This window comes from Malaclemys terrapin, chromosome 2 (assembly GCF_027887155.1).
Source record: "Malaclemys terrapin pileata isolate rMalTer1 chromosome 2, rMalTer1.hap1, whole genome shotgun sequence".
In the NCBI taxonomy this organism is placed as follows: Eukaryota; Metazoa; Chordata; order Testudines; family Emydidae; genus Malaclemys; species Malaclemys terrapin.
This window is the reverse complement of record NC_071506.1, coordinates 116,065,146-116,209,324: the sequence shown is the minus strand read 5'-3', so window position 1 is coordinate 116,209,324 and position 144,179 is coordinate 116,065,146. Positions and strand designations below refer to the sequence as shown.

Below are 144,179 nucleotides of genomic sequence, written 5' to 3'. Positions count from 1 at the left end.
TATATACATCCATACATTAGCCAAAATCTTTGGCATAATTTAGGCCTATGCCTTTAAAAGATGTCTAATAGCAGATGCTCCTCCTGTATTTTATACAAAGGAGATGTAGGTTGGGGCACTATTATAGCTATCTGACTAGGTTTAACCACAAACTCTTGCTAAGTTGTGAAGCAACTTCCTCTTTTACCTTTTTCTTTTCTATGTTTTATGCTTATAAGTTCATTATGGAGACAGCAGATCAACCTACAACATTTGGTACAGTATTGTAAGTTATGATTGTATTACCAGATAAATCTAAAAAGCGTCAATCAAGAATTAAGAAACTATATCAAAAATCAAAGTTATCTAAAGGCATTCTGCAACAGACCCCTTCAATTTGAGAATGTTTTATCGCCTAGGTAATCTGACCACAAAGACTGGAGATAGTTCAGGCCATACTGTCTATTTTAAATAGAAATGTGATCAATTAGAAATATAGAACTAATCTTTAACAAAGGTATATGTAAAAGGGTATTTGTATTATATTAAAGAAGCTGATACATTCAAGTGGTAGGTTGAGAAGCCAATGTCAAGTGAAAATTTTAAAGATAACCCAATCAAAATGTGATAAAGTCTAAACCACCATAAGACCTGATTAACTGTATTACTGGCAGTTGCACAGGGAGAGGTTTGCATATGCAGCAATCTTACTAACCCTATCACTGAAGTGTAGGGAATATTCATGTACCCATACAGAGATGTATAATGTTATTCTGTACTATTTCGTTAATCGTTACAGACTATGGTATGGACCAAGCTAACAAGTCAAATGACTTTATGTTACTGCATGATGAGCTTCTAAACAAGGACAAAACCATCAAGGAGCATGAAGAGATTTTTCATAAAGGTTCTGATCTACCTTCAAAATGGACATCTCTGCAGATCACTAAAAGTGCTGATAGGAAGAGTATGAAGTTTCTTGCAAAGTTGGCCAAAGATGCACACCAGAGACCGGGCTTGAGGAAGCAGGTTGCTGATCACAACTTTGCCAGCAGGTGTTTATTGTATGTCCCAAGATGTTTTGTACAAACGTATGACCTAACAGTTCTTACACAAACTGGTATAGCACAAGATGTTTTGCATGAAGACACTAGATTTTCCAGTGACAAAATTGCAAGAAGCCAAAGGATGATGAAACAGGATAAAACTTGTATAGTCAGACATTTCAAATCTTTACCAGAAGTATGGGTCACTTTCTGATTGACCATCATCAGCTTTGCCAAGAGGAACTAGGCCGAGTTGCCCAACAAAAAAATGTTCAGTTTTGTTCAACACAGTGCTCCTTGACCCCAAAACATGTGGTTGAGAGATGAGGATTGTCATCAGCAGACCGTCAATGGGATTTGTGCTCCTAAACCACTTAGGCATTTTTGAAAATCCCACATCTGATTCTTATTTACCTTAACAACATTAGCAATGGAACAGGGTCTTGAACTGGGCTTGTACGTTGACACCTACTTTACAAGCCCCTTTTCATTCCCAGAGCTGGTGAAAAAGAGCCTTAGGTTTGGTCTTTATCACCAACTTATGTCAGTATAAACTACGTTGCTCAGAGGTATGGAAAATCCATACCCCTGAGTGACGTAGTTCTCCTGACCTAACCTCCAGTGTAGACAGTGCTATGGAGGACTTCTCCTACTGCCTCTTGGGGAGGTGGAATACTTACGCTGATGGGATCTTCACTAAGCGCTACAGTGGCACAGCTATACTGGTGCAATTGCATCACTGCAGCACTGTAAGTGTAGACAAGCCCTTATGCTGTGTCTACACTACAGACTTCCACCAGCGTAGCTACATGAGGAGGTGTGAGCTCTGTCTGACACTGCAGAAGTGCAGATGCCGTTATACTGTACTTTTGCCGGGATAGCTTGTTTTGCTAATGGGGGCGGGGGGCGTAGTTTTACTAAAACAGAACAAAGTGCAGCTCCACATTATGAGCACTTTGATAGTATAGTATATTGGTATTCCTGTACTGATAAAGCACTTCTGGTGTAAACATGGTGTTTGCATAAGTGAGAATCAGGATCTCATGTCTGATGCCCCCAACCCTGGTTATTCATTGTGGATGTTGTCTCTGTGTTCATATGTTTTTATTGTGGTAGTTGTAAATTTGGGGAGCATTTTTGTTATTAGCATAACATTAAATATAGTATTGAGTTTTTGATTGTTGTAAAGGCTCCCAGAGGTTTGGGTGAGGGGCATATCTATATAAAACAACCACCACCAGCAGCAACAACAAAGTCTAAAGAAATCACAGCACAAGTTTTTCCTGAACTAAGTGCTACAGGGAGATCTGGTGAAATCACATCTATATGAGGGCTTTGTTCAAGGTACACACCACAAAGCAACAGCAAGGGAAAGAGGAAGCATACTAAGAACAAGAGACACGGAGGCATTTGAGATCTTTGGCTGTCGCCTGGCATTATTTGGCTTTGCTGCTTTGAGGATACCTTTTCTTTTGTTGCTGGATGGCATCATCCACTGTTCACCTAACATACCGTGGCTATGAAAATGCAGAGGTGTTCCATGATAAAGATTTATTATCCTTAATGTTTCTGTTTCAAGTTCCTGCAGTGCAGAAGGTCGCTTTGCAAACATAGTACTTTGGTGCTGCAGATGTATTTTCCCCTTGACTTTTATGTCAGGTTTGCTGAATTTTACAGGGATAAAATTTTATGCTACACCCAACGCTGCAACCCACAAAGTCAACCTCACTTACAAAAATCTGCCTGGATATGTTATTTTTTTTACTCAGAAGTATTCTCACCCTTCTCAGAAATAGTTCTGACAATAGAAAGAATTCTTAGTTTTGGATTTAATGGTGGTGCTAACTGAATGTATTTAGGTTCAAAGCAGCAAGGAGGTGGCTGATGTGGTCAACCAAACAGAGCAGAAGGAAGCAGAAATATATTTTGAATACAATGTTTCTGAAAAAATGTCTCCTTGGCAATCACATTAACCTGAATGGCCAAAGGTGACATTTTACCTTGATGTTTGTCTATAGAATTTTATTTAACTGGTTAAATTGGTGGCCGGATTTTCAGACATGCTACACTCAACACTCCAAAAGGGCACCTAATTTAGACAGACTTAACTTAAACGTGTAACTTTAGACAACCAGGCCAAGGTATCCAAAAGTGTCTAGTGATATTGGATGCTCAACTTGAAACACCTTAAAAAGGGCCTGATTTTCAGAAAGTGCTGAGCACCCTGCCTTTTGAAAATTAGTCCCCCTTAAGGTCAAAATTGGACACTTAAAAGCCACTTTTAAAAATCTCGGTACTGAAAAATTTACTGATTTAAAAGATGGACTTATTTAAGGTACATGTTTTGATAATAGCAAACATGAGATGGAAGTCACAAGAGATTATGTGAGAGGATATACATATATTCACCCTCAAAGATTATGTATATATGAACCGACATCATGCATTTTTGACCCAAATGTCAGGAGTGTTAGGAAACAAGAGTTTTGGTTTGACCCATTATATAGATCAGGTGAACCTGAAAGTTCAGATCTGAGCTGAACTTCAGACTGAATCTGAACTTCCACAAAATTGAGGGGTGTGCAGAGATGGGGTTTAGTTCAGACCTATGACTAATGGGTATGGTGGGCAGAAGATTAAGAAATCTATACAAATGTACTATTACATTTTCATTTTCCACAAATTTTCCTTACATTACAGACTCTTTCCTTACATTAAGGAGGATGCTTTAAAAAGGCACAAGGTCCCACTGAAAAGCTGATGAAAAAGATCAGTCTGATGTAATACTTCAGTTTACACAAGATTTTTACATAAAATGTTTCACTTCAGAAAGGTATTGAGCTTCTGCCATAGGAAAGCAGGACTGTGTCATAGCCAAGAGCTGTGAGAGCATGCAGACAAAACCAAGCTGTTTTTTAAATACAGCTAGATTTTTAGAAATTTAACCATACATAATTGATCCACACGCAAGTCTAGAGCCTAAAAATTGTACTTGTCTTGCAGGAACTGTGGGCTTTTTAAAAACAGGAACTCAGTGTTATTTCAAAAGAAATTCACCCTGCAGAATAATAAACACCCCCCCCACATAAAGCTGGTCAGAACTTTCCATCAAAAGTGATTTTTTGATACTACTTTCCTGAACCTAGCCCTCTCTGAATGACAAGATGGTGCAGATGTAAGATAATGCAGCAGGTTAGCACTTTAGTTCACGAGCTCAGGTTTTGGTTCATACAGTGGGTGAAAATGAGTTTAGTAAATTCATCCCAGTCCTTACTGGACATCCCAAAGCCATCCCAGAGTTTAGCATGCTTAGAACTTTCTGCTCTGGAGAGGTCCAGGATTAGCTCAGAGGGAACATTGTAATTTAGGGCTTGAGATTTTGGAGTTGGTGGAACCCTCATTTGAACTTCCTCTTCCTTCATTTTGTGCCTGCACAATATGGCTTAATCTCAGATGGGCCCCCACAGTGCTGCCGTATCACTAGTTTTGGGTATTTTCTGTTTGACATGGAAACACAATACTTTGCCATCAATGAGACTCAGAAAAATAAACACCCGCTACAAGTCAATTTCATACAAGGTTGAAACACACACATGGTTATTTTTTCCACCAGTTGTTTCTTTGAGAACAGATGGTATTTGCAACTTTTGGGGATGTACCTATTTCTAATGGTTTATTCTTATACAATGAACTTAGTAATAAGGAAAACATTGCATCTGGAGCTGGGTATTTTATATGGTGTACAGAGTATGCAGTTTAAAATTATTTGGAAAATCATCTGCAGTGGCAAGCCACCAGGAGCTATGCCAGGCTCAGCTGAGTCAGCCCTCAGGATGCAAGGCTTCCTGCTAGTAATTGACAGGAAACAGTTTGCTTCCGGTGGTGCTGATTCAGCAAAGCAATAAATCATTGAAATAGTGTAATGGCAATAAGAAGACACAAATTAAAGTGATACACTGCAGAACCTCCTCCAGTATGTGGTACTGTCAGATGTTACACTGTAAAAACTGGCATAATCATAACATATTCTGTGGTAACTTACTTTGACCCCCCCCCCATCACACATGAAGAATGTGCATATTTTCGCTGAAATATTTAAGTCCCACAAATCTGAACAGAGTCTCCCCCCAGAACTGAAGTAAACAGATGAAAAATGGGGTACTGCTTTGGGTTGATGTTTCTTGCAAGCAGAGAACTGTTATGGACTGGGATGTAGGTGTTCTGGCTTAATAGTCAGAGCAGGAAACAGGTCTAGGGGGCAGAGTGGGGAATGAAGCCAAGGATCAGCACCAAAGTCAGCTGCCAATTACCAGAGCCAGAGGTCAAGCCAGAGTCAAGGTCAGAAATCTGAGGCTGGAGTCGGAGCCAGGACTGGTAACTGATGGTTGGAAGTGAGGTGTAAGGGCAGGAACTGCAGGACAGGCAGGAATAAACATGAAGCGGGAGCATGGTGGGAACAGGCCAAAGACAGAAGTGAGCCAGGAGCACAGCAGAAACCAGGAAAAGATTGGGTACAGGAGGCAGGCACAAACAGGGTCTGACCACAACAGGAAATCACCTTGTTGCTCAGACAAACTTTCCTGTGCCCCCTTCTAGCTTAAATCACGTGATTGGATCAAATCAGTGGTGCTAAGAGATCCTCTAATCTGGGATCCTCGGGATGGTGCCTTGGCTGAGGCTATAGTTCTATTAGCTCCTCGGCCCACCAGGTTTCAGCAGACGCTGGGTGGAGGCCAGGATGCAACAGCTGTCTGGGGACTCCCAGGCCTGTGTTTAAGATCTGGGACATCACATTAACCTACTCAAAGAATTCAGTCAGCTGGAGACTGTCATGCCAATGGTCAGAAAGAGGCAGGTGCACATCTCCAGTGAATCATTCAATAAAGAAACACAGAAAATGATATCTCCAATTTGCTCTCCACAGGTCTTAGTTAAGCCTTTTCTCTAAGTAGCTATAGCATGTACATTTTGTTCCTTGTTTTATTTCAGTTCCGTTTTTCTATATAATGAAGCTGAAATAACAGATTATGAGTAAAATCTTCAAAAGCGCCTAAGTCCCATTTCCAAAAAGGACTTTGGCTTTTAAATGCCTAACCCATTGGTTAAAATGGGATTTAGGTGCTCTAGAAAATTTTACAATTTATTTTTTTAATTGCTGGCACTGGTCTAATGTTACTCACCAGTAACATTATTCTGACTCAGGCTCCCAATTCAAAACCAAGATTTCGCATTTCCCTGTGTGGTTGCCACCATCTTCTGGTCAATTAAGCTCTTCATCTGGAGATTGCCTATTACTATAGGAAAAAGAAGAACCCATGAGAAGGAAGCTGTACTGCATGTGTGTTGTGAAATTTTGAAATCATCATGTTGTTGCATAAGGAAGCAACGTGTTGTTAAGCACAAAGCCTTTAGCCATGGCACACTGCCCTGATGTTGCAGTTATAATGGGAAGAATCTCATCAAGAGGAAAAACAGTTAAGAAGGGTGTAATGCACGTAAACTGTTTTTTAAACCCGGTGAGGCAGATTGTGATGTTGTGTAAGTCTGAAGTAACTCTTTTGACATCAGGAGAGTCGCTTTTGATTTATGGTTGTGTAGGTTAATGCAGAAGTTGGCTGAGAGAATATACAAACAAATTAAAATTTATGTTACATGTGTTGTCCATCATCAGCCTGATGTTTAGGGCACTGAAATCAAACAGGGCATTTTAACTGCTTTGATCCCTTACTGCTAATCAGAAAATCAACACATTCAGCTGCTCAGGAGGAACTGCCAAATCAAAAGTGACAGGTCCTTGTGTGAAAATTATATACTTGAGTAATTTATGAATGAAAGTGACCGATATTCCTGTCACCTGCCAGTATTAATGCAGGCAGGCATCAGGCAATGTGCCTTCATATAACTCTGTTGATGAAGTGCATTTCTAACCTTCAATAGCCCTGATAGATCAGTGGTGAATAGCTAACTGGCCAAAAACTGTGTTGCTATTTTTGAGATGATAATTGGGGATTACATCAGACAAGAAAACTAATTTAATTTGCTATGACTGCAAGTCAGTTTCGACCTCTGATCCTGAGAAGTGATAAATTTGTGCAGGAGCCTACTGACCAACTTCACCCATGTCAAAAAGAAGCCCTCAAAAGCAAAAGAAATCAAAAGCCAGACTTATTCCTAGAAATCTGCAGCTGCTTTACTACAAATATCATAAGCAAAAAAAACAATAAAAGCAATCAAAGTTACCCTTCCCAGCAAGTTACATGCTCAGTTCCTTCACTGCTGAGGCTTAGTGCCTCTACAATTAAGTTAAATATGCAGGTTAGATTGCAATGCATAGGCTTAAACTTGGCTGGACACCTATGAAAGAGTTGCTTGTCAGAAAATAAGTATGCATTCCCCTAAACTACCGAGATAAGTTTACCTCCTGACTCCAGACAGGTTATTCTGATGTTGTTTTTTCGACAGCAACTATAAGAACCAGCCTTACTACACTGGGCCAGATTGTTACCCTCACCTATACTATTACATGGTGCCTGACATTGAATTCAGTGGGACTATGAGAGTAAAGGTATCACAATATGGCCCTAAGTAATCATTGGACTGGAGCTTTATTACGTGGCCAAATGGGTTAACAAAGAGTACATACAGTAACTGATTGACCAAGGAGGATTTTTCACAGGGCAGTATGCAGGGGCTGGTTCCATGAGTCAGATAGATGCTTTCCTCTCCCTTCCACACACCATTTTATCTAATCTAATCTATCTATATTTTATATTAAAAAACCTAAGTTAAAAGAATGTTAAGGTTGAAATGTCCAGGGCTCAAAAGCTAGGAAATGCCAATATTAAGATTACCTCTAAAAAGCAACAGAGAGTCCTGTGGCACCTTTAAGACTAACAGATGTACTGGAGCATAAGCTTTCGTGGGTGAATACCCACTTCGTCAGACGCATGTAATGGAAATTTCCAGAGGCAGGTATAAATATGCAGGCAAGAATCAGTCTGGAGATAACGAGGTTAGCTCAAGCAGGGAGGGTGAGGTCCTCTGCTAGCAGTTGAGGTGTGAACACCAAGGGAGGAGAAACTGCTTCTGTAGTTGGATAGCCATTCACAGTCTTTGTTTAATCCTGATCCGATGGTGTCAAATTTGCAAATGAACTGAAGCTCAGCAGTTTCTCTTTGGAGTCTGGTCCTGAAGTTTTTTTGCTGTAAGATGGCTACCTTTACATCTGCTATTGGGTGGCCAGGGATTACCTCTGTAAAGCTTAATTTGAAGATTACCTCTGTAAAGCTTAATTTGGCTCCTGGTGCATGTGCATTATGAGACAGTATTTAATTACATGATCACATATTATTTTTTCCATGGGATGCCTGCCTCAGTCAGTATACTGGATGGAGATGCTCCAGGCATGAATCAAGATTATGTAATGGAGGACCCTCAGAAGTTAGGAGGTATGTACTGAATGAGGTAGGGGATTGCTGAAAGAGAAAGGAAGGTTTCATGGTTAAGGCAGTTGAACGTCAACCCAGAGAACCAGATTCTATCCCTGCCTCTTGCACTGAGTTCCTGTGTGATGCTGGGCAAGTCACTAATTGTGTGTTTCTCATTTTCTGGTTGCCCAGTGTGAGACACCTGGAGTCAGATTTGTACACATGCTGAGCACTCACCACGGCAACTGAAGCCAAAGGGAGCTGTGCTTTGAACACCGAGGATGTGTTTACACTAAATTAGACACCCACTGCTGGCCTGTGCCAGCTCACTCAGGCTTCAGGGGCTCAGGCTAAGGGCTGTTTAATTGCAGTGTAGACATTCGGACTCAGGCTGCAGAATGGGCTCTAGGACCTTGCAAGATGGGAAGGTCCCAGAAGTCCGGCTGAAGCCTGAGCCCAAATGTCTACACCACAATTAAACAGTCCCTTAGCCCGAGCCCTGCGAGCCCAAGTCAACTGGCACGGGCCAGCTGTGGGTGTCCAATTGCAGTTTAGACATGCCCTGAAAATGTTCTGTAATGCTAAGTACTCTGAAAATCAGGTCAACTGTGCCTCAAATTGGGCACCCAAAATAGCTGACACTTATGATAATTTCGACTTCAGTGTCTGTCTCAATTCCCCATGTGTAAAATGGAGATAACGCCACTTCACCTCACAGGCGCATTATGAGGGTAAACTCATTATTGTTTGCAAAGAGCTAAGAAGCTATGATAAGAATACTAAAACCCATGAAGAAATTACTGTGCAATGGCAGCTACACTTTTATTTTTAGCATGTTAGCTCAGTCCAAGCTAGGGCAGGTACGTCTACCCAAGCTGGAAATTACACCTCCAGCTCCAGTGTAGACATACCCTTAGTGACACTACACATATTTTTTCCCAAACCATCTTTTGAGGGGTGGGGGTTGCTACTTAGCATGCTCATTCATACAACATCCAGGGATCTGATTTTCCTGGGCAGAACTGAACACGGTGCTTTTTAGTGTACATCTACAGTACATGTGAAGATGTGTTTTTAGCACAGGTTGGCATATCCATGCTCGCTCTAATCTAGCTAGCACTGGTAACAATAATGGTATAGATATGGTAGCAAGGACTTCAGCATAGGTTTGCAACCAGAGACCCTAGTTGCTAACCCAGGGCACCACATCTACACTACCATTGTTACCCATGCTGATTAAAGCTACAATCACATTTTCCCCCAGCTATGTAGACATAATATTTGGGGGTATAAAAGGATATACAAAGTTTACTAGCTACACTCACAATCTCATTGCAATCAATGGCAGCACTCCTATTTATTTCAAAGTGACCAGGATTTGTCCCTGAGAATACAATTCAGGTAAGAGAGAAATTAAAGGAATTAATGCATTAATCAAAACAGCTAAAAGGAAGAAGGATTGTCTAGAGCATTAAAGCAGAAGCAATTTACTTTTGCCAGTTATCAGCATGACTACAGCTGTATCTCATATGCCTGTTGATGCAATCATTTCTTTTTTAAATATCTCATCCTTATCACCAGTCTTCTCTGTTATGTTCATGGCGTACAAAAAGAAGTTAGATAAAAACATCAAATGGAAGGTTACAATGTAACACGTTTATTTCTTAGAATTTAGAACAATAACACCCTTTGTCTCTGGAAGTGGTATATGTGCCCCTATGCCAGGTGCAGGTGGGAGTGCTGAGGGGGGTGCGGTGATAGGTGGGAACAGAGGCAGGTGGGTTCAGACTGGCAGGGAATATAAGAGGGAGGGCGGCGCCACTAGGGTCATGTGTGCGCAAAGACATTATGTGTATATATGACTAATACATTTGAAACACACAAAACCAGAAGGAAGCATGTTGGTGGAAATCACAAATTCTGCGTGAAAAAATAAAATTCTGTGGAGAACATTAATTATGTGCAAATTCTGCATTGCGCAGTCACACAGAATTCCAGCAGGAGTAAACAGTTCAGGCCCACTTCAACAGCAAAAACTTCATTTTAAGAGGTATGCTGGGCTCTGTAAACTAACAGCAAACAGTATTACAAAGATATTAGAGCCTGCATATAATTTTAACAACTCCTGTATTGTTGTTTAAAACAAGATGTAGTTGAGTCCTCTTAGAATTTAGCCATTACTTTTGTGTGTGGGGAGGGGAGGGGGAAATTCACCCTCTTTTCATATAGTGGGAACAGATAAGGATTTATTCCATACAAAAAATGAATTGGTGTTTGTGTTTCAAAAAATGGCTATGGAAAGAGAAAAACATCCATTACACAGAGTGGCAAACAGACAAAAAAATGCATCTTCGCAATATTAAAAAGAGCTAGGTTATCTACAAGTGATGGGCCTGTTTCCCCCCCACACAAAGCAATTACTGTATCTTCCTCTGTATGGAGTACAGTTGTCAAGTCTGACATACTGGTTTGATTACTGAGGGAGTGAGCAAAACAATGTTCCCTGGCAGCAGAAAAGCCTTGAATTATTGCAGATGCCATCTTGAGCTATGTACATACTTTCCACTTTGCCTTAGAAAATTTGCCAAAAAGAGGAATTACTTTGCCATAACTTCCTTTGTAAACAGAAAAGAGAGAGAGAGAGAGAGAGAGAGAGAGAGAGAGAGAGAAAAGAGAGTGTTTTTTCCCCTTTAATCAGTGTTCAAAGATGTTAGCTGAACTCCTACTAATGTTTAACTTGGCATTAATGCATGGGTACGGGTCAGGTATGTTAATAATTCATATTCATACTAAACGAGATTTACCTACCTATATTCTGTATGCACCAGTGGGGAAAAAAGAGACCACATATATTATTATTACTGTAGCAGCCAGAGATCCCCATCAAGATCCGGGCTTCATTATGTTAAGTGCTGTACGAACACCAAGACATGATTCTTGCCCCAAAGAGTTTATTACATTCTAAGGCCTGGATACCACCACCATCTACACATTTGCTTTACGTTACTACAGTGAGTAGTCCCATTGATTTAAATGTAACAACTTGAGCTACAGACATTGGAGGTGGCATGTACAATAGATGTAGATACATGCTGCAGTGAAAAGGAGTTTGCATCCATACTGCGGTGTGTAGCTACAGGTGTCTGTGAAAGACTCTGGCAAGGGGGAGGCACTGGGAAAAGGCTCTGGCAGCAGGACACTATGCTGCTAAAATAGCAATGTAGAAGGAGGAGGCTCTGCTTGGGTGAGTAGAGAGCCATGTAGGGTACATAACCTAAGGGTTCACAGGCATGTCTTTGGGTTACTTTCCTCAGCAGTGCCTCACCATCTACCCTGCTATTTACACCCATGCTAGGCTAGCCATGAATGTACTCTACTCACCAGCATAAGGAGAGTGCAGTGTAGATGTACCAATAGTGATAGATGAATCACGTATAATTATATGGTAAAAATGAGAAAGTAAGCAATTTCAGTAATAGTGTGCAGTGACATTTTTGTATTTTTATGTCTGAGTTTGTAAGCAAGTAGTTTTTAAGTGAGGTGAAACTTGGGGATACGTAAGACAAATCAGACTCCTGAAAGGGGTACACTCTGCCCTTAATTCACTTACTGTCAGTGAACAGAAAATATCCTGTCAGCCTTGACTTTTCTTTGATGTACGCGAGTTTGTCAGACCTTCAGAGCCAAATTTTCAAGAGCTGCCTCAAAAACTAAACCTGTGATTTTGCACATTTTTGTAAGTGGCACTGGTGAAATCAGGTAGGTTTGTGTGTGCAGGTGGGAGAAAGAAAAACAGGAAAGAGGAATGGAAAGGTTTTCTTGAGGTTAAGGCACTGGGCTGGAACTCAAGAGACCAGAGTTCAGTTCTAACTCAGGTTTCTGGTGGGACAATGGGCCTACCACCTGGGGGCAGATGCTCAACTGGCGTAAATTGAAGTTACAAAGGAACTATAGCAGTTTAGACCAGCCGAGGATCTTTCATCACATCTCTTGGCACCTTAATTTCCCCTTCTGTAAAATGGGGATAGTAACAGTGGTGTTTAATCAATTTATTTTCAAATCTTTGTGAGATGCTATGTGATGGAAACCTGTAATTTACTGACAAAGGGAGAAATGGGAGGCTGTAGGGAAGGACATAAGAGCAGAAAATGGAGGAGGAAAAAGGAAGAGAGGTAATAAGAATAATTAGAGAGAAAGAGCCGGTAAATAGAGGGAAGAGACATGATTTAGAAGAAAGACAGATGGAAAGAAGGATGAAAAAATAGTGAAAATCAGGAAGAACTGAAAAGAAGACACAGAGATAGAGAAAAAACAGAAGATCCGTCACCATTTTACTTAGAGGGTCTGATTCATTAATGCTCTGTACCTTATGCAGTCACTTTCACCCAGGCAAAATGAGTGTAAAATGCTACCATTCTGATTTGCTAACCTTTTACACCCAAGAAGAGCTACTAATCTAGTTTGCTTTGGAACACCCAAAATCAAATAGGTTTTAATACAAGTAAGTTTATAGACTTGCCCTTTATAATCCCTGGGAAAATTCTGAACCAAAGTTTTCAGGGAGCACGTAATGCACATGAAGGGAATTTCACTCTTTGAACATTTCTGAACAAAAAAAACATAGATGCTCTGCAATTTTTGACATATGTCAAACCATAAATAATTGACCACTATAAAGAGGGTGACATTTTGATTTTTTTTGAATGCTGGCAGAAAATTGAAACCCACTCTCACCAAAAATTTTGCATTTTTTGTAAATTTTTCCATTCCAAATAGGAATGAAAGGTCAAAAATGAATTTTTTTCATGGGGAGAGATTTCCAGAGATAGTCTATTTTGGGAGAACCAAAACAGAGTTTTTCAGCTTGCCCGCTGTCCCCCTGGAATGCTCTTGTCAATTTCACTCTGTCCCTGCAGGCAGAGGGTGAAGTTGACAAGAGTTTTCTAGACAGGCTGCTGAAGGCTCTCCACCTTCTTGCCTTCCCTCCAGCCCAGCTGCTGAAGAGGACTGCAGGAGAAGCAGAGAAGAGAGAAGAGAAGAGCTGTGCACAGCAACGTCATCTTCCCCCCATGCTTGTCTGCAGTCTAGCTGCAGCTCCTTAGCTGCACCCTGGAAGTCTGGTACCCATTTTGTTTTCTCCCTGCAGACAGAAAATGAAATTGGCAAGAGACTTCTGGATGGGCAGCTGCAGACATTTCAGTTTCTCTGATGGCACACTGAAAATTTTCAGCAGAAAATTTCACTTTTGTGATAAGTACAGTTTCTGGGGGAATAATTTTCCAACAGAAAACTCCCAACCAGCTGTGCTTTCGTTCCCTCTAAACTGTCTCCTCTTTGCCCTGATATTCTGATGTGGAGGAGGAGAGCTAGGGGAAAATGGACTTGTTTTAGGATTGGAGAAGTGACCTTCTTCTGGAGCTAGCACCACCTAGTACAAATAATGCCATAATGTTTTTTAGATTAGTAGCTCTTCTGGGCAGAGACTGTTTCATACTGTGTGTCTGAACAGCGTTTAGCACAATAGGGCCACAATGTCATCTCTGCATCAGAGGCCCTGCTCCATTCTAAATTCCCCTGCTCCCTACTGAGCCATTGGGCAAACAACTTATTTGATTCATGTTTAGTTCATTTTTTATTCTGGGAGGTTTAATGAGGCTGGAAGAAAACTCTGATAATCTGTACTGAATATGGTGGTGTGGGTGGAGAGTTGGTTCAATATTTCCATTTCCCGAGCTGGGGTATAAAATAGTAGGCCATGGATTCCCCCACGTTTCCCCCCCCACACACTTCATCATCTATTTTTCTGAAGATGGCAAAAATGGCTAGAAAAGCATCTGTTAATGGATAGTGACAAGTAGTTTCCTGTGGTCTTAAAACAAACCATCAATTACAGGCAGCCTTTTCAATTCTAGAGGGGAAAAAAATTCAATACCATTCAGTTGGTTGCATGGTTATTGAGTGATAAGAAATCAAAGAGGAAAAAATATATTAAAAAGAAATGAAATTGTTGGACACTCTCTATACTAACAGTTTGGGAAAGCATTCAACTGAGACTTGGTTAACCAGTCTCCTTGAAAAAATAATGAACTTTCGCAATGCTACAGCCACTTGATCTGTGCATCCTTGTTTGTCTGAGCAACAGTTCTCACAAAGGAAAGAATATCAATGTGAGAAACAAGCTCTTGGCTTTAATAGATATTGCCACAAAGGGTAGCTTGACTAGCTTTTACAACCATGAAAAATCCACTTTATTTTTTATGTTAGCCTTTGAGCAATGACACATTAAGAAAGGGGAGACTTCAAATTAATTACCAAACTTGGTATTGTTTATCTACAAAAAGTATGATTTTTTTAGCTACTCCTAACATGGCAGGGAACACTTGATTTTTCTATGCCAGGTAATTGCTTCTGGCTTGCACACAATCCCTAACAATAATCTCTTAACAGAAAACATTACATCCATGCCAATCACTGACATTACAGGCTTGATTCTCCACTGTTACGCACCAGAAGGAAACTGGTGACACTCCAGTGAAATCAAGAGAATTAATACCAGCCTAAAATTGGTGTAACTGAATGGAGAATCAGGCCTTTTGGGCCCAGTTATACCCTCTGATATGCATGAGCAATTCCCATTGGCTTCAAGGGACGCTCCACAGTGCATGAGGAGAAAACTGGGCTTTACTGCACCTAACTTTATGACTGCAAAATAGGCTCATGCCACTGCTGCAAGCAAAAAACAAAGTGCTTGTCCATTATGTTTGCACATGCACTTACATGTTTTGCACACAACAGGCCCAACCTGTATATTTCAGGTCCTAAAAAGCACTAAGGGGTAACCTTTTGGATAGTAAAATCCCTGGATTTGCCGAACATTTCTATCCGGCTAATTTTCAAACTAAGCTGCCTCATGCAGTGGAATTGTGTCTAGCAATGGATTCTCCCATTGTAATTGTCCCAACATTGTGCAAGGCAGTAGAAGAGAAAGTTACCAACATTTTTTGTTTTAAATGAGTTCCCTTCCATAAGTAATTTACAATAGGTTTTTAAGCTGCTCTGAGATGCATCTCCTTTAGGAATTAAAAAGTGTCTTACAATTCAGAATCAGAATCTGAGAGTACTGCTCAGCTTCAGATATCGGTCTTCTAGCTGTATGTCCAACCTGCTCACCATTAGAGATGGGACAGATCCAAAAAGTTTGGATCTGGACCCAAACTTTCAGAAGTCAGGGAGATTCTAGACCCAGAGGTTGTGGTTCAGACCTATCTGTAATCACATTCACTTTCCTACACCAGCAGAGGCATAATGCTTTGCTTTTTCATATACACGGAGCAACCAGCTAAATTTCAATCTGAATTAACCTAAAGCTAGAGAGAACAACAAAAAAGGAACAAACAAAAATAAGCTATCACAGAGACAGCATAGTCTATAGATCTGCTCCATCTCTCTCTGAGACCATCACAGCTGCTGCACCTTGCACACAGGAAATTCAGAAGTGCCCTACACAAAAAACAAAGGGTATTACTCTTCCATAGCTAACTACAGCACAATAGTTGTTTTGGAGCAAAACAACAGGCATAAACCCAACCACAACAATCGTCATTCTAGTTATACACAAGCCAGTTTATATTTTACAAAAACGATGGTTCAATTGGTCAGCTTCAATAGAGTCCCATCAGGGATTAATTTAGTTCTTCATGTGGAACACAAGGAAGCTGTTTCCATACTGTAGCTGTAAATGATAATGTCAAACTCTCTCAAGTGGAAAGCTGAGCAGAAAACAGAGGAAGTAGATGTGAGCACTGGGCAAGAATCAGTCTGGTACAACTGGTCCAAATTGACTTTCTGTGTTTGGAACACACTCAGTGGTAAGATCATTTCTCTAAGTGATGGAGTTATGACTTTATCTTACATTTCTGTGCTCCAGCTGCAACACACTTCCCTGCTGACCGAAGCTCCCAATTTTGTGCTAATGGCATGACAGATAAAGCAGTGCCTGAAAAAGCCATTTCTGATTAGGACCATTCTCATTACTCGCCCCCAAACGGATATTGCCTCAATCAGATATGCCAGTGGTTTAAGAGGAACTGTGTCAGTTATTCTTACTATAGTATAATCATGGTCCCAACAAAGAGGAAAATATTTCCACATTGTATAAATATTTAATACAGGTGACATCTTCATGTACTGTATGTAGAAGAAAGGACGGTGGGTTCTCTTTGTTATGGACCTCATCTTGAAATGTACTAATCACTGCAACTCCCCTTCCCTTTACAAGGAATTGTTGACCCTCAGCACTTCTCAGCACTGGAAGTTAAAACATTGATAAATACAAGTCTTATCAGTCTTATTTTTTAAAAATATGAACCCGCAAAAAAATTGGTAAGATACTGTGATACCCACATTTGTGTGAGTAAAGGCTATAGCAAAACTACTCAAGTATGGGCTGCAGGATTATACGCGACGCACATTTTGGGCCATTCTGTTTAAAACTGGCCTCCCTTTTGCATCCACAAATAAGATACTTCACTGGGCACATGACAAACTGAGTCTGCAAGTTATGGAACCCACACATTTGCAGATGCGAATAGGAAGGCCAGCCAGAACTGGGTTAAAAAGTTAGGCCCTTAACAGGATATGAGTTTGGCAGTTTTGGACCAGTTCCCAGGCAACAGGCGCAGTGCTTACAGTGGTCTGAAAATAGTAGGGATCTATCATAATCTGGGAGAAGCAGCTTTAGTGAGACAATGGTTAAAGAATGCCCCTGAGTGACACCACCTGATCTTTATTTTATTTTTTTCTGGGTCTCCTTGCAATACCCCTGTGACAGATATGGCAATTTCTTGCAACATCATTGAAAAAAACTTAATGAATTAAGTTTAATGATCTTTGGAGTTTGTTGCATTAAATGTAACAGTTATGTATTATTGTGGGCCTGGATGATCAAAGGAGTCTACTGAACAATGTGACACACACGAATGGGCTTTTGGGACCGTTCATGAGAAGTGGATTTCCTGAGAAATATCATGAGCTGGGGAGATGAATGCAAATTCCCACCCACACACTTTAAGCATTGGGCAGGTGTCCACCACATAAGTAAACACCAGCATTACAGTTAGTGCTAATTGGCACCCTTTATTAGCAGCTTGTGCAGGGGCCATGGATCGACTGAACAAAAAGAAATATTGACTCATATGCTGAATTGGTCCCTACAGCTCAAGGTTATTGAGACACATGGGAAGGGGACTGTTAGGAAGCCTGCAATGCCAATGTCCCTACTGTCCCCTCTGCCATGGATTCAATTCCAGGGCTTTCCCCCAAGTACTAAATTCCCATGAAAATACATATGAAAATGGAAGGAAAGGTAATAGGTCACTCGTTCACTATGGAGCCTTCTTCAGACAACATGGCAGCATAGAATGAAATTACACACAACCAAGCCTGGCTGTATTTCCTCCACCACAGAGTAAACACAACAAATTATCTAATCTGCATTAGATTATAAGGGAATTCAGGCAGGGAGTGTGGGTCAAATTCAGCCCCGGGTGTAAGTGGAGAAACTCCCACTGAAGTTCACACTAGGCAGAGGCATTGGCATCAGCGGCGCTCACACTCTCTTAAACTACTATGGAATTGGGCCTCACATGGTTTCTGCAGGATGTTGCTATATAAGGGCCTGACCAGCTCCCACTGAAGCCAATGGACAGAATCATATTGACTTCAATATGAGTTGGATCCGGCCCTATATGTTTATTTACAGCATACGCCAATAGAAAGAGAAGCTGTCAGGGCCAGGCCACAGGCAGCCTGTGTGCACTGGTCTGTTACCAAATTGCGTCAGGAGACGAGTAGCGGGGTCAGGGTCGAGCCAGGTCAGGATACCAGGGAGTCAGTGTCAGGTACCAGGTTACAGCCAGCAGGCATGTAGTGGAGTCAGGATCAAGCCAGGGTCAGGATAAGGAGCCAGAGTCTGGGGTCCACAGCAAGGCAAGGCTTGGAGCAGAAGCAAACCGGTGGTCTACATCATTGTTCAGAGAGCTCCCTGTGCTGGCTTCCTGCACATATACCAGCATGAGCCAATCAGTGGGCTGCAGGGGGGGCACCACGCAGTCCCTGCTGGCAGTACTTCCTGCAGTGTCTTCACAGGGTTCTCCAGTGGAAACCCAGGCTAAGCCTCCAGTAGTGATGCAGAAGCAGCAGCAGCCCAGACCCCCCATCGTCCGAGGTGCTAGTTCAACAGGTTGTTATAGAAGCCTCAGCTGGTTTTTAAGGCAAGGTTAGGATTTCTATAGAGGCAGGCTAGGGGCTGTCTGAGCAAATGTGCAGTTCTGCCCATATACTTACAATGGGCCTTATCCTCAGAAATGCTGGGAATCTACAACTCCTGTTGACACCACTAAGAGTGCTCAGGATTTCTCAGGCCCTCAGGGGACATAAGCCTATAATACCAAAGCCTGTTTTTGACATCCAACAGTACTATTTCCAGCAGCACAGGGCTCTCCCAGGGCACCTACAGCCCCAAAGAGAGATCACTTGATTTAGCAAATAAGGCTTAAATCAAATAATATTCTTATGGAATTGTTTTTAGTATGAATTTAATGAACGTTCTTTTTTATTTATACCACATAACAAAGGACTGTGGATTTCTTGCTGTGTACCATTTTGCAGCTCTAAGTTGGATAAGGTATGGCATCAGTTTTGGGGCCATTCCTATAGGGAAAATTGGTGGCAAATTTCAGTTCAGTTCCACACACATTCCTACCACCCAATTCTAGTGCCCATATACTCTTGGTTCTGAAAGTTTATTCAGTTCAGAGCAGGGACTGAAACAACATTTCTCTTTAATCATAAGCTGAGGTCTGACATCCCAGATAGCCTCATGATGGCATTGCACCCATTCACAGGTAGCAATCAGTACAGCACAGGTAGCATCAGTACACCTTTGTGCTGATGAATGGGTGCCAGCCAACAGGGAAGCCAAGATCTGCAGCCTGCAGAATACTGCTGCAACAGCTCTCTCTTTGTCAGAGTCTCCTTTCTCTGAGCAGTAAAAGTACGGAAAGTCTGGATTTTGTTGGCACTGTTGGGTGAAATGTAATGCTCTGCACAAAATCAACAAGATGTTCACCCTGCCAAGAAACTTTCCTTCTATTACATTGCTGGAAGATATTCACAGCCTCCAAGCAATCTTGTTGTTATGACTTGGCACTATTTGACTGGATTGAGCAAGCCAGTCCCTGTGGCAAACTGCTTCATCATTTCAGAAAGTATGGATGTCATTTCCTGCCTGTCAGATGTTCTCCCAGATGTAGCTCCCTTTGCTCCTTCTAGAGAGACAACTGATACACACAGCCTTTCCCCCCTACTTCATCCCTTAGCCAGAAGCGGATTACAGTTTTGTGGAGCCCTGGGCCAGAGCAAGTGGGGGCCCTCCTCACCGTCCTGCAGTCCAGTCCCGTCCCGTCCCTCCTCCCGGCACTCCTGTTGGGGAGCAGGGTTGGGGCATGGGGGCTTTCCCTGCTCCCCCGCAGGAGCGCCGGGTAGGCAAGTGGAGCGGGTCGGGGTGCAGAGGTGCCCATTTTTCTAGGCCCCCCAATTCGCTGGAGCCCCAGGCACGGGCCCCACTGGCCCAGTGGCTAGTCTGCCACTACCCTCAGCAAAGTGTTTTGTTTTCTCACAGCATGGTCCACAGCACAGCTGCTCCTACACTTGTAACTTTCCACTAACTCTCTATGTTCTGATAGGGCCAGATCCTGCTCCCACTGAACTCAACGGGAGTTTGCCATTAGGTTAGTGGCAGTAAGATTTACCTTCTGCCCCAAGCCATACAGTACCTTACCTTCTGACAACATTAACATACACTATTAACAAGGCAATAACCCTTTAAAACCTGTTTGACAATTATCTGCTGACCTACAGAGTTCTGAGAGCAACTTACAGAATGTAAATGGATAAGTACAAGAAGCAAGTCTATGCCAAAAAAAAAAAAAAGGCACCAGAAGAAGAGCAAACCACAAAAAGAGTGAATGCAGCCAAATCCAACAACACACTACCCAGAGGGTGGATAATTGACAGAGGAGGCTCAATAGGGGTATGCAATATCTTTTGCATGGGCAAATTTAAGAAAGACATTACCTTCTATCATTTCATGTGTAAACAGTTGCTTCCCCCACAAAACCAGATAGCATATAAATCTCAAAGCCCATTACTGGTTAAAACTAACACAAAAAGTCAAAGCAAAAACTTTACTGTCTTTAGCTCTTCACAGTAATAAACTATTATTAAAACTTAAATAGATGGGAGGGGAAATGAGGAAGACCCTTGAAAAGCACCAGATGATTTCATTTTAATAATTGCATGTATATTTCCTCATATGTTTTTAATGTATCTAGGAATCGCAACTAAGTCAGTGTGTTCTTTACATCACGCCTAACAGAGCTGAAAAACATATCACAAAAGTAACCTCTCTCAAGAGCCAGATATGCAAACAGATTCTGCTGCAGCATTGCATATAAATTACAGAACAAAGCCCCCTAGCTTTTCCAGAGTTGTCGACCAGCTTTAATTGTCTCCGATTTTCCATACGCAAACAAATGGCATTGCTAGGGCGTTCTGCAGATCTCTGCCATCTACACGCCAATGTATATAATATGTTCAGTGAGCGAAAGCAGATAAGCAACATAAACCAGGGTAACATTAATGCTGGATAATGGAAGATGAGGAACAAGAAGGAAAGCGTCATGTAAAGTGTTATGGGCTAAAGATCAGTGAGGGGAACTTGTGTAGGGTAGCCAAAAAAAGAAGGAAGAAACATGCAAATATATAAGAGGAAAGGAAACATGATATCAAGATACAAGAGGAAGATTTTTCAGGGGGGAGAAAAAGACTTTTTTCTTTTTTAAGAGATATCCCATCTCCTAGAACTGGAAGAGACCTTGAAAGGTCATTGAGTCCAGCCCCCTGCCTTCACTAGCAGGACCAAGTACTGATTTTGCCCCAGATCCCCAAGTGGCCCCCTCAAGGATTGAACTCACAACCCTGGGTTAAGCAGGCCAATGCTCAAACCACTGAGCTATCCCTCCCCCCAGACGTGGACACACTGGTTCCGTTTCTAGTTCAGCCACTGCCTTTCTGTATAAGTTTGCCAAAACTCGCAAACGTGGGAGCCTAGGTTAGACACTTAGTAAAAGTGGCCAGATTTTCATAAGCATCCGAAGAAGTGGGTATTCACCCATGAAAGTTCATGCTCCTATACGTCTGTTAGTCTATAAGGTGTCACAAGACTCTTTGCTGCTTTTACAGATCCAGACTAACACGGCTACCCCTTTGATACAGATTTTCATAGGTGCCGAGCACCTACAACTCCCAATGTCTTCAGCTAGAGGTGCAGAGGTTCACCACCTGTGAAAACTAGTCCTTTTTTTTAAAGGCACCTAGAAGTAGACTGCCAAATTCCTATTTAGATATTCAAATTTGAAAATGTGGCCCTATACAATACATATAGTGCCTCCCTTTCCCCATATGTAAAATACATACAATAATTCATGAGAGCACTCTGAAATCTTTGGAAAGGCATTAAGTGCAGAGTATCTGTAGTAACATTAATATTAAAAAATAGTGAAAAGGTGAATCAGAAGAATAAAGAAGAATCAGACTGCTTTGTACTGACATTAAATAGAAATTAGTACATGTATGTATGAGTACTTATTGATATGGCAGGGACATATTATAAGTATATAAAGTATCATATATAAAAACAACCTATTTGTGAACAACTTCAATGTAGAGACAAGAGTTTACTGTAGCAACCAGCATGTATGATCAAGTACATCTACAGTGTACTATGTACGAGGGGAGTATGGTCTCATGAGCTGAGCAAACTCGTGAGTTCAGATCACAGCTCCAATCCGGATTTACCAGGTAGTCTTAGCTATGTAGTCACAGGCTGAGAACGTAGCCAATTCATTTCTCAGTCAATCTCCTCACTGGTAAGACGGGGAGTGACTGTACTTCCATACAGCAGAGAAGTGCTGTGTTGATTTACTCATTGACGTTTGTAAAGTCTTTGGAAGATTATATAAATGATTGGTCTCATTTCTATCTCTTTCCAGCAAGGCGTTCACCCCTAGCAGGGGGCTCCATCTCATAGTGTGTAACATACCTGAGCTGCTGCACACAGGACAGGCTAAAATGCCTATTGTGTATTCCATGGCAGGTAAACTGAGAGATTGTGAGCAGCAAGGAGCCTGACCATAACACTGAAGGTAGGACAGGTTTGCATTGGGATCCAGATTTTTCAACTTGCGCTCATATTTATTAACAAGCTTGCATAGAGGTTTCACCCTGCTGGTACTGTAAATGCTGTTATTGCAGAGAGGAAACGGAAATTGCCTTTCAGCTAATTCAGAGTTGCTGCTTCTTTGGGATTTGAGGCCTTTACTCTCCCGTACGCAGGACAGAGTCACCACATCATAACAAAGAAATGCAGGGCTTGTTCAGATTAGTGAAATTTGCACAGGTGTAACGTCATCAGTGCAGAGCAAACTCCTTATATAGACCCTCTACACCAGTCCAAGCCGTGGCTGAGCTGTACCATGTAGCTAACCCAGTGGAAAAAGACTCCCATATGTGCAGGGGCTTATACAATACAGTGGTACTTGCCCTAGACATACAGTGCTATGATTTTTAAAAAAGAGCAAGAGGGACAGAGAGTGACTGACTGAAGTGTGTGATTTTAAAGAAATGATTTAACACCCATAGTTCATTAATAGTTTGCCAACTACCTATCTGGAAAACAGTAATATGATGACATACTTCCTGGGGCAGCATCCAGCATAATCATTTAAGTCCTGTAAACTGTGATGCATGCAAAAAAAACCTGTATTTTATTTCTGCTAAGTTTTTGTCCCCTTTTCTGCAGCTTTACCTTTCTTTAGGAGTTATGATCGAGACACATTTTGAGGGTATCAACTCGAAGCTCAGAGGAAACTACGCTCTTTGGAATTGATGTCGCACTTCTCGTTTTTTAGCTCCTCTCTTTCTTTGGAAGATATCCCAATGGGAAATAACAAAAACAACAAAAACGTTTTTTTTCTCAGGGATCTTAAAAGAGACATAAGAAAGATGAAATGACCATCAACAGCTCCCGGGGCTGGGACTGGGAAACAGAGAAGATTCATGACTAGGTCTTAATGCATCAGCTTCTCTCCACACATTCAAAACCCACATGAACACCAGAACCCACGCAGGCAGAGCCCTTGTGAGCTTGAGTACTGTTTACATTTTTAAACAGTCTTCTAATGGAAACAGATATCCTACTAAAGGCTGTACTAGTCCCCATCTACCAACATAATGTTCACACCACCTCAGCCGACTGAGACTCTCTTTTTTATCATTAGAATCATTCCTGCTTCTAGTTTCTGTAAGGCAAACATCAGACACCAAACCCAAAAAGGTGTCATTGTTTCTCAGGAGGGATCTCCATTTGGTCCACCCACATGGAATTGCTTCACTAACAGTTCCAATTTCATCACCAGCTGCACATTGTCAATTCTCCTCCTCCAGGATGGGATAGTTTTCTTTTTAACTATTCTAACTCTACTTGACTCAAGGCTAACCATGCAGCAATTACTTGGTTCTGTCCAGTGGCTCAGTGAGCAGGAGACACAAGAGACTCCTTTGTTCGCCCAAGGAACCTTTTAGGGGCCAAATACACCTCACCCTGCACAAAGCTCAAATAAACAGGATTTGTGCCAGGGAATCCTGTGGAAGGAGTCCCCCCTTCTAGGCCATGCTACACCAGTACAGCAGCTCTACTGCAGCTCCTATCCTGATGCAGTGTTTGCTGTGACCCTTATATACAGCTGGTTTGGCCTCTTAGGGTAGGTCTACACTGCAATGTAAGGCCAGGGTTAGTGGGACTTGAGTCAGTTGACCCAGGTTAGGGATTGAATCCTGGGCTTGAGTATCTACATTGTCTTCTAACCCTATGTTAAGACTCTTCTAACCTGTGCTCAAACCTAGGGCTCTGGCATCCACACACCAGTGCGCAAACCCAAGTCAAAGTAACTATATCACAGAGTGTCCCCCCGACCCTGAAATGTGGCATCTCCAGCCCTAGGACTGTGGTGTACTTTACTGCCCACTCTGCACATTACTAGGAAGCAGCTCACTTTGCTTGATCAGTTCGCTCTCCAATGCAAACCTAGGAAGCTCTCTGATAGTGTGCTTGAAGATCAGTGATCAGAAGAGAATAGATTAATGCAGACCTGAGCTGCTACTGTTTGCCAAGGGGTGGGTTGAGGTGGCTTCCGTTTTCAATAGAGTGCATTGGAGATTGTTGGGAGTGGACTAAGACAGCTATCCCATGGAGTTGTGGATTGCATCAGGCTGACTCCCAGGACCCAAGTCAAGTGGGGCTGCATCTACAAAGCAATAGAACTTGGACCCTTGGTCCTGGGTTAACTTGAGCTTGGACCCTTCAGCCCTGGAGGGCCCTGGGACCCTGGGTCCGCTCCTTGGGTTAGCACACTTGCAGTGTAGATGCAAGGGGGGTTAGGCTTGAGCATGGGCTCAATCAAGGGCTTACATTGCAGTGTATACATATCCTCACATTGCCCCACTGACCACATTCCCACCCTCTTATATCCCTCTCCCCGCACCACTACCTCTATGATGTTGCAGATGACGGCCCCACAGAGTATTGTCATCTGCCTGCTGAAGTTCTGTCCCACAGTGGCCTGCTCCCCCATTCCTCCCTGCAGCTGAACCACCACAGTTCTGCTACCTATGAGGCCCTAGGGCCCTATGCATGCATGGGTGGGGAGGGGAAGGCGGGGGAAGATATAGTGGAATGATGTACATAGTTTAAACACTTTTCTGATTTAAATGCAACTTTAAAAAAAGAGCATGGTCAAGGTGTTGCTTCATGTATTATGCAAAGATGCAAACCAAAGGGATAAATAAAATCAGTGGTTTGGGGCTGCAAATGGACTGAGTATTTTTTAAAATAGGAAAATCAACATCAGCTTTTTCTTTGTTTTTAAGACACACCCTGTTACTTCCTCTCCTCCCCCTCTTCCTTCAGTTTCTCAAGCTGTTCAACGATAGGGAAGCCTTGCTCATAACAGGCCTTGCTCTATCCCTGGAAATAGCAGTGACAAATAGGTGGATATTTTTTGTTTTAGTGTTATCGTAGAAAAGTTATTGAGAAGTTATTGAGAAAAAAGACACCACACAAAAAGCTACATAACGGTGTTAATGGCAACTGAAGGTTATAAGTGACTAGGTTAAATCTGGGTCAGTGGTTTTCAACCTGTGGTCTGCAGATCCCTGGGGGTTCACTGACTATGTCTAATATTTTCAAAGGGGTCCACACCTCCATTCACATTTTTTTAGGGGTCCGCAAATGAAAAAAGGTTGAAAACCACCGATCTTGATGTTCTTTTTCCCCCTCTGTTTTGGATTTGGTAGCTGAGGGTAAGTAGGAACACTGTTTTTGTATCAGTTACTCTAATGGCACTAATGCATAAAATGAACGTGGCTGATATGGAAAGTGTAAACAGCCTTAAAAGTGACCTGAAAAAGAAAACTGTGGGGATTGCCCATATTTACTACTTTATGATGATTGTTCTGAGTTTAATGAAGTACTTGCATGAATAACTGAAGAAGGTCAATAGCAAAGGGTGCTGCGAACTCTTTCCACACGCAGTGCCACTGGCAGGCTGGTAAGAGTCAGTGTGGGCATAAGGAAAGCTGAATGAGTGGACAGTGATTATACAGACACATAGGTACCGGTATACCAAGAGCACACTAGCATAGTAATGGCTGAGAAACAGATCATAGAGTCATAGAACTGGAAGGGACCTCAAGAGGTCTTCTAGTCCAGTCCCCTACACTCATGGCAGGACTAAGTATTATCTAGACCATCCTTACAGGTGTAACCTGCTCTTTAAAATCTCCAATGATGGAGATCCCACAACCTCCCTAGGCAATTTATTCCAGTCTTAACCACACTGACAGTTAGGAAGTTTTTCCTAATGTCCAACCTAAACCACCCTTGCTGCAATTTAAACCTATTACTTCTTGTCTTCTCCTCAGAAGTTAATGAGAACAATTTTTCTCTCTCCTCCTTGTAACAACCTTTTATGTATTTGAATGAGATGTCTATCTGTAAGCTTCCCTGTACATATCTACTCCATACTTTTCCAGGGTCTCCCTCGCTCATGAGCAAAACCTGAGCTTTGCAACATTGCAGTAAGTGTTTATGGTGACTTGGAGACATTTATTATTTACTACCATCTCAGGAGGCCAGAGCTAAGAGCTGCCCTGGTAGCAGCCTACGTTTTATCCACCATATGACCCTGTTTTCAGCAATTCCAACAAGGACTTCTGTCACTAGTGACAGGACTGAATTATGTTCCGTGAAGTAGGTGATGAGTTACATTAAAAAGCTTCCAGAGGAAATTAATTTCCAAACGTGGGCTCCAGCTAGTTAAACTTTGTTCAGAAATGCTGCATTTTATTGCAAAAACTACAAGGAGTCTGGTGGCATCTTAAAGACTAACAGAGACTTCTTCAGTGAGGTTTTTTACCCACGAAAGTTTATGCCCAAATAAATCTGTTAGTCTTTAAGATGCCACCAGACTCCTTGTTGTTTTTGTGAATACAGACTAACATGGCTACCCCCTGATACTTGACATCATTTTATTGCAGTTTGCCTTAATGAAGAAGGAATGTAGTTGACTTGGAGAAGAGGGGGGAATCTTTCAGCCGCCTTTTCTCTGTCGATCCATGGGTGGTGACAGAGGAAACAGTGGAATAAAAACATCTAGCTCAATTAGCTTCTATCTACTCTGATTTTGTTGGTTTTGCTGTTGCTGCTACATTTACTGCTATACTCTAGCTGAGAACTAATCTGGCCTACTTCTAATGCAATGCTGTACATATGACATCTCTATTAAGTCCAAGGATAAGCTGACTAGCCAATAGCCCAAATACTGTGTACTCAGAATTCTGTCCTGGAACTTTTACAGAGCGGTAGATCTCTTCTCCCTTCCATTCCCTCAGAGTGCAACAGGTTCCCACTGCTCCCATATATCTCCACAAAGTTTCCTCCCCCGATTTTACTCTGACAGACATACCAGAATGTGGGTTTCCACCACTCTGTTGGATTTCGTCTGTATAGAATGGAAGCTCTTTGGGGTAGGGACTGTCTATTAAAATATATATCTACAGCACAATGAAGGCCATATCTCAGCCTAGGCCTCTACATGGTATTATAATAAACTAATAAGACAATCTATTAAAATCATACAATTTCTGAGTTCTCTTACATGCTTATGAGTTAGGGTGACCTACTATATTTAAAGACAGGAGCTGCAGAGTGCCATTTAAAGTGGGGGACCATAGATTTGCCCCCCTCAGCTGACCCTCCTCTTCCCCTCTCAGGTGCCCTTCCCACCAGCAACCTGACCACCTCCTCCCTAGCCTATGAGCCCCGACATCCACACCCTCCAAATTTGAATGAGTGATGTAACCTTGTGCGTGAGGTCGCTGTGCCACTCAGGTTTGGCTGGGCCAAAAAGTGGTCAGGCCCTGGCCCAGGGGCCCCATATGGGTGCACAGCCTGTGTTTCAAGGAAATAAAGAAAAACTATGGAAAACACAGGAGAAGATTTTTTTTTTTGAAGGGTCACCACACCACAATGTGTTAATCATAGTACGAAAATCACACATTTGCATCTCAGTGCAGGATCCTTTGCCTGAATATTGCTTGAAACTATACTTTGATCTGATCAAATGCTTCTTAGTAGTTCCTTACTGGATGCATAAGGAAACCGCGAATTGTATGATGCAAGGACTTCACAGGATGGGATTGCCTAGAGGGGGTTTTTATTTTTATTTTGTTAAGAGAAAGAATATAGAAAAAAAAGAAAAAACCTGAAGCAACTTCACTTTATAGGCCTTTGATGCTGTGTGTGCTTGCAAAATGGTTGGCAATAGCATATGGAAGTTGTAAAAAACAAAAAAAATCTGTGCTCAGATATATCTCAAATCCATAGCTACATAGGCACATAGATGAGTACAGGCACAGCCACTGGCAGGAAAGAAAGAGATATGTTTTCCCTGCCCAGCTTTTTAGTATAGTAAGGATGTCTCCATTAATGTAGATGCAAGACAAAACGGTTTTACCTACCTTTTGTAACTGTTGTTCTTCGAGATGTGTTGTTCATGTCCATTTCATTTTAGGTGTGTGCATGCCCACATGCACAGTTGTTGGAGATTTCTGCCTTAGCAGTAGCCATAGGGCCGGCTGTGGAGTGGTGCTCCCATGGGGCGGTATATCAGGTGCCACCAGCCCTACACCCTCTCAGTTCCTTCTTGCCAGCAACTCTGACAAAAGGGCAGGAGGGTGGGAAATGGAATGGACATGAGCAACATGTCTTGAAGAAACACAGTTAAGAAAGGTAGGTAACCGTTCTTTCTTCTTCGAGTGCTTGCTCATGTCGATTCCATTTTAGGTGACTCACAAGCAGTATCCACGGAGGTGGACTCAGAATTTACAGCTTAGTGGCTTGCAGTACTGTCCTATCAAAGCCAGCATCGTCCCGGGCCTGCTGGATCAGTGCATAGTGGGACATAAAAGTGTGGACAGAAGACCAGGTGGTCGCTTTACAGATGTCCTAGATAGGCACATGGGCCAGAAAGGCTGCCAAAGAGGCCAGTGTCCTGGTAGAGTGTACAGTGACAATCGCTGGGGGCGGCACGTTCACTTGGTTGTAACAGAAGTGAATGCAGGCAGCGATCCAAGAAGAAATTCTTGGAGTGGATACCAGGCATCCTTTTCTCCTGTTGGCCACTGCGATGAACAATGGCTTATGGAATGGTTTGGTTCTATCCACATAGAAGGCCAGAGCCCTCCTGACATCTAGGGCATGTAGCCTGCATTCCTCTTCTGACTTATGCAGCTTCAGAAAGAAAACCAGTAAGTAAATGCCCTGGCTGCAATGAAACTCAGAGACTACGTTAGGAAGAAAAGCCAGGTGCAGCCTTAGCTGGATCTTGTCCTTGTAGAAGACCGTGTACGGTGGCTCTGAGGTGAGCACCCGAATTTCGGATACCCAACGGGCCAACGTCACCGCAATCAGGAACGCGACCTTCCAGGAGAGTAGAAGGAGAGAGCAGGAAGCCAGGAGCTCGAAGGGAGGGCCCATGAGCTGAGACAGCACCAGATTCAAGTCCCACAGAGGGACAGGGTCCCTGACATGCGGGTAGAGGTGCTCCAGGCCCTTAAGGAATCTGGCAATGATATCCTGAGCTAAAACAGACTTACTCTGTAATGGCAGCTGGAAGGCCGACATGGCCGCTAGATGGACTTTGATCAATGAGAGGAACAAGCCCTGGAGCTTAAGATGCAGGAGGTAGTCCAGAATAAGATGCAGCGAAGCCCACTCGGGACAAACACCTTTATCTGTAAGCCAACAGATGAACCATTTCCACTTGGCCATGTAGGTCGCTCTGGTGGAAGGCTTTCTACTCCCCAATAGAACGCGCTGAACCTCAGCTGAGCACTGCTGCTCCTGTGCGTTTAATCACACAGCAGCCAAACCAGAGGTAGCGCCGCCAGGTTGGGGTGCAGAAGACTGCTGTGGTGCTGGGACAACATCTCCAACTGGAGCAGTAGATGGAACGGGGTTGCTACCAAGAGGTCCAGAAGGGTGCTGAACCAGTGTTGGCACAGCCATGCTGGCGCTAGGAGGATGATCCTCATCCTATCCTGTTTGAGCTTCATGAGGACCCTGGGCAGCAAGAGCACTGGAGGGAAGGTGTACATCAGAGCCCCCAACCAGGGGAGCAGAAAGGCATCAGACAGGGCTCCTCTGTCCATGCCCCCAATTGAGCAGAAGATGTGGCACTTCCTGTTCTGTCTGGACATGAATAAGTCCACCCGGAGAGTTCCCCACCTGCGGAAGATGGAGCTGACCATCTCTAGATGAACGGACCACTTGTGGCGAGATGAAAATGTCCTGCTGAGGCAAACTGCCAAAATGTTCTTGGATCCCGGAAGGAGAGAGGCTATGAGATGGAAGTCCTAGAGCCCAAGGGCTTCCTGGCAAAGGGTTGACAACCTGGCTCCACCCTGGCTGTTGATATAGAAGCCTGTGGCCATGTTGTCCATCAGGATCTGGACCACCGCGTCCTGTATGTGAGGTAGAAAGGCCTAGCAGGCCAGCCAAACCACCCAGCGTTCCCTGACATTAATATGTAAGGAACGATCGTGACTGGACCAATGGCCTTGAGTGTTGAGATCACCGAGGTGGGCTCCCAGCACATATCCGGGGCGTCAGAGATAAGGGTCACCAACGAGATTGGGGCTGCAAAGGGAACAACTTCCAACATGGACGTGGGGTCCAGCCACCAGATGAGGGACGCCAGTACACTATCCAGAATCATTACCACCTAGTCCATGCTGTGCCGGTTTGGGACATAGATGGACGCCAGCCATGCCTGAAGAGGTCTGAAGTGGAGTTGTGCACGCCAGACCTCGTAAGTACATGCTGCCATGTGGCCCAGCAGCCTCAGGCATGTGTGGGTGGTGATGAGCGGGTTGGCCCACAGGCCTGCAATGAGGTCCGCCATAGCCTGGAACCGAGTCTCAGAGAGAAAAGCCTTGGCCTGAGTGGAGTCGAGGACTGCTCCGATGAATTCTATGCGTTGTACTAGGGTTAAGGTTGACTTTGTCTCATTTATTATCAACCCCAGGTCGCAACAGGTGGAACAGACCAGGTCGAGATGCCTCCGCACCTGACCCAGAGACCAGCCCCTCATTAACCAGTCAGCGAGGTATGGACATATTTGGACTCCCCGACATCTCAGGTAAGCAGCTACTGGAGCTATACACTTTGTGAATACTCTCTGGGCCAAGGAGAGATCAAAGGGCAACACCATGAACTGGAAATGGCGTCATCCCAACATGAAGTGGGGGAAGCGCTGGTGCCCCGGGAAGATGGAAATATGGAAGTATGCGTTCTTTGAGTCAACAGTGACTTTTAGAGGGACTTGTTGAGGTGACACAGATCTAGGATGGGTCTGAGGCCCCCTTTTGGTTTTGGAATTAGGAAGTAGTGGGAGTAGAATCCTCTGCCTTCCATGTTCCCAGGAACCTTCTTCACTGCCCCCTGGCAAAGGAGGTTTTCAACCTCCTGAACGAGGAGTTACTCGTGAGAAGGGTCCCTGAAGTGGGGTGGGAGGGATGACTGGCTGTAAACTGCAGGGTGTAACCCGAAGAAACTGTATCTAGCACCCAGCAGTCCGAAGTGACCCAGGACCAGGCCAACCAGAAAGGGTGGAGGCAGTTCAGGAAAGGGAGAGTTGGATCCAGTACATCAGCTGGGGTGCCGTCCTCGAGGGCGCACCCTCAAAATGACTGCTTCTGACCTCCCTGACTCCTGGGAGGGTCAGGCTGAGCAGCCGTGTGGGAAGAGGATGGGTAGCATCTCTTAGGCCCTTTGTCCTTGTCCTTTCTCCTGTAGAAGCCAGACCTGGCAGCTCCCCAGGACTTAGAATGCGTCGGAGGAGGAGGAGATGGAGGGCGGGATGGCTTCCTGGACTGCTGAGGAGTGTGCAAGCTCAGGAAGCGGAGGGTGGCTCAAGAGTCCTTGAGCCCATGGAGCCTAAAGTCAGTTAACTCAGAAAAGAGCCCCGAACCTTCAAACAGCAGATCTTGTATTGTGGTCTGCATCTCCTGGGACAGCCCAGAAGCCTGCAACCAGGAGCTGTGTCGTATGGCCATTGCTAACGCGACCACCCTGGCAGCCAAGTCCATCGCATCCCAGGCCATTTGCAGGACTCCGCAGGCCACCGCCGTGCCTTCATTCACCAACGCGGCGAACTATTGGGCACGATCCTGTGGGAGGGCCTTCGTGAACTTATTAAGGGAGTCCCATAGGTTAAAGTTATAACGACCCAGCAGGGCCTGGTGGTTAGAGACCCTAAACTGTAAAGTGGCTGTTGAATAAACTTTTCTTCTGAATAAGTTGAGTCTCTTGGCCTCCTTATTTTTGGGCATTCCGCTGGGGTAGCCCTGCCTGTCCCTTTCATTCACCGCAGACATGACCAGTGATGCCATGGAGGGATGAGTATACAGATACTCAGAGCCCTTTGCAGGGATATAGTATTTCTTTTCCGCTTTCTTTGATGTCAGCGGAATAGATATGGGGGTTTGCCACTCCGATCTGGTTATTTTGAGCACCCCTGGGTGGATGGGCAATGCAATTTTTGCCAAGATGACACTGAAGAGGTTGTCAGCCTCTTCAGTGGCCTCCTCAATTTGCAGGCCCAGATCCTCAGCCACCCGTTTAAGGAGGGCCTGGTGCTCCTTAAAATCATCTAGGGGTAGGGTACTGGTGTGGGATGGTCCGGCCACTGACTCATCCGGGGAAGTGGCCTGAGGGATGGTGTCACCCTCTTCTTTGTCATGGGAGGGCTCCCTCAGCGCCGGAGTATGGGGTGCGGGTTCCGCCTCTGCCCTGGTGCCATGCTCCTATTGTGGCACCGTCTCGTCTGATGCGGCCAGGAAGGGCTGGGAGTACTGGATTGGCATCACCAGCACCCCTCACAGATTCCAGTACTGCCACTGGGGGAGCAACAGCCCCTGCTGCATCGGCACCGCTATTGGTGCCACCTCAGTCTAACTGCGTTGGAGGGGAGTTGTCCAGCCTCGGCGACGAGCTGAAGTCGAGGTCCGATCCCAATCACTGCCCCTCAAGTGACCACAATGGGGCCATCGAGGCCTGAATCTGCCTACTGACTCTGGTTAGGTGAACAATAGGGTGATGGGGAGTAGCACTGCCTGCCGGAGGAGCGTGACCGACACCAAGATCCCTGGAGCGAGCCCTCCAGGACAGGAACCAACGACGAGGAGACCTTCTGGGAGAGGGTGTTCAGCGTCTAGGTGACCTATGGCCGGACAGTCGCCGGTACTGGCAGTATGGGGAGCAGTGCTATGAGTCCAGAATCCCCTGCCTAATAGGAGGGGATCTTGATGGAGATCTAGGCCATCTGGCCAGTGAGCTAGGGTGCAGCACCAGGTCCCGAGGTCGCAGCGAGGGGGACTAGCATCTGCGATCCGGTGACCTGGGATGTTCCGCCAGTCTATGTTGCAGCACCCCGGTGGCCTTCCCCTTCAGTGCCACGAGTGGAGCCGTATCAGTCACCTGGCGTGGCACCTGCGGAGTTGGTCGGCCTTGCTCCTTGGCCGCCGAGGCTGCTTCAGGCCTCATCACAGGCTGGGAACACCTGCCGCTGCCTGGGGTGAGAAGGATGGGTCCTTGGCAGGACAGGTGGGTCCGATCTCTGCAGTACCCCCGTAATTCCCCGTAGCGTGCGCATAGCCTGACAGAGGTCCTTTGCCTGATGCTCCTCTCTCCTTCGGTGCCAAGGGGCTTCTTTTCTTCAGCACCAGTGTGACGGAGTAGTGCCAGGCCGAGTCCAGCGCTGGACTTCGTGCCAAGACCGAAGTGCCAGGCGTAGGTGCTGTGGTGGAGGGTTCCAACACCAGAGGAAGAGACCCCTCCATCAATAATGCCCTTAAGTGGATATCCCGCTCTGTCCGGGTTCACAGGCAAAAGTTCTTATAGATGCGGCACCTGTCTTTGCGATGGCCTTCTCCCAGACACTTAAGACAGCAATCGTGCAGATCGCTGATCAGCATCGGCCTGCTGCATGATGCACATGGCTTAAAGCCCGGGGAGCGGGGCATGCCCCGCTCGAGGCTAAGTCCCAACAGGGGACTCTCTTGACTAACTAAAACTATCAACTAACTAACTACGAAACTATGTACAACAACAACTAAGAAGTCAATGGATAAACTGCTACTGTTCTTGCGAAGACAGTCAAGGTGCTCCAACCAATCATCATGGGCGGTAAGAAGGAACTGAGAGGGCATAGGGCCGGTGACACCTGATATACCACCGCATGGGAGCACCATTCCAGAGGGCACCACAGCTGGCCCTACAGATACCACTAAGCAGAAATCTCTGACAACTGTGCATGTGAGCATGCACGCATCTAAAATGAAATGGGCATGAGCAAGCACTCGAAGAAGAGGAATGTCTTCTCACTCTGGTCCCTCCACCCAGCTTTGCTGTGGTTTCATCCCTGTAGATCAGATTCCAGAATGGGGAAGTGTTTGGTTAGGTGCCATGGGAACACCCTCCCCTGTCCCACATACTTTACCAGCTGTGAGGCTCCTAAGGTGCATCAGAGTAGGGCTCCCCTACAGGAAAATGTAAGTGCCAAGCTGTCCTCCTTACCACCTGCAGAGCTTCTGAGGTGCTTCAGTATGGCATGAAGCATGCGCGGCCTTCCTTACCCAGTATTGCCAACCCCAAGTGTTCAAAAATAGTGAGTCAGGCCCCCAAAAATCACGAGACTGGCTTAAAAGTCACAAGATTTTTTAAAATAATGAATTGCAGGGTCTTCTTATTTATCTTCTGGTTTTTGCACAGCTAGGGCTTGTGTTTTTGAGCTTTTCCTTATAGCCAAGAGGGCTAGAAAGTCACTTTTTTTTTAAAGGAAAAGCTGAAATTCTCATGAAATAACATGGCCCCAGCATCTTTAAGAAAAAGATCAAATATCACTCACAAGAAAATCGTGAGAGTTGGTAACACTGTTCTCCTGAGCACTGTACTAGATTTTTTAAAACTCCAGTGCAAAATGTCAGGGCCAGATTAAGGCAGACCAGGGCCTTAGGTATAACTTGATTTAGGGCCCCACACCTGCAATAAGAGTGGTGGGGGAGAAGGGATGCTCCTCTCTCCCAGAGAGGCAGGGACAGCTGTGTGGAGTCCCAGAACCATTGGTTCTCAGAGTTACCATCCCATTGAGATACACAGGCAGGTGACATCTGTCAGAGCTATTGCATCAGGTTGTCAGCAGACATCTCTGCACCAGCTACGCTTGATATGTGTTTTCAAACTTTTATTGCAACCGTGATGGTCAGAAGCTTACCTCTTTTTTCCAAATGAAAGGCAAGATTCTGGCTGTATCACTTGACTCCAGGAGTTGGAGATCTTAGACACTGATTTAGAGTGCTTATACGTTAATCTAGCCCTGCAATATGTGCTGTGCATGCAGTTGGCAAAGGGTCAGCTCTCTCTCAAATAAAAACTAAATTTCTCTGGAGCTCTTGAAGACAATTCCCTGCCAAGATTTTTTTCATGACAAATTTCCACTCTCTCCTCTTAGCCATTTCAGCTTTTTTTTAAAAAAAACACACACAAAATTTGTTTTCTATAATGAGAAAAGTAATTTTTTTGCCCTCAATGTACATTTAAAAATGTCTGACCCATTATTGCTCAAACTAAACCATATACAGTACATTCACCCCCAGGAAGAAATCAAGCCTGGAAAATTTCAGTCTAGAATGTGAACATTTTAGAAAAATGTATAAGTAAGGCCAAAAAACAATCATGAGGTTAGAATGAAAACCATGATGCCACCTTAACCCCTGCAGTCCCTACTACTTCTGCTGCAGTTTCATCATCAAATCTCTCTAAGTGTTTCATAGCAAATATTGTTGAGCAAGTAGCTGTCAAATGGGAGAAGGGGGTCATGGTAAATACAAGTCTTAGTACATCTACTTCTGGTCTGACAAGAGATACTACTCTGAGACACTAGAGACTGGGGAACAGATTGCATTGCTCCTGCCTACCTTGCTGGTCTGCAGAATTGGACAGAAAAAACACAGAAGAGGCAGAATGTAATTCAAGTTTAGCATACACAATACTGCAATTAAGAGTATGATTGGGACGGTGGGAGAAAAATCTAAGAGTGGCAGCAAATAAGTGTGAAAACTCTACTGGGTCCTTGGACAGGTCAGATGTTTTGTCTGTCTCAGCAAGATGAAAGTCCCATGGGTACAGAGAGATGGGTGTGTACACGACCCTCAAAAATAAATCCATATGTGAAAAAAATCCCTTCTTCCAATTAGGCTCTACCAGGCTATTTTTGCCTATTTGCATAATCTTATCTGCGTGCTGCAGGTTAATTCTATCTCCCAAAGACACCAAAATTGAGACGGACACACATGATGAGTGCATGGTGGTGGCAGATCAACTGGGTACGATTCCCAAGGAATTTCAAATACTCTTAAAATGTTCAGATGAATTCAGAGTTTGTTACAATTGCTAGGTGAACAGCCCTAAAAGCTGTTCTCTAATCACAGAAAAGACATGGCACACTCTGCAGTAGTGCCATCATCCACCTGTCATCACCATCATCATGTTCCCATTATGCCTCTGGCGTTTAGGGCAGTGATGAAGCTCCTCCACTCCTGTCTGTTTCTGGCAAGTCTTTCAATGGTTCCCCAGCTGTGCCCCAGGTTTTTCAGCTCGGCTTCCACAGCTCTTTGCCACGTTGTTTTCGGGCAGCCTCGTTTTTGCTTGCCTTCAGCTGTTCATCTTATTGCTACTCTGGTGATGGAATCAGTTTCCATCTGAAGCACATGACCGATCCATCTCCAACACCTCCTGGCAATGATGGTGCTCAGAACCTCTTGGCTGCACTGTGTCAATAGACCTTGGTTTGAGATTGTTCTGGGCCAAAAGATACAGAGGATTTTTCTGAGGCAGGTTGTATGGAATGAAGACAGTTTGGACATGTCATACTATCTCATTCCCCAGCATTCTGCACTATAAAGTATTGTTGAAAGTACGCAGCTCTAATAAATCTTGAGTTTGGTTTTGGTGTTGTATTTAAGCTTCTGAGGGTGTTCCGGGCTTTATCGATTTTGTTCCGGATGTCCTGACTTGTTCCACCATCCTGGCTGATGGTGCTGCCCGAGTATGTGAATGTTTCTATACTGGTGAGAACATAATCCTCTATCCGTACTGGTGATGGTAAGGCAATATTAAAGGTCATGATATCTGTCTTATTGCGGTTGATTTTCAGTCCAATTTGCTGGCTGAATCTGCGAAGTCCAGGTCTTCAAGGGATGAGAAGAGTGTCCATTTAATGCCTCTTGGCATGTCTTCTGTTGTACGCCGCATTACCCAGTCGATGGTGTCAGGGACTCTTTAACCCAGACGGCAAGGTTCGTTGTCTGACCGCAGAGTGAGAGACAGGCAACACCAGCAAGGTCCAATACAAGCTCTTCATTGAAGAGTGCACACAACAATAGAAAGCGGCCCGTCTCCTGAGAGAACCAGCCCACCTCTACAACAACTAGTGAGATTATATAGACAGTCCCGTCGCATCATAGTTAAGCAACTTAAACCCCCGAACCCCCGTTTACTAGTTAAAAGCTTCTGACATCTATGCATATCTATCTTCATTGACAGTACAAACAGTTCATGATGCCTCAGCAGCTTCTTATCGATATCTTCGTCATGTGCCAGAGGCTGAGAACAAAGAAGGAGTTAGGTACAGATAAAACCCAAAAACAGGGAGTAACAGGGAGTGGGGACTCCGAGTCTCCATCTGTTTAAACAAACTGTTCCTGGTACTTCGGTTACAAGAACGCGGCCCTTCCTCCTATCTTATTTCCTACAGTTTGAGCAAGCGGGCCCCTAGGCCTCACAGAGGAAAAAAAGAAATGGCCTACCAACTACTGTTAGCCTGACTATGATTAAGCTAGCCAGACAATGTTTTATACCCCATAATTCTACGGGCCTAACAATGGCAATGTTGAAGAGGACTGAAGACATGACACACCCCTGACATACTCCTATTTTGACTTCAAAACTGAGCTCACTGTGATCAACACCGCATATAAAGTTGAAATAGAACTTTTGATGATGTTGATTATACGGAAAGGAATTCCATATGCCCGCAGAATGCGCCATAGGCTGGTCCTGTGAATGCTATCAAAAGCCTTCTCAAAGTCTATGAAATTTATATAGAGTTGCTGTTGCCATTCTAAGCACTGTTCTATTACGTTTCGTAGAGTGAAGGTCTGGTCTGTGCATCCACACCCTTTCCAAAAACCAGCTTGCTCTTTTCTGAGAACACTATCAACTGCCTCTGATATATGCTGGACTATGATCTTACACAATACTTTGCTTGGCACAGATAAAAGTGTGATACCCCATCCATTATTACAATCACTGAGAGTTCCTTTCTTTAGTATTTTCACTATAACCCCATTGGTCCACTTATCGGGCACTTTTTCCCTTTCCCAGACTGATGTAAATAGAGGGGCCAGGATAAATGCTGCTAATTTAGGATTTACCTTGAACAATTCTGCATTCAAGTTATCCTTGCCAGGAGCTTTTATTTTTTTAAGGATTTGATAGCTTGAATAATCTCCTCCTTAGTTGGGGTGTCTGTGTTGATATCAAGATCTTCTTCTGCCTCCTGGATGTTTGCTTCCTCTTTAGGTGGCTCCCTGTTCAGCAGTTCTTTGTGTAACCCTTCTGCCAGGCCAAGTTGATAGCAGCAAGGGCTGGGTTCAGTACATAGGGGTCCCTTCCCAACAGCGTGACACAGAACCAGCTCGAGCCCCCACCCAGTGACCTGGGAAAATCTTACACAAACCCCTAGGCGCCTCGAAGAGGCAATATTTCCCCTCTCGCAAGCACAGAGCCTCGGTGTAGCAGAAAATGTTTAATAACATGAGGTAAACGACATAGCATTAAATTGGGAAAACACCACAACTAGAGTTCATAGACCAAACCATGAGCGAAGACCCACCCCAGCAAATTGGGCCGTGTCCTCTCCCGTTGGTTCTTGAAACCAGCGACCCAAGAATCACCAAAGTCCCAAAAGTCCACCGATCCCAAAGTCTCTTGGGTCCAGCAACCCAAGAATCACAAAAGTCCCAAAAGTCCGACAACCCCCCAAAGTCTCTGTCCCTGATCAGTGCAGCCCCAGAGTTCAAAAAGGGGGGGGGTGAGCAGGGTGTTAAGGGGCACCTTACGTGATCCGAGGCCAACCTGGCTGCTTCTCCGTGGGGTTCCACCGCAGCCTTACCACGAACTGCTCCACTCCACCCGCAGTCCCACTCCTGCCGTCCCACGAACTGCTCTGGCAGCTGCTCCGCTCCGCTCCGCTCACCGACCTGTGAGCCGCGCCGCTCCGCTCACCGACCTGTGAGCCGCGCCGCTCCGCTCACCGACCTGTGAGCCGCACTGCTCCGCTCCGCTCCGCTCCAGCCGTCCCTTGGGCTGCTCCCACAAGGCTCTGCTCTGCTAGCTGCTCCTCCAGCCACTCCACTCACCGACCTGTGAGCCGCTCCGCTCGCCCCTGCTAAGCTAAGTTAGCTTAGCAATATAGCTTCAGGCTCCCCCACTAGTTAACACAGCCTCAGTGATCTCAGCTCTTAAATAGCTTTAGCTCTTTTGTGATTTCAGCTCTTAGTGATTTCAGCTCATAGTAGGGGAGCCCCACTGCTGGTGCACTATTGGCCCAGAGTAAATTCAGCTCAGCAGTCTGTAACTAGACTCCTAAGGGAATCAAAGTTAGCTCTGACATTCAACAGTGGAGAGAGAAGGAGGTGCAATTGGTGTTTCAGGCCCACAAAAGGGACCCACACCACCAGGTACCAATACCGGCCCCCAACCTCTCTCAATTCACTGGGTTTTGTAACCCATGCCCCTTGACAAGCAAATGCTACTTAGGTAATGGTGAATGACTCACTCAGTCCTTCTGTCATACACCAGTTCCACTGGCCTTGATTCACAGAATCAGGGTAACAAAACTTTATTCTTCCTGCCCCAATAACAGAGAAACTGGGGATCCCACACCAGCCAAAGTAACCACTTTGAGTTGCTGTTGTTTCCTGCCAGGCGAGTGGGTGTGCCTATGCAAACAAGATCAGCCCCTGGAGTTCTTTTCCACACTCGCCATAATTCACCACCAGATGTCAGGGTAGAGCTCATCCTGACTCTGCTTACATTTGAAATGCTCTCTCCAGTGCATTTCTTGTTCTTTTTCGGTTGTTAGTAGGTACCCTTGTTTGTTCCTGATAAGAGTTTTGGTTGGTGTCTGCCAATTACCACTGATAAGCTGCGTCATTTTGTAGACGGTTCCTTGTTCACCATGAGCAGCTGCATCCTCTGCTTGTGTTGCCAGATTATCAATATAATGCCGTTGGTCCGCTCTCACTAGGCGTTTGACCTCCTGATGTGCCTTGCTATACTGCTCATGGTATTTGTCCCTTAGCTTCTGGGATTTTGTGTCTAAAACTTTTTTCTTGGTTTTGGTTTCTATGGCATTCCATGTTCTGGGTGTAATCCACTCCTTCCTTCTCTTCTGCCTGTAGCCTAGACAGGTTTCACTACTCTGTTTATACATTGTTGTTACTTTGTCCCACTTCTTGTTGGTCTCCTCATCTGCATTCCCCTCCTTTTCGTCAAGGTCTGCAAGTGCTTGAAACCCGTTCTTTAACTGCAGAACGAAGGCTTTCTGTATGTCAAGGGACTTTAGCTTGTCCATATCATACCGCCTATGTCCCTTGTTTGGTGAACCCACACTTCTCAATTTTAGCTTGATGGAGGCTGTCACAAGGTGGTGGTCACTGCCAACATCTGCTCCCCTTCTCACTTTCACATCTGTCAGTGAGTGTCGCCATTTGCCATTGATCATGATCTGGTCAATCTGGTTCTTATCTCTGCCATTTGGAGATCACCATGTCAGCTTGTGAATTTCACAATGTTCAAATAGGTTTCTGCCAATGACTAGGTCATTCATATTAAAGAACTCAACAAGCCTTTCTCCGTTTTCATTCATAGTGCCACACTCATGTCTTCCCATTGCTCTGTCATTGTTTGTGTTGTCCTTACCGACCTTGGCATTCAGGTTTCCCATGATGATAGTTAAGTCGTAGCATGGTATTCTCTCTAACTCCGCCTGTAGTGTAAGGTAGAATTTGTCCTTTACTTCTTCATCATTGTCATCTGTCGGAGCATAACACTGAATCAGGGTGATATTATTATGTTTCCCTTTCAGTCTGGCTCTCATAAGTTTGCTGCTGATGGATTTCCATTCAAGCAGGGAATGCTCCACTCCCTTCTTCAAAAGATGGCAACACTCTCATGGTGTTGTCCATTATCCCATTAGAGAACAGCAAAGTTTCTCCCGAGGCTGTTGTTAATCTTCCTGATCCCGTCCATCTGCTCTCGCTGACACCCACCTGTAGCATCTCATCTCTGCTATGACCTGAGCTAGCTTCCCTGCTTTGTACATTCTCCGTATGTTCCAAAAAACAAGTTTGGTTTTTGTCTTGGTGTTGAGCACTGCAGTCTTCATGCCAGTGGCTTTCTTTCGGCTTTCACCACTGGCAGTCATATGGGTCATTGACTCCTGAAGGCCATCACACACAGTAATAGTTGATTTCTCCGTTGCTGTTTCCGTAACATATTTTGTTTTTTACGGGACAGAGTTGTTAACCCTGTGCCTAACCTGCAACCTGGAGGACCAGGGTCTCTGTTTTGTCTGGCCCCTCCCCCACAGACCAATCCAGCATGGTTGAGCCTACCAGGAGCAAAAAGCTGCTGCCGACACAGACTCTGGGGATCGTTGGAGCACGCAAGCTGTCCCGCCACGAGAAGGCATGGATACCAGAGGACAGATCGTCCACCTACTCCCTGGTTAATGTGTATTATTAACCCTGACGTAAGGGCCGAGAGGCCTATTCAGTCTCTACACTCATGCTGTAGTTGGCTTCTCTGATGAGACTTCTAGCAGAGGTGGCAAGTGGCATCTGTTGTGGTGGTTGGCCAATTTTATGATGTGGACCGTGCCCACTGGGAAGGGGTTGGAAGCCACCAACTCATTGCAAATAGGTCACAGGCCAGCACTCAGATGCCAAATTATCATCACAACCGACCTTGGCTGAATATGAAAATGACAGGCCAAATTCTGATCTCCTTTACACTAGTGTATATAAGATCAGAATTTGACCTGAATGCTTTCCAGAACTCACCCTTCACCCTCAACTTCAGGCTCTATTCATGGCTGTTAGAGTTTCTTTTCTTGTGAAGAATATTACTTTATTTACATTCCCTCCAAGCCCCAGTAATGCAGAAACCATAGGCGCTGACTCCGTGGGTGCTCCGGGGCTGGAGCACCCACGGCTGGAGAACCCACGGAGAAAAATTAGTGGGTGCTGAGCACCCACAGGCAGCTCCCCGTGGCCCTGCCCCACTCCACCCCACCCCACCCCCCTGCTCCAGCTCACCTCTGCCTCTGCCTCCTCCGCGAGCGTGCCATCGCGTCCTGCTTCTCCCTGTTTAGCGGGGCAGGGAGGGAGGGGGGAGGAGGGGGAACGCGGTGCGCTGGGGGAAGAGGCGGGGTTGGGGCGGGGATTTGGGGAAGGGATCCAATAGGGGCAGGGAGGGGGCGGAGTTGGGGCGGGAACTTTGGGGAAGGGGTTGGAATGGGGGCAGGGCCAGGGGCAGGGAAAGGGTGGAGTCGGAGCGGGGCCAGGGGTGACACCCACCTACGCCAGAGTTGGCGCCTATGGCAGAAACAGACGACAACCAAAGGCAATTAAGCAGATCCTAGGTCACAAGGTGGACTTCCCATTGGTTATGACTGATGTTGCATCTTTTGCTCTTTACACAGCAAAAATAATTTGAAGAAGCCACATTAGCCCATTGTGACATCAACAACTGTGTCTCCTAAACGTACACAAACACGCAAGGCCTAGTTACATATACACTGCTTCTCTGGCGGACTTCTGGCAACTTCTTCAACATAAAACATAGTGAATGCCACTAAAGGTTTCACAAACTATTTAAAGGGATATGATTCTATTCCTATACACTACAGCTAGAATGAAACACATCTATAGGCAAAAGGCATGATCAGCTCTTAAAAATCCAACATATTGTAGTAGAGGTCATGACGATATACTGCCATTATACCCTGAACAGGGATCTAAGATAAACATAACTGCAATTAGAAAACTCATTATTAGAGAGAATGATACAGTGTAGTTGTTAGTTGGCATTGAAAATAAGCAAGCTGCTCACTTCCTTTTTATTAATTATTGTTGTTATTTTAATGCACAAGTTTGATCCAAGCCATCCGTTAGCATATCTCTTACTGAAAGATCGTCCACTTGCTTTGAGGGCCTATGTAGACACTGTGACAGAGTGCAAATTAAACTCAATCATTCTCCTATAACATCTTTAAACAATTAGTATAAATATTATTAGAGCATGACTTATCTTATGACTTATCTTGGGCCCAGAAATTTGTGCATTAAAAAAAAGCAAGCTGCTCCCAAAACACCATTTGAATGCAAATTTGAAAATATGCATCAGGAGATCAGCATAGGAAAAGAGCTTTTTAAAAAAATAGTCTTGGAGTTTTATTGTGAAGGATTGGAGAGATACATTTAGAAGTACCATCGTGGCTTAATAAATCTTTATAAATACCATTTATTTTGAGGGCAGGCACCCTGTCTCTTTAAATAGATTACATCTTGGTATAATCTCACAGGAACATTTATGTGGAGATTTTATTTAATGCAGTCTGTGATCTGTATAAACTTCACCATGGCATGAGTCTAACCAAGCACTGAGCAGAACCGGGAGTCATGTGGGAGCTATATTTGCTATATTAGAGTAGCACAGTTCAATATACAATTTTATCTGCAAGAGCCTGCTGGGAATTAGAGATTAGTCATATGGGGATCTTTACAGCAGTGAAGTTTATGAGGGGCTGACTCAATGATTTTGGTCTAGTAAACTGTCACACAACTGTCCTGTTACTTAAAATTGTGTAAGATTTAGAAAACAGGGACTTAAAGCACTAGAATAGGGCTTGAAGTTACGGGGCAGGGAGAAAAGAAGGGCACAGAAAAAGTAAGTGAGAAACATAGAAAGATGTAAAGTGTGGTTTTACAGTGTTTGGGAAAGTGACTAGAAAAATGGAATTGGGGGTTCTATATTAAATTTTTCTTAAAGACTCAATATCAAATTTGCTGTTTACAAGTCCAGAAAAAAAAAAAAATTTAATCGCCAGTCCTGAAAACTCCACTTGGGACCCACAAATCAAACTGTGGCTCTTTCTGCCTCTTAAAACTCCAGTAATGGAAAGTCTACCACTGGAATTTAGTTATCGGTTCTGGTTGAGATCTAGAATAGAATCCGGCTCATTCACCAATAGCAGTGTTGATCTGCTGCACTAGCAGGAGCAAGAACTCTTTAACAAGAATGTAAATAGATTTGATACAAAGATACATTGGGCCAGATCCTCTAACCTGCACCAAGCCCAAATGAATAGACGTGGCATAGGACAGGAAGGGGTAGAATCCCCATCCCTGCCCCAAACCATGGAGAAGAACAAGAGCCACTCCATGGCTGTTACCCTACACTCCTTGGGGTGTTTCAGCCAAAAGTTCCACCATGTCTCAGATCCACCTTCAGACCCAATCCCAAAAACTCCTCTATTTGGTGGAACTCTGTAACCCCTAAGGAGACAGCCCCAAACCTGCCCTTCCCCCTAACGAGATGTACATGCCAGTGTGGAAACAGGACGGGGCAGGAATTGCCCTGCAGTAAGCGGACTGGTTGAGGAAGAATGTATTATTGCATAGTCACTTTTCTCACCATATCTGCACTGAAGGCCATTCATGATCAGCACCAACTGCAACAGCCACTAATTAATGCTCATATATTAAATTGCAGTTTCCTTTACATCTTGGTCTCCATTAAGCTTCATTTCACAGCTCACAATTCTACTAAAGTACCTTAGAACTATTTACAGAGTAACAGCCGTGTTAGTCTGTATCCGCAAAAAGAAGAACAGGAGTACTTGTGGCACCTTAGAGACTAACAAATTTATTAGAGCATAAGCTTTCGTGGACTACAGCCCACTTCTTCGAAGAAGTGGGCTGTAGTCCACGAAAGCTTATGCTCTAATAAATTTGTTAGTCTCTAAGGTGCCACAAGTACTCCTGTTCTTCTTTTTGTAGAACTATTTAGGTGCTTATATGCCCCCTCATAACTGTAGTGTCTGAGGGCCTCCCAAATGCAAAGTATTTATCTTCACAGCATGACCGAGAAGAAGGAAAGCACTGTTATGTTTGTCTTTACAGATGGGAAACTGAGGCACAGAGAGATTAAGTCACTGAGTCACACAGGAGGTCTGTGACAGAGCCTGGAATTGAACCCATATCCATCGAGTCTCAATGCACTGCTTAAGCACAAGGCCATCCTTCCTCCTTCCTAACACTGAATACTAATTCCTAAGCAGATTTATTCAACATATTTTTGCTTTTTTCTGATCACGAACAGTTTGCAAAATTCTTTGTTAGTTTCTTCAGGGAACAATTTTTGTCCTGCTGATTGTCCACAAATTGCAAATATTTACAAGTCACAGTTGCACTGTGTTAGTGCCTCACCAGCCCCACCATACCTGAGATTATTCAAGTTGAGCACCATACTAATCTATCAAGATACTATAGTCAGTATAAATATCTCCTGCAACTGTACCTAAGAGAAGTTTATTTGCCAAGTGGTGTTTCCTCTCTTCTTTGTTATGCTTGTGAAGGAGCACTTTTGTTTAAATGAGAAGACAAATGATTAAGTCTCCAGGGTCCCCCTCTTCTCTGCAAGCAAAAGTATTCATTGTACACACATTAATCAGGAAGGGGGAAGGCGAGAATTGCAGAAGCCCCTTCTTCAGATATGGTCAGGACATCACTGAAGGAAGGATCAGTGCAGGAGCAGCTGCTTCTATGCCCTCAGACTGTCTGGTGCACATCCCAGCGGGGAGTTCAAAACAGCAGGAGAGGTTCTATGATCAGAACAGCTTGGCAACCACAGTAGGGCATTGAGGGGCACTTTCAATATGCCCTTAATTAATGAGGCTTTAGCTAATGAGCACATGTGATGCTACGGTGAGTTTCAGTGACCTACCTAAATTTTTGGCCTATTGCCACCACCTCTGATAGCTACTAGTTGGTAATAAACTAAAAAGTAAAGAGCAGACTTATAGTAGCTCATACTTCTATATGTTCTGAGCTTGATTTTTATCCCACCCACATCAGGTTTCACTGGTGTAACTCCACTGTGGACTTTGACTTTCGGAACCCTGATGTGGTTCACACCAGGAAGTGAAACCAGCTGGATCCAGGAGTAGGGCATGCAGAATGATCTGAGTGAAAAGCAACGAAGATCTGTTTTTTTAAAAACTTTCTTATCTGTGTCTCTGAGGTACTGCCTCTAGATCAGATATAAAACCAGAAACATTACAAACTCTATCATCTTAAATAATATTATTCCTAATTTACACCAGCATCAGCAAAATCAGGGTCAGGTATTTTATTTGTAAATCACACTAGACTTTGAGTTATCACCAAACTCCTGGCCTGGAGACTTTTCTCATTTACATTACCCACAGACCAGCTATTGGCAGTCATAGTGCAGTATGATTAATATTCTGTTGGACACAATTGAACTAACCTTGAAACATTTACATTTAATCAACCAAAATAGGCTGCTGACTCCAAACCCAGTATTCCAACTAGAACCATAAATCTCTGCAGCATAAAACTTTGGATGACAACACAGGAGTATGAAGTGGTACATGGGTTTCAGTCCATTGGTAACCAGTCATCAAATGGCTGGCAGGGATGGGGTGTAAAGAGAAAAATCATTACACAATCATTAAAATTAAAAAACATATGCCAGACAGAACATAAATAATATGTATTTTAATATGGTCAAAGATAAAGTCATACAACTAGGAATAAAGAATGTAGGCCATACTTACAGGATGGGGGATTCTATCCTGGGAAGCAGTGACTCTGAAAAAGACTTGGGGGGGCATGGTGGATTATCAGCCGAACATGAGCTCTCAGTGCAACATTGTGGCCAAAAGGGCAAATGTGATCCTTGGCTGTATAAATAGGGGAATCTCAAGTATGAGCAGCTAGGTTATATTACCTCTGGAATACGGTATCCCGTTCTGGTGTCCACAATTCAAAAAGGATGTTGATAAATTGGAGAAGGTTCAGAGAAGAGCCACAGGAATGATTAAAGGATTAGAAAATATACCTTATAGTGATAGACTTAAGGAGGTCAATCTATTTAGCTTAACACAGAGAAGGCTGAGTGACTTGATCGCAGTCTATAAGTACCTACATGGGGAACAAATATTTGATAATGGGCTCTTCAATCTAGCACAATAAGGTATAAGAAGATCCAATGGCTGGAAACTGAAGCTGGACAAATTCAGACTGGAAATAATATGTACGTTTTTAACAGTGAGAGTTAATTAATTAATCAATCAATCAATCATTGGAACAACTTACCAGGGGTTGTGGTGGATTCACCATCACTAGCAATATTAAAATAAGGATTGGATGTTTTTCTAAAAGATCTGCTCTAGGTATTATTTTGGGGGAAGTTCTGTGGCCTGTGCTATACAGAAGGTCACACTAGATGATCACAATGGTCCCTTCTGGCCTTGGAATCAATGAATCTAAGAACATTTTAGAGGCAATTGCCTACACAACACCTGAATTTATCATAGGCACTGGATCTAACCTATCAACTGCAAACATAAGGCTTTTCCCAATAGACTGTTATCCCAGCATATTTCAGATAGATATTCCCATATAAGCTTGCATTTCCCAGGCTGAATCCCATTTTATTTCCTGCCCATATTTCCAACCTAGGTAAGTGACTTTGTACAGGACCTTATGATCTTGAAAAGTAGTTCCCATTCTACCAAGTGCCATTTTTAAATCACAGGAATGAAGAGTCAGGAAGGAGGGGTGATGGTCACTCAGAACGTAAGTGTCCTCCCCTGGCTGAGGCGTGCTTGCTCACTATTTGAAGAGGTCATATAGGGACCAGTATATTAGGTGGGACATTCTAACCTGCCTTAGCACTCCATGTGCTCAGTATATAAGGGCATTTTAAATATGCCCCTGGTATTCTTTTTGGCTGATGATGAGCTATTCAGCAGAGCTTCTGGTTTGAAGCCCCCTACAGGAATGTGCAATTATGCTCATTAATTGAAGGGTACTTTTTGGTGATGGATACAACAGCTGCTTCGGAGTTCCCTACTGTAATGTGCACACATTAACCACAAATTCTGGGGCACTGGTGTTGCTGGACCCACAGATCAGCTTGCAACAACTATTTCATTACGTTAACAGCTGGCAATGGCATGTTGACTTGGGATGGTGGTAGATGTATTTTATTTTATAATTTTGCTGAGATATTGGTAATGGCAGAGAATCCACTGACAATAGGATGATTCTAACAAGCAAAAACTCTATTTTATTGAAGAAACAAGAACAGATATAATGAAGAAACTTCAGAAATGAAACATTGCTCTTGAGCTTTAACTTTTGCTTGTTTTCATTTTAAAGCAGTTAGAGAGATTGGACAGTGAATTTTGTAATTACTAAGAAGGAACTGAAAACAACCCAGATCAACCTCCAGTGACTTGGCAAATAAGGGAAAGTTATGTGTAGTCTTTAAATTTAAAACAAAGAAACAGAGCTTTTCCTGGAATAAATATCTCATTGTTCAAGAAAGAGTAACAGAGTATGTATTCCCACTCCCCTCACGACAGAAAGGAATGGGTAAATGAGCAAAACTGAAGGCAATAACTGATCACCCATGCTTTGTAATATTGTTTTTCCCTGTTCCCCAGCATATTTAAGGCATGAGGTCTCAGACAGGTCCAGAGGAGATGCAATCACCATCTTAATGGCTAGAGGGCAGGGGTATAGGCCCCAAAACTTTGGGGGTTTTAACATAGGATGAGGGTATGGAAAAGGTTGAGAACCATCAACTTTTTTGTGTAGTGCATGCACACACAAACTACACCACATGTAAAAGCATAAATATGGACATATGTCCGTTGAAGGGTACGAATGGGTTTTGTTTGTTTATTGTCAAGTGTCCATCTTCCAACAGATTAACGGGAATGCCTTACAAAAAACAAAACAAAATTACGCCACAATTTGGGCCAACCAAGGTATAAATAGCCATGTAAATTGGACAAAAGCCCTACAAAATGAGAGCAAAAGAAAAGAAAGACCTGGTCTAGAAAGGGAGACAAAAATAAGGTCCCACATGTACCGGTCTGATTACAAAAGCCTTTGCAGGGAGCAGCCCAGTCCATGTCTTCAGAGTACCAAATTCCACAGATGGGTCTCTTCCCAGCTGACCCTGTCCCCAGATGGAACCTCTGAGAAAAACAAAGCTCCAGAGCCATAAGGGTTACATAACCAGGCACATTAAAAAGAGAAACTTGGAGAAATTCAGCTGGAATCCCGGCGTATCCTAGGAAATGGAACCCACTGCCAGGGCCGGCTCCACGGTTTTGGCCGCTCCAAGCAGCCAAAAAAAAAAAAAGCCACGATCGCGATCTGCGGCGGCAATTCGGCGGGAGGTCCTTCGCTCCGAGCGGGAGTGAGGGACCGTCCGCCGAATTGCCGCCGAATACCTGGACGTGCCGCCCTTCTCCAGAGCGGCCGCCCCAAGCACCTGCTTGCCAGGCTGGTGCCTGGAACCGGCCCTGCCCACTGCTGAAAATGGTGTTCAGCCTTGGTGTGAGCAAAGCTGAGCATGTCTAAATAACACTGTGTTTAAAACACACTTACTGCATCTTGGGTAAAATTTTCAAAAGCACTTAAGAGACTTAGGAGTCAGCATCCCATTCTCAAAAGTGACTCAGGCAACTGGGAGCCTAATTCCTATTGGCTTTCAGGGAGATGTAGGCTCCTAAGTCACTTTTGAAAATGGCACTCAGGCTCTTAAGTCACTTAAGTGGCTTTTGAAAAATTCTCATCCCTTGTGTTAACATGAATTGTAAACTCTTCAGAGCAGGGACCATGAAATCAGTGAGAGATAGGCACCTAAGAGTATGTCTACATGGGATTAAAAAAGCATGGCTGGGCTGGATCAGCTGACTCAAACTGGGGGTGGGGGCACTCGAACTCCAGGGATGAAAATTGCTGTGTAGATATTTGGGCTTGGGCTGAAGCCTAAACTGTGGGACCATAATCCAAGCCCTGTTCAGCTGACCTGGGCCAGCCGTGGCTGTGCCTCAGGGCTTTTATCACCATGTAGAAATACCTTAAGTATCTTTGAGGATCTGGGCCCATGTCTTATATGTTTATACGGTACCTAGCAGGAGGCCCCAATTTAGATACTATCAGAATATAAACAGTAAGAGGAAGATCAGTTTCCACAAGAAAAAGAAAAAAAAGACAATGGGTGAAGCAGAGTAAAACCCCATGACTGAGCCCACAGACAGGCATGCATAATAAAGTCTGTTTCACAGTCAGGGGAAGCTGAAATTTAACTCTCATTAATAGTGCAAGCAGGTTGATGGAACAAATTATTACTCAAAAGAGATATCCATCAGCACCCAAATATTTTTCACATTTAAGTGTGTGATCATTTGAAAAGACCTATTTCCTGCACTTGGACTGTTAACAAGGGAGTCACTTGCGTACCTGTGATTGTGACTATTTACTATAATGTCAAACCCTTGGATGGAATCTGTTGGCTTCGTCGTGGTATTGCAGTGTACAATACTACAATTTCCATACCTTTGAAAGGCCCTAGGCAAAATACTCAAGGTTGACAAGTGGCAGGGTGAAAGGACGTGTTGGGAAGAAACAATTAAATATTGATTTTTCTGGCCATGTGCATCAAGATAGATGCCAACACTTCATCCTCCTCAAGCTGGCCTGAAAAAAGGTGGCATCATCAAGTTTCAGAGGGTAGGAAGTGAGGTAGGGGCAAAGAACAGAGATGACAAAAGGGTCTATGCCAAGCATTGTCAAGAAACTCTTCTTAGCTCATCAAAAAGCTAAAGGTCTTTGCCAGCTCTCCAGGCTGGTGTAAAGTACTTTGCGGTGTACATTTAAAAAGTTGTTTCAATCAGTATTAACTTGTAGGTATAGGCATCCAAGCAGCACTATCACCCTTCCACGCTTCTGGGAGATGGTCATCTAACCAGGGTCCCCTCCACTCATGAAGCTGGAGGGAGCCATTGGGCCCTGATCTAGCAAAGCACTTATCTTTACATTTGTGAATAGTCCCTTTGACTTCAAAGGGAGAACCTGTGTTTAGAAGTTAGGCATATGCTTACATGTCTTGCTTATCCAAAGCCATCTACGCTCTGACCTTCTGCCTAACTGAGGCCATAAAATTTCACCCAGGGATTCCTGCATCTAGCTCAATAACTTGTGACAGCTCACTGTTGAGCTGAGATGCCACGGCAATGTTTCTAACTCATAAGACAATAGTCATAGGCGTGCGCAGCCCATTTCATTAGGGTGTGCACCCAGGGAGCCCCCCAGCCCCGCCCCATCCACTCCCTCCTACTTCCCGCCCCCTGACTGCCCCCCTCAGAACCCTCAACCCTTCTTGTCCCCTGACTACCCCCTCCTGGGACCCCTGCCCCTAACTACCCCCCAAGACCCCATCCCCTATCTAAGCCTCCCTGCTCCTTGTCCCGACTGCCCCCCTAGGATCCTACCCCCTACCTGTCCCCTGACTGCCTCGACCCTTATCCACACCCCCGCCCCGGGACTCCCACGCCTATCCAACTGCTCCCCGCCCCCTGACAGAACCCCCAGAACTCCCGACCCATACAACCCCCCCGCTCCCTGCCTCCCCAACCCATCTCCACACCCCTGCCTCCTGATAGCCGCCCCCAGAACTCCCAACTCATCCAATGCCCCCCCCAGCTCCTTGTCCCCGACCACCCCCTCCAGAGGCCCCCCCACCCTTACTGCCCCCCAGGACCCTCCTTGCTCCCTGTCCCCTGACCCCTATCTACCCCCCCGCCCCTTGACACACCCCGGAATTCCCATGCCCCATCCAACTCCCCCTGCTCCCTGATGGCCCCCTCCAGAGACCCCCCCGCCCCTAACACCCCCGCCCGGGATCCCACCCCCATCCAACCCACCCTGCTCCCTGTCCCCTGACTCCCCCCACCCCTTATCCAACCCCCCTGGCCCCGGACTCCTTACCATGGCATGAGATGAGGCTCCTAGCCTCCCCGCGGAGCCAAACGTTGCCCCGCGGGAGCACGTGCACCCCCAGCCCCCAGAGCACTGCACACACGGCGGCATGGCTCCAGGAGAGGAGGGAGGGTGTCTGCCTCCCCGCGGAGCCAAACACTTCCCCACGGGAGCATGCAGCCCCGGCCCCCAGAGAGCTGCGCGCGCAGTGGTGGGGTCCAGGGGAGGGAGGAACGCAGGAGAGGGGCCGGCAGCTTGCTGCACTCGGCCGGGCACTCCAGCCCGGGAGCACAGATCCCGCGGCTTGCCACACCTGGAGAGGGGGGCCATTTGCCCACCCCTGCATTAGGGTGTGCCCGGGCACACCCAGCACACCCCATGTGCACGCCTACAACAATAGCTTGTGATATCGATTTTAAAGCCAACAAATCTTTGGGCCTTGTTCTAGATCTGAGAGAGAAGAGTCCAGTGATTAGGAACTTTTTATTTTAACTCTGGCAAACACCCATATATCTAGGGTGCCATGGAGAATTAACCTACCAATGTGGAGGCCAACATGACTTTTTGGGGGAAAAAGGGGGAGGAGAAGGGGGTCGGGATTGAGAGTGGAAGAAAGAAAGGAGGGGAGGGAAATTAAGTTTATAATGTAGCTCAGCTGTAATCTTAATAATGATAAAGTGGTTGCAGCAGCTCTGAAGTTATAATACTTATCTTACAGATGGGGAAGCTGAAGGACACTTTAGTGACCTGCTCAAGGTCATATAGCAAATTAGAACCTAGACTGCTCACAGTCCTGTGCTCTAACCACTAGACACATTGACTCGAGAGCTATTGCTACTTGAATTGACCTCAGGAAGGTTTCTATAGAATACAATTGTAGATTTGTTTTTATACAGCTGTATTTATCAATTTAGGAATCGAATAAATTATCCATAGAAGTGACTATTTTAATTCCTTCTTTCAGGTCTGGTGACCCATACACACACTGAGCAGTATCTTGCTCTGTGAGGTGTCCCATTTATTTCAAGGTGACAAGGGTAGCAGAATATGGCCCTTGATTTGTGAAAGAGAAAGTTACAGCACAGTGTATTAGTAGTAACCAGAGAAATATACACCTGCTTCCAGGAAAGGAAAAAGCCATGATCTCCAAAATACTATTAATTGAGTTTTAATGCATTATAGGTTTGTTGAGCTATTCTGGAGGTTTCACCTACAAAATCAGACTGGTCCCTGGCTTTAAGAATTATAGAATCGTTGGACTGGAAGGGACCTCGAGAGGTCTTCTAGTCCAGTCCCTTGCACTCAAGACAGGACTAAGTATTATCTAGACCATCCCTGAAGGTGTTTCTCTGCTCTATTTGTGGAATCTCCATCACTGGAGATTTTTAAGAACAGATTAGACAAATAGTCTGTTTCCCTTTCCTCTGCACAGATTAATTAGATTTTTATTTCACTCGTCATCATGAAAGAAAAAGGTCTTTTAAGAAGGCCAGTAAAAACCACAAAGGGCCCTTAGAGGATCTCTCCCATTTTCCCACATTGCCTGATTTTATTGTATTTTAATTGTAAATATTGGCATATCATACTCAGCCGCTTAAGTTCTATAGTGGTGATATTCTCCCTCATAGAAGTTGGCACATGCCTTGAGGAATGTAATAATTAACAATACTTTGCACTTATAACAGCACCTTCTACCCAAGACTCGCAAAATGCTCTCCAAACATTAATTAGGCAAGTCTCACAATACTACACACAGGGTAAGATGAGGCAGAGGGAGGTTACATGACTTGCCCAGAGTCATACAGGAAATCACTGGATGAGCTAGGATTTAAACCCAGGGGTTCTAACTCAAGAGTCCATACTTGATTGCCACAGATTATACAAATGTTCAAAGTATGATCCTTTGTGCTGTGCTCCATAGGCTTGGCTCCTGCTCAGCACATCCCTGTTGGTAGGGCTCGGACTATGTCTACACTTACAACACTAAAGCGGCACCACAGCAGCTGTGACGCTGTATTGCTTCAGCGTAGACACTTACTACAGTGACAGGAGGTGTTATTCCATCACTGTAGCTATTCTACTCCCCCAAGAGGCAGTAGCTAGGTTGATGGAAGAATTCTTCTGTTGACCTATAGCTGTCTACACTGGGGGTTAGCACGACTTAACTATGTCTCTCAGATCCAAACCCATGAGAGACATGGCTATGCCAACGTAACTTTTCAGTGTAGACCAGCCCTAGGATATCCTACTGGATTCCTTTGTCTTGACTCCTTTTTGACTGGAGAAATACTGGTCTACACTAAAAAATTAGGTCGAGCCAGCTATGTTCTCAGGGGTGTGAAAAATCCACACCACTGAGCAGCATGGTTAACCCCCAGTGTAGACAGGTCTAAGTCAACAGAAAAATTCTTCCATTGACCTAGGTACTGCCTCTCGAGGAGGTGGATTACCTGTGCCAATGGGAGAACCCCTTCTGTCAGCATAGGTAGTGTCTACACTGAAGCGCTCCAGCAATGCAGCCGCAGCACTGCTGGCTGTGCCGCTGTAGCATTTCAAGTGTAGACAAGCTAATCCACTTGTAATGTCAAAATGAGATGTTCCTCGGAGTAGATAGTGTAGCCCTTGATAATATCACCCACCCTCTCCTTTCTTCCATTTGATCAACAGTATTGACATTTAAATCATCATCATCATTAGGCATCCAAGTTTAGTCATCCTTTGAGATGAATAGGGCAGTTCACACTTCTCAGAACTACTGTAGGCATTGTGCAAACTCAAGCAGACATTAACAAATTACATTCACCACCTGCTGTTGACCTCGCCTAGTTACATCAGGGTAAAAACTGATAAGTAACTTCCATTAGCTATCTTGACATAAAAACACACCTTTTCGGCAGTGAAGAGAGACATAGGGCAGGTCTACCCTAGACATTTACATTGGCACAGCTGCACCAATGCAGCTGCGCTGCTGTAGTGCATCTGGTGAAGAAGCGTTGAGCCAATGGGAGAGAGCTCTGCCGTCGGCTTAATAACTCCACCTCCACAAGAGGCGCTAGCTACATCTGCAGGAAAAGCTCTCCCGCCAACATAGCGCTGTCAACACCGGCGCTTAGGCCGGTATAACTATGTCACTCAGAGGTGTGAATTATTCACACCCTTGAGCAATGTAGTTATACCAAAGTCATTTTGTAGTGTAGACCAGGGCTTAGTTTTAGAGTCCAGCATTATCTCTCTCCAGTGTGCACAGAGATGTAGGAACAAAATCAGAACTGAGACTGGACCTTAGAAAGCAGAATGTCTGTTCGTTTTATCCAGCCAATTTAAAGAGACTCCTCCCTTGAGTGGTGCATACTCAAGGAATATATAGCTAGACTCAAGCCCGGAAGAAAGTGAAAATAAAAGGTTTTCCTACATAAAAAAAAAAAAGATTTCTCTCAACATCCGTAATTAGTACATCTGATGAGAGAAGCAGCAAGGAAACAGCTTCAGGTTGAACGCATCACTTACTGACTCATTGCCATAAAGCTACGCTTCAACAGAATTCCTGGTGAACAGCTATGAAATATTCATCAGCTCATATTTGTAAATGGCTCAGCAACATACTGACTAAATGACCTCCGATGAAGCGCCCACATTAAAATGGAATAGCAGCCAGCTGAAACAAGGGAGCTACAAACTACACGTGTTTTGTCAGCATGGACAAGCAGCAAACACAAACAGAAGGAAATGTAGTTGGAATCATCATATTGACAGTGAGAAACAAATGAGGAGAGAGCCTGTTTATTTCAAGGAGACCGACTGGCAGTGCTGCCTACAGCAGCCATGAACGTGGCTACCTGGACTCATGTGTTCAGTCGTGTCCAGGTTTTATTTTCAGCCTTCCCTCAACATCAGAAAATTAACACAGCAGGGAGGGAACATTCTTTAGTCTGTTCTCCTCTCTACACATTCATTGGTCGATCTTATTAACACCAGTGCGTGACACACCTCATGCACGTAGAGATCACAGATCAGTGACTTCCTAATGCAGGGTGCGATCTTGTGAGATGACAAATGCAGTCGTCTCCCACCGAAGTTAATAGGAATCAGGGTGGTTCAGCACCTTGCAGTATGTGCTCAGCTCCTTGCAGGATCAGAGCCATAGTTTGCATTCCTTCCCTTTGCATTTTGGAAGCTCACTCTTCTTCTACACACTCCTTGGACATATCAGACCCATAACTAGCATGGATGTCTGCCTACATACCTCTGTCCGTGCATTGGGTGCTTTTGAAAGAACACTGATACATGGGGGTGCTTAGGGATGCGGGTTGTGAGAAAGTGGATTTTACACTGGCATTGTTCTTCATCAACTCTCTTCATGCACACTGATCGTTTTGGGAGTTGCAGGAGGCAGGGGGTGTATCCTTTATCTCCATTTAAATTCCCATTAGTATTCAGGATGTGAGATTTCCAAGGAGGTTTCCAGCTTTGCATTGCATTGCTAGTGACGGTTATTGCTTGTACTGGAAAGCTCCACATTGGAAATTGTGAGGCGAATGCAAGATAAATTGGGAAAACCTGCCAAGTGGTCTTAACACTCCACAATCCGCAGAGGCATCAGGGCTTGGCTTCCCCCTTGTCTTTTTATAGGTAGGTTCTCAAAATCAAACTTTAAATAACCTTTGATTACTTGCCCTAGGCTTTGCAGAAAGGTGAGACACTATAGACCGAGCCAGACTGGAGACACAGACCTTCTTTTTTTTAATTAAATGCATTGTGTTTGGGAAGATTTACATTCAGGTCAATAACTCTGTATTATAGCAAGATATACTGTACACTACCATTCAGAATTTAAACTAACAGTACCACCTGGCGGTTGATATAGAAATAGCTTTTCTTCCGGGTTTTTTTTTAAACACTAGTAACAACCTTAAATATTTATATCTAATGTTATTGTACATTCTAGTAACAACCTTAAATATTTATATTTAATGTTACTGTACATTGTAGCCCACCCAGCTACACACCATCCACTTTAACAGTGGAAATGCCAAAGGGGAAGAAAAAGTAGTCTGAACAGACTTCCAATATTGATCCCAATCCAAACCTTTTGCCACTGGCATTTGTAATCTAGGATTTAAGAATGAGGGGCTTGGAAGACTAACCGGTGTCTAAAAATCTAGGAGGCATTGCTGGAGTTTATCTTCCACTGTTTATTTAAGGAGGTGAGAAAAGGAGAGGGACACCACATTCCGGCACAATTAGGTGCTGTTTGACTAATGACAGGCTCTGAAATGACTTGACTCCTTTTAGACTCCCAGTTACCTTCTCTTGATGTCCACAGATTTGGTTTAAAGAACACAAGATTGTTCGCACAGTGCAGTTGTGATTCATTGGTAGACATAGCCCCATACATTTCCAATGTGCTCGATTACATGTACAGTAGATACTGAGGCAGCAGTGTCCAATAGTTAGAGCAAGGAACTGGGAACATTGGGGTTCTATTCCTGGCTTTGTGACCACCTTGGCCATGTATCATGGGGTGTAAATACTCCATCCTGTCCCAGCAACCAAGCAGCTAATGCAGATACTGCTGGCCAAGGCTGATTGGCAGACGCATAGCAGCTGGGGATATTAAAAGAGTTGGGAAGCAGAGGGACAGGGCAGATGCCAGAGGAGCAAGCGGGCTGAAGAAGGGAACTACTGCCAGCAAGCTGCTGAGAAGCCACACAGAGACAGCATGCTGAGAAGGGACATCCGGGCCAACAGGCTGAAAAGCCTACAGAAACCAGAGGAGATAGGAAGGAGCTCAGGGCACAGTGGGAGCTGTTGAGTCCTAATTCTGCCTAGCTGGCTTAAGGGCCCTGAAATGGAACCCAATGGAGTGGGTGGGCCTGGGTTCCCCTACCAATCCCTGAGGGACTTAAGAACTGAGAGGGGTTTCCAGGCCCCCTGGACACCCGGACCAGTGGACCCTGACAAGAATAAGGAGAAAACCCACATATCCCAGTGGGACTCGGGCAAGGAAAACTGACTGACCGCCTTGCCAGAGCAAACGCTGGTGTAACACTCCGCATGGCCAAAAGGGGTGCTTTTGCATCAGCATACCAGCCTCACACCATCACCACCTTGATGCCTCAGTTTTCTCAACTGTAAAATGACTGGCAATAATTTACCTACCTTTGTAAAGCACTGAGCAGTGGCAGCTCTAGCTTTTTTGCCGCCCCAAGCACGGCAGGCAGGCTACCTTCAGCGGCTTGCCTGCAGAAGGTCCGCCAGTCCTGCAGCTTCGACGTACCCGCCGCCGAATTGCCGCCAAATCGCCGCCGAATCCGCGGGACCGGTGGACCTCCCGCAGGCAAGCCGCCAAAGGCTGCTGACTGCTGCCCTCGCAGGGACTGGCAGGGCGCACCCCGCAGCTTGCTGCCCCTCCGCGGCTTGCCGCCCCAGGCACGCGCTTGGAGCACTAGTGCCTAGAGCCGCCGCCACTGAGTTCCTTGGATGGAAGGCAATGAAGAAGCGCAAAGTATTGTTATAGTTCTAAAGTTACTCCTGCAGTACTGTATTATTTGATCTAGTTGGTGGGCTGTTCCATGACAATTATACTTGGTCCCAGGGTACAATCCTGGCCAGTTAATATTAGGCCTGGTCTCTCATAGACTCATAGACTTTAAGGTCAGAAGGGACCATTATGATCATTTAAAATTTAGCTACAATGCTCAGGGGTATGAAAAATCCAGATCCCTCAGCACCGTAGCTATGCCAACCTAATCCCCAGTGTAGATTCAATTAGACTGACAGAGGACTGCTTCCATTGACCTCACTACTGTCACTTGAGGAGGTGGAGTTCCTACAGCAATGGAACATCCTTCCCTCTCTGTAGATTGCATCTACACTACGGGGTTATGCCAGCATAGCTATGGCACATAGCAGCACTTTGCCACTATAATCCCCACAGTGTAGACATGGCAGTTGATTTCCTTATAAAGGATTTTTAAAAGATATTGAAAGAGGTCCTTTAAAGAACATCTTCCAAGCAAGGGAATCGTAAGTTAGATATTTTTAAAAAGCTTGTCTCATGCCACAAGTTGTAAAATCTAGTAAGGAAAAATATCTTATTGTGTTCACAAGTAGATCTAACCAAACATTTTTTGTGAAATCTCTTTTTCTGTGAAAAATGCAGATTCGAGTTAACTGAAAAAATTTGTGTCGATGTTGTCAAACTGGTCTGGTAAAAACCAAACCAACCCAAAACCAAAAAAATGAAACGTTTCATTCTGAAGTTTTCAAAACAAAATGTTTCCGTTTTTTTAATTCAAAATGACTTTTTTGAAATTCACCTCAATTTCATAGAAAATTTTTAAAAATATTAAAAAAACCCTTTTTTTTTTAAACTTTTTGTTTCACAGAACATTTTTAAAAAATTGTTTCAGGTTGACCAAAACTAACCTTTTTCTAAAAAAAAAAAAAAAAAAAAAAAATACAGTACTGTAAACAAACTAAAAAATCAGTTATTCACACAGTTATAATAAATTTAAGGGAAAACTCCTCCACGATATTTATTTTGGTTTTGGTTTTGGTTTTTTTTACTCAGATGTATTACAAGACACCTAGGCTAAAAGTTTCAGCTTTGGATGTCCAAAGTTAGATGCCTAAATATGAATTTAGATACCTAAGTGGCCTGTTCTTCCAAAGTTCTGAGCACTGTAACTTATATATAAAGTATTGATTTAGGTGTCTACCTTTAGAGCCTCAATTTTTAAAATTTGTGGCTTAGGTTGAAAACCCAGATTGGCCATAATTAACACAGGATGGCTTCACTGTGAGTGATCCATGACCTCCCTGAGCAGCTGCATGACCACTTGAAGAATGGAACTGTCCGCATCAAGAATGAAACTCATTTACACAGACGACACAGCCATTTTAAACAGGTTCCCCTCCTTGTGGATGCTTATCCATACCAAACCCAAACCTTGTAAGGGTCCCCCCCAGTAACTGTGTGAACTGGATAGAATTTCATGTGATTCTACTTAAGGTATGTCTACTCTGCAATCATGGTGTGTGAGTGCAGTTCGTATAGACATCCCTGAGCTAGCTTTAATGTAGTTAGCTCTCGGGTACCAGTAGTAGTGAAGCTGTGGCAGCACAGAATTCAGTGTGGACTGTACAAACCCATCCAGAATCCTAGGTAATTACTTGAGCAGCTTCACTTCTGCTTTACCCGAGCTAGTTAGATTTTTCCCACCACCTGCCCCTCTTTCTCCAAGTCAGCTATAAAGAGAATTTGATCCAGAACAGAATTGACATTCCTCACATTAGAAAACTACTCGGGCACTATTGACTCTGCTCCATTTCTGTCAGAATGTCTCAATAAGTATTATTAAAGAGATACCTGTATGCTTGTGTATGTATTTCTTAGGCAGTGAGTGGTGCTGAATTTACTCCATGGAGGCAGCCATTTCCCCCTGAACATACAGAAAGTTCAGTTAGCTAAAATGGAGCCAGACTCCCATTGATTTCATCTGGAGAAGCAGCAGACTACAAAGAAACACAAAACAATATGCTTTAGTTCATCTGTCTCTGCTGTGGGAAGCTGTCATTTCTTACAGTCTAAGCAGTGCTGATTCACATTGATCCAAAGTTGCACATCATTGCTGCAATGTTGGCAAACAAATATAGTCCACCTGGTAGAGTGAATGGGTTTTAACACAGGCATTGATCCACTGCGGTTTTGATTCCAATACCAGTTTAAACACAGTGGATTGCCAAACAGCTGCTCTAGCTCATGAGCACACGGTCATGAAGTTATTGCAGAAGAAACCGACTCCTGACATAATGAAGCCCACAGAGTGGATTGAAAGCCAGAGGCTGTGTTCTTAGCTAATTGAAGATTGCGCACCAGAATAATTTCACACCACATCACTACCACCAACATGCACAGCAAGTCAAACCACTCAGTGTTGGAAGGGGCAATGCAGCCACAGTGGAAGATCTGACAAATATTGTAATGACTCCTTCCAGTCGGTAAGAGCGCTCCAGAGAGGCCAGCAAAATCTTTCTCACTGGGATACAAAATTCAGAACAGGAGAATGTTTTTTCTATTTGCACCATTAGCTGTAAGTTGTTACTTTCAGCATTAGGAGATCTTGAAAGCCTGCATGACTCAAAGGTAAAAATTTCATTCTGGCCTTGAGCCTGTGAATCTTTGCATTGTGAGCAACCAGAGCTGACAACCGGTGAGCACAAGTTAAATTTATGCATTTGGTATAGTCTCTGCACTGAGCAATAGTAAGTCTCAATTTCCCTGCCGGCCTCTTCCGTTATTCACAAGGGCACAAGGTAGGAAGGCTGAGATACCAGCAAAGAATGGACGTGTCTGAAGACACTAATTCAAAATGGCACCTTCTTAACGTCTCAGTTCCTTGAATATATAGTTATCTCTGCTCATTTTAGTCACATCACAAACCTTGTGCTCCAAGTACAAGATGCACTTTTTTGTTGTTGTCATCTCTAATCTAACCACATAGCTGCATGCCCATGTAAAAATACAAAACAAAACACTACCCTGCACACATAATTCTCATGCTGGGGAGAGGATGAGAGAGAGAGCAAACCAACATGAGAGATGTTTGTCATATCACTTAACAAGCTACTGGAAGATGCTCCATACTACGGTCATGAGTGACAGTGCAAGAATCTATATAGAACAGAGTAGTGACAAGTGTAAGTATACTATTCTTTACTCCTGTTAGCGGCGTTGGCTCTGCAGGGCTCTCAGGGCAGGTCTTCACTACGGGGGGGTGGGGGGGTGTCGATTTAAGATACGCAAATTCAGCTACTCGAATAGCGTAGCTGAATTCGACCTATCGGAGCTGACTTACCCCGCTGTAGGGACGGCGGCAAAATCGACCTCCGTGGCTCCCCGTCAACGGCACTTACTCCCACCTCCGCTAGAGGAGTAAGAGCATCGATTCGGGGATCGATTGTCGCGTCCCAACGAGACGCGATAATTCGATCCCCAAGAGATAGATTTCTACCCGCCAATTCAGGCGAGTAGTGTAGACCTAGCCTCAAAGGGAAACCAAGAGTACATCCACATTGCAGCTGGGGGTCCGAATGACAGTTTGTGTACCAGGCTAGCTATACTCACTAAAAACAGACGTGAAGACGCCGTGGAGCTGGTTTCAGCACCATCTGCACAAGCCCACAGAAACTCCTGGGTACATACTTGCTTGTTTGACCAGACACAGCTTCTCATCCCACAAGTCATAGAAGTCTGGGAGGGCTGTTCATGTTTGAAGGAGTAGTCCACAGAGGAGATGGGATTGGTAATAAAACTCTTTCTAGGGGGGTCAGTGTGTCCCTTCCAGGATGTTTGTCTATAAAATACTTGTTATTTGGTACAACCTGGTACATTCCAAAGGCACCTACAAATGATTTTCAGATGTAACTGTTAGAGCCAGTGACAGGACGGTGTCAGAAAAGGGTGACTTTGCTTCATCTAAAGAGAGAGGGACTGTTTTGCCACATGGCCCCCTGTGCACGGTCTGAGTTCCCTGAGCTCATCCGCAAGGCCCCTGTCCTACCCAGGCCACATTTAAGTCTCTGGAAGAACCATTTGTCATCCTCCCTTCAGTGAAGCAGGATGACTTGTACCAACAAAATCCGTGCTTGTTGCTCTGCTTCCCCCAAGTCTGTTGATCCATGGACTGTGAGGGGGGACCATAAATGGGGGGAACCATCCATCCTTGCATGTCTGAAAAGCACCTACTGCATTACAGAACTGCTATGAACAAAAATAATTATTGAATATCCCACTATGGCAATGAATCCTATAATCCCGCCTTGACCCAGAAGTATTGGGAGCATAAGCATTACTTGCATCTGAAGAAGTGAGGTTCTTACCCATGAAAGCTTATGCTCCCAATACTTCTGCTAGTCTTAAAGGTGCCACAGGACCCTCTGTTACTTTTTACAGATTCAGACTAACACGGCTACCCCTCTGATACTTGTCAACCTTGACCCAGGAGACTAAAGAATAAGCCCTTTGACTAGAGCCGGATGGGAATTGTTTGATGAAATCGTTTTTGATTGGAAAATGCTGATTCATCAAAAAACAAAAAAAATTGTGGGACCATATCAGTTTTGATAAAATTTCATCAGAAAGGTTTCTTAGGCCCAGGACAGAATTTATAGTCAGAGACAGAAAGAGATTTCCCCACCCCAGAATAGCCTGCAACTGGGATGCAGGTTCAACTCCCTGATCCACCCTCTCTCTCCCGTTACTACCAGATCACAGGTGAGTGCCCTGACCATTGGGGTGGGGGAATCTCTCTCAGTCTAATTTTTTCACACAAAAAATCCAGAAAGTCTGTGGAATCGGGAATTTTTTTTAATCTCGAACATTTTCACAGGATGGGAAAACCATTTCTGACCAGTTAGCACTCTGATCCTTTTCGGAACACAAGCGAGAACACAAGCATCTTGAATTAAAGAATGAAATCCAAGACCAGCACCATTATGATCATTCATAGTGTTTGGCTTGAGAAGTCATGGTTTTGCTTTAACAGCTTCTATCCGTGACACTTTGCAAATTGCAGTAGCACTGAATATACAGGGACACTCCCGAGTTTCAACTGTTTGTAGTTTTTAGTGGGCAGAGCATTTTATTTTGAATGGTTTACACTGATGGTGTTATAATCAAAATTAACCACAGCCTGTACACAAGTAATTCCAGAAACAGTTTCCCTATCACGTTCCCTGGGTAATTTCTTTTGCTTTAATCAGACATCGCTATTGGGTGTGTTTGATCAATTGTTCGATCAAACCAAACAGATCTATAGCAACCCTGCCCTTGGCCAGAGTGCATGTTCTGCATGAAGCACAGTTGCCTGGGTTCTGAACCTGGCCACAGAGTACATGCTTTACTATTATACTAGTGCCTAAAGAATGCAAAACTAGACATGGGCCTGAACCACATGATTCAGATCTGGATTTCATGGGCTGTATGGGGAGCCATAACACACACGAGTTTTTAACAAAGAACAGTGCCAGTTGACTTTCACCCTTACTAGTACATTAACATGAGTGTATATTTTAAAGATTCTGTGCACAGTGAACAGGACTGGAAACTTCCTTTAAGGAAAAAAGCTGTGATTAATCCCCCCAAAATTAGGGCAGGCAGAGGGTGGCATAACATCGGAGTTGCAGATCTTACTGTCCAGCTTTGGTCATTGAAATGTCGTTTTTTAAAAAAAGACATCCAGGTTCAGATCCTGGTCTGATTGAAGTCAATGGGAAAACTCCTCTTGACTTTAGTGGGGTCAGGATTTCACCCCCAGGAGTCGCAGAACCGAAGGGCTCCCGTTGTTAAGTATTACTTCCTAATAAACTTGTTGCATGCATTTTTGTTTTCTCAACCATATATGTGCTTCTTTTTTGTTCCCCCTGTAAGTCTACTCAATGACAGAGTGACAGACAAAGGAGAGAGCCACTTTTCTAAAGGCGTATCTCATTAATCTAACACATGTGCCACCTTGCAGGATTTGAAATAGGGAAGAAGCGGTGAGCCAGCCTAATATTTTACCAAGCCACGGGGCCAGCTTCAGCCTTGGTTCAGCTCCACCAAATAGACTCGCACCTACCTGCTGCAGGGCTGAGTTTGGCCTGAAGGTTTTTCCCAGTTATGCTCCAGTCCAAAAAATTCCTGCTTTAGCAACTGACTTTTGAAAGCCAATTGAAAATCTTGATTCTCAAACCCAACAGATGTTTGCTGGAGCTAAAGCAGCCCTGGCTTCTTTACTGTGTATTCCTCACTGTCTTCCAGAATTGCCAGTTTACACGTGCCACGTTGTATGAAACAATTAGCCTGGATTACAAATTTACAATTTCAGTAGTGTGCATGTATACAGCCAGTACATATGCAGAAAAATCCAGAGCTCTGGCTTAAAAGAGAGGCAGAGGAGGAATGTTAATCAATGCAATGCCAAAAATAATTAAATCAGGACTCGAAAGGTGAGTCATCATGGCACACCTGAAATAATTTTTAGCACAGCCAAAAGTAACGGAATGCTTCCTGAAGCTGTGTTCGTAGGGCTCAGGCTCCAGGGGAATCGAGTCTACTGAACAACAAAGCTCTGTTCTCTTTAGCAAAGAAACTCACTGCTAAAATAAATGTAGTGACAATCAAATTCAGAAAGTGGAGCTTACGTCCAAGTGGAACTTAAACTCAGGGGAGAGGAGTGCCACATTAGGGCATTTTCTACCTCCAGACGTCACATGAAGCCAGCAACCCTTACTCACCTCGAGTAGTACCTTCCTTTGCAAACAGTCTAATTGAAAGTAAACTAGCAACTCATACAGCAAGGTACTACTCACTGTGAGTAAGGGTGGGAGAATATAATACTTAGTCCTGTCATGAGTGCAGGGAGTGGACTACAAGACCTCTCGAGGTCCCTTCCAGTCTAACGATTCTATGAATTTTGCCTACAGTGTTTTGCAGCCTGAAATGCCAAGTTAAGCTTGTCTTACACTCTGACCCCTCAAGTGCCCAACTACAGCATGAGAATGGAAGGTGGGGGGAGATTAAATAGTTATCTATCTAGTTCAACAAAGAATTAAGGCTGCCGAGTGGAGCTTTTCCAATGAGAAGGTGTTAGTAGATCATTCATCATTAGCTTAAACTAACATGAAACAGAAAGCAGAAGTCTGAATACACGGAACTAACACACTCAGAATTCTGATTAGCCACTTGCTTACACTACGTTGTTTCAAGCTGTGAGCCTGTATTGGATCATTTAATCCTTGTGCAGGCGGTTAATATAGTAACCTCTTACAGTTGTCACAGTCACTGAAGAGAGGAAGTGGAAAACTACCCTCCTCGCCTTGGTGACAAGAGAAAGAAATAATTACAGAGACCACCTCACCTTCACCACCATGAAGATGCTTAATGCTGCCATTCTCATTTTAGTCCTGTTTTATCCCAGTCTCAGCACAGAGTGGCCTACGCACACAGTCTGCAAGGAGAACAATTTGGAAATATATTACAAAAGTTGTGGTGAGATCTTTAAAATTCCATTTTATTTTTACAGGGACAATAAAGTTGTTATTGCATACCAGGGAGGGTTCCTATTCCAGGTGATGGACGAGAGGGTTAAGTTTCTGAGCAAGCCCTGATTTTCTAGTTGGAATGAGCTTAGTCGTTCAGTTCTTTTGCTTCATAAAAACCTCCTGCTGAGATCAAAGATAACAGGGAGAGGAAACAAATCATGTAAATTCTCCGAAGATTAATAAATAGAGGTAATTTAGCACAAAAAGGTTGTGCAACTGGGATTTTTATCTTGAAGTTACACAAAACCCTTTAATCTTCATCCTCCTTACCCCTCTTGTGAAATCAAGGCAGGAGGCTGTCATGGCACTGATCTACTGTTTTCCTAAGGTAAAGTTTGGCTGTGGAGGTGCATGTTTTCTCTTCTCCCACTTAGAGTGACAAGAGACCCAGTGTGACAGTAGGAAGGAATCAGACTGTTGAAAGCTGCTACCATGCTTAGCTAGACTGCAGCAGACATGCTTAACAGAGGCATTTCCTGTGGACTGTAGGTTTGTTCTTTAAATCTGTTGAAAAGAAAAGGAGCAAACGGCACTGAAATAGCTGAAAATGAATTTGCTAAATGGTGCTTCCTTTTCAAGTTGGTTGCTTTGCTGGCCTTGCGCCTCTTCTATCTTACTGATCTGCTTTACTACTGGGACAAAGGGAATTAGATTCACAGACGCCTCATTCATATTACGCACGTGATGTGAAAAGTGATTCATGGCAAATGAACACCCTAGAGTTTGTTTTTCCAATTCATCCAGACACAAAGGGTTCCCCATGAGGCTTTTTCTCCCCTGCAGCTCTCCTGCAGCTTTGCAAATCCATTAAAAATAAAACCAGCAAGTGGCAAGAGGAGTAAATAAATATTTGTAATAAAATCCTTAACCAGCCCATTCCTATGAGAACAAAATCAGGCTTCACGTATTATAAATGGATCTACTGTTTTAGGAAAAATTTAATTAGATATTGGATGGAAGCTTTGCCGTTACCTTTATTTTAACAATAATTCCTTGTGTGAATTAATTCCCCCACCCCACCCCCCAACATGTCTCCGTTAACAAGTAGCAGGCTTTACAGAGGCAGTGGGCTAAATTTCGAGTTGCTTTAAATTGTGAGAAGAATTGCTTGCTGGGTGTATGTCAGTCAATGATTCCCCCACCCATCTCAGCTTATTAGCCAAAATGTGTTGATTTAGAGCATACACCTCAATTGCTGTTTCCCCATACACAGATACGTTCAGCCAGAATAATTATTTATATTGAGAACAGCAAACAAGAAAGAACATAATTAAGGTCCCCATGACAAAGCCCCATTCTGCACTCAGATCCGCGAGAATCAGGCATAGCTTTAGAAGGCAGTGGAGTTACACAAGTATAAAACCAATGGGAGAGCTAAGGGCACATCTAGACTTCGAGCTGGGGTGCGATTCCCAGCTCAAGGAGATATCCCCCGCGCTAGCTCTCATCGAGCGAGCACACTCAAAACAGAATGTCGCTGCAGTGGCACGGATGGCAGGAGGAGCAAGCCACCCCGAGTACTTGCTTAGGGTCTCAGACAGGGGCGTACTCAGAGCAGCTCGCCCCTCCCTCCGCTCGCACCGCCATGTCTACACTCTGTTCTTCGTGAGCTAGCTCAATCCGATGTCTCCTCGTGTTGGAATTTACACGGCCAGCTCAAAGTGTAGATATACCCTAGGTTAGCTCCAAAATGTCTGGGCCTGATTGTCCTCTCACTGACACTGGGGCAAACCAGGACTAACTCCAATGAAAGTAATGACATTATTCCGATATAAGAGACTGGCATTGGTGAAAGGAGAATTGGGACTTGTGTCTCCACTGACTAGAGCCATTAAATATATATGTAAACTTTTTTGGACAAAAAATGGATTTGACTAAGATTTTTCATTTTAGTCAAAAGTTTTGGGGTTTCAACAATATACTACTCCAGGGATATACTACTGGCAATGCAAGAGGCAACCTCACTTTTCTACATGCAGCCGTGTCAAGGGAGGGGGGCTCCCTCACCCTGGATTTCTCTTTGCAAGCAGCCCTCGCGCACTCTTACCATAGCTTTCTTTATTTATAATATTTTATGCAGCTTCATGTCGCATCACCATAAAGTATTTCCCAAGGATTCTCATAGGGTGAAAGAGTGGGAAGAGAGGTCTCACCACTCTGAGATTCTGGACTTCTTTGCCCTTCCTTCCAGCCCTCCCCTCTCCATTCATATCTCCCATTTAACAGGCCCCAGCTGACGAGATGAATCCCTTTCTTAACTGGTTGATCACTCCTAATCAACTGTCTCCCAACTTGGCCCATGCAGGGATGCTTACAAAGTGCATAGATTGGTGAGCCCCCGCCCAAGCTACTCCCACTGTGTCAAAAGCCCCTTCAGCTATTCTCATCTTTCGTCTGTGTTGATAAATTGCTTTCCCAACGGACCTTCTGGTGCTAGGTCTAGAATAACTTTCAAGCCAGGAAACTTTGCCTGTTACACTGCATAGACTTATGAAATACTTCAAATGCAGCAATGCCCAGAAACCACAGGGCTGCTTGTCATGTCAGAAGGATAGCTTTTCATGGTGTCAGTGTGAGGTCAAAGGTTCGGAATAAGAGCTTAAGTAGCTGCCTAGGCCAGGAATCCTGGACGTTGGTGGAGTGGGAATAATAATAAGTACTACTGTACATGACAGGCATGTTCTGCTGAATGGCAGAAGAACATGAAAGGTGAATTGCAAAGCAAAAGTGGAACATTCATTTTAACCCCACAAATCCAACTGGGAATATTCAGCCCAGAAATAAATGTTAGCCAACCTCTGTAAAACTCTTCTCCCTCATTCCCTCCCAGTCTGAAAGCCTCAGGATACTTCCACTGAAGAAATCAGATATGGGTTACAATAAGGCTTAGGGTGAGATCCTGGCCCAACTGAAGTCAATGGGAAAACTCCCATTGATTCAATGGGACCAGGATTCATTCTGGCTATTTGTGATTTTACATCCTGGGATATTGACAATGCTGGAGGAAAAACTAAGTGGATTTCAGGAAGTGAAAGAAATTTTTAACTAAATTAATCAAGATTAATAGGGCTTAGTTCCAGCATATAAATCTGGTATTAAATGTTCATTTTTGCTTTGCAGTTCACCAAGATGGCAACAAAAAACTAACTAAAGCCAAAATAAGGTCAAATGTTACTATGTTGAGTGTAGTATAAGACCTACATAGACAACTGAAGATAGGTAGAAGCAAAGAATAGCTCAATTAATGACAAAGAGCCATGAACTGCAAGAAAGGCACCAAAAAGAAATAAGAAAAAAAATCCGGATCAGTAATTCCATAGTGAGCAACCTAAGATGAGAATGCGGTGGCCCAGAGAAGTAAATAGGCTGCTACACTGTCTCCCAGACGTAACAGCTAGTACTGTGAGCATGTGGGAAAACTAGGGATAACTATATAGTCTACCAGGGTATAAGTGATCAAAGTGAAGGAAGATCTATCATGACCACAAATTACTTCAGAAACCTTGGAAGACATATTAAGACAGAAGTAACACAGGCCATCTTCTTGAAGATCCTTCCAATGCCAAGAGCAATCAAGAGAGAAGAGTTATATGGAGGACCAACTGATGGATGTGCCAGGAGTGTAGAGAGATTGATTTTGCATTTATTAGAATGTGGAACAATGGTAGATTGTGTTCAGCATGATTTACTAAATCAAAAAGGATAGCTTTCATACATCTCAAGTGATTTGGCATTCACTTGCAACATAAGAAATAAGGCAAAAGGAATTTGGAAAAAATTAAATGTTTTAACATACTCAAATACCTCTCTCATATGTAATATATATTCAGTGTCTATAGAAACAGAAGACAGGGACGAGATCCAAGGTCCATTTAGTTTTGTATCCTGTCTCCGACAGTGGCCAGTTGATCAGATGCTTCAGGAGAAGCTATAAGCGTGCTGCAGGAGGCAGATGTGGGATAATTTGCTCCCAACATTAAATCTCATCCCACTCTCCGATAGTTTGAGACTGGCATAAACCCTGAAGCATAGAGGTTTAATATCCCTTCCACAATTTTTATCATTCATTATATATGAAACATGTAAGAAGAACTCAAAGTTATCAAATGTGAAGCTTCACTCCCAGTTTAATCACTTGTTTATTACTTTGTAGTCTGTCTGAGTGCCTGTTTTATACAGCTTTTCAGGAAAATCAGGCTAGAAACATCATAATATTTTAAACTCTTTGACTAAGTGCCTGAGTGAAATGGCAATTTGACAAAGTGACTAAAAGCTTCAGTCATTTAATCAAGTGGCTTGTTGGACAGAATAGGCCAAATTCTCTCTCAGATTCCATGGGGATGGGCACATCAAAGAGATAGAGTTAAGGCCATCCCTGGTAAAAACTTCATAGATTTCAGGGACTTGGATTAATTTAGTCCAATGACTGTAACATCGCTCTAGTCTCCAAATAGTTGAGAGTAACTAACATACCCTCTTTGGGGCAGGGTCTGTCTCTCTGCTCTGTTTGTACAGCACCTAGCACAATGAGATCCTGGTCCATGACTGGGGCTTGTAGGGGCTACAATAATACCATTTTTATTCTCATAGACTCATAGACTTTAAGGTCAGAAGGGACCATTATGATCATCTGGTCTGACCCCCTGCATGATGCAGGCCGCAAGACCCTTCCCTGGACTCTGCCGTTGAAGTCCCCAATCCTGTGTTTTAGTGACTTCAATCGGCTGAGACCCTCCTGCTAGTGATCCCTGCCCCATGCTGCGGAGGAAGGTGAAAAACCTCCAGAGGCTCAGCCAATCTACCCTGGAGGAAAATTCCTTCCCGACCCCAAATATGGCGATCAGTAATACCCCGAGCATATAGGCAAGAGTCTCTAGCCTGACCCTTGTTGGCCATTATGCTATTCATGTACCATTGCTTGGTCTTCCTTGGCTACTATGTTTTACCATTAAACCATTCCCTCCATAAACTTATCCAACTTAATCTTAAAACCAGACAGGTCCGTCGCCCCCACCGTTTCCCTCGGAAGGCCGTTCCAATATTTCACCCCTCTGACGGTCAGAAACCTTCGTCTAATTTCAAGCCTGAACTTCCCCACGGCCAGTTTATATCCATTCGTTCTCGTGTCCACATTAGTACTAAGCTGGAATAATTCCTCTCCCTCCCTTGTATTAACCCCTCTGATATATTTGAAGATAGCAATCATATCCCCCCTTAGCCTTCGCTTTGTCAGACTAAACAACCCAAGCTCCTCTAGTCTCTTTTCATACGACAGGTTTTCCATTCCTCTGATCATCTTAGTCGCCCTTCTCTGCACCCGTTCCAGTTTGAGTTCATCTTTTTTAAACATGGGAGACCAGAACTGCACACAGTACTCCAAATGAGGTCTCACCAGCGCCTTATACAACGGAAGCAGGACCTCCCTATCCCTACTAGATATACCTCGCCTAATACACCCCAAGACCGCATTGGCTTTTTTCACCGCCACGTCACATTGTCGACTCATAGTCATCCTGCGGTCCACAAGGACCCCTAGGTCCTTCTCCTCTTCCGTTACTTCTAACCAATGCGTCCCCATCTTGTAACTAAAATTGTTATTATTCATCCCCAAGTGCATCACCTTACACTTTTCATTATTAAATTTCATCCTATTTCTGATACTCCAATTCACAAGCTCATTCAAGTCTCCCTGCAGAATATCCCTGTCCTCCTCCGAGTTTGCAACTCCTCCCACCTTCGTATCATCCGCAAACTTTATCAGCCCACTCTTGCAATCGGTCCCGAGGTCAGTTATAAATAGATTAAATAAAATGGATCCCAAAACTGAACCTTGAGGCACTCCACTAGTAACCTCCCTCCAGCCCGACAATTCGCCCTTTAATACGACCCGCTGCATTCTCCCCATTAACCAATTCCTTATCCACCTCTGGATTTTCATTTCGATCCCCATGTTTTTCATTTTAACCAATAATTCCTCATGGGGTACTGTATCAAACGCTTTACTGAAATCCAGGTATATTAGGTCCACCGCATTTCCCTTATCTAATAAGTCCGTTACTTTCTCAAAGAAGGAGATCAGATTCGTTTGGCACGATCTGCCCTTCGTAAAACCATGCTGTAATTTATCGCATTTGCCATTAACCTCAAGGTCCTCAACTAGTTTCTCTTTCAGAATCTTCTCCAGCACCTTGCACACTACTGATGTTAAACTAACAGGCCTATAGTTACCCAGGTCACTTTTTTTCCCTTTCTTGAAAATAGGAACCACATTGGCTATTCTCCAGTCATTCTCCAGTTATTATTTGTATCTGCCTTGTGATTGAAAGATTAACTGCATTTTTACTCTTGGTCCCCTATGCATATATTCCTGGATATTAGACAATATTTTGTTTAAGAAAGGGATCACCTCCACAAGGGAGAGGGCTTCCAAGAAGCAAACTGCCTGGCAGACAAATATAGTCAAGTGATTCTTACATTGTTAACACTATTTTGCTGACTAAGTGAAAAAGAGGAATCATAATAGGAGGGTTTTATCCAGAGATATGAAAGGAATCCGCAACACGAAAGTTTGACTCCAATCCCTTTGTACTTCAGAGTGACCTCTACCACAATAACGCTCTTGATCTCTTCAGTTTACATTTTAAAAGGAAATTCTCTGGGGGAGGGGAGGAGAAGGTAATGTAGTTAAGTGCTCTGAGCAGATTTCAGTGTTATTCAAGTGTCATGCTCCTACTCTGAAAGTGCATGCAAACAAAGCTGATGGAGCATAACTCTGACACACCCACCAGCGGCTGCTTATAGTGTGTTTATATAACTGTAATTTGGTTAATTCGTGTTAATTAGCATTCTCAAGTTTTCCAAGGACACCCTCCTCAGAGAGTACACTAGGCCAGGGGTAGGCAACCTATGAAACGCGTGCCAAAGGCGGCACGCGAGCTGATTTTCAGTGGCACTCACACTGCCTGGGACCTGGCCACCGATCCGGGGGGCTCTGCATTTTAATTTAATTTTAAATTAAGCTTCTTAAACATTTTAAATCCCTTATTTACTTTACATACAACAATAGTTTAGTTATATATTATAGACTTATAGAAAGAGACCTTCTAAAAACGTTAAAATGTAAAAGCCATTTGCCATTTGCCTGAAGTTTGGCATATTACTACGTAAAGGGTTGAGGAGGAGCACAGTGGAGTTACAAGTAACTCTACTGACTTCAGTTGACTAGTGTAACACTAGTCAATAGAGTTACTTTGGTATAACTGAGTTCACAGTCTGGTCCATTGTGCCCCAAATAGTTAAAATGAACTGGCACATGAAATTGCAAGCCCATTATCAAGAATTCTTAATGAATCTGTAAATTCAGGGGTTGTACCGTATGACTGGAGAATTGCTAACATAGTTCCTATTTTTAAGAAAGGGGAAAAAAGTGGTCCGGGTAACTACAGGCCTGTCAGTTTGACATCTGTAGTATGCAAGGTCTTGGAAAAAATTTTGAAGGAGAAAGTAGTTAAGGACATTGAGGTCAATGGTAATTGGGACAAAATACAACATGGTTTTACAAAAGGTAGATCGTGCCAAACTAACCTGATCTTCTTTGAGAAGGTAACAGATTTCTTAGACAAAGGAAACAAAGGAAACTAATTTACCTCGATTTCAGTAAGGCATTTGATACGGTTCCACATGGGGAATTATTAGCTAAATTGGAAAAGTTGGGGATCAATATGAAAATTGAAAGATGGATAAGGAACTGGTTAAAGGGGAGACTACAATGGGTCGTACTGAAAGGTCAACTGTCAGACTGGAGAGAGGTTACTAGTGGAGTTCCTCAGGGATCGGTTTTGGAACCAAACTTATTTAATCTTTTTATTACTGACCTTGGCACAAAAAGTGGGAATGTACTAATAAAGTTTGTGGATGACACAAAGATGGGAGGTATTGCCAATACAGAGAGGGACCGGGATATCCTACAGAAGATCTGGATGACCTTGTAAACTGGAGTAGTAGTAAAAGGATGAAATTTAATAGTGAAAAGTGCAAGGTCATGCATTTAGGGATTAATAACAAGAATTTTTGTTATAAGCTGGGGACACATCACTTGGAAGTAACAGAGGAGGAGAAGGACCTCGGAGTATTGGTTGATCACAGGATGACTGTGAGCCGCCAATGTGATATGGCTGTGAAAAAAGCTAATGCGGTCTTGGGATGCATCTGGCGAGGTATTTCCAGTAGAGATAAGGAGGTGTTAGTACCGTTATACAAGGTACTCATCTGACACCTCATCTGGAATAGTGTGTGCAGTTCTGGTCGCCCATGTTTAAGAAGGATGAATTCAAACTGGAACAGGTACAGAGAAGGATTACTAGAATGATCCGAAGAATGGAAAACCTGTCTTATGAAAGGAGACTCAAAGAGCTCGGCTTGTTTAGCCTAACCAAAAGAAGGCTGAGGGGAGATATGATTGTTCTCTATAAATATATCAGAGGGATAAATATCAGGGTGGGAGAGGAATTATTTAAGCTCAGTACCAATGTGGACTCAAGAACATATGGATATAAACTGGCCATCAGGAAGTTCAGACTTGAAATTAGACAAAGTTTTCTAACCATCAGAAAAGTAAAGTTCTGGAACAGCCTTCCAAGGGGAGCAGTGGGGGCAAAAGACATATCTGGCTTCAAGACTAAGCTTGATACATTTATGGAGGGGGTGGTATAATGGGATAGCCTAATTTTGGCAATTAATTGATCTTTGACTATTAGCGGTAAATATGCCCAATGGTCTGTGATGGGATGTTAGATGGAATGGGATCTGAGTTACTACAGAGAATTCTTTCCTGGGTGTCTGGCTGGTGAGTCTTGCCCCATGCTCAATGTTTAGCTGATCGCCATATTTGGGGTCGGAAAAGAATTTTCCTCCAGGGCAGATTGGCAGAGGCCCTGGGGGTTTTTCGCCTCCCTCTGCAGCATGGGGCATGGGTCACTTCCTGGAGGATTCTCTGCATCTTGAAGTCTTTAAACTACGATTTGAGGACTTCAGTAGCTCAGACATAGGTTAGGTGTTTGATACAGGAGTGGGTGGGTGAGATTCTGTTGTGCAGGAGGTCAGACTAGACCAGGGGTGGCCAAACTTTTTGGCCCAAGGGCCATATCAGGGTTGCAAAACGGTATTCAGGGCCGGGCAGGGAAGGTTGTGCTTCCCCAAACAGCCTTGCCCCCGCCCCCTCCCACTTCCCGCCCCCTGACTGCCCCCCTCAGAATGCCCTACCCATCCAATCCCCCCTGCTCCTTGTCCCCTGACCGCCCCCTCCCGGGATCCCCGCCCCAACCGTCCCCGGGATTCCACCCCCATCCAACCCCCGGGGGCCCCACCCCCATCCATCCCCCCAAGCCCCTTTCAGAATGTGGCCTTGGGAACATGGGTGGAGGTCTCAGGAGGAGCAGGGGCAGCTGCGCAGCCGGAGAGAAGCAGCAGTTTCCCCTTCAAAGTGCCACTTCTCTCCAGCTGGCTGCGCAGCCGCCCGGTGCTCCTCCTGAGTCCTCCAGCCGCGTTCCATGGGCTCCTGCAACCCGCACTGCCTGCCTGCTCTCCTGCCCCCTTAGTGCAGCCCCTCCCCCCCTGGGGGGGGGTATGCGCCAGTGCTGAGCTGTCCGAGTGCCCAGCCCTGGGTCCCCCTGTTGTTGGGGGGCCCTGTGCCAGGGCACCCTGTGTTCACTTGTAAATCTGCCCCTGAGCCGCGCCGCCCAGCCGGAGCCAGCACGGTGAGCTGAGGCTGCAGGGGAGGGGGGACAGCCGGGGAGGGGCCGGGGCCGTCCGGGAGCTCAGGGGCCAGGCAGGACAGCCCCACGGGCCGGATGTGGCCCGTGGGCCGTAGTTTGCCCACCTCTGGACTAGACGATCATAATGGTCCCTTCTGACCTTAAAGTCTTAAAGTCTATGAATACACTCACAGTAAAACCTGCTTTACTGGCATCTTTTCAATGCTAAGAAACCAATCACAGGATTTGGCACATTGGATAGCTCATCATCATCACATCACTTAATCATCCTTTTTAAAAAAAAAAAAAAAACTATCCATGCATTAGGAATACTTTCACTCTGAGGGCTGGTCTATACTAGAAAGTAAAGTTGACTTAGCTATGTTGCTCAGGGGTGTGACATAGTTAAGCTCACCTAAGCCCCAGTGTAGACAGCACTAGATCGACATAAGAATTCTTCCATCAACTTAGCTACCACCTCTTAGGGCTTGGCTACACTTGCACGTTAGAGCACATTAAAGCAGCCCCAGGCACCCTAACTCATGACCCGTCCACACTGGCAAGGCACTTAGAGCGCCTCAACTCTGCAGCTGGAGCGCTCCTGGTAATCCCCCTCCACAAGAAGCATAAAGCTTGCTGCACCCCGGCTGAAACACCCGGGTGTCAGTGTGAACGAGGTGTTGCATAACTGCTCTGTGATTGGCCTCTGGAAACATCCCATAATCCCCTGAAGTCAAGTGGCCACTCTTCTCATTGTTTTGGAATCGGCTGTAGGAATGCAGATATCCCCTTTCAAAGCTCTGTTTCTGACAGCCGGCATGCTTATCTGCTCCGGGTCAAAGCAAACCATTACTGTGGAATGTTGCTGCTGTGAGTGTGTGTGAGAGAGAGAGGTGGGGGGAAAGAGGGGTCTGCTGCTGTCTGAACTTACAAGACAGCATGCTGACACACTCTCAACACCCCAAAAACCCACTCTCTCTCCCCCCACATACACACAACACACTGCCTGTCACACTCCACAAACACCACATTTGAAAAGCATGTTGCAGCCACTTGCACGCTGGGATAGCTACCACAATGCACTGCTCTCTGTGGCGTTGCAAGAGCTGCTAATGTGGCCACGCCAGGGCGCTTAAATCTGACAGTGTAAACACACGGCAGCGGTCTCCGAAGGCTGGTTTAACTCCCAACGCTCTACATCTGCAAGTGTAGCCATGCCCATAGAGAGGTAGATTTACTACAGTGACAGACAAACCACTGGAGTAAGTGTCTACACCACAGAGGCACAGCTGCAGCACTACAGCTGTGCTGCTGTAGCATTTCTAGTGTAGACATGCCCTTAGTGGAGTCCAGGTCAGCTACTCTTCCCATCCCCCGAAGGTCTTTGCCATATGAATTGAAAGGCTTCTTGAGGACCAAATATACAGTGTTTACACTCCATTTTTTTTTCTTAATTGAAGCAACAACATGAGCTGTCAGATATGAAGCAAATCTGTAAAGCATGGGATCATATTTTATAAACCCAGAATGCCTATCTTTGATCACTCAGTAGTACCATGCTAACGGGTTGTCTTCTTTATTAATCTTCGCAGCAACTTTAATTTTACATAACACCAATTTCTGCTTTTCCCATCACCCCAAGTTAAATCAGATTGCTGGTCTCTCTCCCTTGGTGTATATGTTATCTGTACATGGACTCTCTTTTTAATTAAAGGAAATAAGCTTGCTGGGAGCTTTAGCTGTTAGGGAGAAGTTAGTGGGTGGGGAAAACTCTTGTTTCCTGCTTCTACAGGGTAAATGTTAAATCATGCGCTTGATAAAAGAAGGATTTCTCTCCATTACTCATTGTTTTATGGTAGCTAGATTGAGCCAGATGCTTCATAATTATTTATTTATTTATCTTCCTCAAGCAGTCTCCTGCAAATTGCTTTTGTTCCTGAATTATTCAAAGCCACATGAAACCAGCTCACCACTGGTCTTTTCTAGCATCGATTCCTAATGGACAACAATCAAAGAACTAGAGTTTCCCTTGAAAATGTTTTCATTTGTGCTATCCAAAATACCTCGGTGTGACAGTTTGAATGCCCATCTGGCCCAGGATCCCCAGAGAGATGACTGATCACATGGTGTCAGCCCTTCCTCCTTATTTCTAGTTGCTATATTGCATTAAAAGATAGTATTTCCAACTAACTCCTTTCCAATGTAGGCAATTGCTGTCGCTGTCACAGGGACATTAAGGGATCGCAAATGGTAGGGGAAGTAGTCCACAAGGCAATTAATATTAAGATATGGTTCCCTCTATGAAAAAGCATGGGACTACCCAGACATAATTAAACAATGCCAAAACAGTATTCTAAATTATATTTACAGAGTACAATGCATCAAGAAGAACTGTAAGGAGCCTGTGATTTTGTTAATTATTAAGACATGCAAAATTGGAATATTTTATGGGGGACAGGTTTAGTATTAAATAGATTAGCCAAAGTTATACCAGATATCGAGTAAGACCTTGAGATTAGCTCTTTGTTGTGTAAAGTGGAGGTCATCAAAAAGCACATCCACCCCATAATAACATTAAAGACCAAGAACTGAACAATGGTGGTTCATGAGCAGTCTCATGGTAAATTTACTGTTTAGGTGTACCACAAGATACAGCTTCTAGAGACCTTCATTCTACCTCATTTAGAGAATGTTGCACATATAGGCTTTAGTATAGCTCTCAACCCTCCAGAGACGCCTTCAGTTACCATGAGAGCAGGGCTTTCTAAATGGGAGGTGGGCTTCCCTGGCAGATGTACAATCAGTTTATAGGAACCGTCTAAAATAATCCAGGAAAAAAACCTCTCTAGGCCCTGATGTCTTCTCATCCAGGAGGAGGATGTGATTCACCGCTGTGCTACTCCAGTTTTATGCTGCTGTAACTTCACTGACTTCAGTGGGAGTTACAACAGCATAAAACTGGAGTAACATAGAGCTAATCAAGTCTGCTTAAGGAGGAGATTTTAGTGATGCTGACCCTGCTAAGCACTAAACACCAGCCTCTCCTGGATGTTACTTGCGGAGTCAAGAGAGTTTCTTATTAGAGATTTGAAGAACTGCCACAAAATGAATTCCATATACTGGCCTTCTTTTCATCTGAAAATGAAAGACTTCTGTGAAATGATTCAATGGCAGGTAGTGCAGCAAGTCAAAGCAGTTTCCTTAAGGGTTATATGGCGCTGATTACAACTTATTGCCCCACCTCTGCGGCTGATTTCAACCCATTCTCGGAAAATGGGACACATCTGGTCTATCTACATGCAGCCAGACACTGTTGTGTGTAATTAGCAAAAAAGTCTGACATCCAGAGTGCTGTACACATTTCTAGCCACAGGACCCTTTATAGGAGTCTTTGGTTCTATTTCATACATGAAACAGGACCGATTCCCAAACCACTATGGCAAGCATTGATGTTCAGTGACATACAGTGATACCGTCCATGTGTTCTTTAAACAACATGACTACACATTTGCCATGTGTGATTTATTCTCTCATCTGCTCCCCAGAGGGAGAAGCGTGTGGAGTGGAGGTTCTAGTTTTGGAACGATGGTTTTTGCTTTTTGTTTAATATAAACACACCTCTTGCTCCGTGTTTATGTTAGAGAGGCAACGTCAAAGAAATGGACCTTGCACTTGGAACAGCAAGTGATGCAGTTTGTGATGGTCCTTAGTTCCTGGGGGAGTTTGTTCCACAGTCTCAAACCACCCCCCCAGAGAAGGTTCAATCTCCCACACCGATGAGCTTTACTCTTATTGCTGAGAGTTCCATTGTGCCAGAGGAGCATAGTTGCTGACCAAGTTCTTTGTCCTGGAACTTTGGACGAACCTTAAATATTCTGAGCCCAGGTCATAGAGAGCTTTGAAAGTAAGGACTGAGTCCTTGAACTTCATTCAAAATTCTATGGGAAGCCAATGTAGTGAGTGGAGGACACGTTTGAAGAATCCTTCCGTCAACCTAGCTACCACCTCTCAGAGAGATGGATTTACTACAGCAACTGAAGAATCCCTTTCTTCACTGTAGTAAGTGTCTAAGCTGCAGCTGTGCTGCTGTAGCGTTTCTAGTGTAGACATACCCTTAACCTCAACCTGTTTTTTCAAGCTTATATTGGCAACAATGAGGTCTAGAAATTTTCCCTTTTTCAATTCTGATATAATCACTTGACTCTGGGAGCTGGGACCTCAGGCACAAGCCTGTAGTGTCCACACTCAATCCAGCCCTTCTGTACATAATTGCTATTTGCAGTATTGACAACCCCAAATGTTTGATACTCATGAGTCAGACTGGAAAAAATATAATGACATTAGCTTAAATATCATGAGCTTTAAAAAATATATTACATTTTTTAGGATCTTCTGGGTTTGAAACTTTCAGTTGCACATTTTCAGGCTTTTCTCTGCAACCAGAATGAGCGCTAGAAACTTACTCTTTCAGAAATGAAAGCTAGGATTCACACATAATCACTTGTCTCCAGGAGCTGGGGCTTTAAGTAATACACTAAATATCACACGAGTTTGCAGCACTATTGCAGCAGGGTGCACAGATACTTTGCAGCCCCAAAGACATGTGACATTCCTCCCACTCCACCTCTGTGATGCCGACATGAGCCAAAGTGTGGGGTTTTGGAGACAAAACCCAGCAGGAATTCTGCACTGGGTTTCAGAGTGCACCCCCGAGCTAAGTGAAATGCCAAGCAGCACTTGAAGATTCAAGTTAGCAAACTCAGTGTTGACTGTGACTCTGAGGTCAATGTAGACCAGGACAAAGTGTGCTCAGCCTGGTGTCAGCTAATCATGATTAAACCCTTTCAGTTGCAGAGCTACCCAGGGTTTAATCACCATTAGCGGACATGAGTTTATACAATTTGTTCTGCTCTACACTGAATGCAAAGTCACCGTCAGCATTGCATCAGCTAACTCGGTTCTTCACAACCATGTTCCAGCATGGTCCAGTTTTGGAGTGAAGGCAAGTCCTAAGTGGAGGTTCATCAAATAGAGTGTACATGGGCATAATCTGAAACTTTAATTCTGCTTCAACAGAGGCCATCTCAGTTCACTATGAGTGGGTTCCACTGCATTTCAAATCTCTCTCTGAGCGTTCAGGTTAATTTATTCAAATAGACATTAAAAGGGAAGTGTTGAGGGAATGCATAAATTATGGCATCCAAAACAGTTAATCATTCTTTATCTCCTTTGTTCACTTGGATGTTGTGAGGATTAGTTTTGTTAAGAGCTCTGAAGGTGAAAAGTGCTGTTTAAGTGCTAAGTATTTTTTCCCTCATGCTTATTTCCAGTTCCTGCAGCACTGTACTGTCCTTGTGTGACCCTAATAAAACCATTCAATACAATTGCATTGTTTATCAGCTCCCAAAAGTGTGATTTTGAAAGGCCAAAAGGTACCAGAATCATACTGGAGAGCTTCTGTAATGCTCTGAGATGTGCAGAGATGTGAACTCTGTCACACGAGCACCACAAAGCTCATGTGATTGCTGCCTCTAATCTGCTGCACTCATTTATTATAATGACTTGGAAGCAGTGGTATTTTGAGGCAATATCAGATTACTTCAAGGTGAAATTGAACCCAAAGCAAGGTCAACAAGAGGGGAGAAAAGACAAGCACAATTCTAGAACAGACCATCAAAATTATTAGAACAGACCTTTTTACACTGTGGCAGTCCAGTTTCTGCAATGCTGCAGGAATGCTGGAACAATTTGTATAGTGGAGGTGCCATTGAACCAAACTGTACACCCCGTATATGATGGAAACCACTTCATGCCAAGGGGTGCAGCAGCACCTATGCAATGTTGTGTTAGTCACACTGATGTGAGTGAGGCCTGCTAAGGAAAACAAGACAAGATAAATACATTTTTTTTAAAATGTATCAAGTGAATTTCTTTGAAACTCCAACCAACAGTATTTTTTGGATAGTCTCAGAGGTGAAAGTGGGCTGGTATGGGCTGGTATGGCCTACCAATAAGAAGTAGCCGCCGGTACCAGCCCGTACACAGACCACGTTGCAGAGCTACCCAGGGTTTAATCACCATTAGCGGACATCGCTGCCTCTTTTGCTCCCATCCCAGGGCTGCCGATGGGAGGGAGGGGGCAAAAGGGGCAGCTGCTCCAGGGCCCAGTGATTTAAAAGGGCCCGGGGCTCCTGGCCACCGCTAACACAGCAGTGGCCAGCGTCCTGGGCAATGCAGGCCAGGCAGGGTGGACGGGCTGGCTAGGGGAGGCTGACCCCCACTCCTTCTGCCTGAGGCCCCGCCCCTTCCAGGGGCCCTGAGCCGAGCCCCCGTACCAGTAAGTAATTTACCTTACTTTCACCCCTGGATGGTCTACTCACTCTTCCAGAATAATCCAATAGAATTCACCTACTAGCTACAAGGAATGTCAAATGAGATTGAAATCCAGCACTATGGTGCCACTGCATGCAATGTGCCAGGCAGTCTATATATAAATACGGACTGCAAGGAATATCCCTATAAACATTCAGGAAGTAGTGAAATGAGAGACGTGCCATTGTATCTGATTTGTCCGATCAGTGGGTAGTGTTCCAACTAATGGCTGATGAATAGCAGAGAGTCAACAGGGGTTCCAAATTCTAGCTCAAAAAGAGCAGTGCGGCCCTGGTGAAAGCTGCAATCTCAATGCTGAACACACTCGAAACCTCAGTAGCATCCGTGGGTCCTATTATGTTCAAAGAAGGGGACAGAACTTCAGCTGTAGTCAACCGTTCAGACCAGCTGAGGATCTAGCTGAGCATTTGTACCTGAAAGTAGTCGTGTGAAAGTAGTCAGAAATAGAGATAGGCTTGAACCCAAACCGCAGATCTAGACACCCCTATGCCTTGAGGAAGTTCAGCTCTAGTTCCTAACGCTGGGACTCAGACCCATCTCAAGCAAAAATATAAAGACATAAAAATGCCTATTTTTCCGTTAAGCATTTACTTGCAGAAAAGCTAAATGTTTTTGCAAAATTTCAATCATGATTTCAAATGTTGGTAACATATCAAAAGCTGAACTGGAATAGCAAACTATCTGAAACCAGAAGAAGAGTTTCTAGCTTTAATTATGGAAGAGATAACAGATTGAAGGAGTGGGTGGAGGGACGACTGGGATCTGGGAACATACAGTACTGTGCACTATGAAGTGTTGCAGGAAAGGGAATCATCATGTATTTTATAGTCAAAAAGGTAAATGTTTTTGCTTTGGATATGTGAAAGACATAACATGTAAAAAAAAAATCAGTCTAGATGAGTCACTTCTGACTGAGGCAAACAAGAAAGAACAAGTATAAAGTCTCCATGAGACAAAATACATTGATTCACTCTTGGAACATTGTGCATCTGAAAACCGAAATGGCAGCTGCTTCACAGTTGCTCCTGTAGGAGACAGGGGATTCCTCCACATTTAAAGGGTCAGTACAGAAAAAGCAGAATAGACTCTCCTTTCAGCTACATAGCTACCCAGGCACAGTAAAATTTGCAGACATCTTTATTTAACAAAAAAAGCCTACTTTGGGTTCTCTAAGTTCCTTTAGCTGCATCCACTCTGCCTACTTCTCACTGGCACTGCAGCTCATCCTACCTTCACCTTACTCAGGAAGAATTGCTACCAAGAGGTCCCATCTCAACTACAGAACTATCATGTTAGACTGTAAAGTCCTACACCCATGTACCATAGAGTGATGGTCAGAAATGTGTGTCCCCAACCCCAGTGGGAAGTTTTGACTTTTCAGCAAAAATTCAAAAGCCATAAAATTTCTTTTGGGAAATTCCACTGCACATTCTCATGTGAGCTGTCGTTTGAGTGCCTCATACCTCCATTCTCCTCTACAGTCATGGTTTCTGGACAGACTACATCTTGCATGATGCACCACAGGCTCGCCTCTTGTAGAAGCACTGTGGTGTCTCATGGGAGTCCCATGGCCAAAGCACATCATGGAAGATGTAGTCCAGCTGGGGATCCCAGTCCATGAAGGAGAACAGAGGCATGAGGCACTTGAACTGCAACTCCCATAAGTTCAATTTTTCAACAAAAAGTCAACCTTTTCCATAAAAAGCAGACAGCTTTCACGAAGAACTTCGTTTTGTCAAAAACCCAGTTTTCCACTGAAAAACAGTTTTGACTAAAAAATTTTGACCAGTCTTAGTGCCATGATTCAGTTAGATGGTTAAAAAACAGACCAGTCCCATCTAACAGAGCAAAACCAAACTGTATTTGTTGCAATATCATTTTGTAACTGTGTCCCCGTATGAAAACTTCAGTGTTGGAACTTTTAACCATTCAACCATCTGTAGCTCTTATGCAAGCTCAACACATTACAGAAAGCAGTGGCAGCAGCACCTAGAGTAACACTGGTTGATACATTTGAGCCACTGACTCCTGATTAGTCCAAAATCTGAGCAGCTGCTTCCTAAACTTTATCATCACACTTTGCATTAAATACAGAAGTGAGAGATTCGCTTGCAGAAGCAAAGAGGAAACCAACCCCTGAGAGGGGACAGAGAAAAGTGGGGAGGGGGCCCTAGATGCTTTAGAGAAAAGAGAAGTCTAAAACCATATCTCCCACAAGAGCAAGAAACGGCTCTTTTCACTTCATTGCAATGACTTTTGAAACCAAAGTTGCAAAATAAGAAGTGACAGGAAGGGAAAAAAAACCAAGCCATCAGGTCCCTCTGACTCTTGTGTAACTATTAAACAGCTCCCTTGGCGCCATCCTCCTTTTCTAGTCCGTCACACAACTACAGGGACTCGTTCATTGAAAGAAAAAACAAAATGCAGCTCACTGGCATGAAGCCTTGGGCAAATATCATTGCCTTTTTGCCTCACTGCTTTATTTGATAGTTATTTTTAAGAACAGAAATTAAGTTTTGGGTGGACCTTTGGAGAGCTTACACGCTTCCCTGGTCTAGGTTTGTTTGGGGTTTTTTTAGGGTACTCACCCATCTTCTCTTTACCGCCTCTTGCTTTTTCCTTTCCATTTGTGCATTTGAGTCACCAGGCTTCATTGCTCACAGGCTCCCGCCACACTTTCATCCCTGCTGGCCCCACCTACCAGTCACACATACAGTGTAAACCTGTGGGAGGGGGAGGACCATTGTAAAGACAGCATTCAAACTGGAACACAATGCACTGCTGCCACATCAACCCAGCCTCACAGAAGACAATCTTGACTCCAATGGGGCGCCATTTCAGATTTTGATGGCGGGGGAGAGGGGGCAACTTTAACCATGATTCCAGGGGCTACTTAGGCACCTGAAAACTCTAGGGATTTTTTTTTTTTTTTTTTTTTTTTTGCAGATAATAACTTAGAAATTAGCTGTATCTCATTCCTATATAAAAAAAGAGAATTAAATATTAGACCCACTTAGCTCTAATACTAACATGTTCTCACATCTTATGTCAAGTCATTTAAGGGACACTGGTTAGGTTTAAAAATTTAATGTATATTCTTAATTTGTTATAAGGGCGTGTCTACACTATGAAATTGTCGACAAAACTTTTGTCTTTCATGGGTACTTTAAAAAGCCCCGCCACAAAAGACAAAAGTTTTGCTGACGCAAGTGGCAGTGGGAATGCAGCTTTGTCAGCAGGAGCACTCTCCTGCAGACAAAGCTAACGCTGCTCGTGGGGCTGGAAGTCTGCTGACAAAGTACCAACAAAGAGCATTTACACACGCTGATTTTTAGAATAATCTAGATTACTTTTCAGAGTAGCAGCCGTGTTAGTCTGTATCCGCAAAAAGAATAGGAGTACTTGTGGCACCTTAGAGACTAACAAATTTATTTCAGCATAAGCTTTCGTGGGCTGTAGCCCACGAAAGCTTATCCTCAAATAAATTGTTAGTCTCTAAGGTGCCACAAGTACTCCTATTCTAGATTACTTTCAATCATTTTTTTGCAGTTCACCAAGCTTGGAATAGATCATTTAACTTTGGAAACATCCTAGTAGGCCAAGGCCCTGTCAGTTTATACTGCACCTGCCTGGGGCAGGTAAAACATGACAACGGCCCAACACTGTAGCATTTAATTTCAGAAAGGAGAACTACACAAAACTGAGGGGGTTAGTTAAACAGAAATTTTTAAGGTACAGAGCCAAAAGTGAAATCCTTGCAAGCTGCATGGAAACTTTTTAAAGACACCATAATAGAGGCTCAACTTAAATGTATAGCCCAAATTAAAATACATAGTAAGAGAACCAAAAAAGTGCCACTGTGGCTAACCAACAAAATAAAAGAAGCAGTGAGAGGCAAAAAGACATCCTTTAAAAAGTGGAAGTTAAATCCTAGCGAGGAAAAGAGAAAAGAGCATAAACTCTGGCAAATGAAGTGTAAAAATAAAATTAGGAAGGCCAAAAAAGAATGTGAAGAACAGCTAGCCAAAGACTCAAAAAGTAACAGCAAAAAAAATGTTAAGTACATCAGAAGCAGGAAGCCTGCTAAGCAACCAGTGGGGCCACTGGATGATCAAGATGCTAAAGGAGCACTCAAGGACGATAAGGCCATTGCGGAGAAACTAAATAAATTCTTTGCATCGGTCTTCACGGCTCAAGATGTGAGGGAGATTCCCAAACCTGAGTCATTCTTTTTAGGTGACAAATCTGAGGAACTGTCCCAGATTGAGGTCGTCAGAGGAGGTTTTGGAACAAACTGATAAACTAAACAGTAATAAGTCACCAGGACCATATGGTATTCACCCAAGAGTTCTGAAGGAATTCAAATGTGAAATTGCAGGACTACTAACTGTAGTCTATAACCTATCATTTACATCAGCTTCTGTACCAGATGACTGGAGGATAGCTAATGTGACACCAGCAGCGGAGCAAAAAAAAAAAAAAAAAAGCCACTGGAGTGCCATCCCCCCGTCTCCACAGCCCAGTCTCCACCCGACTCTATGGTGGCTGCAACAGCTGAGCGCGCCCTGGCCCGGAGCTGCCAAGCCCACGTGCTGCACTAGATCACCGGGGCAGCCTGGCTCGCTTCCCGGCCGCCCTCCCCGCCCAGACCAGGCCAGGCCGGGCCGCTCCATGAGCCATGGGCGCGGCACAGGAAGCCCAGGCCTGCCTCGCGTTCTACAAGGGGCTCGGGTGGAGGGAGCTGCTGCAGGATCTCTGCCAGGCCGTGCTCACCTTCCTGGAGAAGCTGGACTGGAGCAGTTTGCAGGGTGAGTGCTGGGGACCACCCTCTCCCTCCAGGCTTGTGCTGCCATACAGCTGATCAGCGCAAGCCTGGGAGGGAGGAGGAATGTGGCATGCTTGGGGAAGAGGCGGGGCCAGAGCGGGGATTTGGGGAGGGATCCAATGGGGCAGTGAAGGGGCGGGGCTGGGGGCAGGGCCAGGGTGGGGATTTGGGGAGGGATTCAATGGGGGAAAGAGAGGGTGGGGCTGGGGGGCAAGAGCCCCTCGAGGCTCCGCCTGTGCGCCGGAGCGGAGGGCAAAATTGCTTGTTTGTCCAGTGTCCCGACCGAACATCGGTCGGGATGTGGGACAAACAAGTAAATATTGGGACGTCTGGTCACCCTACTCCAGAGGTGATCCCGGCAATTACAGGCCGGTAAGCCTGACTTCAGTACCAGGAAAACTGGTTGAAACTTTAGTAAAGAACAAAATTGTCAGATACATAAATGAACATAATTTGTTGGGGAAGAGTCAACATGTTTTTTGTAAAGGGAAATCATGCCTCACCAATCTACTAGGATTCTTTGAGGGGGTCAACGAGCATGTGGATAAGGGGGATCCAGTGGATATAGTGTACTTAGATTTTCAGAAAGCCTTAGACAAGGTCCCTCACCAAAGGCTCTTAAGCAAAGTAAGCTGTCATGGGATAAGAGGGAAGGTCCTCTCATGGATTGGTAACTAGTTAAAAGATCGGAAACAAAGGGTAGGAATAAATGGTCAGATTTCAGAATGGAGAGAAGTAAATAGTGGTGTCCCCCAGGGGTCTGTACTGGGCCAAATCCTATTCAATACATTCATAAATGATCTGGAAAAAATGGGTAAACAGTGAGGTGGCAAAATTTGCAGATGATCTAAAATTGCTCAAGATAGTTAAGTCCCAGGCAGACTGCGAAGAGCTACAAAAAGATCTCTCAAAACTGGGTGACTAGGCAACAAAATGGCAGATGAAATTCAATGCTGATAAATGCAAAGTAATGCACATTGGAAAACATAATCCAACTATACATATAAAATGATGGGGGTCTAAATTAGCTGTGACCACTCAAGAGAGAGTTGTTGGAGTCATTGTGGATAGTTCTCTGAAAACATTCACTCAATGTGCAGCGGCAGTCAAAAAAGCAAACAGAATGTTGGGAATCATTAAGAAAGGGATAGATAAGACAGAAAATATCACATTGCCTCTATATAACTGCATGGTATGCCCACATCTTGAATACTGCATGCAGATGTGGTCGCCCATCTCAAAAAAGATATATTGGAATTGGAAAAGGTTCAGAAAAGGGCAATAAAAATTATTAGGGATATGGAACAGCTGCCATATGAGGAGAGATTAGTAAGACTGGGACTTTTCAGCTTGGAAAAGAGACGACTAAGAGGGGATATGATAGAGGTCTATAAAATCATGACTAGTGTGGAGAAAGCAAATCAGGAAGTGTTATTTACTCCTCATAACACAAGAACTAGGAGTCACCAAACTAAATTAATAGGTGGCAGGTTTAAAACAAAAGGAAGTATTTTTTCACACAACGCACAGTCAACCTGTAGAACTCCTTGCCAGAGGATGTTGTTAAAGCCAAGAGAATAACAGGGTTCAAAAAAGAACTAGATAAGCTCATGGAGGATAGGTCCACCAGTGGCTATTAGCCAGGATGGACAGGGATGGTATCCCTAGCCTCTGTTTGCCAGAAGCTGGGAATAGGTGACAGGGGATGTATCACTTGATGATTACCTGTTCTGTTCATTCCCTCTGGGGCACCTGGCATTGGCCGCTGTTGGAAGACAGGATACTGGACTAGATGGATCTTTGGTCTGACCCAATATGGCCGTTCATATGTTCTGAAATCATCACATGTCCACTTGACTCCAGGAGCTGGGGCTTTAAGGAAAACAATAATTATCATGAGACTCATGACAAAATCATGAGAGTTGGCAACACTGCTTTTATTTCTATTTAAAGGCTAGTTACTTTCCAAAAGTCTCTTAAACACAACACTACAGTGATTGAGTTGCAGTTCTCACAAAAGAATATTTAAAACCAAACAACAAGAAAATTCCACATTTTAAAGATTAGAAAAAAAATTGAGACTTCTGAGGTTTACCAGGGCCACTGCAGGCAGGAAAGGAAAATAAACAGGCACAGGAGCTCTGGGCAGCTCTTCCTCTTGAAAGAAAGTTGGTGGGTCAAATCTTCTACTCCTGAATCCAGTAAAACTTCTATTGCCGTCAGTGCCTCCACTCATAGATATTAACTTAATTAGCTTAATAACTATATACTTCATACTTAAATATCTGAGCCATCTTATCCAGGGCTACACATTTTATACTCATTGGCTGAGGGACTACATTTTCTGGCATATTCTGAACAGTGCTGAGCACACAGATGGTGCCCAGTGAATAATACAAATCATGATAATAATCATCAACTTTATGGACTCTGTGGATGTAATTTCTATTCTTTGTTCTGGAATTGGCCTGGATACAGCTGAAACCCTAAGAATTTGAGGCATAAATACATCTGATACTTTTATGACACTTTCTGATTCCTTCCTTTTCTCGAACTCAGAACAAAAAAATGACAAAACAAAATGGTTTTCAGTTAAAATGTAAAATTGCACAGTAGCCATTGCTCTACAACCCAGCATGGGACAGAACCTGCCACCTCTTGGGAGTTAAGTGATCTCCTCTTATCTGACTCTCATTCTCCAGCCTTCCTGACCTCTGTGCTGCTTTTCATGCTGTCAACCAGGGCATCCATCCTAACCTCCTGGGACCATTTGCTGGAGTCTCAGAGAACTGGCCACCTTGGTTTTGCTCTCATCTATCAGAGTCCTCTTTTTTTGGCAGCATGCAGCAGAGAGATAGCTCCTTATCCAGCAAACGAGCCTTTCTCTGAAAGACCTGAGTACTACTCCCCGCATAGACTTACTGCATGATCTCAGGCCAGTGTGTTAAGGACAGAGTTTCAAAAACCTTTTAAAAAGAACAGGAGTATTTGCGGATACAGATTAACACAGCTGCTACTCTGAAACCTGTCAAACCATTTTAGGCACCCAAAGATGTAGCTAGGCATCTAGTGGGGTTTACAAAGCACCTAACCTTCTAGGCACTTTTGAAAATCATGCTAGGTCCCTAAATACCTTTGAAAATCTGGCCTTTAGAATGAATGTGCCTCAGTGCCCCACCTGTACAATGTACAGCACTGCTCTACCTCACTGAGGGGCTGTGAGGAGAAATAGCTTAGACCTTGTGAGGCGCTCAGATACTACGGTGATGGGGCCACATAAGTACCACAGGTATAGTGGGAACTTCTTTATACCACTGCTATCCCTTCCCTTGGTTTTGGCCCCTTCTTTTCACATACGTCCCCAAATCTCCCCCTTTCTGAATGTAACCTTGGCTCAGAGGGCTTGGCTGTATTTTTTCTGAGATCCCTGTGTTATCTCTAAAACAGTGGTTCCCAAACTAGGGTTCGTGAACCCCTGGGTGTTCGCAGAACGTTACAGGGGGTTCGCCAGAAAAATGTCACTAATGGCAAACAGAGGACCCCGGGCATTGGAGACAGCAGGTGGGATCCAGTTGCAGGGCAGACACCCTGAGCCCTAGGGAGAGCGGTGCCAGGCAGTAGGGGTTGGCAGCCTGAGCCCTAGGGAGAGCGGGGCCGGGCAGCTGGGGCCGGCAACCCGAGCCCTGCCCCCATCAGCTGGGGAGCCGGCAGCCCAAACCCCAGCGCTCCACGCAGGGCTGGCAGCCCGAGCCCAGGGAGAGCGGGGCCGGGCAGTAAGGGCTGGCAGCCCGAGCCCCACCCCTGTCAGTGGGGGAGCCGGCAGCCTGAACCCCAGCCCAAGCCCCAGGGACAGCGGGGCCGGGCAGTTGCAGCCAACAGCCCGAGCCCTGCCCAGGTCAGCGGGGGAGCCGGCAGCTCGAACCACAGCGCTCCGCATGGGGCTGGTAGCCCGAGCCCCAGGGAAAGCGGGGCCGGGAAATTGGGGCCAGCAGCCCGAGCCCTGCCCCGTCAGTGGGGGAGCCGGCAGCCCAAACCCCAGCCCAAGCCCCAGGAATTTGTCAAATCTCATCTAAAGCTAGAACCACGGCCCTCCTGGTTACCACCAGCCACAACCTCACCCGAAACTAGAGGTGGGTGAAACATACCAAGCTTTTTTCACAGAAAGTTTTGAATTTTTTTCACATTTTTCAAAATTCCCCAAGAAAAATTTACAAAAAACTGAAACGGAAAAATGGTCCATTTTCAAAAACTGTTTTCATGAAACATTTTCTGATTTTTAAAAACCAAAAATGAATTTATTTTTATTCGAAACCATTTTTTTTTTAAACAAAAGCTAAAAAAACATTTTTGGTTTCTGGTTTTTCTATGTTCATTAAAAAAAGTTTCAATTAAAAATATTTTTCAGAGGTTCATAGATTCTGGGGCCCGGCGGTTGGGGCATCCATCACACTGAGGAAATTTAAACTTAAATCCCTGAAAATATTCATTTTTAGAAGGGGGTTCACGAGATTTCACAATTTAGTGAAAGGGGTTCGCGGGCTGTTAAAGTTTGGGAACCACTGCTCTAAAACAACCTCCTCCCTCCCAGCCCCCCACTTCCCCAGGAATTCCTGTTTTACAGGCTAGACTTCCAGATCCTTAATTTAATCACCAGCCCTTCCTTATCTTAATCACCCTCCCTCTGTTTGTAAACAAAATACTGACACCCTGCCCCAGGGGCACATCTCCTCTGCAGAACTTACATTTCACACTAATGTTGTGCTGTAGCTAAGAGCTCCACCTGGAAGCTCGCATACCTCCTGTACGAAACTCAGGGGGGGCTCCTGCCCCACTTTGCCCCCCTAAATGGTGCCCCGCTAGAATTGCAAAGATGTGAAACTGTCCCTATCCCACCGTTTTCAGTTCAATAAAATGTCACCTACAAAGCCTGGGCTAAGGTTTTCAAAAATAGGAGCATAAAGTTAGGTTCCTAAAAAAAGAACAGGAGTACTTGTGGCACCTTAGAGGCTAACAAATTAGGTTCCTAAGTCCTTAACTAGGCACCTAAGTGACCTGATTTTCATTCACCAGGCAACTTTCCCTGAAGTCACCCACGGTTTCTGAAATGTTTTTAACAAGTTTGTTTTGGTCTACGCCCGGGGTTCTCAAACTTTATTACACCGTGACCTCCTTCTGACAACAAAAATTACTGCACGACCCCAGGAGGGGGGGACCGAAGCCTGAATCTGCCCGAGTCCTGCCGCCTTGGGTGTGGGTGCCAAAAGCCAAAGGGATTCAGCCTCAGGCAGAGGGCCTGTAACCTGAGCCCCGCCACCAGGGCTGAAGCCCTCGGGCTTCTGCCCCAGGTGGTGGGGCTTTGGCCCCAGCAAGTCTAATGTCAGCCCTGATGATCTTATTAAAATGGAGTCGCGACCCACTTTGGAGTCCTGACCCACATTTTGAGAACCGCTAGGCTATGCTTGCAGTTAAACCAGTTCAGCACTGGCTCAGCTGCAGTTGTTGTCGACACCCAGCATCAGAAATGGATATATTGACAAAGCGTTAAAGTATTAAATAATTTAAGGACAGGCCAGGTCCTAACGGCTAGAAAGCAGGAATGTAGGGGGAGGGAGAGGATTTCAATTTATACAAGAGTCTGGTCAGTTTCATGCTGCTATTCAGTGATAGGCAGCAGTAAAACTGACAAGAATCTTGTCAATTTCAGACAGCAGCTGCCAGAGTTTGTTGTACCCCAGCACCCAAGCATCCAGCTTGGAGGCATTTTTCATTTCAGAAACATCATGTTTCAATGTTGAAAAAACAAATAGATTTCAATTCGGGAAAAAAAATGAATTTTTGGCTTTTTGTCCTGATTCAGGATGAAAAAATTTCCAAAAACTTTCACATACCTAAATTAAATTTCCCAGCCAGCTCTATTAGGCATTACTGCAATACAAATAGAACAATAAATAATAATTATAGTATTAATTATTATTATCTCAGTGGTTTGAGCATTGGCCTGCTAAACCCAGGGTTGTGAGTTCAATCCTTGAGGGGGCCATTTAGGGGTCGGGGGGGGGAATAGTTGGGGATTGGTCCTGCGTTGAGTAGGGGGTTGGACTAGATGATCTCCTGAGGTCCCTTCCACCCCTGATATTCCATGTATGTTCTATTATTAAGCACAAGTCACTGTGATAGAGGGAACGAGAGTTTAGGGACACTGGAAAGTGCAGCTGTGCAAGGACTCTTGTTTCAACTGAGTCCTGATTGCCATCCCTGAACTCCCATTTTGAGTTGTCTCTCCCCACGGCAGGTCCCAGCCACATTCTGGCTGAAAGCGAACGTAGTTGGGATTAGCGTGATGTCGGTGAAATAGGCACAGAGCAGTCTAATCCTTTAGCCACACGATGTCGGAGTATGGGGATTATGTTTGGGAGGATTTCAAAGAAAATATGTGTGACTTGATTTTCATAAGGATTCTATTCTTTTATCGTTATTTGTTATGAAGTAGAGTTCCCATGCATTGGAAATAAAAGTAAAAATCAATTGCCTGTTACCTTTTGACAGATCCTGTGCAAGATTTTGCTCTTAGCATCGATGACTGTTCCAATATCTTAACGAATACTTTTAACGTCAGAGCTGCAATGGTCTTAAGTAAGTAAAGTGCTGTTTTTGAGTGTTACAAATAAGATACTTCATTGTGCATGTGTCAGTGTTAAAGAAGGTCTGATGAATAATAACCAAGTGCTTTTGATAAAACATGAGAGGGTTTATCGCTCTCATGCGAGGGTCCAGGGGCTCAGACACAGATTGGGCCTCAGGAGGCATAGATTCTACTCTCAGTGTGTCTCTGACTTACTGTGTGACCTTGAGCAAGTCACTTCACCCCTCCCCACACCTTTGTTTTTCCTCCCACCCTTTGTCAGCCTGTTCACATTGTAAACTTGTTCGGGCAGGGGGTTGTCCTTTGGGTATTGTCTTCGCTGCAAAGTTAACTCAAAGTTACTCCTCCGGAGTTAGCCTAGCTAGAGAGTGAGAGCGGCCACACCGCAAAATAACACTTGAGCTGCTGTGGCCAAACTGGCCCTGCGCTCACTCGTGTGCAGCACTAAGACGTCTGGGGACATGTCTGTTTTCGGGGGTCACAAGCGAGACAAGTTTGAGGGTTATATTACAATCCTTGCACATGCTTGTTCACAACCCCTGACTGCAGGGTTTGAATCCAGTAGCCTCAAAAGGAAGCTACTCTTCATTCAAAAAGAACAGGAGTACTTGTGGCACCTTAGAGACTAACAAATTTATTAGAGCATAAGGTTTCGTGGGATATGCATCCGAAGAAGTGGGCTGTAGTCCACGAAAGCTTATGCTCTAATAAATTTGTTAGTCTCTGCGGTACCACAAGTACTCCTGTTCTTTTTGAGGATACAGACTAACACGGCTGCTACTGTGAAACTCTTCATTCACTACATGTCTTGTTATCTACCACCAGGGACATTACAGGGCAATTTCTGTATCGCAGGGTGTTCTATGGTTTCAGGAACTCTCAGTGAAATTGGGGCCTAAATAAGAAAAGAATAGGATCTTTTTAAAATAAATAATAAACTAATAATTTAATTCACTTAATTAATAAATTCATTATAAAATAAATAATAATAGCTCAATTTCCAAACAGTTCTCTCCCTGAACTCTTCTTCTGTTTTCTGCGTAGGACAGAACATCAAAGAACTGTCTATGGACATTAATCTCATCATAAATGGGAAGAGTATCCTAGCCTACTCACAGAAACTCTGTGAGCCGAATGGCCGAAGGTTTATTTTCTGTGGAAAGAAAAAAGGAGGTAATTTTACCTAGCACACTAAACACTTGATGGGTGCTGAACACTGCAAGCAGGACACACCTGCTGTGCTGCTGAATGTACCACTACTTCCTAACATTCTGTTTACTTCAACAGAATGTTAGTGGATGACAGAAACACAGTAGGAGAGCGTCCTTTTATTTTTAAAGTCTTCTTTTTGCATAACGGGCTCACTAGCTTGTGTTTTAATGGCACAGAGGTCTGAGTGCTATATACATCAGAGTTCACGGGGAATTTAGAAGGATAATCTATAACTCAATATATAATGTAAATAAGTAGCCTGGGCCTATACCCCTTATGTTCAGTAGCAGTCTTATCTCAGCAAGACTGCTTGCATATCTGAGGACTATTGCAGGACTGTCTCCTATTTTTGTAAAAGCAAGGGCTGAGCTAATGAACAAGATTACTTGAGAAATGTCTCCTATCTCAAAAGTTGTGTTTCCTGTTCACTGATCCATAATCCTTTCATAGAAGTTGCGCCTGAGTAAGGATTAAAGACTGCAGCATTTGGACCACGATACATTTTGGTACCATCTAAAGTATTTGGTTTTATTTAAGGATCTCTAATAATAATAAATTCTTACTCTTCGTGATGCCATGCTCATCTCTTTGGGCTGATTTGAAAAGAAAGGCGGGTGGAGGGCAATTTCCTAGGGAGTTAAGAGAATGGCAGTTTAGTAAGTTAGTTTTGAAAGCTATTTTTCCCCAGTCACCTGCATCTCCATCAGCGCTATGATAATTCATTTCCTGTAGGGCTGTGGGTTTGGTGACCGCACACTGCACTGTTGACAAGATGACCTCAGGGGAATTGCTAAGACATTTCATACAGTACAGAGATATCAAAAAGAATAGAAGAGAAATACTGCACGAGCAACCAATTATGTAAATTCTGCAAACCAGATAGACAGAAAAATTAAATTCAGAGACTTTCTCAATAGTGTACTGAATTAAAGAAAAAATAAGACACCCACAGATCTACTGGAAGATTGTCTTCTTCTGACGAAGTGCTTAATAACACCCTGCAGAAAACGCATTAAGGAGAACTAGAGTCGATCCTGAGCCCAGCACAAGCTGCTGTTTACACATTAAGCCACACAGCCAAACCCTTCTGGGGTATGCAGATCCTTAATCTTAGCCTGGCAGGGAGATTGTTTTCACTAATTGAAGTACATCATGATATAAAACAACACTTGATTGTTTAAATAATGCCATGTATCTTCATTTAGAAGCTGCCCTCAATTAATGACGGAACCTTATCACACAGTTGTTAATAGAAGCCATGTGGTTTAATAGCCACTTTCATTGGGTAGCCAGGACTTTCCCATGCAATCCACAGAGGGAAGGGGTTAAGTTTGGTAGATGATGGGGCTCCAAAATTGAGATGTGGTATTTCTAGATAGTCAATGTACATTTTTACACTATGTTGTAATGCAGTTTGGTCTCCAGCCCCACATGGAGCAGCTCAACACAGCCACATTTGAAGGCTGTGTCTACACTAGCACTTTTGTCGATATAACTTATGTCACTCAGGGGTGTGAAAAAACAACCCTCTGAGTGACATAAATTACACTGACAAAAGCGCCGGTGCAGACAACGCCATGTCAGTGGGAGACGCTCTCTTGCCAACATAGCTACAGCCGCTCGTTGAGGGTAGTTTAATTATATTGACAGGAGAGCTCTCTCCCACTGGCATAGAGCAGCTACATGGGAGACCTTACAGCAGCGCAGCTGCAGCGGTACATCTGTGCCACTGTAAGGTCTCTAGTGTAGACATGGCCCAGTTCTTAGCATTGTTGTTAAATTTGACCATTGCCCTGTGTAGAGAAGGCCATAATTTGAACTGTCAAATATGAGGTGAAGGAAGTGTGAAGATGGCAGAGTGTTCTCTTTTTAGGGCTGAATTTTGTCAATTAGAGCCCCATCTTCATTTACATTGAGTAACATTTGTAAAGCAAATTTTATTTGACCTCAGTTTAAATATAGTTGCAAGCAGGTTTTGGTTGGCCACTGTAGTGAGAACAAAGACTGTAAAGCTTTCTCCTACCCCGCTCCTAAAAAAGCCACAGGCTTTATAGTTTGTTCCGTTTATAGATCTTGTGGATCTTTTTTGAGAGAACTAGGAATATATGGGGCTGAGAGAGAGGAGGGTGTAGTGGAAAGTAATTGAGGAGGAGTCGAAGGTGGCTAATAGAGAACATTTTCCTTCCTCTATTATCTTTTACTTCTAGATGAGCAACCCATGATTAGAACTGTCGTGTCAGAACAAACATACATGGATGTTTTACCAACATCTTCGTTTCAATTACAGTATTTGTTACCTATCTTTTTACTTTTATTTAAACAAATTGTATAATGGTCACAACTGGACTAGCAAAGCTCACGAGGGCTCTCAAACATGATTCCGAACAACTTATGTCTGTTTCTTTGGGATCTAAACCTATTATACTCTCTGCTGTTCCAAAGAAGACAAAGAGGTGAACTTTAGTAGTGAAAAAAATCATTGCTAAAGTCTTTGTGGTATTAAGTTTAGAGATGAGCTTCCTCTCTCTAGGGAGGAATTTTTCTGATCGTCGTTCATATCCCACACAAGAAAATAGTTACATAAGAGTTAGGGTTGCTCAAGTGCCCATCAACACAGTCACAAAAACCAGAAAAACCACTCATTCTGGTAACATCAGGATCCACATCCAGCACAACTCAGAGACCTTACCCAATTAATGCCCAAACACACTCACAGACTTTTGCGGCTGCACAAACTCGCTTTTTCAGATCCAACATAGGATGCTCAAAGCACACACCCAATTTCTTGCAATCACACTCAACCGAAAAACCTTAACTCGGACCTTAGTTACAAATGAACATACACATGTAATGGCTTGTGTGTAGAATGAGTTACACTTGCAGAATATGAGATGTGAAGTTAGGTATTTCTTTTGAGTGCAATTGTGAGGAAATGGACAAGTATTCTCAGCAAGCAGCTACACCAAAGAGCTGGGTTCTGGTCTGATCTGCCATATGACCTTCAGCAAGAAACTCATCCTCTCCACCTCAGTTTTTCCCACCCATAAAGTGAGTTAAAGATACTCACCCAGCTCCAATATTTATAGATGAGCACTGTTCAGATCAGTTCTGAACCAACAGAATTCATGGCAGTTGTGCCATTGAGTTGAATGGGTGCAGGATCTGGCCCTAGAAGAGCTAAGTATTACTGTATGATTACTCACACAGAAAAAAGTAAAAAATCTATAAAGGTTTAAAGCCCAGAAAAGGAAGAGGTGGGTGCAGATGTACTGGGGCCTTTATATAGTGTAACAAGTGTGAGAATGTTCAAAGATTTTCAGCCTAAGAAAGAGTTGAGAAAGAGGCGTCAGAATTTCATTATAGGTGTTTTGTCAGAAATGAGAGGCAGCTTCACAAGAACAAGTAACTTGAAGTAATTCTCAGGAAATTCTTACCCGCTCCACTTCCTACTGTAAATTGCTAGAGACCTGTTGATGGCAGGGAGAAGGAGTAAATTACTTTTGTTAGGAAGTAAGAGTGAAAAGAATCCACAAAATAGAAAAGAAAGCCTGAAGTCAGCAGTACCTAGAGACCTTTTTATGATGTTCTGAAGAAAACCTCTTCAGTCATGTTAGCCCTTAAGAGAAGGGTTGAACATGGAAGATAATGTCCCAAGAACACTGGCTGTTTTGCACTAACAGATGCTGTGACTTATTAGTATCTTGCAAATATGAAGATGGGGGAAATTTTTTACTGGAAAGTTTACCATGATTTGTGAATTGATCCCATAAATAAGATCAGTCTTTCACACTATATAACCTATGTGAACTCAGACAGGAAAGTTCCAAAGAGGCAATACTTTGCATTCAATGCACAACGCTAAGTGTTTGTCTTAGTTATAATTACGGCAACTAATTTATCTCATTTGCCCCCCACTGATAGGCAAATGCAAGGGTTTAGGAAGATGTACTGTATCAAGAATACTATGTTAAACTGGAATCCCAAAAGCAAGATATGCATTCAGTTGGATTCAGCTTTGGGAGACACTGTTTTCTGCTGTAGCCCCAGCTCTGTAAAGTCCATGGAGAGGCAATCACACTGGTTTCAGGGTCCTGGTTTAAACAACACAGCCACCAAAGTGGGTGGTTCTGGTCAGCTAGGGGTTTGGTCATATTGATTCAGAATATCTCTTGGGAGCCTCCAGTAGCTGAAGATTAAAGCTGCTCTCATCCCCCGCAGCAGAGGCCCACATATTGGTGAAGGGGAGAAGAGTCTATTTCCCCATCTGTGAAGTGGAACTGATATTCACCCAGCTCACAAAAAAATAGAACTCGGGGATGCACAGCACCTACCCTCCTACTAAATTCTAGATCGGCTTCCCATGATGCCCCAAAAAATAGTACTGGTGGTGGTGGTTTCTGCTCAACACAGTAGTCCTAGGAATAGCTCCTACTGCTACCACCTCAAGCAAGAGTGTGGCCACAACACATGGGCAGGACCTCAGGGTCTCCTAATGGGGGAAGTACATCTACAGCCCAGGATTGCCTTAATCTAGCCCTGGTGGGATGGTCAAAGTTTGATTTATGGTGTAGTAGAAAAATTAGCATCTACCTTCACCAGGGAGATACCAGTATCCCCACACGTTCAGAAGCATGTGTGTTGTATGATCTTGCCTAATTCAGTTTCAAACATAGGCTTTGCAAAGCTAGGACACCGCCATTTCACTTTCAATCTCTTGCCAGTTCTGAAATACTCCAGGGCTGACTTCATTGACTAACGTGATCTGTGAAGAGTCTCTATCTCCAACTGTTAGAGAAGGATTCAGAGCCCATACTTCCTCCACTTTTGTCCTCTGCTGTTGTCTTGTTGGGCAGTTTGATCCTGGTTCCAAGCTGCCTGTCCCACTTGCTGCATTTTCCTTCTCAAACACAACCCACTGCAGGAGATTCTACAGAAAGGGGCTGCTTTCTGCACTGCACTGTTCACACCAGCACTTTACAAAAAAGACAGCTCCCATCTACACCTCTGCTTCTGCAAATGCTTAAACCCCACTTTAATAAAAGAGGAAATGAAGACAGAGAGGGCAAGTGACTTGCCTACGGGGCCCAAAATGTCGACATCAACACTGGGATTAGAATTCAGGATATTTTAGCTGCTGACCCTAAATCCAATTCACTAGACTACAGCTGGCTCATGGCCTGGACTCTCCAGCTGCTTCACCTGTGCCATGGGAAGCATTTTCCTTTTCAAAGAGCTGTTGCCATGGTTGCTCACTTCTGCACATGAAGCAGGAGCCTTAGAGTCTGAGGCTTCTCTGCTGCATCGAGTAATGACTCAAAATTTTAAAAATACTGCAAAACCCTGTTCTGTTTAGTTTTGCTAAATACCAGACAGGAATTATTGGCCCGGATTCTGCAGACACTGAAGCACCTGCACAACTTTACTCACATGGGCAGTGATTACACTGGGACTCTGAATAATCTCTCTTACACTAAGAAGATGGTCCATACCTTTACACTTCTCTCAGAGAGTTGTTGTCCATAAAGCTTTTTTAAGTCCTAGAGCACTTGTCACCAGGGGTTTCAAAGTATTGCTATAAAATAGTGCATACTATCAGCTGCTTGTTTCCTTTGTGCATTGCACAATCATCATCCATTTGTTTTTCAGAACATATCTACTATGAAGGGCCTGTCACACTGGGAATCCATGAAATCCCCCAAGTAAGTTCCCTGTGGTTATGTCCTGAAATCTAAGAGTTACCTAAGAGCAAAAAGCGCAATAATAATGGGTGATTTCAACTATCCCCATATTGACTGGGTAAATGTCACCTCAGGGCATGACGCAGAGATAAAATTTCTAGATACCAACAGTGACTGCTTCTTGGAGCAGCTAGTCCTGGAACCCACAAGGGGTTGGGGGGCAGCAATTCTTGATTAAGTCCGAACTGGAGCCCAGAATCTGGGCCAAGAGGTAACTATGCCTGAACCAATCAGTAATAGTGACCATAATGTACTTACATTTAACATTCTCATAGAGGGGATAAAAGCCCCCCAAACCCTACCATGGTAACATTTAACTTTGAAAAGGTGAACTATACAAAAATGAGGATGATTGTTAGATGGAAATTAAAAGGAGCTATCACAAGGGTTAAATACCTACAAGTAGCAGGGGTACTATTTAAAAACACCATAATAGAGGTTCAGAGTAAATGTTTACCCCCAACCAGAAAAGACAATAAGAGGACTAAAAGAATGCCACCATGGCTAATAATCAGAGTAATGTTTAGAAAGACATCTTGATGTCACTGAGGATAGCTCTCTGAAAACTTCAGCTCAGTGAACAGCAGCAGTCAAAGAGGCTAACAGAATGTTAGCAACCATTAGGAAAGGGATAGAAAATAAGACAGAAAATATCATAATGCCACTCTATAAATTCAGGTGCCCCCACACCTTGAATACTTTGTCCGGTTCTGGTCGCCCAATCTCAAAAAGAATATAGTGGAACTGAAAAATGTTCAGAGAAGGGCAATAGAGATGATCAAGGATGTGGAATGGCTTCCATACGTGGAAAGACTAAAAAGATTAGGGTTGTTCAGCTTAGAAAAGCAACGACTAAAGGGGGATATGGTAGAGGTCTCTTAAATCGCGAATGGTGTGGAAAAAGTGAATAGAGAGGTGTTAGTTACCCTTTCCCACAATACACAAATGTGGGATCATTATATGAAATTAATAGTCAGCAGGTTTAATACAAACAAGAGGAAGTATTTCTTCACACAATGCACAATTAACCCGTTGAGCTCATTGCCATGAGATGTTGTGATGGCCAAAAATGTGACTGGGTTCAAAAAAGAATTAGGTCAATTCATGGAGGATAGGTCCATCAATGGCTATTAGCCAAGATGATCAGGGATGCAACCCCATGTTTGGGATGACCCTAAACCTCTGCCTGCCAGAAGCCAGGAGGGAAAGACTCAACTGCCTTGTTCTGTACACTTCACCTGAAGCTCTGGTATGGGCCACTGTTGGAGACAGGATACAGTGACAGACGGACCATTGCTCTGACTCAGTATGACAAGTCTTATGTCCTTAAGAACCACCGCATGGTCCTACCAGAATGTCCATGCAGAAGAAATGGAAAAAGGAAGAAGTGGAGAGGAGGTGAAAGGAGTTTAGACTAGAGGACACAACCTCTCTCTCCCCTCTTTTCCTTACCATCAGTCCCTCCCTTCTACTCTCATTGGCCTATTTTACCCCCTCCCCTTCCCTGCTTATCCATTATGCCTTTGGAAGTAGCATACTCCATACTGAACCAATCTCCTGCTTGAATTTCAACAGACAGGCACACAGTGCCAGAGATGCTGAAAGCCTTCTAGCCTCTGTTTACCTGCCCAGGCACAACTAAACGCTGTGCTCGGCCAGGCAAAGACACTGACCATTTGCCAAAGAATTGAGGAGGCCAGTGGAATGGGGCAAAGGGGTCTAGCTCAGAATGGCCATTGGTTAAGAACTTGCAGGTGGGGAGAATCATGGCCACCAAAACTAAAGTGTACAATCCCATTAAGCAGTCAAGGACCTACTACCGCTTCATTCTGCTCATGTTGACTAGTATATAACTCCATGAGACATTGATAAGCAACTTGGCCCATAAGTAGTCCCACTGACTTCAGTGAGACCACTCCTACAATAAGGTTCTTAAAGTGAGTAAGGATATATATTTCATAGATTTTTAAGGTCAGATGGGACAATGAGATTATCTAAGAAAACCTTCTATAAGAATCTGGCCCTGTGAGAGTTAGGGAATCCAGACCTAAATAAGAAAGACAGTCATTCTTCTCAGATTTTTTTATTTATAAAAATTCAGTTTTCCAAATTATCAAAAAGTTATAATAAAGTTTAAAGAAATCCAGTCATTCTAGAACAATTGGGACAGGTCACAGTAGCCCCATATCCATCCAAAAGACTATAGAGCACTGAAGAATTAATACATTTATAAGTAACAGAACAGGAAACCAACCTCAATTACCTAATAAGGGCCTAATTCTTCCACTCTGACCCATAAGTGGAATAAGGTACTACTCAATATGTATATGGGTGGCAGAATCTAGCTCTGATCATTATAAACATTGATCTAATATCAGCAATCTCAAGAGAGTCCAGAGGCGACACGCATGGGGAGAAGGCATGCGGGGTCATGTGCCTCCCCAGATTTCTACCTAGGTTTGCCGGCCCCATTCTCAGGGGGGGGAGGGCAGTGACTCGAGCTATTTTGGGGGTGGCCAAACCTTTAAATTTTGCCACCCACTACCACTCACAGCAGATATGAGTTGTCTCTGAGAGACTCTGTTCAGTGGAATCCAGCATAGGCGCCAATTTTCCCTGGCGCCGGTGGGTGCTCGCAGCCCCTCGCCTCTGGCCCCACCCTGACAATTTTTCCCCGTGGGTACTTCAGCCCTGGAGCACCCACGGAGTTGGCACCTATGGAATCCAATACAAACAAGGCTATATACTCAGGAGCCATGTTGTCATGGGGCCTCCTCCGGAACCTACACTGTACTGTCCCCAAAGAGAGGTTCAAGGCGGAAGAGGCCAGTTACTGTTGCAGAAATCCACATGGTACAGAGAGGAGAATCCCCAGGAAAGCAATCAATTACTAGATGCACACATCCGCCGCCTCAAAGCCAGAGAGCCCTGAACACCCAGAGAGGTTTCTATGGGTGGAGGCCAAAGGCAGCACTGCTCCCCCGAGCCTCCACACTTCTTTTAGGTTTCCTGCCCAGTTTCTACAGAGAAGACCAAATGTGGCTCAAAAATCCAGAATTAAAACAAATTTCTGTATTAAGTCCTCCTCTCAATCTCTTAAGTGAGCTTAGCCACCTGACTTTCCCAATACTTCTGACTGTTAGGAGGAGACAGATGTTTTGACCTATGAAATTAGCATGTCCCCTAAGCCCAGGTCTACACATTTAGACCGTGCATAGTTTCTCTTCTACATTGGGCAGAGTGCTGATGTGAAATTGTCCCCAGAAGGAAGCGTTATTGTTTCCACTTGTTTTGTTGGAACTAAAATACAGCAAGTTCTGTGTCTGTGTCATGTGTTTCTACAGATGATGCTTTTTTTAAAAATACCCAATTAATATGTTAACGTCTGTGAAAATTCATCTGAAGTTATAATAGTGCAATATTTGAACAATAAGATTAGAGTGGGATGAATCCCAGTCAAAAGAACATTTCTCCCACTCTGATTACACAGCAGCTGCAAAGTAAAGAGAAAGCCTTAATAACAAAAGCCAAGGTGCAATTGTTTCAGAAAAAGCAAAAAAAAAAAACTGCATGGACCTGAAAGGAATTTTTAAATATCAAAGAGTTTTGTTTCCCTATGGAAGCATTCACCAACATGTTTTAATTTTGAATTTGCTGCGCTATCAACATTTGACATGTACGAAGAGGGACATTTGGCAAGAAAAATGGGCCACACCTTTTACCGCCATTGAAACATATTTGGACTGGAAGAGCTTTCAGGAGGGGCATGACTATTTTAATGAAAAAGGGGTCTCTCTCCTATGAAGAGAGGCAGTTCTGTACTATCTGTGCGCTAATCTAATGTTTTGCTTTTGTTTCACACAGGGAGAGTACACAGTTTCAGTGAGGCTGTATAATGGAGATCATCTCACCGTTGCTTGTGCTGATTTTACCATAAAAAATAAATAATTTTTCCCCATATAAACCAAAGAAGTGATCAGAAACAGTTCATTTAAAGGGGCAGGTCACCAAAATAGTGCAAGCTTTGTAGCTAAGAAAGTTAGTTATATTCTACATCTACAGTGATATTGAAGGAAATAATTCCACTCAGAGGTTCGGGTGCTATTCTTGTTTATAATCTATTGTTTTTAAGAAGTCACTAGACCCCCAAGAGGTAATTTATCCTATGACATTCACTGTACTCCATTTGTTTTTGTTTCTATAATATATGGCTGCTTTAAAATAGCAAGAGTTTTAAACACTCAAAAGCCTTCTAGTCCACTAACTACAGAACTGAATGAAACAGGCATTGCTCAGTGAGCTGTCTAGCAGGAGGACATCAGAGCTTGGTGCTTGAACTCTGCCCTTTTTTCCTGGGCTACTGGAGGCAGGAGGGGACTTAGCACAGTGGTTCCCAAAAACGGGCATGCCTGCTAGAGCGATGGCTTTTGTGATTGACACTAGGCAGGGAGTTCCAACCACAGAACCCTTTCTTACCTGAACTTGGTGCAACGAATGTCTGTCTCGTTTTATACATGCTGGATCCAATGATAGACTTAGATTGTCCCAGATTTCAATTTTGCTCAGTCTGACATGATATGGGATTTGGAGAAACCTTAGTTTAACTAAATGAGAGGCAGGCCAACATTATACCAGAGGAGAGGAGTTGCAATTACTGCATTAGGAGAAGAGGGCACTGGCACTGCCCAGGTCTTACTCTTAGAAATATATGCCTTGGGAACCACTATATTGGACTCAGTCTCTGGTGGGGAGGAGGGAGTGCCTCACATTATCCCTTCCAAATTCAGTACAGTTCAGTACCTAGCACAGGGCCATTTAAAAAAAAAAAAAAAAGTAAGCTTCCAATATCTTACATTGGCTATTACAATATCAAGGTCAGGAAGGCACCCACCCCACAGTTAAACTCTCAACATGCACTTAACATTTGCAATCAATACAATATAATGCCACAAAAAGCTGCAGATACCATCTCATTTATTAACGGTGAAGAAAACCAAATTATTTATGTTCAGGAAGACATAAGGAAAGTAGGGAAAAGGCCTACATGATGTGGAAGCCTCTTCAGACATCCCGATTGCAGCATTCATCCACATACTTTTATAGAAGCTACAGCATAACCTCACTGTAGCCCTGTAGTGCTCAATGGGGATAGAACATCCCCAGCACTTTCTGTATAGACTCTTTTTAATAAACCCATGAAAGAGAGACCCAAGAATGTGAACAGAAGTATTCCACCTGCTATTTGAGCAATCCTTGTGTCATATCTGTTCTCTGGAGTAACAGCACTCCACTCTTCGATTTTTTGGATTAGCTTTTTTGTTTTTTACGTCCTTTTTAATGACATGTGAACGACCCTGCTTATATGTTATTATGTCCATCTGCTTCTCAATAAAGTCATATGAAAAAGAGTCCTTTATGTTCTTTTTTCTGTTTAGGTATTTTGCCTTTGAGGTCCACCCAAAAGGTAAAGCAAAAAACTCATAGAAAAAGTTACAATTTCTTGCTTGAGACTTGAATATCCTCTCCTCCCTGGCTTTAACAATGCAGAGAAATATCAGGATAAGAGATATAAGCCATCTTCAATTCTCTCAGAAAGAACCATTCCCCAACTGTTGCCCTGAGATCTCATCAAAAGAATACATCTCTGAACTAACAGTGCCCCCTGATAAATAACCATTGTGTTCCGAGATGGTCCTCCATTTCCCATCCATGCGGTGGACCTGTTAAACCCAGTTTCACCAACTGTGTTCAAGTTTCAGGGACCTGATCTACACTGTGAAGTTTTACCATGACTGAATATAGTTGTGAATAACCATGTTAACTGACAGTGCTCAACACAAATTAACGGGCAAAGTATAAACTCGGACAAAACATTCAATATACTGACAGCTAATTGTGATTAAACCTTGTTCTGATCAGGGTTTAAACATAATTAGCTGACGCTATGTTGAACACAGTTTATCCTAGTTGCCTGCTAAACAGTACTCAGCATTATGTTAGTTAACTCAATGAGTCACAGCTGTGCTCAGCGACAATAAAGCTATACAGGGTAGACCTCTGAGGAAGTATGGGATATCAGCCCACATACAAACAGTTAGGCAGCATGGTGCGTGTGGATGTGCACACAATGACTATGTTGTGGAAAAGCCACCATGGAGACTGACTTTAACTTTTTGTAACCTGCCCAGAAGAAGGTATCACAAAAATGGATACAAAAAAAGTTCCAAAGCTTGTACCTTCTACCAGAAGTTGGTCCAATAAACTATATTACCTCACCCACCATGTCTCTCACAGAAAGTGTTGTATTTATAGGTTTTCCCCCCTAAATTTAAGCCCTCTCTACAAAACTCCTACATGGTTACAAAAGTCAGAACAAACTGACATGGAGAAGAAACCATCAAAATTGCATCTAGCAGTGTTAGTAGCACACGGAAATGTTCCCTATGTCCAGCTCGCTTCCATGACAAACCTTGCCGCTAAAATCCTATTGGATGGCCTTGCCTTCAACCAACCAACCATACCAGATGAAAAACAATCCCAAGGGCCTTCGCTAGTTGAAACACCTCCAACTAAAATAGGTGTCCCCTATGACCTAGACATTGCCTGGGCTTCTTCAATCCAGAAGCATACCTCCAAAAATTTCCATTACCGGAGAAATAAATAAACTGGTCATCTCTTACTTAAGGTGTGGTACTACCTGTGTGCTGTGGACAATCAGTTACGCAATAAACTACACATCCGAGCAACACAATCTCATCTCCGGAAATCAGACTTCTATTGCCTGAGCTAAAATAGATCTCCCTTTGGTGTTAACTGTAGCAGGTCCCTTAGGATATGTTTACACTGCAATAAAACACCAGGCGCGGCTGGTCCATGTCAGCTGACTTGTGCTCACGGGGCTCAGGCTGGAGCCTGGAGCTTCAGCTGGAGCCTGGAGCTTCAGCTGGAGCCTGGGCTCTGGGACTTTCCCCCTTGCAGAGTCTCCAGAGTTCGAGTTCCAACCCGAGCCAGAATGTCTACACTGCAATTTTACAGCCCCACAGCCCAAGCCCCGACTTGGGCCAGCCAGGGGTATTTAATTGCTGTGTATATATACCCTTAGCCTCTTGATGGACCAGCTACTAGAGGATCTCACACAAATACACATACATAAAGCCAGTACATCACACCAAGATCAGCTGAACAGTCCTTGGTTTCCGCACAAGCACTGCTTGTCTCTTGCTGTCAGAGAGAATTATGTAAATGACTAAAAATAAACCCAAGTTCTTACTCCCCAAATAAAACTGGAAACACATTTTATTCCTGGGGGTGTACTCGAACCCTTTGCTCAGTTATTTGCTATCTAAGAACTAAGAGGCTTCCCTTGCCAACCCTGCTCCACAGCTTAGCAGCCCATAGCTTCATCTGCCTCCAGATTAAAAAGTGGCTCAGTCCCTTCATCCTGAAAAGCCCCTTGGCTTAACCCAGCTTCTCCTTTTATTTCCTGTTCATAATCAGCCTCAGCTGGGCCCCTCCAGGCTTGGCAGTTTGGGCAGTTTCTGCAGGACAGGGATTTTTGTCTTCTCTGGTCCCAGTATAGCATGTTAACCCCTTCATGTCCCAAGAAGGTGTGGGGCGCAGCCACACTGTGATGCCTGAATTAGAACAGATTTAGCAATTACAGCATTTGTCTTTCCAAAATAGCCTTAAAAAGCTAAATAAAGCTACCATAGCAACAAACAAGTTCTGATTATACCTGGGCTGTGTTAGTGTGAGAGCACATCCTCCAGTGATTCACAGCTCTAGAGAGGAGGAAGGATGCTTTCACAGAAACAAGGACCTGTGAACTTCCCAATCAGCTCTCCTGGAAGCCAGGAGGAGGAGGAGGCAGAAATAAAATCGATGGCTAGATTCTGTGCTCAAAGACTTCCCTGAAGGAACTGTGTGGGTTGGAAACAACTTTGGGGATTTGTGTAGTCTTCTGTTGTCTTCAAAAGTGCTATTCTTTTCTCAAAATGAGTGCATGTATTTTTAAGGATCCTTTTTAGACTCTTGAGTGTGTTTCTAAAGAAGGCTCTGGCTGCTCCATTTTATTCTTTCATTGGTTCTCTGGGACACAGTGGTGGGGGAGACCTCAGAAGGGTCTGAATCAGGATAATGGCAAATTAAAACATGAAGTTATCTTCATCCTAGTCCTATACACCACCCAGCTCTCATTGCAACAGAATAGCACACCCATATTCCTGATGAAGGATCCATGTGGCACCTAGGCCCCACTCTTTTAAGGAACTGCATGGGAGCAAACCTGTGCCTGTGCAGAGCCTCACTGAACTGAAAGGGGCTCCATGTAACACAAAGGTCCAACCACATGTGCTCCTGCAGGACTGGGGGCCTGGATGACACTGTGGTTGGCACATTACAAATGCATAAAATGAATAGATGATGTGGATGTGGGATCTCCATGCCTCCAATGTTGTAAAGCACATTCCAGTCGGGAGCCCCAAAGCAACAGAAGGACTTCAGAGAGTGCGTCTGCACTTCGAAGACTAGCCCAGCACACAAAGCTAAGGACTAAAGGACACAAAGGTCTTGTCTAGATGGCAAGTTAATGCGTGACAAACTGGGGAGTGTATCTTTAGTGTACGAGCATTCATACACTAACTGGCTGTGTGGACCCTGCTACCACACACCAGAAGTTCCTTGGTGCACTTTGACCTACTCCCATTTGAAATACGAGTAGGGCAATGGCTGGAAGAGCAGTCACCACCCCTCTGTGTCAACTGCATAGGGTATTGGGGCCACTGGATCTGTGTAAAGGGCTCCCCTACTGCTACACCAACAGTTACCTGTGCAGGAAGTAAGTGGTGCAGAGGACTTGGGGTGCCCTTTCCATCACAGTTGATTTTCATCTATTTTGCAAAAATAAATAATTAAATAGTACTTGCCCCCAATGCTACAGATGCAAAACCTTCCCCTTCATGGCATGACAGAGCTGGCTGGAGGAGGTTATACACTGTCTCTTGGGTTCTGCTGAGAGGGGCCCACATGAATTGTTTTGCAAGGGTTACAAATTTGTCTCAACTTCCTGAAGACCCCCCCGCTACAGTGAGGCTTATAATTAATATCACAGCATGGCTGTTGGGCAATTTGGGGCCATCTCTATATACATATCATTTAAAAAACAAAACATTGTGTCATCAAGATTTTATACTATTTAGATGTGACTCATTGTACCATCACCACTTGGCCATCTTAGCCATTGTTTGTTCCACTTCCTCTAACTCTCCATCTGTCTGTTTTGTCTTCTTTAGTTTGTAAGCAGAGCTGGTCAAAACTCAGCATTACTGTCTCACAGAAAATTTTGGCATTCCAAATTAGACCAAAAACAAATCTTTACAAAATTTCCCAAAAAATGGAAATTCAGAAAAAAAATGTTTTGGAAAAATTTGTTTTTATAGGAAATGTCATCAAAATTATACACAAATTGGACAAATTCTGAAGCACAGTGAAGCCTGAGGTACAAGACCATGCTGGACTGACAGAGAAGTAAAATGTGAACAGCAATGACAAAAGAAACAAAGGAGACACAGTAAGTTAATGCCACATTTGTTATATGTTTTAAACCCATGAAATGAAAGAAAAGACATTTGTGTTTGAGGTGGATAGAAAGATCATTATTACAAGCCTTTTCTAAAAGGTATCCATCATCATTACTATTACCTAATATTAGAAGTTGACCCAGGTACTAGAAAACTGTTGGGATCAAGAGAAAATAACATTTTCACCAGCTGAGGGCCTCCCACATGCAAAACTAACTAGCCTGAAAGAATTGGAGAAAAGCAATTAGTATCAGCCAGCAGACAATTGCCAGGGTGATTTCAAGCATCTCCAAAAAGCCTGAAGAAAGAGATCAGACATACAAGACACACTAAAAGAGACCAGGCTCTTGCTTAGATGGATTTCCAGTACAGTGGCAGCATTAGGCACCTGCAACCCATGCAATCGTTGGCGGCCCCGAGGCAGCCCCCTGATATGGTAACTGAGTTACAAATGAACGCAAGCCCAGCCCAGCACGATGATGCAGGGACGCAAGCCCACCCAGTGTCAATACTTGTAGGGGTCCAAGAACTGAGCTCTGCAGGGGCTCACCATGAGACAAATGCCACCCCTGTTCCAAAGGAGTGTATTCTGTTGGTAAGGGCCCAACTGCTATTTGGTCAGCCACTCATGAATATACAAGATGGTAAAACATCCTTTGGCATTGTCATAATGTATCCACTATCTGGTTATACAATAATCCTGAGGCTATTTTAGAGTGAGATGATAGTGGCTGGTTTCAGAAATTCAGTTATCACTGAGTCACACGTTGAGTAGCCACCCATGGGCTTTTCTTTTTTCCTCCTCTTCCCATTCTCCTCACTCTGCTCTGCCACCATCAATCTAACCACAGGACAGCATGACGCTGAGTGTGAAACAACCAGAAAGGGGCTCAACTTCCCGAGGGTTTGATCACGAGAATGGCTCTGCTGAGAGCCAAAACAAATATTTTCCAGTAACCCTGTGTCTTTTGTTTGCTTGTGTGGCTCCCATTTACTAGCTTTCTTATGGTAAATTTTACAGCTGGAGTTAGTAGAGAGACAAGGTGGGCCTATTGCTTCTCAATGCACTGACGGTTTCTTCCTTATTTAGTATTTAAACACTTGTATTTAATATTGAATGTTCTCCATCCCTTCCAAGACTAGATTGTCACTTGTTTTCCCTCCCTGCCCTCCCTTTATCATGCTGAGAGCTGTCAGCCTGAAAAATTCTGGGATCTTTTGGGGGAAGAAGTGGTGGGGAATGGTGCACACATAGCAGCGGTTTTCAACCTGTGGTCCATGGATCCCTGGGGGTCCGCAGACTATGTCTAAGATTTCCAAAGGGATCTGCACCTCCATTCAAAATTTGTTAGGTGTCTGCAATGAAAAAAGGTTGAAAATCACTGATCTATAGGGTTTAATTATTTAATGCTTGATATGCTTTAGTCACAATGCAGCTGGCTCTGTTTGATCCATATTAAGGATTCTTCTGTCCTCTCACTACTAAGCTAGATCCCAGTCCTGCAAAAACATAAGTGCTTAACTTTGCCTTCAATGGGACTAGTCATATCCTGTGCATATGTGCAGGATCAGGTCCTTTGTCCCCACATCAATCACATGATGCCAATAACTTTCCTCCCTCCCTCTCTCTAACCATCTCTGAAATGGAAACAGCAGTGGCTGTTGCAGTCCTTGTTATTTCAGGCTAGGAAACACTGCACACAAGTTCCCTGCACTCTTTCATCTCAATTTATTGAAGTTAAACCCCAGCTATTTCCCATTCTGAATGCCAGAAAGTGAAGCCAACAGAAAAAGTAAGTATTAAAAATGAAGACATCCAAACTGATCTTAATGTTGCAGAAAAAGTTCAGGCTTGAATCAATTAGCTGGAGACACTATTGTTTGTAGCCAATTAAAAATCAAAGCAGAACCAATTTACCCATTAATGGGGGTGTTGTGAAAGATGAAGAGGCTGTCAGTAGCTCCCTAGTTACAACATAGATTTTCTATTGCTTTGCAGAGATCAGATAAATGACTACCAAGGTTTTATTACTGATTCTATGAATGGGGGGGAGGGGAATCTTGTCATGAAGCTTGTATTTCTTCATTGCAGCTTGGGCTGTTCTCTAATAAGTAGAAAGGGGACATCAAATTCAATCATCCCCAAACTTCAGGGAAGTTTGGATCCAAATCACAAACAGGTGATTCTTTTCCACCTCTAATTATTTTGTTAACACCCATAAATATAACAGCAGAACTGGAGAAAATAAATCCAGATCCATTTAAAAATATGTACAAATATGTATCTTGTACGTAATGTTTAAAAAGAAAGGTGGTTAGCCACTTTGCTGCAGGTCCTAAATGGAACTTCTGTGTAGTAATGATGGAATGTGGCAGTGGAATGCCAGAGCATTCCCTACAGTGCCAAATTCCTCTGGAATATCAATATCTCCAAGAGTCACATCTTCCTGTTCATCCATAGCTGCCATACAGCCTTGTCTATATTGTGGATTTGCCTTGATTCCAGCACTCAATGGCCAGCAACCAGCAGCTGCACTGGTGTAAACTCCAAGTGCAGACAAGGAAGGCAACTATTTGTACCATTGGAGCTTACCTTGGATTCAAGCAGAACTTTATGTAATTTTTAGATTATAGGACCATGCTTTTATAGCAGTACCCTCTCTAGCAAAACAGCTCTTTCCAGCCCCAACTAAAACCTTTGCGGAAGGAAGTGCAGCTTCCCCTCTGAATCCCAGCTGTAATGAGGCTTTGCTCACACAGCTAACTCTCAAGAAAATGAGGCCCACATCCTGCTAACTACCACTGACAGAGCCTTGCTAGCCTTTTTTTTTCACTCTGGTGTCCAAATCATAATGAGGGGAATCATAATGAGAGAAGGGAACTCCAGACTTTTTCCAGCACTTAGCTAACCTGACATCTACAATGGGTCACAAATTTTCTGACTGAATGTTTTTTCATCAGAAAATGCTGATTCCTCAAGAGCAAAAAGTTTGCCAGAAACAAGTGTTGATTCTGATGAATTTTCATTTTAGAAAAAAAAATATAAATGAAGAATTTTGATAATGTCAAAACATAATATCTAGACATTTTCAGAATGGAATGTTTCAATTTTTAATTTCTCAATGATTTTTGGTTTGACATTTATTTTATAATCAAATTTAAAACAATTTAAATACTGAAACGGGAACAAAATGTTTTGATTTTATCAAAACAAAAAATTTCTATTGACCAAAACTAAAATCAGAATTTCATCCCGCAGATAATTTCACATTTTTTGTTTCTATTCCATTCAGGAACAGAAAAAAATTTCTCACACATGGAATTTCCCACAAAATAGAAAATTGATTCCTGCCCAGCTCTACTCAACTCAATACACCAAAGGTTTTTTCTGGCTGTTCTTCTGACTAGTTCTAGACACCTTTTCTTCCTCTTTACAGCTACATACCATTCAAGATCCAGTACCTGGGTGTGGAAGACTTTTAAGTAACTTATAGGATTCTACATCTTATGCTGCTATGTAATGATGTACATTCCGTATTCCAATTTGGTAACATCCAAGTCCTTATGTTATACACTATTCCAGTAGGTGGCAGTGTTAACCTAGGAGTCACTATGTATATTTTTTGTTTTGCAAGATTCTTCCTGGATACCTGACTTGGAGATTGTGAAAGGGATTTACAGTTTTAAAAATACAAATAAGAAATAAGAAGTTCTTAACTGCACACTGGTTTTATCATGGCCTTAGTGTTAACCTCTGTCTCTTGCACCAATGTTTTAAGGGCTTCCTAATTGATAATGAGAGATGTTTTATTAAATGTTATATGTTGTTATATTCATTTCTCCCCCCTCAAGTGATTCTAAAAACTTTTGTTTTGTTTTTAATCCTTTGATATCTGGAGCCAGCCTTCCCAGAGTTCTGTTTGTAACCACATCCTCACTGCACCCAAACACAATACATAAAAGGTCCTCTCTTCTCAAATGGATGTCTGGTGAAAGGGTGATTGCATGTTCCATGTCGCGAAGTATCTTACATTCTCAGTTAGGTACCATGACAACATGGCATAGTTACAAGTTTCCAGCTTTACAAGCAAAAGGTCTCTTACTTCTCTGTATCCCAAACTCACACGGAGTCAATGTATAAAAAAACTGCTGTGAAAAAATAGCAAAAGTGGTCTTGAAATCCTCTTACACCTAACTTTGTCAGACTTTTTCATAATGTAGCCCAAACCCTACTCGACAGTCTTGTGGACCACTTCCTCTCGCACTCACCATCATGGGGCCCAACCCCCCCCAAAACCCCGTTCCACTGAGCATCACAGGAACCGCCTCTCCATTTCATTCACCATCCTGGGGATCATCCCCCATTCAGCATTGTGTGGACCACCTCCTCGCTTGTCACTATTCCAGGGACCACCTTCCATTTGCAATTGCACAGATCACTTCCCATCCCACTGGCAAATAAAAAGTATCCTTGTGGTTACTGCTGCTACGAAGTAGTGATATTGGGAACACATTTATTGTATTTTTAGCTTCTTGTGTATGCAATTTAGTAGCTAGAAACAATGGGAGGAAGGAGCTAGCACCATGTGACTCACTAGCTCTCCTAAGAGACCACCAGCAAATGCACTGTGGACAACCAACAGTCCGGATCATAGAATGGGAATCCCCTGCCTACACTAATTCTGTTTTCCAGTGCTTGAACAATTCTACAAACGACACTAATGTGTCACTTCTTTTCAGTTAAGTGGGAATGTTGTAAACGTTTCAGCAATTACTCAGCCCGCCCCTTTCACACAGCAACCCAGATATTATACAAATCACAGCAAAGATTGCAATGCCTAAATTTTCTTTTATTTATTTAAAAGTCCCCATAATCAGTCACTCTCCCTGAAACCTGGCCTCTTCCTCCTGTAAGGGGACTGTTGCCCCCTTACTAACACTCAGTGGGGGTGTTTTGGTTGGCTAGCTCCCAGCACTAAAAGGGGAAGGGTCAATGGCAAATCAGGAGCCTGAGACTGACTGTCCCCAGGAACAATGGGGAGAGGCCAATGCTCCAGATCAGCCTGATTGACAGGGCGGGCAAGCTAATCAGAGAGTCAGGAGGCCGGGGGGGTCCCGTCCTCCGTGTGAACTGGAATGGCCTGAGTCAGACAGAGTGGGGCCGAGCTAAGGAGAGAGCAGGGGCCCGAGCTGAGCTGCTGGGAGCAGAGCTGCAGCCCCAAAGCCAGAGCACAGCCCAGAGATAGCAGAGCTGCAGCAACCAGAGCCAGAGGGGCCAGACAAGCAGCCAGGAAGCAGGTCAGAGCTGGGAGCAGAGTCACAGAAGCAGCACACAGAGCAGAGCTGTGCTGGGGGCAGAGCTGCAGCAACCAGAGCCAGAGAGGCCAGAGAAGCAGCCCAGGGAGCTGAAGGCAGAGCAGCAGCAGCAGCCGTGCTGAGGCAGAGTGGAGCTGGAGCAGTCCGGAGCTGGGGCTGGGGCAGTCTGGAGCCGTGTGCAGTCCGAGTGTGGTGAGCAGCTGGGGAGAGTGAGGGGGACCCTGGGCAGTGGGCCCAGCGCAGGGAGACGCCTCAGCCAAGAGGCCTTGCAGGCCAAACTTACAGGGGGATCATAACCCCGACCGGGCGGGGGCGACGCTGGGAAGAAGGGTCCTGCCACCTAGAGCCTGAGAGCGTGTGACCACCACCAGAGCAAGTGTCCAACCCACAGCGTCCCTGCAGCACAGACAGGGCCTGAGAAGGAGCCTGGGACCTACAAGGAACAGACTGAACTGCCCTGACGTTCCAGAGACACTGTTTGTAATGTTCCCTGCCACAGAGCGGGGTGATGTGTTTTCCTTTAACCTTTCCCATTTTTCCTTATTCTTTTTTAAAATTAATTGTTAATTAAACAACTTGTATTTGCTTCAAATTGTATGGAATAATCAGTGGGTCAGGGAGGTGCCCAGTGCAGAGAGAGTACCCCGGAGTGGGGACACCCTAGCCCCTGTCCTAGGTGACCACAGCAGGGTTGGGGGTCGAGCCCCCCAGGAATCCTGGGCCCAGCCTTGTTGGGGTTACGAGGACTCACCCAGACAGGAGAGTGGAAGGGGAGCCCTCAAGGGCAGGGAGGCCTCTGGGTAAAGGAAGTGGGAGCGGGGACTCAGATCCTTTCGCTAGTCCACTTCACCGGGGTAGTGCAGAAGCCAGGAAAGTTCCCCACAATAGCGGGACCATTCCCCCGCTTACACTCCCCCACGTCCTCTTTTCTACTACAGCAACAGAAATGACCAGTCTGAGGAATTGCAACCTACATGCTGTAGTTTACCAGTACAGTCCCTGGTGATATCAGAAGTGTTCCAATTAAGAGATCATTCTGACTATCAGAGACTCATAGGAATATAATGTGCTGGGAGATATTTACTATTAAGGTATTAATTACTTTAAATCTCATCAATGTACATAGCATTAAGACATTTTCAAGCTGGTAAAAGAAGAGGGGTTGTCCCTGGTGTTCTGGCCAAAATCCAAGTCAAGGAAGTTAATTATATTCTGCTTACTTAAAATACCATCTTCAGTTTCATTACAATACACTAGTTGGGCCTGATCCAACACTCATTGAAATCAATAGAAAACTCTCTCATTGACTTCAATAGGAGCTGGATCCGTGTCACGTTTACTCCTTGGCCTAACCTGATGTTAAGTGTTGTTGTCCACGGTTTAACGGCTGCTGTCTGCTGCCCTAGAATGACTGCACTTCAGGAGTGGATGAAACAATCCCTATACGTCCATTACCTTCCATAGAGAAGTGGGAGGAAGCTCAATTAGCTAAAGAAACGTGATCCAGTAGATTAAGCCCAAAATACTGGTTTTCTTGAAAAAAGTTGATAAGGAACCTGAGGTCCTAATTCAGATAAGCTTCTAATGACTGCAGTGAGTGTCTCCCTGAGTAAGAACCAAATAAAAAACTGAATCAAATATGCAGTAAGGATCTCAGGAATTGGACCAGTGTTAATACAGGTCTGTCGCATCTTACACACATTTAACATGCGCAATTCCGCCCGTCATTCAACTCAATGTAATTTTGACTATACGCGGTTTTCGCTTTACGCGCTAACCATGGAACAGAACCCCTGCGTAAGATGAGACTTGCCTGTATATATTTTCAGAAAGTTTAATTGTGTTAGAGTTAGTTGTTAGAATTAAAATATTATCATTATGGTCATTTGTATTACTGCAGAGCCTATGAGTCATGGTCCAGGACCCCACTGTGTTACACACTGTACAAACAGAACAATAAGACATTCCCTGCCCCAAAGAGTTTGCAATGTAAATACAAGGCAAGCAACAACAGATGGATAGACAGACGGGGGAGTGCAAGGAAACAATGAGACTATGTTGGTCAGCATGGTAGGCAGTGGTCTTAGCACACCAGCAGCCTGCCTAAACGTTGTCAAGTTTGTGTTGAAAGGTGATCTGTAAAGCATTTATTTTTAAATTGGGCTTATACTCTTTCCTCTTTAAGGTGGGCATAGGTGGCCTGAGAGGTTTATGGAGGTATATTTTGTTGGTTTTTTTTTAAAAAAAAAGAGGGTGTAGAAGCTTGCTTGTTTTTTAGTTTAGAAGTATCAAGTTTATAAGTGCAGTATTCTCTGGGTTTGCTGAAGGAACCAGAGGTTTCAGAGGATGTGTAATGAGAGCTCTCACACCTTAAATGAAGGGTGTGAGTGATGAATGCTCAATAAAATCTTTCTCCAACATGTTTATTAGCCATCAGAGTTCAATAGTTTAAACAAAAACAAACAGCATCTTACATCGGTAGCTCTGAAAGCACTTTACAAAGAAGATCAGCATCATTATCCTCATTTTACAGAAGGAGAAACCTAGGCACAGAGAGGTAAAGTGACCCAGCATACCTGTGGTAGAGTCAGGAATAGAACCTAGATCTCCTGAGTCCCAATCTTATGCTCTTATCCAGAAATCAAGTTTCCCTTTAGAATCTGAAAGTATTTTAGGATGCACAAGTGAAAGACACCATAAAAGTGTAGACGTTTTGAGTAGTATAGCAGCTATTAGAAGCAACCTGGAAGACTGAATTGTACCCAGTCCAATCTGAGTAATAGCAACATGTACCTGTGTTGCCCCAAGAGCAGGACAGCGATGGGAGAACTCCTCCCGTCAGCATAGGTAGTGTCTACACTGAAGCGCTACAGTGCTGCAGCTGTGCTGCTGTAGCATTTTAAGTGAAGACATACCCTCAGAGTCACAATCTGGTTCTCCTTTCCCTGTTACCCCAGGGAGAAATTAATTGTGCTTGCCCTTCTGCTGATGCAGATTACTTCTACCTCTGCACTGGCTCCAGTGTGCAGTTGGCTCCTAGTGAAGGTAGAGGGAGCCCAGCAGCCACTACTCTCCCTAACCTATGCAGGATCCAGTGATGCGGGTAAGTTCTCTTTTGTCCTTAATCCCCACCCACCCCGGTTCCCTGTGTGAGTTTGCAGGATTGCTCATGATTAAGGCCCAAGTGAACAAAGACTGTACAGTCAGATATTTACGTCAGCAAATACCAATTTCTTACCCAGACGCCGCTGGAACAGACAGTACCAGGTAACTAGACAGGTGTGGCTTTTATCGATTTTACACAGTCATTGAAACGAATTGCACTGAATCAGTTCCCTGGCAGTTATCCAAATTGTGATACTACTTTGTATTTTCCATCTCAGCATCTCCAAGTGCTTTAAAAGTCTACACTAGAGACTTCAACTATTCCTAAGGTTTTGTCTAGATTTAAAGGGGTGATGTTAGATCATGTTAGCTGGCTTGATCTAACACTTTCTAAAACCTTAGTCAAGACAAGCAAGTTGTTCTTTATCATGTGCTAGCAGGTCAAACTAAGTCCTGGGGGGCGGGGAAACTTGCTTTGGGCAGGTCTAAACTACTGCTTACATCAATCTAACTTATGTCGCTCTGGGGTATGAAAAAGACACCCCTCTGAGTGACGCAAGTTACAGCAACCTAAGTGCTGTCCACACCGGCACTATGTTGGTGGGAGACGCTCTCCCATTGACATAGCTTCCGCCTCTTGCAGAGGTGGAATAATTATGCCGACGTCAGAGCGCTCTCCCATCAGCATAGAGCATCTTCACCAGATGTGCTGCAGCTGTACCGATGTAGCACTTCTAGAGCAGACCTGCTGTTTGTCTTGACTAAAGCTTAAGAATGGGTTAAATAAGCTCAAAACAGCAGCTAACAGGATTTAATAACATACTGTATAGTACTTTTAAACACTATTTTAGACAAAGCTCAGTTGAACCAGGGCGTTGCCTTGCATCTGGCTTAGCCTTATATGCTAGTGCAAATTGGGTACAAAATGTGCCATTCTAGTTTGGTAGAATTTTACACACACTTTGCACTTATGTAAAGGAACTTTCCAACAAAACAGTTTCTCCATCAGAAAATGTCAATTCAGTGGAACCGAAATGTTTTGCAGAAATTTATCAGTTTCAGCGAACTTCCACTGAAACACAGGCAGTGAGACCTCCACCCTGCCTGCCAGCCAGCAGTCTGGAAGCCCTGAGAACCTGGCCTCAAGCTGGAGCTCCCAGAGCTTCTTGTTCCCTGTCACACAGGGACTAGGAGCTTGGCTTCCAAGCTCCCAGATCCCTCACGGCTGCCACAGCTTCAGAGAGCTTGGAGGCAGGGCTCAGCAGGGAACCTTGGAGCTCGGGCTCCCAAACTCAATTTTGTTCCAAAATTTCCAAAATGAAACATTTCGATTATTTCAGTTCCCCCCCCCCCCCCCCCCAGATTTTCCTTTCCATGGGAAACTTAGAAATTTATACTTTTTTTTCCCCTGAAACAGAGTGAATTTTTTTCAGAATTTTGAAATTTCTGTGGTACAGAAATTTTGACCTTTGACCAACTCTGTTAAAAACCTGTTTAGTTAAACCAGCCCAAACCTGTGTGACCAGGCTTATATGAGTTTACAACTGGCTTATGGCAATTTAGCTTGCATCGGCTATTTGTAAACTGACATACATGTGGCCATGAAGGTTTTCCCTGATTTGACTAAGTCAATATTTAAACCAATTTTAATTAAAACAGCACAACTTAATTATATGCTCTTTGGGGCAGAGGCCATCTTTTTGTTCTGCATTTGTACAGTGCCCAAAAGAATGAGGTCCTAGACCATGATGAGGGGTCCTAGGCACTACCACAAAACAAACAAACAAATGAAATAATAATAATTAATAATAGAAACAATTCTTGCAAAATATTTTGCAGCTGATCTCTTTCCTTACTATTTCAACTGCTTAGTGCCTGTGGAGAGTCCATTCCCAAAAGCAGGTTTAATGCGGGAACATATTTGCCTCTCAATCCACAGATTGGTTTGATTTTAGCAAAACACTATGACTAACTGATAACTTGGTTCCCTTGAAACATCAGCAGCCAAACACAAGATTGGCATCATCTCGAAAACACCACGGCAGCTATTTTTTATTTAAAATCATAATAAAAGAGGATTTTATTCTCCACATGGTATCAACTATAAGTCTGATTCCTTCTGAAAATATGATATACAGAGATCTGAAGCAAGGGAGAAAGTTACAAGCATTCAAGTGAGAAGAGAGAACCTTTGGATTTAAACTTTGTAGAAGAGAATGTTTGACTGCAATGAAGATGAGGCTGCAAACAGGACTACCTGGGTAGACTGGCTCACAACATCAAAGGATTAAAATAGGAAAAGGCCATGCAATCCCGCCCCCACACCCCTACTCAAAATTGATGAATCCACGAGTGTCAGGTATTTCCTTTCTCTAAAATTACCAAGCTGCTGATGTCAGTATCAAACTTTGTAAATATGTGACTTCTGGAGAAATATCAAATACTTCAAATACTTCCTAATTCCTCAGGGGAGGGTTGTTATCCATGGAAATACTTTCAATGTCTTTGCACCTGTAATGTGAACAGCTGCTGGGACGCCTTATTACTGTATTGCATGAACTGCTGTTCCCCCCAGCACAGGCAACATCACAGAGAACTCATTTTTGTAAGAGCATCGGTCTGGATCAAAATACCCAGAAGAAGCATGTTTTAATAATGCAGAGTGAGACTGTCAGTCACTCTAAGCGCCCCTGCCGAGGAAGAATTGAGATTAAGGTGCCCCTGTTCTCCCCCATGATAAGTTGTGACATGGGAGGGAAAGCAACCTCCGCAGAGTCCCTGCTCTCCCTCCCTCCCAGATGGGCAGGGAGCAGATGGAGCCTTGGCTCCTCCTCTTACAACATACCAGCCAGTGCAGCTGAGTTAGCACACAGGGGCAGTAATCCGTGTCAGGCTGGCACATATGACTTTCCTCCCACACCTTCCCAAGAGCAAGGGAGGAACCATGGACCAGATTATGACACTTTGAGGCTAAAACCAGGTCTAGACGTACAGTGCTGCAGCTGTGCCGCTGCAGCACATCTGGTGAAGACGCTCTATGCTGATGGGAGACAGCTCTCCTGTTGGTATAATAAAACCACTTCCACAAATGGCAGAAGCTGTGTTGGCATGAGCTCTCCTGCCAACATAGGGCTGTGCCCACGAGCACTTATATCAGCGTAACTTATGTCACTGGGGAGGGTGGTTCATTCATATAAATTATGCCAACATAAACTGTAGTGTACACATAACCTAAGCCTTATTTCCTGGCCTGCAGCTGGGGCAGCACAACTATGCACTGCCCTACACACAGAGTCTGTGGCAAAGCCACAACCGAGTCCATAATGTGGAAGTGTTAAAGCAGGTAAATAATGCACTGACCCACTATCATGCAGGTGCCGGTGGTGAGGCAGGGAGCATACTATCCAAGTCAGATATGTTAAATTTAGATCTACATCCTCCACTCCACCAGTGTAAAACCGGCTTAACCATGGGGAACTAACTGCAAGGAGTCTGAGTGCATGTAGAAAACAGTGAGTGCTTCCTCTTCCTGTTCTCTAAACTCCCTGAATTGTCAGACAGGCAAGCCTATGGTTGTAGAGTGGGGGTGGGTTAATAGGAATTATTGGGGCAGCACTGGGACAAGAACACATTCATTGTACAACCACAGATGTATACAAATAATATGCAAGTTTTACACCTTTTTCATCATAATTTTTTTCCATTAAACTCTCCATAATGAAAAAGCTGACCTGCTTGTCCAGGTTCAGGGGCAATATAACTAGCATAACTAGTTTGGCATTCAGTGGTGCATAAAATGAGTGTAACATGCATGCTGAGAAAGAAGAGTGTAGCAGGAAAAGCAGGAAGGTGTAGGATAAGGTAGAAGAGTGGGGCAATGGGTATGAGAACAGTGACAACACTTCCTGTTCTGCTAGGCCACAGACTCAGTGCTGGCTCACTCGCCTTATATTTTATATTAAAAAATTAGGTTCTTGTTTTTCCTATAAGTCTCTATGGACAATTAGAGAGCTAGTAGGTATGTGACTCTACAAATACCCAAATGACATCATCATAGGACCTAATCACATCAGCCATACCATCAGGGGCTCGTTCACCTGCACATCTACCAATGTGATATATGCCATCATGTGCCAGCAATGCCCCTCTGCCATGTACATTGGCCAAACCGGACAGTCTCTACGCAAAAGAATTAATGGACACAAATCTGACATCAGGAATCAAAATACTCAAAAACCAGTGGGAGAACACTTTAACCTGTCTGGTCATTCAGTGACAGACCTGCGGGTGGCTATATTACAACAGAAAAACTTCAAAAACAGACTCCAAAGAGAGACTGCTGAGCTAGAATTGATATGCAAACTAGACACAATCAACTCCAGTTTGAATAAGGACTGGGAATGGCTGAGCCATTACAAACATTGAATCTATCTCCCCTTGTAAGTACTCTCACACTTCTTAACTGTCTGTACTGGGCTAGCTTGATTATCACTTCAAAAGTTTTTTTCTCTTAATTAATTGGCCTCTCAGAGTTGGTAAGACAACTCCCACCTGTTTATGCTCTCTGTATGTGTGTATATATATCTCCTCAATATATGTTCCATTCTATATGCATCCGAAGAAGTGGGCTGTAGTCCACGAAAGCTTATGCTCTAATAAATTTGTTAGTCTCTAAGGTGCCACAAGTACTCCTGTTCTTCTTTTTGCGGATACAGACTAACACGGCTGCTACTCTGAAACCTACAAATACCCAAGGCAGCAATAGGTGATTAATTGAGAGAGGAAGTGATTTTTATTCAGATTATTTAAAACTCTTTGGGGCCTGATTCTCCTCTCATATACCATGGTGTAAATCAGAATGAACTCCACTGAAAACCATGGAATTGCATCAATGCAAAAGTGATACAAGGTAAAAGAGTATCAGGCCTTTTGTGTTTTAACTCCTATTTAATCCAAATATCTAACACTTGGAAGAAAAGCTCTCTTTGTTAAATACTCAATAGCCACACGGAGGCACAACAGAGCAAGAAAAGGGAGCTGGTGGGGTAGAGCCAAGCATGGGAAAGCTTTTACTGCTTACACACACAGGTCCTAGAGTTAGCACCAGCAATGATAGCAAACAGAGAAAGATTAGCAACATTCCTACGGTGCTACTTCTCATCCCCAAGCCCACCATTTGCCAGAGATGGGCGTGAAGCAGCACCCTTGATCTGAATACCTCTGAGCTTGGGAGGGGTTGAAATCTGGATGAGAATCTTACACCGTGGGCGCACCTGTAATATTTGAGGTATAAATCATATCCCTGTTGTGCAGAGAATTAACTGCCTGAGATCTGAGCTCGACAGTAATATTCAAATCACAGCAGGCTGTCTTGGCCCAACACAGTGAGACAGCCAAAGTTTAGTCTAGTTCAAATGTTTTCCTCCTTAAGGATATGCCAAGTGATTTGCTAGTTCAGCTAATCTGAATTGGTGGTGGGGCAAAATAAGCACTTTCCCCTCTTAATTATAGTCTTTATATTACATGATTTGGGTTCCTCTTGCCATTGTTTGTAACACAGGATAGTACTGCATAATAGCATGTAACTTGATACTGCGGCAGGAGGGGCTGTTCAGCCAAAGCAAGCCCAAGTAGAAAACAGCTCTTCTCCTAGCCAAACAGCTGAACAGCAGCAGGGAAATCTCCCCATCTCCCCCCTCCTTCCACTCAGTGCTGAGCTGTGCTAGCCACAGTAGGAAAGGCCAGTGGGCTGTCCCACACACTGTTCGTATGCAGCTAATTACGGCCATGAGAATCTTGTTGGCACGATTGAACAAACTTCACACTGGTGTATCCTGACTGAGCTAAGCCTGTTATGCTTGGCGCACAGTCCCTGATTTGTGTGTTTGTTTATTTATTTATTTGCTTTAAGAAAAATAAAGAGAAACTGCCCCCGCGATTTCAGTTTTTAGTCACCAAGCGCCAAACATTGTAGCCTTCCCTCAGACAAAATTCCCACTGATTTCAATGGAGTGTTGCCTGAGTAGGGCCCACAAAATCAAACCCAATGTCTCTCAACCCATATCTACACTACAGGCACTACAGCAGCACATGTAGAATAAACGCTTCCTACAGTGACACAAGGGATTTTTCCATCAATGTAGAAACTCACCTCCACAAGTGACAGTAGGTTTCACCCCTGAGCACTGTAGCTATGCAGACGTAACTTTAAGTGTATGACCAGCCTAAAATAGGATGATATTAGTATCTTATGCCTGGGACAATGATCTTTCAGTACTTCACTGGCTACTCATTGTTCTGAACTGGGTAGGGGGACGGAGATGTTATGCCAGACTAAAATAAACTTTGATTTATATCTCCACCCTCAGAGGCCTACATGAGGGAGTCTGAATATGGAGCCTTGGGACAAATTCTGCCCTCATTGACACCAGTGCAATTCCACTGAAGTCAATGTGCTTGTGCCAGTGTCAAGTCTTGTCTGCAGACTAACTGCACCATTTTACTTTAAACTGGTTTAGTGAAAGCGGTGCAAACCCCTGGGTGGACACTCGCATTTCCGTTTAAAAGTGATTTACTTTTGTTTAGCTCAGACCTGATCCTAATCAACTTAAGCCAACCCTAAATAAATGTCCAAAAAGATATTTGTATTGGTTTAACTAAATCAGTTTTAATCACTCCTTTAGTTTTAGGTCGGGTCTACACACACTGAACTAAACTAAAGATATGACTTTAAACTGATTCAGTTAAAGTGTTGCAAACCTCTGTGTGGACACTCCTATTGATTTAGACCTGATTTGTAGAAGGGGTTACCTTACATCCCTCAGGCTCAGTCTACATTAAAAAGTTAGGCTGACACAGCTACGTAGCTCAAGAGTGTGAAAAATCCATGCCCCTGTGCGGCATCGTTAAGCCAACCTAACCCCCAGTGTAAGCAGCACTAGGTCAATGGAAGAATTCTTCTGTCACCCTCGCTACCAGCTGCCCTCTTCTTGTTTACAAAGTCACCAGAAAGTGAGAACAGGCATTTGCATGACACTTTTGTAGCCAGCATTGCAAGGTATTTACATGCCAGATATGCTAAACATTCATATGCCCCTTCATGCTTCGGCCACCATTCCAGAGGAGATGCTTCCATGCTGATGATGCTCATTAAAAAAAAATGCATTAATTAAATTTGTGACTGAATCCTTGGGGGAGAATTGTATGTCCCCTGCTGTTTTACCCGCATTCTGCCATATATTTCATGTTATAGCAGTCTCAGATAATGACCCAGCACATGATGTTCACTTTAAGAACATTTTCACTGCAGATTTGACAAAACGCGAAGAAGGTACCAATGTGAGATTTCTAAAGATAGCTACAGCACTTGACCCAAGGTTTCAGAATGTGAAGTGCCTTCCAAAATCTGAGAGGGATGAGGTGTGGAGCATGCTTTCAGAAATCTTAAAAGAGCAACACTCCGATGCAGAAAACTACAGAACACAAACCACCAAAAAAGAAAATCAACCTTCTGCTGGTGGCAACTGACTCAGAAAATGAAAATGAACATGGGTCATCTGCACTGCTTCGGACTGTTATCGAGCAGAACCCGTCATCAGTATGGACACATGTCCTCTGGAAACTGACACACACAGAGGTGATGTGACTTGCCCAAGGTCACCCAGCAGGCCTGTGGCAGAGCCAGGAATAGGACCCAATACAGGTACGGATTCTGATTTCATATGGGGATTAAAAAAAAGTGACATCATTAAGTTAAAGGAATTAGACTGATGTGAATTAAATTAGAATCAGACCCGCAACATTTTGCTCCACTCCAAGTACTCCCTGGTCCACAACTTTCAGACAAACCATTTGTTCCCTTAACCAGAATTAGTGCCCTGTTTTCTCTGTCACTCATGAACTTTGTTCCACAGAGGGATACAGAATTCTTCATCAAAGAGGAGCGGACTAAGTCCAGTACTGTTCTTCATATTCTACCAATCATTAACTCTGCAGATGTCTTTCTGGTATCTTTCTTTTTTCTGCTATGTAGTCAGGATACCCCCACGCTTTTTTAAAAGCTTTCCTATTTGTTGAGAAAACAGAAAGAACTTTATAATGTTGATGAAGCTTTCAACAGGCACTGTTTGTTTGTGGAAGTGTGTTCTGAAGAGAGTAACACACTGTTCCTTACTCCCAAGATAACAGCAGAAGAATTCTTCTGCTTGGTGAGAAGTGTAATCCCTCTAAATCTACAAGTCAGACAGGGCACTGATAGCTTTCTGAGAACTGAACAGACATTATTACATGTCTGGTAGTAAACTAGAAGAAGCTGTTTCTGTGTAAGTTAGTTATCACAATAAAGAGTTTCACAAATAGATCTGTCTGAATTCTCTACAAGACATTGGCTAGCCCAGTGATTCTCAGACTGTGGTCCATGTATCTCTGGTGGTCTGCTGAGAGCTGATTAGTCTCAAGGTGCTGGCTTGGCTCCTTTTTTCCAGCTTCTAAACTGCATTAAAAGGCAGTTAAAAACACATTAAATTTTCCTAATAGGAAACACAAGCAGTTACCATATGGTAGGTGCCACAGGGATGTTATGTGACAGTCAATGGGAGGGGAGGTATGTGCTGTTGTGAGGGGAGAAAGAAAGAGGTCCTTAGTAGCATAAATAGGAGGGAAGGAAGTTCCTCAATACTCTCTCTGTAAAGTTGTGGTCCACATTATGAAAAGGTCTGAAAACCCTAGGCTAGATGGATTTTTCATTGCATATATAAACAATAGACGGTTACGTGGCTCATAGCCAGAACTGGCCATTAGAGGGCAGCATGCACCTAGCACACATATTAACAGTTTTTCTTTCAGATTACAGGATGTCCCAATAAGCAAAAACATAAGTATCATGATCTCCATCTTACAGGTGAGGAAACTGACACACACAGAGTTGATGTGACTTGCCCGAGGTCACCCAGCAGGCCTGTGGCAGAGCCAGGAATAGGACCCAATACAGGTACTGATTCTAATTTCATATGGGGATTAAAAAAAAAGTGACATCATTAAGTTAAAGGAGTTACACTGATGTGAATTAAATTAGAATCAGACCCCCACAATTTTGCAAGGGTTGAGGAAACCTAAAAAAAGGAAAGAACAATCTCCCACTAGAAAAGCCATTCTCAGTTAAGCACCTACTCACAGAGAGTACAGTCATACAACATCACGTGTTAGGAATAAAAATGCTGTAATGTCTTATCTTTAGATGAGCCAGCCACCACCTTTCCCCAGTTCCTTAAGATATAAGGGAGAATTAGATCGCTGGCGAACACCGCTGGCTGAATGGCTGAATGGATGTCCTCAGTGAAATATTCACTCCATAGCTCCTTCTTGGGCTCAGGTAATGAAAATAGAAAGAAATACCCTGGCAGGCATTAACTGGGACACTTGTGGCTGCAACTTGATTTGTTTTACAAGAAGCAATGAAACCTGGTTGCACCTCCTGGATATAATCTTCATTGCTTTATGCAATCCAGTTCTGACATTGACAGTTTGGCTGCTAAAGAGGTGTGTCATGCTCTGAGTACTGTATTAATAGACTGTCAAATAAGTAAACAATTGCATTTTCCCATAAAACAAATGCAGACTAATGCTGCTTCTTCCTCAGTTGGATAGGACTGTTCATAGGAGACAGGATTCTGTATGTCAATGTGATAGGTTGTTCCTTTATTCCATCTCTTTTCACCCACTGACATGCAATCCCATAGGTGAAGTGTCTCATGTTATGTATGTAGGATACACAGAGTAGAAATAAACTGGGATTAGTGAGTAAGCAATGATTTTGTTCAGCTCACTAGAAACAGCGTATTTGCCCAATCACATTACCAACATTTTTTAGAACTTTTGGGGCATAGGTCAGAGATTTGTAGCATAATGTGATATAAATGATTTCAAGTGACAGACACACCCAGAAAAATCTTTTAGACTATGGGTTAAATCCAGAGGCTGTTCATACACTGAGCCAGGAACAAACTGCGCACAATTTAACAGGAACATTGGTGGATGTCAGGCAGGGACCACATGCTGTTCCAATCAAGTACTGGGACACTAGTGAGCCATAGAATACCAGATGTGTTCCATGGTTCTGGTCACACAGTGCGAGTGCGACCAAGAATAAAGTAGGTGTGGCTAGCTCACAGGCCAGGTTCTTCCACAAACACACACTCTGGCCTGATACAACCATAGACATACCTCATACTGATAATTCATCACTTACTACAAAACAGAGTAAAGCAGCACACTATGTGCCTGGAATGTCTTTACCTCCCCACACCCCAAGTCTACCAGGTGAGATGGCAGAACAAATGGAAGAGGACCCCCACCAGTTGAGGGCCCAGCTTGGTGAGAGGCCAGTGAAGAATGGAAAAGATCTCCCACGCACCCTGCAGCACACAACTGTGCTGGACAGAAGGACTGCTTGTTCTGACACCAAGCTCTCTGCCTCAGGAAGGTGGAATAATTAAACTACAGCTGTTCCTGTCCCACCCTCTACAGGTCAGTGGATTTTTGCGATGGAAGGCATGTCTACACTGTAATTAAAAACCCATGGCTGGCCCATGCCAACTGACTCAAGCTTGCAGGGCTCAGGCTAAGGGGCTGTTTAACTGCAGTATAGACGTTTGGGCTTGGCCTGAAGCCTGGACTCTAGGACCCCATGAGGTGGGAGGCCCCCAGAGCTTCAACTGCAGCCTGAGCCCAAACAACGACACCACAATTAAACAGCCCCGCAGCCCTAGCCCTCCGAGCCCAAGTCACCTGGCACGGGCCAGCTGCAGGTGCCTAATTGCAATATAGACATACCATTACTGGCTAGAGCATAGGCCCATTATGGTGCATACCTCTGGAGAAAGCTCACTCTGATATCTACTTTACATTCCCTTTTGCATATAATGAGAATTTAGCCCTCACTGCATGTAAGGTACATTTTTTGAATGAGACACCACAAGTTAAACTCTTGTGAACATACATTCTTCTCATAGGAACACAGGACATAGGACTGAGAGGGACCTCCTGCATCACTGAGACCAGTGCCCTGCTCTCACAGGCAACCCCAGCATATAATCCCATTCATAAAATTAAAAGATCCATCTTAAAAGTAGTTAGGTTTTTTTGCCTCCACTGCCCCTGTTCTCAGGGCAGCCATATTACTTACAATGACTGCAACCTGAATATCTCCTGAAGGAAGATGTTGTCTTCTCTGCAGTCTGTGCCATGGGCTATGTGATAAACAATTTGGTCATTAGAAATATCAGTGCTATTTGGTGACTTGGTGACTTGCCTGCCAGAGGCCACAATGGCAGATCTCATGAATAAACTAGAAAAACTGCCACTGAGAGCCCACCGTGATGTCACCTTGGTAACAGTGGGGTAAGGAAGTGTAGGAGACAGGTCCTGGAAGCATGATTTCCAATGTATTTTACATGCAAAATAACAGTCTTAGTGCAACAGTAGGGTTGAAATGTTTAAATGTTCAAGAGTAAGGAAAGTCAGAGTTATTGTTCCATAGCAACCATACGGTGATTTAAAAATCCTATCAAGTTTAATTAGGAAAAACCAACAGGGCTATATAGAAATGTAATAGGTGCTATAGAAATTGATGACAGAATTTAAGAGCGCCGTACAAGAATGTAGCCAATTATAACCTGTTCATCATCTCCATTTATCTGAAAAATAAACACATTGTCTTTGTCTCATCATGCCACATATAGCCTCTGTGAGTAATTGCATAATCTTACTAACGTTACTGCTCTCCTTCCTCCTTTACACCTCCCCACCTGCCTTCTTCTCCACCCACCTCACTCCCCATGCTAAATCCAATATTCATGGTTTTAAGCCCCTTGGGCCCTGGAATTCTCAAAGGGGGTGAAGGGGTCACCCTTAGTGCCACATTTGCATCTCCTGGGTTCTGGGATGGGAACTGTTTCCAGCACAATTTAGAACAGTCCCAGGGGCTGCTCTAACTTATGTTCATCTGCAGTAGCCACCTACGGTCTCTAGCAAAATCTCAGACCAGCCAGAATGTAGTTCACTCTGGCCACACACCTTCATTCCTCCCCCCAGCACAACCTGTCCTAGACCCCAACCAAACACGCTCCTACATTGGGGATGCAAGGGTGGGTGACATAGGGCTGTTCCATCAGATTCTACTGTACTACTATAGACTCTTCCTTTTGCCAGGATATTACCTGAGGGGGACATGCACCAGCTTTACAGGTGGTACATGCCAGCGGAGTTGGTGTACAGAGGATTCAGGGAACCCCAGAATCAGGGTCCTTGTCTTCTATCTGTACGGGGAGACACCTAGAGCTTTTCTGGCCGTGTTAAAATGCTAAGTCATAATGATTAGTTTAATATTTCAAATCTAATATTGCCTCAGACTAGATTTTCCATTGATTTTCTCTATTCCAGAGGTTTGGTGCATTTGCAAAAGGTGGCTCCCAGTGAGCACACACTGAAGCAGCAGCACCATGACCTTCTGAAAGGAAGTAGAGTGTCCTTCCATCCACACCCAGCCAGCTCAGCCACCAGTCACTAGGGCCCACTCTCACAGTTGCTCAGCAGCAGCTATGACTTGTCATTTTCCTCCCCTATCTCTGCTCCTCTGCCCAGTGCAGCTCAACAGGGAGAGCTGGGAGGGAAGCACAGAGAGCGGGTGAAGAGGAGGAACAGAACCGGTGCTGATCGGAAACCTGGGGATGGGAGAAGAAAAATGTGCTGCTACAACCCCTTGCCCCACTAAGTCTGTGGTGAAGATGGTCCATTGCTAACAAGGAAGATTAACTAGCCCTCCACTGTCCCTGACTACTCCCAGGCTTGAGGAGATAGAAGAGCTCCTACTCTTTAGGCCCTGCACTGAGATCTGGGAAATGGAAAGGGCTGGGATAGAAGTCACTGAGAATTATGGGTGCTCAGCTCCTCTGGAAAAATCAGACCACTTAGGTGCTTGAATACAGATGGAGATGCTGAACTTTAGGCACTTAAGTTTGAATATTTTCCCCGAACTGACAGGGGCAGGAACAGGTCTTTAGTCTCCCACAAGTAACCCCGGTTGAGGGAAGATCCTCCACATTCCCCCAACTTCCTACTCCATAGGCAGGGGTGGCCAACCTGAGCCTGAGAAGGAGCCAGAATTTACCAATGTACAGTGCCAAAGAGCCACAGTAATACATCAGCAGCCCCCCATTAGCTCCTCCCACCCCTGCTCCCAGCGCCTCCAACCCACTGGCAGCCACTCCAATCAGCGCCTCCCCCTCCCTCCCTGCACCTCCCGATCAACTGTTTTGTGGCGTGCAGGAGGCTCTGGGGGGAGGGGGAGGGGGAGGAGCAAGGGCACGGAAGGCTCAAGGGAGGGGGTGAAGTGGGGGCAAGGCCTGTGGCAGAGCCAGGGGTTGAATAGTGAGCACCACCTGGCACATTGGAAAGATGGCGTGTGTAGCTCCAGCCCCAGAGTCGGTACCTATACAAGGAACCGCATATTAACTTCTGAAGAGCCGCATGTGGCTCCGGAGCCACAGATTGGCCACCCCTGCCATAAGGGATAGAGGGGTTGCATCTTTGGAGCTGCCAGTGAACGCAGGAGGGCAAGTGAGACCAGGCAAAACCCCACCCCCCAGAAAATCCCTGCTGACTATTTTCTGACACTTTCCTTAACATGGATGCCATCTGGCAGGCTGTACAGAGAGAGCCTGAAATCTGTGCTGTGGAGTGGGCAGGATGAAAAAGAGCATAGTGAAGGACAGCCTACTGGAGCAATGATAGAGCAAGATGATTTGGAACACCTTGATAGAGGAAAAGAAGAAGGGAGGCAGCATTGCCAACTCTTGTGAGTCCTGCGCTCTTTGGTGTTTTTTTTAAAGCTCCAGATCCTGGAGTCTTGTGATTATGTAACAATCTTTATCCGGCTTGTCCTTGTCCATCCTTCCTGACAAACGCAAGTCAACGCCACACCATTCCATTTTGTTGAGAGCACGTTCTTTCCATTTCTGGTCAAAGAGTTTTGTTATGGAATCAGCCCAGCACGTTTTCGGTCTGCCCAGTGGTTGCTTGTGGTGTCTGGGGATCCAGTCACTGATGCGGGTTGTCCACCTATTGTCTTGTCTGAGGACTACATGACTTGCCCATCTCCACTTTGTGTCGTACATCGCCTGCACTACAAAGGTCACTATTTGTTACAAGTCACAACACAAGAACACTATCATCTGATGCAACAATCTTAGTTTTTATTTTTTTAAAGTAAGTTTCTATCCTTCATGATTACATAGAAATGCTTGAAACCATAAACCTAGGAGATTTAAATATCAGAAGACAAATAAAAAGAACCCACAAATTTATTTTTTTTTTTAAATTTTGTGATTTTTAGACAATCTCGCGATTTTTGAAAGCTTGAAATTGACAATATTGATCAAGGGTAGATGGAAGAAGTAAAAAAAAAAAATCAAACTAAACAAGATGTGTACCTACCTTCACCTCCAACATTTTGCTCATCTGTTTCTCCATTGTTGGTCTGTCTTGTCTATACAGATTGTAAGCTCTTTGGGGAAGCGACTTTGCCTATCTCTGGGTTTGTACAGCACCCAACACATTTTCAGCTATAATATAAACAATAATAAAAATAATAAATACACATAATTAAAGACGACCTAATTTTACCCACCTCTAAAATGGGTATAATACAGTTGTGAGAATGGGTTGGTTAATACTGTACTTGCAAAGTACTTTGCACAGGAAAATTTTTGTATAAAGTGATAATTATTACAACTTTATCAACCTGGACCAGGGCTCAAGAAGAAAGGGGCTTTGTTTATGCAATTATAACACAACAGTTTAAGTTTCAATAAGAGATAGTGCATTGTATGCAATAGTACATTTCTGTACTTTCCCCACACATGTTCATCTACATACATTGAAACTCAATATGATGTATAATATATAATGTAATCCCGTAGCACAAATCAAGATTAATTGACACCCCTCTGTCCACCACAGCTGCACACATGGTCAGTACAGCACAAATGGGGGCTGTCTGCAAATCACTAAGTAGCAAAGAGCAGACCTTGGATTACTGTGGTCTACAGTAATATATCACTTTCCATAAAAAGAAAAGAACATTGTGCTCTCTCGCTCTCTTTCCCACCACCGTTTCACCCCAGCTAATCAGGTTGCCACAGCAAACTCTCTCATCCCCCAACACTTGCATTGCAGCATGAATATTTTTTAATCCTGGAGGAGTTCTACTGCGCAGTCGTAAAACAAAACCAATAGGGGAGAGGAGAGGAAAAGACTCTTTAACAAAAACCCCAGGAGGAAAACTAATAAAAGTGTAATGGCCATTCTTTACTAATGGCTTCAAAGTACTCTCCTGGAGTAGAGACAGATGCAGGAGCACCAATATAAAACAAACACCCAGTTCTACTAGACCATGACTCTCTTCTTGAGTCCCTAGTATTGTCTAGAATTCCACCTTCCACCCTCCTTCGCCAAACCTCACTGAACATTTTAAACATTCTGTGTGAGTTATAGCCCATTTCCAGTGATATTAACAATTTAGGATGTATGTAAAAATTATCTTTCAATACCAAGTCTAACTAGGTAGTTATATGGCCCTCATCACTATAATAACTGAGCACCTCAGAACCATTAATGGATTTTATCTTCATGACACCTCTGTGACATTGGGAGGTATCATACTCATTTCCTAAATGGGTAACTGAGGCAGAGAGAGACTAAATGACAGGAAGTCTATGGCTGAGCCAGGAATAGCCCCCAGTCTCCTGAACCCCAGCCCAATGTCCTTCTTAACTCATTTTGTACTCATTCTAAGTACTGATTCATAGTAGTAGTAGTGTAACTATACACTGCACTCTCTACTAACATGCTTACCCTAAAAGGCTTACACATCAGAAGTCAAAACACAGACATATTACAGCTAGGGAGATGGATCTGGTTTCTCTTGGAAGAAAATTCAGATCCAGGACCAAACTTGGTGGCTCAGACCCATTACAGAAGCCAACCAGAGAGCTGATATAATTCTGATCAGATTATGGACTGCCCTCTCTGTGTATCTCATCTGATTCACAACATTATTTGTTTACAAGAGGACAGAGGACCTATTTCTGAGCAAGATAGGCAAGACCAAGAAAGACAACTTTCTGTAGTGAATCACATAGTAGTTCTTGTGCATTACAGAAAAAGTTTTCCTGTGCTTAGACATTTTCTGTTTAAACCTCTGTTTGGCTTGATATATGTGCACACACATACACACGCACACACACCATCTGTTGTCTCACATTCGTCAAAGTTATTTTGGTTTCTGAATTCAGAATATAACGTGCAGGCTCTCTGCTGTGCAGTGAAAAGAGAATTTTCCTGGCAACTCTACTCTTGTGTCACTCACTACATCTGACCTAAGGCCCTTTCAGACCAAATTTCCAAACATGCTAATCACCCTCAGCACTCTCCATGGATACATCCCTGGAGAAATTCTACATGCAGCAGATCTGATAAAAAAAACCAAGCATGTCAGCTTTAACTCTCAAAGTATTTTTTCCTCCAAGTTCCATGCACACACACACACACGTGCAAATGCCCCAAGTGTCAAACAGTCCTGTCCCTTCAGAACCTGTAGCAGCAGAAAGAGAGGTGGGGGTGTATAGCACAAGGTTTCACAGAGTATAACTCTGAGTCTCAGGGATCAAGGGTTATGACATTTTTATGGACTTTTTTTTCCCCCCTTGTACATGAATATGAAGCAACTGTAAGAAACAAACATCTGGTTTCACTTTTCTTTTCTCCACCACTGTTCCCATATGACACAACCTTAAAACTTGCCAGTGTTCTGGTCCCTGACAAAATGAACTATTTGTGCCAGCACCCTGCCAGGAACCAAGCTCTTTCTAGATCATCACTGTGAGAGTATGCTGCACTGGAAAAAAATAATACTTCCATCATAACTAGAACGGAGGGGAATCCAGACTTTGTCCAACCAACAGCTGCATTGGCAACTTGCCAGGAAGAAGACCAAGCCCTTCCTTTAATTTCCATAAAATAGAATGTATCGCAACCTTGTGGAGGTGTGGTCTGCAAAGATCCCAGAGTGCAATGCTTCATCTTGAGCTGAATGGCCTAGCTGTATTTACATTCTGTGACCTGTAGTCTGCATGGACTGCATCTCCGTAACACAGATGAGGACAGCTGCAGACCACACTGTGGAACTCCCTGGGGGGTAGCCACACTTGGTGTAGCATTAGAAAAGCAAACTAATAAATACAGAGTGGGTGAGGTCCACCCCTCCTTACCTTTGATTTATGTTTAATGTTGCCACAATGGGATGGGATTCTATGAAGCAACATGTCATGCTTTCCTCATTTCAGAAACTTGTCTTGCAGCCTAAGATTTGTGGCCCAGATTCCCTTCTGAGGTCTGCTCTGTGCAGGAGAGGAGGGGGCCCATAAGGCAGCCAGTTATGGCTCCCTGGTTCTTATAGCATATCTGCACCAGCCTTCACCCCAGCATAGGTTAGAACAGCTTAGGAACTTCTGTAACTTAACCCAGTTGATAATGGTCCCCAGGAGACCGTAAACCAGCTTGGGCTGGTGGCACACAGTTGTGCTCTGGCCCTGCCCCCCAACACGACCACTACACTAGAATCCAAGCCAAAGTTTGGATCTCCATTTGGATTTCAATTTCCCCAAAGCTCAGGGGTTTCCGGATGTATTCTTTTTTAGTTCAGGCCAAGTCTATTCAAAGTGAACTGTGACCCAGTAGAAAACCTGAAAGCCACTCAAGTTTTCCTCATGGCAGAGTGATACATTGCCATGCAGCAGAATTAGGAAAAGAAACTCAGAAGACTAGGGGCTCTGAGGCTTATCTGTTGAAGGTGGTCAAGTTCTTGTTTCCCACATATAAAAGACGGGTATATTGATATGGCAGAATTTGTTTCCATATGAACATCTTCTTCATCAGATTGAAGACAAAACTGAAATATGGGAAAGAATCTCTCTCTTATCCAAAGGAAACACAGATATACATATGATTGGCACATAGGACTGTTAGAGAGACATTATGTTTAGGAGCAGGGAAAGAGGTGGTTTAGCAGTCCTGGATGGTTTTGCAAATTGGGTTTTGTTGTTTATTCACAATTTGATATATAATAATAATTTTGTATCACTGTTTTAAAATCAACCGATATTTCTGAAAAACCCAGTAAAATGGCCATAATGCTCAAATACAGATCTGTGGCTTTGTTTGTTTCCTTAGGCTGGCCAGTTATCACTCTCTCCTCTCACGTTCAAATCCCTTGAGCAGACGATGTGTATTCTTATTGATGCTACAACATGACAGGAGTGGGTTGCAATCTTTTAGACAAGATCTTCAAAGTGAATTCCCCTAACTTGTAAAGTTTATTCTCCAAAACTATTGAAAAGCACCAATGAGAGGTTAGGCCCCTACAATATCCATCACACTCCCACCTCCCATGCTCCTCACTTCATTTCTCCCCAAACTGGTGAAAGAGAAATACAGATCTCTCCAGCCTTCAGATAAGCAGCTCGTAGATAATAAGTTAGCACATTTCTTTTAATTTGGAATGCTCTGTACAGCTTCCTGGTACCTTTGGATTTAGGCAACTTTATCACAGTGAATAAGTACTTACACAGGGAGAAGATATCCGATAGTAGTGGAACTCTTTCATGTAACAGACAAAGGCAAAATAAGATCTAATGACTGGAAGGTACAGTTAAAAAAAAAAAAAAATCAAACCAAAAATCAGACAACTAAACCATAAGAATAACTAACCATTTAATCAGGAACTAGCAAATTCATCATCACTTGGAGTCTTTAAATCAAGTATGAATGGCTTTCTAAAAGATATGCTCTTGTTCAATCACAAGTGCTTGGGCTTGATAGTGTTCTCTTACATAGTACAAAAGAATAAGTCCCTCCACTGTAGTAATTATAGAGTGAAAATCTACGGTCAAGAGGTCAGAATAGATTGTCTGGCCTTCAAAATCTATAAATCTATGAATATAAATGCAAGTTGCCACTGAGATGACAAATTCGTGGTTTTTTTCCCCTGGGATTAGAAAAAAGAGTTGGTAGAATCAGAGGCAGCTCCAGGCAGCAGTGCAGCAAGCGCGTGCCTGGGGCAGCAAGCCGCGGGGGGCGGCCTGCCGTTCACTGTGAGGGCGGCAGTCAGGTGGCCTTCAGCAGCGTGCCTGCGGGAGGTCCGCTGGTCCCGCGGTTTCGGCGGCGGGTACAACGAAGCTGCGGGACCGGCAGATCACCCGCAGAAATGCCGCCAAAGCTGCGTGACCATGGAACGCCCGCAGGCATGCCACCGAAGGCCACCTTACTGCCATGCTTGGGGCAGCAAAAAACACAGAACTGCCCCAGGTAGAATTTTCAGTGGCTGAGAATAGCCTGACAAGGGCTAACAACTTGAAATGACCGCAACATGCTGAGTATCAGTGGAGAACTGTTGAATACTCTCAGCTCCTATTGACGCCCCTGGGAGTTGAAGGTCCTCAGCAGAGGTGCTGAACACATTACAGGACTGAGCCAAAATAAAGGAAGAATACACTGAACATTAGAAACAAATCATAACACCTTGGGCCCATAGCCAATTAAATTATCCTCTGAGGGAGGAGATTGAGGCACTATATGTTTAAGGATAGATGATTTAAAACTTGAAAAGCTTGTGCAAAGGGCAATCCCGCTTCATGCCAGGGGATAGAATAGAAGACCCAAGGCATCTTTTCCAGCCCCATTTTCTATCTTTGACGGCAAAGCATCCTTCTTGACTATGCCAGTTAAAAACACCACTCCCTACTCTAATTCTTGTTCTTTGTTTACTTTTTTCCATTTTAGCAACTGCAGAGAGTTGGATTAATCTGATATTTCCAAGCATGCAAGATCATTTTTCTTTGAAGGCACTGGCGTGAATCTTAATCACTGCTTCTCTCATACTTAACACAAGAGTAGTGCACAGCTGGAAATACTGCTCGACAGTCCTCCATTCATGTCAACCTGACTCTCGCTCTTATATTTATAAATCTACTGGGTTACAAATAACACTTCATCAGCATTGTGCCAAAGAAAATAGGTGTGCCAGGTGCACTTCTGAAGAAAAAGCTATAGCAAGAGAGGAGAGGGGATAGGGAGATCATTTTAAAATCTCTCTGAAGCTGTTTAAGAGTAAATAGGTGAGGGGAAGTTTGGGAACGAAATTACTGTGGTGATGGGTGACAGTATAAAACCCTATGGTAGATCGGAAATACAAGGAGGAAATAGAGAATGGAAAAGGGGGAAAGATGAGTGAGGAAAGGAGCACCCTGTTTCCATTTAACAGTAGCCACTGGTGTCAGCACATTGTATGACTGTGGTAAAGAGACCGTACACCAGGAGAGTTGGGCTTCCCATATGTCCCAGTGCCCAGAGAACTTATGCCTGAAATGGCCTCATTTTTCATGTCCTCATTCAAAATGTTCCCTTCCAGCTATTTTTTTAAACTACAAAATGTTTGTTCAAGACATATTGCTACGCTGGTATAAAATTATTTGTTTCGCGGCTTGTTTCACTCTCCTCACATAGTGAGCCTGTGTTTCATGCCAACCTTTGTTTAAAGCCAATGCTTGTCATAACTGTCAGGTGACATTGTTGCATCATTGGTGAGTCACTGAACCAGTCTAGTCAGTGTAAAACCCTTGTTCTGTCTCCCAGAGAAGGAAGAGAGAGAGTTTATGGTCCCTCTGTCCCTCCCTTCTCTCCTCAGCAGAACCACAAGGAGGAGGGAGCACAGAATAGAGAAGCCCATAGGGAAGAGACAAAGCTCAGCCTTTCTTTGATCTGTTCCCCTGCTTCAGACAGAGGAGAACAAAGGAAGTAGTCAGAGCACAAGCATTTGAGCAATTCACAACCCTTAAAAAATTCCCTAGTTTTTTAAACTGGGGCCAGAAAAAAGAGTCTAGTTTCTCACCAGCTTTCCTGTGAGCCAGGCCCTTATAAACACCCCCCTCATCTTTTAATGATCCTATTTATCTCATCCTTTTCTCTCCTGAGTATTCTCTCATTTGCTTTCATCACTTGCCCTGGTGCTCTCCATCCCTTCTATTCTCTCACACCTCCTCTTCCCATTCCCTTCCTCCGTTTCTTTGGTCTGCCTTTGCATTCCAATGTCCCTTCCTCACCATCAACATCCCTATCTTTAGAAGTCTGTAATAATTTTAAAACTTCTTTGATGCCTCTGGTGTCCCCTCATCTCCCAAACTGTACGCTGACTGGATCCTGACAGAGATTCTGCGTCTTGCCAGCTGATCCACAGGAACCACAGATGCTTCTAGTCCTTCCAGTGGCCGAGCTGATTTAGTGGTGCAGAGAAGTCAGCAGATGTAACCACAGCAAAAACCAGTATGAGATTTAAACATGGGGCGGGGGGAAGGGCGAGGTTTGAAAAAGGCACAGTATTGAAGTCCACTGGTACACATCAGGAGATGAAAATCAGTACAGCCAAAGTCCTTTCTCTCAAGGTTGTGGCAATAAAAACAATGACTAAAGCACAGAATTAAAGTGGGTGATGGGGATTTCCCAAGAGAGAGAATTTGCAAAATTTGCTTGTAGTTCAAACTACTCGGAGTCGGAGGTAGGGCAAGGAAGGGGAGTTAGTGGTGTTAATTCATTAAACACGTTCGACATGGTGGTATTTGTATTCTTCCCACTCCTCCCAAATAAACAACCTCTCTCAAGCATCATACCCTGGTGAATGACATTAAGACAAGACATTGTAGAACACAGCAGACTACAATCCAAATCCTTTCCATTTCAGAAAAAGTACATCAACAGAACAACATGTGATACAAGAACCATTTGCACAAGGAACAAATATTTACCATCACTCTGGATGGCTGCTACACTGCATTGCATTCTTTTTGGCAAGCTCGACTGGGACAAATGTTCTCGGAAAAAGATAAATAGAATCCTGCCCTCACAAACTACTGACAAACACTGCAGGCCACTGAACCATGGGTCCTCACTGCTTCTCAGAGAGCAGGAGACCTACACTCGTGAGAGCTAAACAAAGAATTGGCTTCTCAAGTACTCTGAGAGGACAAAGAGCTACAGTGTGATATAAATAATAGTTATTAATAACTAACACAGATACCCAAATACAATGAAACCTGCAATAAGGACCACCTCCAAGAGACATTCCCTGCTATTAACCAACCACTTTTAAAGAGCACCCTAGATTTCCATTGCAACATGTTTAACTTTCAGTTAAATGCCACATCTACTAGGCAAACTAATTTTTGCTGGCCTCTTACACTAGGTTTCACTACAGCATGTAAAGGGAACTATTATATGCTGCTCCATTATATTGAGAGTAAACTTTTTTGTATAAGTATTACAGATGGCAAGTAAAGGTTACGTAACTCTGCCATAATCACTTGACAGCAAGAACCAGGATTTCCTGGTATGCCAAAAATGGGATCTGCTGCTGCTACCTACAACAAGGGGATGGGGCTGCCAAGGGGTGTAACAGTTCTGGGTCATCTCCGTGCACCTCCATGTAGGGAGCAACAGATGTCAGAGCTGGTAATTTTCCTTCTTGCCTCAGCTGCTCGAAACTGCCTCAACTGGATAAATACCCGCCCAGTTCCTTCTTTGGCTAGTCAAGCACAACACGAGCAGCTGCCAGCTCCACTGGAAAATGTGCAGGTCTAAAGATCACCTGTGAGTGTGCAGCATCTGAATGAGCCATGCTGCATGTCTCCTTCATAGAGCTGTGCTGCTAACTTGTGTTTGAAAATGGTGACAGGAACTGCTGCTTTAACAGAACACAGCTGTTTGCAGTGCAAGGTGTCCAAATGCCAACCGTCAGAAGCTCAAGAGAGGCTCTTCCTCCACAGTGTCACATTTACTGAGAGAGGGGTGCCCCAGCTTGGGTAGAATAGGAGACCATCCTCATCCTACCCATTTTTAGAACCAAACTGTACCCTCCCCCGATACTTTATAGTTTCACTCCAGGACTAAAATCTGAAGTGTCAAAATACACCACGAAAGGCATTCTTGGATCATTTGCAGCTGAGACTTGGCCAAATTCAGAGGTGATGTATCAGGTGGTATCAACTAGACTCTCCTACACTAACTCTGACAGTCAAATTTAAACCTACTTAATCTCACTGTACCCAAGCATATGCTCTTTGGCATATCAATTCCACAACTCTTAGAGTCCCTTAAGCAGTATTAGAGTGGGTAAAATAGGCCGAGGGGAGTCAAAGCACTGGGGAGTCTCAGGGCTCGTCTACACTTAAAACGCTTCAGCTGCACTACTGCAGTTGCACCGCTGTAGGCTTCAGTGAAAATGATACCTACACCAATGGGAGGACGTCTACACGGGTGGTTCAATCGATTTAACTGCGTCAATCGGAGATGTGGATTTTTCACATTCTTGAGCAACATAGTTATACCAACCTAATTTCCTAGTATAGGCATGGCCTAATTTAGTGGGTCTACAAGTCACCTCTGAATTTGGCCCTGGAGGCAGAATTACCACACCTTTCATGAGAAAGCCTGTTTTCCTGAGATTTAGAGACCAGCTATTCACACTTAAGAAGTTTGGATAGCCTGTAAAGCATCCCAGCTTTTAACTGCTTATCCAAACTGAACGCGAACTCTAAATCTTTGAGGCTGCCCCATCCCTAGTCATGACCCAACTGCCTTATGATTTCATGCAAAGAAAAATGATAAACTCACTTAGCCAGAGCTGTGGTTTACTAGAGCTTGGAGCTCCCCCAGTTGCCATAGCAAATCTGAATTGCATGTTCTCCTGCTTCCCTCCCCCTCACTTCTCCACCCTGTCGTCCTGTCTCTAGGTATTCACAAATGCTTCTGGCCCAAGTCACACTTTCTGAGCCCTCACAAGAATGTCTGATTTGCAGGCAGTTTATTCATGTGCCGTTAATTCCAGGGAAAAGAGTAGCATCATGTCATTATCACATTTATAAGTTTCACTGAATTGTCCGCATTAATACAGCAAGGCTCACGGCAATGTCTGATGCTGGAATGTTTTCTGAGCTGGGAGTGGCTAGCCCAGAAGCTTGTTTAACAAAGGCAGGGGAGACCATGTACTCATACCAAGTGATTCAGCTAATTTATTTTTAAGTGCTGTATCAACCAGGGAGCCAGAGGAGTGCAAACCAGTGGAGATCTAGAAGCAACAATAATCCCTGTAGTCCTGCATCCCTCCAGTACGACGGTCTGCCTCTCAACTATGTGTTTAAATGATTCAGCGAGCCTGTTTAATCAGACCCAGTTCCTGTCATCTGTAACGTCTGAGACATTATAGGGAATGGGTATTGTATTATGCATAATAGAAATCCATTTGAATAACTGTACTTTGTACAATACATTACCCACTTGACATCAATTACAGCAGGCAAGGGTGATGTTTTAGGGATCTTTTTCTCTGGTGGGTGTAGTGATTCATAGAGACAGAGTAGTGTGCTGTGTAGACCCTCTGCTTTTCTCAGCAATGAGTCAGAATCTTTGGGCCATAGGAGCATGCCTAAGATTCCAGACAAGCGCTCTTCCAGAAACCTCCTTCTCCCTCTGAACCTCTGCTCTGACAGTATCTTTGTTACTGTGTGGGAGTGGGACAAAAAAGGGAAGGAAATGTAGAACTTCTGGAGAATCTGCAACCAAACCCAGATGTCTGATCAAAGGCTCTGATCAGTTTGGTCAATGATCCCCATATACACAAAGATGCTGTAACATAATTCCAGGATCTATAGTGCTAGGGTTACCATATTTCAGCAAGCAAAAAAGAGGACGGGAGGAGCCCCGCCCTAGCCCCGCCCCTGCCCCTCCCACTTCCCGCCCCCCCTGACCTCCCAACCCTCCCCCCGTTCCTTGTCCCCTGACTACCCCCTCCTGGGACCCCTGCCCCTAACTGCCCCCCAGGACTATCTAAGCCTCCCTGCCTCTTGTCCCCTGACTGCCCCAACCTTTATCCACACCCCCACCCCCAGACAGACCCCTGGGACTCCCACGCCCCATCCAACCACTCCCCACCCCCTGACAGCCCCCCCCCAGAACTCCCAACC

The 144,179-nt window shown here is 43.9% G+C and overlaps 1 protein-coding gene and 1 long non-coding RNA gene across 3 annotated transcripts; one reads left to right on the top strand and one right to left on the bottom strand.

Moving 5' to 3' along the window:
• The first annotated feature begins 66,254 nt into the window (after positions 1–66,254).
• Positions 66,255–106,447, top strand: LY86 (lymphocyte antigen 86). The gene is made up of 5 exons (XM_054019620.1): positions 66,255–66,440; positions 94,010–94,096; positions 95,151–95,279; positions 100,965–101,017; positions 104,921–106,447. Exons 1-5 carry the CDS (start codon positions 66,320–66,322, stop codon positions 105,002–105,004), a joined length of 474 nt encoding a protein of 157 aa, XP_053875595.1. The 5' UTR covers positions 66,255–66,319; the 3' UTR covers positions 105,005–106,447.
• Positions 85,237–137,793, bottom strand: LOC128832332 (uncharacterized). 2 transcript variants are annotated; one of them, XR_008443964.1, is made up of 4 exons: positions 137,735–137,793; positions 133,546–133,673; positions 89,189–89,335; positions 85,237–85,361 (listed from the first exon to the last, which is right to left on the bottom strand). It is a non-coding gene; the product is annotated as an uncharacterized LOC128832332 (long non-coding RNA). The 2 variants fall into 2 exon arrangements; XR_008443965.1 differs by lacking the exons at positions 85,237–85,361; positions 89,189–89,335 and adding an exon at positions 132,287–133,234.
• Positions 137,794–144,179: the final 6,386 nt, after the last annotated feature.

Bases quoted from the DNA above. Each gene is read 5' to 3' on its own strand.
- LY86 (XM_054019620.1), top strand. From the start codon at position 66,320: ATGAAGATGCTTAATGCTGCCATTCTCATTTTAGTCCTGTTTTATCCC. The intron at 94,097-95,150 runs GTAAGTAAAGTG...TTTTCTGCGTAG, and splicing joins CAGAGCTGCAATGGTCTTAA to GACAGAACATCAAAGAACTG. The intron at 101,018-104,920 runs GTAAGTTCCCTG...TGTTTCACACAG, and splicing joins GAATCCATGAAATCCCCCAA to GGAGAGTACACAGTTTCAGT.